Source organism: Equus quagga, chromosome 4 (genome assembly GCF_021613505.1).
Source record: "Equus quagga isolate Etosha38 chromosome 4, UCLA_HA_Equagga_1.0, whole genome shotgun sequence".
Classification (NCBI taxonomy): domain Eukaryota; kingdom Metazoa; phylum Chordata; class Mammalia; order Perissodactyla; family Equidae; genus Equus; species Equus quagga.
This window is the reverse complement of record NC_060270.1, coordinates 34,425,634-34,569,812: the sequence shown is the minus strand read 5'-3', so window position 1 is coordinate 34,569,812 and position 144,179 is coordinate 34,425,634. Positions and strand designations below refer to the sequence as shown.

Below are 144,179 nucleotides of genomic sequence, written 5' to 3'. Positions count from 1 at the left end.
CACCTGATGCCAGACCATGAATCAAACTGCACAGGTCACAGCTATGGCTGAGGGAGTGGGCAGAGCACATGAATTCCCCCTAATGGAGCTGTCTCATGAACTGGGCAGAGGGGAAGGTGCTGGGAGATGGGTGCTCTCTCCACTGCTCATGTTTCCTCTTGGTCATCACTTCCCCTGAATGGAGAGACACAGCCCCACTGTCACCTGGAAGATCCAGACCCAAGGATCTGCCTCATCTACTCCTTCCTTCACCATCCCCAGGATCTACGACAGCCATAGAATTTGCTACAAGGTATTGTCATACAGGATAGAAATATCACACACCATACTGCATCTTGTGTAAGTAGTGGTGCAGAACAATAAAAATATTCTCCAAGCCCCAAACCAAGACACACACACACACACACACAGAGCCATCATCTTGCAGTGAATTTCCACAGTTCCTCCTTCCCAGGAAATAAGTTTAGGCAACACCGGGACCCACAGGTTCCAGTCAACTGACAACCAGGAGCACTGAGATTACATATTTATTTGTGTATCTCTACCGTACTCCACCCCTCCTGTCCCTGCTCCCAGAAGGCTTCATGCTGAACCTTTAAACCTGTACCCACTTCTTGTTTTATGAGTCCACAGACATCCAAGTGGGAATTTCAAGTTCTAGACCAGTGCTGTTCAACAGAGATTTCTGCGAATATATTTTATATCCACATGGTACAACATGGTAACCAGTGACCTCTAAGCACTTGACATGTGGCTGGTGCAACTAAGGAACTGAATTTTTTATTTTATTTCATTTTAATTAGTTTAAATTTAAATAGCTATGTATGTCTAGTGGCTAATATATTGGGCAGTGCAATCTAAATAACTCCAGCTAAGCGGACTCTAGCACCAGAGTGAAAAGACTGAGCCTTTCAGAATGGTGGGAGCAGGCTCTCCAGGAGAGGGACCAGGCAAAGATGCATCAAGTGCAATAACTGCCTGCTCCAAGGGGAACCATGGCAGAATGGTCAGAGGCAGCTGAAGACGACCTTGAGAATGAGGCGGGAGCAACACAGGACCTAATGGCATCCTGATAGGGTATGAGATACAAAAATGGAGTAAAAGGAGGGGTGAGGATGGAGGTGGATGAGGTGCAGGGAGAAGATACCTCCCTGTGGGTTTAGTACTAACACCAGCCTAGAGTGTTCTAAATCCTCCTTAGACCCTTCTCTCCTTCCCCTCATCACTATAAATGTTAATAGAACGACCACTAAACATCTTCTAGAGCAAACCCCTCACTCTGCAGAGGAATAAACTGAGGCCCAGAGAGGTAACTGAGTTGTGCAGCGCCATATATTGAATCTGTGGCAGAATCAGGACCAGAACAGCCTTTTCCCCACTCCCACCCCATGTGCCCTCCTCCCACCCCCAATCAGCTCCACTAAAGGAAGGCAGAGCTGCGGAAGGAGAACTGCAGGTAGACAAGGAGCAGGCAGAGGGAGGCCCAGAAGAGGCACCAGCGAAGGGAGAAAAAGTTGTAGCCCGAGCCCTCCAGGGACCCTGGCTTGGAAGCACCAGCGAAAGCGTAGGTCGCCTCCTCCTCCAGAAGCTTCTCGCTGGGCTTCCAATGCACGATGCCCTCCTGGCAGGCCTCGCAGAACTCGCTGCGGTGGTGCCCGCTGTCTGGGCGGCTGGCCACGTGGATACGGTACTGGCCGCCATCCTCCTCGTAGCACTGCTCGCGCAGGCTGGTGATGAGGTTGTCCACCAGGCTCTCGATGTTCTCCTCCAGCATGCTCGACTCGTCCAGCCGCGAGGTGCCGCACTCGTAGCACAGCTGCTTGAAGACGCGCATGCGCACCGAGCCCGTCCGCTGGGCACGGTCCAGGTGCATGTGGAAGAGGATGACCACGTGGGCCGACTGCCAGGTATGCCAGCACCAGGAGCAGTGGAACCTGCGGGGAGGGTTGGGAGAGATGGAGAAGGTGGGCCTCCCTCCCAGCAACAACCAGCCCTGGAGGAGCCTGTAAGGGAGGGACCCAGTGTGCCTGTACCTGGAAGTGGAGGGGGAGTGTTTACGCCCCCGCCCCCGCCCCCGGGTTCTTTAGCGCTCCGGCCTGCCGGCCCCACCTCCTCCTGGTGAGCTCCGCTGGGCCTGGAGCGCCTCCTCAGGAGCCTGGCGCTGCAGTCACCTGGCTTCCAGTAGTGCTCTAAAGCCTGCCTCCTGTGCGCCCTCCCGTGGCCTCAGCTCCCCTCAAACCTTATGTATTCAGAACATGCTCCTGGACACTGCACATGTGCCTGGACACTGCACAGTGGCCTCTCCCCCGGTCTGGGCCTTATTTCTCATCTGTGAAATGCAGGGTGATGGTGTCCAGTAAGAGTCCTTTCTCTCAGACCTCCCATTATTCTGCTAACGGGGATAACCAGCACGTCTCTCTCATGCATCCTGCCTGCTGTGGGGAAAAGAGGAGATACCTCCAACTGTGCCAAGCACAGACCGCTGAGAATAACTCCGAGAATAACCACCAAGAATCCGCTGGATAGACGGGTGGATGGGTGATGGGCCAGCAGCGGGAGGATTACAGCGTCTGCTCCCTGCACCTTCGCAAAGAACACTCTCTTTGGATTTGTCCCTTGACAAATCCTCCCAGGTTCCAGTCTAGCCCTGCAGTAGAGACTAAAAAAGCGGATCCTGATCTGCATCCCCCTCCACACACATGCACACTTACATACACAGAGGCCGTTTTGTCTAACCTGGGCCCTCTAGAGACCCAGCCTCAAGAAACATGGAGGTAAATGGCCTGGGACTCATCTAGCCAAGCCCCACTCCCTCAGCCCCCACGCAGTGCTTGCACACCTTCAGTGATGGAGCACTCACTATCTCCAGGGCAGTTCTTTCCATCCTTCTTGCAGGCCCTTGTCACAGAGGTTTTACAGACAGTCGAGAGTCCCCTGGACTGAGTCTGCCCTCACAGCTGACCCTCTCTGGACCCCCCTGTATCATGGCCCTGAAGGACCTCTGATGAGGAAATTGACTCAGTCCAACAGACACCATTTAGTACGTACTGTATGCCGAGCACCACGCAGCCCAGGCTGTGGGGTAGAGATGAGACCAAGCCTGTCCCTGAGCTCTGGAGCCCATGGACAGCATGAGCACAGAACAGGACCCAGCACAGCCCAAGGCTGGATCAGCGGGGCAGAGCAGTCTAATTAGTCCTGAGCCAAAAGGATGTACCCCCCCCCACACACACACTGGGACAGAGCTGCAGCCCACCAAGGTTAATGCATTCCAAGCCTTAAAGGTAAAGTGAGCCCAGGCACAGAGTAAGCACAAAGGTGGCAGTTCTCCAGCCCTGCCTGAGGCCAGCTGGGATCCACAGGTCACCAGCCAGGAATAGGACCAGCTGAGCCCTAAGGCAAGAGGACCCACAAGCTGTGGAGCTCAGCCCCTAAACCCTGGGGACCCCTGGCCCACGTTCCCGGCACTTTGCACCCCTCCCACAGCCAGCTCAGGAGCTTCATGTTTTCCATCTCCTCCTTCCACAGCTTTCTAAACCAAGCCAAACCAGAGTTGTTTCCCTTCCCTCAAGTCTGACCTTAGATCTTAAATCCCAAAATGTCAGACCTAGCGGGAGGGGACCTTAAGGATCATCCGCTCAGCCTTTCCTTTTACTGAGACGAAACAGAGGCACAGAGAGACAGAGAGCCATCCTTGCACACACGGCTAGTCAGAGCCAGTGCCAGGACCCAGCACATAACAGGTACCAAGAGATGTCTCTTGAATTGATTTGAACTAAAAGGAACCAACCAACCTCTGACTCTGTCTTTTGTCCTGAAGACAGGTTCCCTCTAATATTTGTAGGTCTTGGAGCAAGTGTGCAAATGTAAGCTCTCTACCCACAGCCTACTTTCTCCTGTTCCCACCTTCAGCACCACACTGCACCACCAGGGGCTTCACATACAAACACGTGAACTATATCAGTATCCGCACCTCCAGAACACAGCCACCTGTTGGCCCCCCAGGGGCTCAGAGGTCCTGTCTGTCCTTGAATCCATGGACCCAGGGAAGAGGCCTGCATAGACCATGGAGATGAGCTTGAGGCAGCTCTGACAGGGAATTCTGTGGTCGCAACCCCAAATCCCAGTCGACAAGAAGGAGAGGCATGTGGGCTTCAGATGGACATGTCCCGTTGGCCTTAGGGACTCCTTGAACTATGAGAGACACACAGCTTCTGTGAAACATGAGATGCCAGGCCCTAAGGACCCACAGGAAGTCCTGCGCAAAGCCACATCTTTTTGTCACAGACCCAAAGATAATAGAGCTGGAAGGAACTTGATTGATCATCTGGTTTTGCAAATGTGAAAACTGAGACCCAGAGATGGAAAGGTACTTGCCCAAGTTGAGAGAGTTAGTTAACTGTAGGGCCAATTTCTAGAGCATAGCGGGTGGTCAATAAATGTCTTTATGTTCAAATCTAATGGGATTGAGATGACTGAACAGTCCTAGGACCAGAGCACAAGGCCCCCATCTCTAAGCTAAGACTTTCCCCAGTGGACCTCATGTCCTCCTCCCCTCAGTTCCCACCCCTCTGTAAGAGATTATGAAAATAAGAAAGCATCTAAACTGTCAGAGACTGCAGGTGCATTGAAGATATTACAGCCTTCATTTACCATGGAAAACCAAGACCCAAAGATAGAACACTACTTGCCAGAGTCACCCAGGGAGTCCATGGTACATCTGGAATTAGAATCAGGGCCTCTTCAACCCACTTGTGAGTTCCTTCTCTTCTCCTCAACCTGAGCTGGCCCCAGGACTGAGCTCCACACATTTCTCTGTCTCCCCTTGGAAGGTGCTCCCAGGGCGGTGGTCCAGGGGCTGCCTGCTGGGCCCCTCCTCCCCACGCCTCTCACCTGCCTGAGGCGTGTTGCTCCAGGTACTGCTTCCAGCCAGGGGCCAGCTCGTTGGGCTTGAGATTGGGATCTATGATGAGTTCCCAGCTGTCAGCCGGCTTCGCCACCTCCATCTTCTCATAGAAGACTTTCTTCCATTCACAAGTTGTCAGGCTGGTAGACATGGCCCTGCTGTCAGGGATAGAAGTTTGAGCTCAACCTGAGTGAGAACACAGAAAGAGCCCGGGTAGGTACAGTGCAGTTGAGTGTCTGTGGTCTGAAAATCCTCATCAACAGGACCAGGAGGAAACAGGACCCAGCAACCTCCTTTGTCACCCTGGAATCTGTTACCATGGTAGCTGGGCAAGGTGCCAAGATTCAGGGCTGGGGAGGAGGGAAGTCCCAAGGGAGAGTTCCAGGGCCCTGAGCTGGGCTTAGGAGGCAGGGCTGCGTACTGACACCAGCTAAGTAGAGCGAGCAGGTGGGGAGGCGAAACTCCAGATGACAGTCACTCACCTAGACCTCCGGGGGTCTCCAGGAGGCAAAGACTGTCTGGTGGCCCTGCCTCACCCTACTGCTCTTCCAGACGGTCTCCACATCATGTGCTATGCTAACTATGACACCCAGGAAGCCAAGGAGAAACAAGGGAGAGGGAAATGCAGAGCCTGCAGCTCCCATGCCCCATGATGTGCTGAGGGCATCATTTACCGTGTGCCAAGTGCTAGCTGCTTGATCTGTGTGCTGGTCATGGTGGAGATTATTTCCCACTTCATCCAGATCAGGAAGCTGCAGTTTATACACTTCTAAGTGGTTCATCCAATTCAGATCCAGGCCTTCCAAAACCAAGCTCATTTGTTCATTTATTGCAGAACTGTTGAGCTGCTAATGCATAGGGATTAAGAAGAAGTAACATGTGGTCCTTTTGCTTGGGGAGATCCCAGACCAGTTGATGAGATAGAATGTAATTTAGCATGCTGCGAAAAGCACAGTAATAACATTTCAGATTCATAGAGTCATAGAATTGTTAGAGTTCATATTTGGTTCCTGTCCCAGGCCACATTAAGGCATCTGCTGGAGGAACAAGTTTATTCTGTGCTACAGACTCCTGCTGCCTCAGCTGCTGCAGAAAGAGGCCAGGCAATAGGGTACCCACAGCTCCCTGATGCCCAATTTAAATACTTTAGAGACTAGGAGGAAACTCAACTCCAAATTTGCATAATCCAGATGAAGGAACAGTCATGGTAGGGAGGCAGCCAGGGCAGGGAAAAGACCAGCTGGTTTGGCAGCTTACTCCAGCTCTGCAGCAACATCTGTGTGGCCTAGAATCCAATCATTTCCCTCAGTGGACTTCAGTCTTCTGCCCACACAGGGGAGGTTGTGCCTGATAGCATCTAAGGCCTCTTCCAGCTGTAATCATCTTATAGTTCTTTAATCTGGAAGTCAGATCCCTAGACATGTGGAGCACAGAGTGAAGAGCATGCAGAATTGAAAAACATTGCTAGGAACTAGGAGGCAGGTTTTCAGTGTTGAGTTCCACTTGGCACTTGCCTCAGAGTGGTTTGTGCGTGGGAATGAGGTAAGGAACAACACCATTGGATCATCTCTTGGAATGGGGAAGTGTCTTCTACCAGCTTTGTGCGAAAGTTCTCAGAAAGAACAAAACGATGTCTCAGAGCCATCAACTGAAAGCTCGAGAAGGGGTTCTTTATTTTTAAAAATCTAATGTCTTCATTGAACTCTCCAGCTCATAACCTAACTCTCTTGACATTGAATTCAGAGGTCTGAAGCTTGAAAATGGGAAATTACTTGGCCAAGGCCTCAGGAACAGGCTGCTCCCAACTCACTGGCGGCTGTCTCTGGTGTTCAGCTACCAGCCGAGGTGAGATGGGGTCCCATGAGTTCCCAGGAATTGAATGAATTGAGGAGCTTATAGCCCAGTCTAGAGACACATACCAGGAGTGAGTCTCTGAGACATATTGTGCCACTGTTCCCAGAACAAATGACAAAGAAGGAAAAACAAAAAGATAGAGGGTGAGTGTTTATTATTTGTCTTTACTCAAATGATGCAATCCCCTTAGGCCTAGTACCAGGTTTAATTTAGAGTACGAGCCGTCTAAGCAGAGACCAATATAATTCATCTTTCTGTATAATAGCCCTGTGTTCTCTCAACAAAAACCTTGCTTGTGATACAATCAGTGAACACAGTTACTACCTCAATTTCCTGCGAATGCTATTGGTTGCTCCAGAAGTGATAATTTAAGAGCTCATTAATCACTAAATGTGTACAGCTGTGGCCACATCACACACTGGCTGCTTCATTATTTATTGCTGCCGTATTTTTAATTTAGATAATACCTTTTAAAATAATGTTTTTCCTTTATAAAATAAAATGCCGTGCACCTGTATTCTGCAAACAAAATTGCCAAAGGTGAGGGGCATAAAAGAACCTGTCCCCTCTTCAATTTGGAATGTGGGTTAATAGATACTTTTGTAAAATGTCCATTGCTTAAATGTTACTTATTAGCATAATATGAGGAATGTCAATGTGGAGCCTAAAATATACAAGTAATGAAGAGGGGGAGGTAAGTATTTATCACTTAAGTGCTTTTGAAAGGACTTACCCCAGAGATTTCAATACATGGTCTTGAGGGGGGATGTGCCCCCTCCACCCACTCCAGTCCTGGGATGAAGCCCTGCCACTGCCAGCCATTGTTACTAGTGAGAATATGTTGTCCCGTAGGCATCTTGGGGCCAAAAAAAGGAGAAGGTTGAGTAAAACTGTGTTAGTGGTTCAGGATATTTCTTAACTAAAAAACAAACCCGGAAGACACGCAAGCTACATCTTGTCTTCCCCTATCTCTCCACAATTCAAAGAACTGTGGAAGGTGCCACAGGGAAAATCCAAGGTCCCCAAGGAATCTTATTCGATAGCTGTTAGGAAGGCCTCTCCATCCCCAGGATGCAGCACGCGGAGGCAGCATGGTCCAAGCTCCACTCTTTGTGGGGCGGAAGGAGAAGACACACAGACTCTATTCCTGCTGGATTCAAGGATCCAAATTCTATGTGCCAAGCTTCAGCGCACCCAAGTCTGTGTTAAGGGTGGCCATAGCTGCTGTCACTTTTATCAGGGACTCATGATCCTAGGCAGAGATTTGGTGAAGAGTTGTGACACTATTTATGGGACGTACATAAATAAAAAGAGGGAAGAGGGAGCAGGGAGTGCTCCCTGCAAGGAGGAAAAAGAAGATCGAGGTTGAGTAACTGAGTTAATGGCTCCGCAAGAAAGAATATAGAATTATCTGCTGAAAAAAGACAGTCAGACTCAGGGAGTGTGGAGATACTTTCATCAGATGCAGCCTGTGCTGACTTCTGTCAGAGCATCTGAGGGCCTCCATCAGATTTCCTTAGCTGGACTCAGAGAAGTTGCCAGTTTCTGATGAGCGGAGGCTCAGCACAGACACACAGATAACCACGACTCCTCTCTGGGGCAATCCCAGGCTTCATGACAAAGTGAAAAGGAAGCATGGAGAAGCTTATGCTGACTCTTGAAGCTTCCATTCTGAAATGACATTTGTAACTTCCCCTCACATTCCTTTGGCCAAAATAAGTCATACAGCCAGGCCTACAGCTGGGCAGGAAAATATATCTTGCCAAAGAGGGTGGGAGGGCACTTTAAGGAGTAGTACCAAATGTTTTGAACAATAATAACATCCATCACAGAACCCTCCTGAATTATGGGTACCTTCCTGGAACAGTGGAGCTAAACAGGTTCTGTGGTGTGGTGTAGTCAGAAATCCTGAATTCTAACTCTTATTCTTTCACTAAGTGTTCTATGACCTTAGTGAAAAAGAGACCCATGGAGCGTAGAGACCACATGTCCTAGATTCTCCAAAAAGATCTGCATTTCAAGGCCATGATTTCTCTAAGAGTATGTGTGCTTAGCAGACTATAAGTTGTAAACCTTAATCTAGATCCTTGGGGATCATGCCTTCAATTCTAGCAAAATGGCTTTACTAAAGTCCCTTGCATAGTTAGGCAGAAAGACATTCGTAAAAATGGTTATTAACAAACTTGAAACATGCACTTCAACACCCCAGCTTCTAACCACTCCCAAGATTGTTCCAGAAGACATCATCCTTGAGGTTGGCAGTGAGCATGCTACTCTGTCTAGTTCCAGTTATTAAAGGAGAGGATTATAAGGACCAGCCTTTCCACTGATCGCAAATTTAAAAATTCTGGTTAAAATATTATTTATAGAAGAATTAATTATATGACAAGGTGGTAAAGCACCATTAGGCCAAAATCTACGTGAAGGCAGGAACCCAGAAAGATGAGCAGAGCATTGGCGTTTTTACTCTGAAGGCAGTTGCCAAATCTGCTGAAATGGAGCTGTCGTATTTAATCCCTTCAGAGGACCCAGGACAATGGAAGACACAGCCCAGGGTCCACCCAAGGCAGGAGCATAATAAGAGACACTTTGCCCAGAGAGCTGGACCACAAAGGGTCGTACCTTCAGGAATGGTGAATGGGAGGCACCAGCCCTAGCACAACTCCCAGAGGACTTCAAGGATAATTGCCTTGACCATGAGGAGGGAAAGGTATTGAATTGCTTCAGAATTGGATAAATACTTACCTTGTAATGATATGGGCATAGCTACTAAATAAATAGGAGGAACAGAGCATATATAACTTTTGTACTAAGAGACAGAAAATAGTGTAATTATTAGAAAACACATAATCCAAAGGAAAACAAGAAGGAGAGAAAGATAATCAAATATAGTGAGACAAAGAGAAAGCAAAAAATCAGATAATGGATATAAATCTAGATGTATTAGCAAATGCATTAAGCCTAAGTAAACTATATGTCCAGTTAAACAGCAAATATTGTCTGACTGAATTAAAAATAAACTCAAATTACAATCTCAATAGAATATTGTTAGACACTCTCCTGATTGGCAAAAATAAAAATACCTGATCATGCCAAGTGTTGGTGAGGAAGTAGGGTAGCATGAACTGTCATGGACAGTTGGTGGAAATTTAGATAACTCTTTTGGGGGACCATCTGTCATTGTAGTGCAAGGCTGAACATTCAAGGACCCTATGATCTAGCAATTATATTCCTGGGTGTGTATCACTGAGAAATTCTTTCACATTTTCACCAGAATTCATCTATGAGTTCATAACCTCATTTTTAAGAATGACCCAGATTATATTCCAATTTCTCTCTATCCCATTCTATTCCTTTTCTTTCATTCTATTCCTTTCCATCTCATTCCATTCTTTTCCATTTCTCTCCACAAATGTCCATCAGCAGAATGGATATACACACACAGTAATACTACAGAACAATAAAAATTAATTACTTCTACACACATCAACATGAGAGAATCTCACAATGTTGAGCAAAAGAAGTAAATCATATACATACAAGTTAAAAAAATTTTAAACATAAACTATATCATTTCAGAATGGATATGTATGTGACAAATATATTATTTTAAAGAACAAGAAAATGCTAAATGTCAGGGTAGTAGTTATCTCTGTAGGGAGGGAGAGAGGTGGTTGTGATAAGGGATTATTATGTGTTGTACATATTCTGGATGGGAGAATTTCCAGGAACCTGGCAACATTTTTCTTTTGACTTGGATGTTTGTTATTGCAAGTTTTCAGTGTATAGCTATACTTTACATTGTATGTATATGTTTTATGTACTCTTTCTATACGTGATATATTTCACAATTTAAAACAAAATGGACACCACCTCCTATCCAGGACAGACCCTCCTTTCCCCAATGCTCAGATGGCCCTGAAATACCAGCGTCTAGTAATGGCCCTCCTGAACATTTTCAATAAAAGGGTCATAGATTTTAAAACTTGAAGAGGCCTAGGGAGACCTTCCCCCTACCCTGAGAAAGGCATAGGCAGAAGAGCAAAGGAAAGTCGCAGAAGGAAACAATGAGAGACAGTGCCTGGCAAGTAGGAAGCTCTCAGAAAATGTGCAGGATCTTGAATGCACCTCCTCTAAAGCACCTGCTGTACTGTCATTGCATTCCCTCCACAAGACTGTCTTATTCATCTTTGTTTGCTCCAATGACTATCAAAACCTCAAACACTTAGTAGGTGCTCAGTAAACTCTTGTTTAATGAATGAATATCGATGAGACTTGACTGTGTATGTCCTTTACTGTTCACATTGAAAGTAAACTCCAATAACACAGGAACCATGTAATGTGTCTCCACAGATCCCTTAGCATATGGATTTGCATATTATAGAGGTATAATAGGTGCCATGAATTCCATTCAGTTCATAGCAACAAAGATTCATTTAATACCCATGACATGCTAGGATGAGCACTAAGTACCGTGGGGGACATATAAATACGTGTTCTGCCCACACAGGCAGGAAGCACCCCTCAAATGGTGGGATTCAAGAGGAGCTCTAAACTCACAGCTTCTTGGAATTAGGTTTACAATAAATGTCTGAACGATTATTCTTCCTGGCACTGTAATCTTAACACAATGCTAGTTATCAGAAAGAGGGCAAAAACCCTGGATCCACCCAAACTTACCCTCAAGGAGGCTATCTAATATTTAAATAGACTTCTTACTTTGCTCAGAATATTAGACACGTCAGCCACAATTCTAAGAAATATCAGAAACCATAATGTATATGCCAGGGCTACAGACCATTCTTGGCTGGGGGTGATGCTATTCGTAATCCACTTCAGTAGATAAGCTTGAAAAGACATATTTTTTTAAATCATAAGTTCATAGCGATATTTCCCAATGGAGTTTTAACACTATTTTATTGCAAAACTATTTATACTCCAACTGTAATTTCAGCCCTTTCTTCTTACAAAGTGATGCTATAAATTAATTAATCCAATATAAATAATTGTTTTGTCTGTCAACAAAAAACCCTAAATGACAATGCACCACTTGGCAAGCCATTCTGTGGCAGGCATCCCACATATAAAGTAGAGGAAGATGGGCACAGATGTTAGCTCAGGGCCAGTCTTCCTCAACAAAAAGAGGAGGATTGGCAGCAGATGTTAACTCAGGACTAGTCTTCCTCAAAAAAAAAATAAAAAAGGAAGAAGAAGAAAGAAAATACAAGCAGCCTAATCCCCATAGTGATGTACAAGAGTCTTTCACACTCCTTGTTGATAAAGACTCAATGCACACTTATATGTTCAAGGTTTATCTACGGGAGTCCTTGCTGGATAAAGCCCATCTGGTTTTCCCTGTATATAATGGACATAGAACTTCCAGTATTGTTATTGAGAATCTTTCAGATGTAGAACCCAGAACTCTTGGTTTTAAGTTTGGGGCAAACTATCAATTGACCTCAATGATATAGGCCAAAGAGAATTCAAGACATGTGTTCTTAGACACCCCTTTTTGGATGTATCCAACTCAACCTCAAATTTTCTAAATCCTTTCTCATCTTGCCTTGGTATTAAAGTTTTTACATTTATCTTCCCTGCCTTGCAACACCCCCAAGCTCTTCCTCTGAGCACACATGCATTTAGGTAAATATGTCAACCACACTTTTTAAAGAGGAGCTTCCAGAAAGGGTGATGCGTGAACAAACCCTGGAAGAACGGGTAATTAACAACTAAAGCGGGGGGGACCATGGGCAAAGACTTCGAGGATGAAATAATCTAGAATCATTCTTGAAACTCCATATCATTTTGCACATCTGGATCACAGAGAAGAGTGATAAAGGTTGAGGCCTGAGAGATACATGAGACCTGGATTATGAAGGATTTTTTTTTGAAAACTTTCTTTTCCAGTTTTATTGAGATGTAATTGACATGCCTCACTGTATAAGTTTAAGGTGCAGAGCATAATGGTTTAATTTACATATATTGTTAAATGACTACCACTATAAGTTTAGTTAGCATCTATCATCTCATATAGATACAATTAAAAGAGAAAGCAGAAAAAGAAAAGAAAAAAATTTTCCTTGTTTTGAAAACTCTCGGGATCCACTCTCTTAACAGCTTTCCCATAATCATACAGCAGGTTAACTATAATCATCATGTTGTACATTACATCCCTAGTACTTATTTATCTTGTAACTGAAAGTTCGTATCTTTTGACCACCTTCCTTCTATTCCCCTTCCACCCTCCCCCACCTCTGATAACCACAAATCTGATCCCTTTTTCTATGAGTTTGGTTTGGGGTTTTCTTTTTTCTTAGATTCCACATATAAGTGAGAACATACAGTATTTATCTTTGTCTGTCTGACGTTTTACTTAGCATAACGCCCTCAAGTTCCATCCATGTTGTTGTAAATGACAGGATTTCCTCATTTTTTATGGCTAATATTTCACGCTGTATATATGCCACAACTTCTTTATCCAGTCAACCATTGAGGGACACTTAGGTCTTTTCCTTGTCTTGGCTATTGTAAACAATGCTGCTATGAACATGGGGGTGCAGTTATCTTTTCAAGTTGGTATTTATGAAGGATTTTTAAATGTCATTTATCTTAGAGGAGATATGGAATCTCTGAATTGTTTTAAGCCTGAAGTACATGATCAGATTTGCATATCAGTAATGGGCCATTTCGGTCCATCACTCTCTCCCTTTCCCCATGAATGGGCTGGTGTTCCACAATGCTGGTCTCAGGGCACCCTAGCCTCAGGTTCTGATCTATCTAGCTTCCTGAAAATCCAGACCTCTCTGCAGGAGGAGCGGGAAGAACCTTCACTGATCACACAAGACAGCTCCACGGAGAGTTCCGTTGTGCACTGCCAATCAAGACCTAGAGGAATAAGCGTCATGAGAAAATGGAGGAATAAGTAGTTCACAGTGTTTATAATGGAAAGTAATTAATACTCAGAATTTAAAATATTAAATTTTTTTTACTGGGTTTATATTGTCAATAAAGCTTCCATGGACCATTTTCCCCAATGGAGTCCATGTCAACAAGAAATGGACGCGATGATGCTTACAAGTCTGCATTAGTACATCAGCATTTGTCAAATGAACACAGACACCCACAGGCTATATCTGTCAAATTGCGTTAAATCTCCTACCTAGTTTTGTTTTTTGTGTTTTGGGGGGTTTTTTTGGTGAGGAAGATTGACCCTGAGCTAACATCTGTTGCCAATCTTCCTCTTTTTGCTTGAGGAAGATTGGCCCTGAGCTAACATCTGTGACAGTCTTCCTCTATTTTGTATGTGGGACACTGCCACAGCATGGCTTGACAAGTGGTGTAGCTCTGGCCCCAGGATCCGAACCAGCAAAGCCCAGGCTGCTGAAGCAGAGTGTGCGAACTTAACCACTGCACCACCAGGCCAGCCTTCTACCTAGTTTTTAAAAGATAATATAAGAGGACAGGAAAATTGTAATGTGGATTTACACTGGTTGGCAGGAGAAAAAGGGAGTTCGAAAATAATTTATACTAGAAAGTAAATTCAATGATGATAAAGTAGAAACTGCAGTTGCAAGAGGCACAACAGTTACTTAATCTGAGTCTCTCCCTGCAAGGCAATTAAGCAAAATCAAAGAGGGTGAGGAAACTCTAAGATTCAGTCCAGTATGGTTTAAATGTCCAAGGGGACCTGTTGATGGAAATTGGTCAGAGTACACCACCAAACTCGTGGGTAGCTGCAGTTTCCACCTGGGAGTCCAGGCCATTCTTCCAAGAGATTTTATCTGATGCAAGAAACTGCAGAAGCTGCAACCCAGTTCTCAAGGCCCCAGGATCTGAGCAAGAAAACAGCAGATTATTTCATCTTCTTAAAAACTAGTTGGGAGGAAAATCCTAATAAACCTTAATTATAATAAAAGTTAATAGTGACAGCGTGCATACTTTGCATGATGAGTTTTTCTAAGCACTTTACATATATTAATTCATTTAAGCACACAAGAACTCTCTGAGGTTGATACTGTAATTATTATCCCCATTTTACATGTGGGGAAACTGAGGCACGGAAAGGCTAAGTAATTTACTGGTGGTCATATAGTTAATAAGTGACAGTTCCAGGATTTGGACCAAAAGAGTCTGGCTCACCAACTGTGTGCATTTATCCACTATGCTTTTCCTTAGGCCCACTTTTGAAAGTAATTAACTTTGTAGAATTTCAAGCCATACAAAAATATATTAACAAATAAAGGAAAGTTCCACATTCTCTTCACTGTACCTCTCCTTGCTCTTCATTTTTTTTTTGTCAAGTTATTATTGGTAACAATTTAGAATTTACTTGATTGTAGAATGTACTTCATTAAAAATAGATCATAATGTTTTCTAGTATCTATAATTTTTTAAAATGTTATATAGCATTGGTATCTTTCCCATTCAATACATAATGACTTCTGAGACACAGAGCCTTGTTTGTGAGCCTGTGTTAGCTACTGAGCGCCCCATCTGAGGCCAGCATCAGCACCACAGCAGCATCCCACTGGGCTTGCATGTGTTACTGCACAGGCAGTACGTTGTGACATCATTGTAATACTGCCTCTGAGTGGAAAATGATTATCAAAAGAGGGAGGAAAATTTATTGAAAGTTGAAAAAGCGGTTAATTTGTGATGTGAAACCATGCTTTGGCAACCCATGATTCTCTCCAACTGTGATTAATAATAATAATAAAAAATAAATAATAACAATAAAATAACACTAAAATAAATAAAATTAATAATAACAATAAAAGCCAGAAAGCCTTTGCAAGCATTTCTGAGGATTTTTTTTTTTTTTGATTAAATTTTTTTCTTTTTCTTCCCAAAGCCCCCCAGTACATAGTTGTGTATTCTTAGTTGTGGGTCCTTCCAGTTGTGGCATGTGGGGTGCTGCCTCAGCATGGCCTGATGAGCGATGCCATGTCTGCGCCCAGGATTCGAACCGGCAAAACCCTGGGCCACTGAAGCGGAGAACATGAGCTTAACCACTCGGCCACGGAGCTGGCCCCACATTTCTGAGTTTTTGACTTGGGGGATTTGAGGAAGTCCAGGCAAATATCCTATGGCAATGTCAAGGGTCTACTCTGTTGGCACATGGACAGTCAGGAGACCTAGGTTCTCTTCTCAAACTTGTAATAACCCCAGACCAGTCACTTTCATTCCCTGAGCATCAATTTTCTATTTCCAAATTTCAAAAGTGCTCACCTCTCCAGCCCGTTTACTGCTGAGATTTTGATGTCAACAGGCACCATGAAAAGCAAAGTGCTCTCACTGACCCTAGTATGGATATCCATCCCCTAAATTTACCATTTCTATGCACCTCTATCCCTGTTTGGTTGTGCTTTTGTTTCCAGTGGCCCACAGCTTCTTCCAGCTTTGTCTGTACTTAAGATGCAAAGTAATGGAGGAAGTATCCATTGTGGGTCTATTTTTCAATCCATCAGTAAACAGTTATTGCGTCCCTGTTAGTGCCAAGTGTCAGGTGAGGTTCTGAGGCTATTGGGATGATCAAAATACAGTCCCTGCCCTCCAGGACTCAGTGTGGGACAGCATGGCTGCCTTTGTTTACTGCCTTGAAACAATCTCACCTTCACCTCAAGACATCCTTTCCATGCATCCTTGGTTCTCTTGCTAGAAAAAACTCCTGCCCTCTTCTTCTCTGACCTGCAAGTTGTTTACAGCTAAAACTTTTTGAAATTTACAGACAAATAGAATTTTTCCAGTTCCCTTTTTATTGTTAGTTCTTAATTATATTGTCTTGAGAGAGTGTGGTCTGTATGGTACCAATCATTTGACATTGGTCTTTATTATGCTTTTCCGTATTTAGTTTTTAAAAATTTATATTGACTCTATTTAGAGAGATAGTATAATATTAGAATTAATGCCTCAGACTCTAGACCCAGATCTGGTTTTAATCTCAGCTCTGCCAGTTACTGGCTGTGTAGAATTGGATGATTCACTCGGTCTCCACATCTGTAAAGTCAGGAGAATAATAGGGACCATTGCGAGGGGTTGTTGAAAGGATCGATGAGCTTATACTTGTATAGAGCTAGAAACAATTCCTGGCACATGATGAATGCCCAGTAAATGTTATTTATTGTTATTCTACTATGTTAGGTTGCTTTATTATATTCCATTTATAGAACATTCTCCAAATGACAAAATTGTATGGATGAAGAACAGAGTAGTGATTGCCAGGGGTTAGGGATCAAGAGGAGGGAGGGGATGACAATGAAGGGTAACGTGAGGGAGCCTTGGGGTGAGGGGACATTTGTGTGTCTTCACTGTTGTGGTGACTCCATGAATCTACACATGAGATAAAAGTGCATAGAACTACACACACACACACACACACACACACAGGCACAAATAAGTGCATGTAAAACTGTTGAAATCTGACTAAGATCTCTGGATTATACCAACTGTGTCAACTTCCTGGCTTTGGTGGTCTCCTATAGTTATGTAAGACGTTACCATTGGGGAAGCTGGGAGAAGGGGACACAGGACTTCTCTGCACTATTTTGTAATTTTTTGTGAATTTATAATTATTTAAAAATAAAAAGTCTTTTAAAAGACTCTGAAACACTGTATTTAATAAATATTATTTAGTATTAATATTTTTATCATAGCTGTTTTTCAAGTTTTTCTGCATTTAACACATATTAATTTTGAAATTAAACAGACAGCTATAAGTCTTATTTTTAAAAAAACTATTATGCCTCAACAAAGTTACGAGTTATTAGATGTACAGGAACTTTGAGCCCCTTGTGAACTGTTAAGTAGGTTAGAGTTTTTGACAACTAGTGTCGTTTTTTAAGCCCCTTTTGAATTATGAAAATATCAGGAGGCATGTACAGGGAAATCCTAAGTCCTGGGTCTGTGAATTTCTACTGGATACAGGAAACACTGGAAACAGTAGACGAGAAAGGGCTGGCCTCCAGCTCTGGAAGACGGTTGTCACGATGAGTGATTTCTCTTCCCAAGACACCCACCCCCAGCGAGAGCAATTGACCATCTCTGTGTCCCAAGTACTTAGGCTGTTAAAGTCAGCGTCATGGTTTCCAGAAGGGGCCTTGGAGATGACCCTGGGCAGTCTTTTCATTTATAGTTAGAAACTGAGGGCCAGGGAGAAGAAGCTTCCTGACCAAGTCCAGTGATCTTGAATCAGGACCAGAGCTGTTTGCCTGATCTTACTGTGGTGAGGTCCAGGCCAGCAGAGATTGGATAATGCCCCCATCCACCATGACCTAGGGTCACTGAGTATAATATCGGGAGAGGAAAGCTTAAGGGCATCCCCAGGCCATCTGCATTGAAGGGGAGCAGTGAGGTAGCCAGAGTGCAGCCAGTCCACACCTGGTACCAGGCACCCAGAGCTCAGGGCAACACTGTGACATGGATGGACAGTTGCATGACATGTCCCAGTGGCTTCCTCTCTACATTCAGAATTTGGGATTTTGACCCAAAGAGAATTCCAGTTCTGATATCCTAAACTCTCTTCCTAGACTTGTCGTACAGTTGGAAATGTTGTGCATAGGATGCTTGAAGAAGAAGAGAGGGGCACCTTTTTGGTAATTCATAAGCTGACACACAAAGGTGCTAGCTGAGCTCTTGACTGCAAGTCATAGGTAAATGTTCCATTCCCAGCCCTGCCACTTACTAGCCATGTGTTCTGAGGTTCTCCTCTCTGAACCTCAGTTTCTTCATTTGCCAAATGAAATTTTTTTCTTCCTTAACTGGCAGGATTGTGCTGAGAATTAAGTGAACTCTTGGAAATGAAAGCATCTGTCGGTCTCTAAAGTTGGTTATATCTATTATTAGTGTCATCCTATAAGCCCTCACCTCCAACTAGGGTTCTATTAGGGATTGGCCTGTTTTGCCTGAGAATTGAGATATGATCCCCTCATTTCCAAGAACTGCAAACCTGAAACTCAAAAGAATGACGTTCAGAGTTGCAATTTACGCGCCCAAGTAGGTGTCCAAAGGAGAGACGTTGGGGCCAGAGGACCTCAAGTCACATCCCATCGGCCACCAGCCAATTCCACTGGATGGCTTGGCTAAGGTGAAGAGAAGTATAGGAAGGGAACAGGCACACAGACAAAGGAGGTGAACTAGAGAAAATAGCACTGACCGTATTTACACTTTCCTTTATCCTTGGAACTGGAAAAAGTGGAGCCTGTAGGCTTCACTGCTTGGTCTGCCCTGCCACCTTGTGGCTATTGCTAGACTGCACTAGTAGAACTGCCTCATAAAATCTAGGTGCCAGAAGAGCTTTAAAAGCACCCGGAACTCTTAACCACACATTCACTCTCTCGCTCCATGATTCAAAAAACTTGTACAGATGCTCATGGTTTTCCAAGCTGAGGAAATTCATGGATGTCTGGTCTTGAAGGAGTTCCCTGGATGGGTGGGGGGAGAGTAGGAGAAAAAGGACAGGCTAAGCAGAGGGCATACAAAGACACTGCAGCCTGGTATGTTTGGGAAAGAATGCATTTCTCCATGTGACTGAAAGAGAGGGAGCACCAGGGAGAAACAGGGGAGATGAGGTATAGTCTCACCTCATCAGCAAATGGTGCATGTGAAATCCCAAGCCAGAGTGTGCTGGGAAAAAAAGGAGATGGACACTAGCCACCCCTGGAATGCAGCTCAGTTCAGGAGTACAGGAACTTTCCAACCAGACACAAAATGGCCCCAGACTCGCATGATCACGCCCTTCTCTCTTAAGAGTTATAGCAGACCCGTGACCTCTTCCCATGATGGGGATAGGATCTTGGAGAATCTCAAACTTGAAAGGGACCTTCGAGTCATTTAATCCAAAACCCCTCCCCCCACCCCTGCCCCAAGTCAACATTGCTGCCAACTTACCTTCCATCTTTTGCTTTCTCACCTCAGGGATGAGCTCAGAGCCCAGTCACCCTTCAATCCTTTATTCTATCCAGCTGAGTTCTGCTTTTTCATAATTCCTACCCATTGGTCTAAGTTTTGCTCCTGTAGTGTCACACCAAAGAAGTGATTAGATATACGAAGATAGATAAAGAAGGCAGTCATTTAGGGGCTGCAGTAAGGTTCCTGGAAATAGAAAATCCTGGCAGTGTAAGGCAAAGATTTTAGTGGAAAGAACACTGGCTTGGGTATTTGGAGAGTTGTGTCTTACTCCTTACAGAATGTCTTTGCTTAATGTCACTAGGCTTCCTTTTACGTATGATGAAAGCGTTGGATTAGATCAGAGATTCTCACCCTGGCTGCCCATGAGTGTCCCCTGGTGAGCAGGCAGCATACATTGAAATGCTCCATATGGCAGAGAACTGCTGGATTAGATCATCTTCACGGTAAGCACACATACTCCATGACTTGTCAAAATATGATTAACTGTGGTAGTCTCCAGTTCTAGTTAAGGGGCTTTTATCAAACTTGTAGTGGTCTGGTATACACATTCTTGGTGATTCCTATTCCCTAGAGACGTACGTGACTCTTTTTTCTCCCTTCTGTATAACCCAAGTGTGGTTGCTCACTGAGCATAGTTACATTGACCCCTGTGCTGTTGAGGTGAGACCCATAAATGACATGAAAGACACAGCTGGTTAGAAAGGAAAAAGGAGAAGCACTGCCTGGCCTCAGCGAGTGACCTGGCCTCTTTGCATCTCGTTCTCCTCATCTGTAAAAAGTCAAGCAAGCCCCCCTCAGTGGATTGTTGTGAAGGTGGCTGAGACCATGGGTGCCAAGCCCAGTGCCTGGTGTCTTGAGGCCCTCCAAATCTTGATTCCCTTTGCCTTTGGCAGCAGGGAGAAAGTTCAAAGAAGAGGTGAGGATGGTGCCACTTCTGAGAGCACCTCACCATCGCCCCTCCCACAAACAATCTCTGTCCTGGGTTGAATCATGTCCACCCAAAATTCATATGTTGAAATCCTAACCCCCAGCACCTCAGAATGTGATCTGATTTGAAAATAGCGTCATTGCAGATAAAATTAGTTAAGATGAGGTCATTAGGGTGAGCCCCACTCCAATTTGATGGGTAGCCATATAGAAAGGGGAAATCTGGATAAGAGACTCACATGAAGGAAGAATACTATATGAAGATGAAGACAAAGGCCAAGGTGATGCTTCTAAAGTGAAGGAGTGCCAAGGATTGCCAGCAAACTGCCAAAAGCTAAGATAGAAGACCAGAATAAGATTCTTCCTTGCTGCCCTCAGAAGAAACCAACCCTGCTGACACCTCGGTCTCAGACTTCTATTCTCCAGACTGTGAGAAAATACCTTTCTGTTGTCTGCATCTCTCAGTTTGTGGCACTTTGTTACAGCAGCCTTAGAAAACTAAATCCCCTCCAGAGATGGTGACATCAAGGAGGACAGCTCTTTCCAGACAGAAGGAGGCGCTGCGCTCTCACGGAAAGGAGGAGAGACACGAAATTCTGGAGAAGGCTTCTGGAGGCTGACTGTCTGCCTGGGGCTGCCCTGAAAGAGCAACTTCCATCCTGAGCATACCGGAATCCTCAGAAACGTCATCTATCAGCCAAATGTGATGTCTGTTTGTGTTTCTTGGTGATTTTACTTCCGTATCTGTCCATGTTTGTTTTCCCAACTGGACTGCACACTCCTTGAAGGCTAGGACCATGCTACAAACCAAACTGGCAGTCAGGAGACCTCTTTGATTAAAATGCTTGGTGTGACTTTGCGCATGTCACCTTTCCCGTCCAGGCCTGGTTTCTTCATCTGTAGAATAGGATCATAATCGCTAAGTCCCCTCCAGTGGTGATATCCTGTGATTCTGACTCTTAGCATGTTTGTTATTTAACCAACTTGCCTACTTGGAGTGCAATAGGGAGAGACCAGGAAACTCATCTCTTAGATGTGCTGAGAAGGCATGTAAATGGAGCTAAATGAGTCAGAGTCATTCAATACGAGGGTTAGACCCCAACACTTTGGAGGCAATACAGTATGCCAGGGACTCCAAGTCCCTTTGAGTCCATTTCTTAGACTCCAAGGCCCTCCTGCTTCAGTACCTGGCTTTCTAGAAGGCCACTTCCTTGGTGATCATTAAGGCTTTCCCTCCTGCGATGAGGTGTGTGGCCCTGGATACGACATTGCATGTGCCAGTGCAGGGCTGGGTTCCTTCATGCTTTCTGGAAGCCTCCTGTTGCTGCATTAGGTGCTTGAAGGAGCATGGTCTTTCCAAGTGGTTACAGTATTTCAGGTAGACCATTTTTTGTGTCTTACCTCAGAGGATTCACAGCATGCCTCAGCCTCCACTATTGAGAAGACTGGGCTCAATTTATAAGTCTTTAAAGGTCTTCCTAATGGCAAACACCCCGGAGACCTGGGCACCTGTGCAAATTGTGCTCTTTTGGTTCCAGGAAATAGGGAGTCATACAGACCAGACCAAGTACGGTGGGTGGTATAGGAGTAGAGGCAGGGACCTCATTGTGAAGTGATTATGAGAGGGATGGACTCTTCTAGAAATCTAAGACCAGAATCCTGCAATCAATGACAAGCTTCATAGAACCTGGTACTGGAAGGTTTTTCTAGTTCCAAGCTTCCTCCAGGACCTCACTCCAGGGCTTTGCCATTAATGACACCCAACTCCTCCCCAGGGGTCAGCTTCTCTCTGGATCTATCTGCTTCTCTTCCCCATTCCAATTCTCTTAGCTTTTCCAAAGCATGCCCCTGATAGAACACAAGACAATTTCTAGAAGGCACATGAGTGAACGTTTTTATCTTGGATGCTAACTGTTTATTTTAATTCATATCTGGGGAAAAATACATCTAAAAAGTGAATTGATTTAAAGGAAAATAGTACATAAATATTCAAAGTATGATACTATAGCAAAATCATGAAGGTGGGCCACAGTGACTGAAATTTGAGAAACACTGGACTAGCTGGCTGTCTCCATATTTCCCTACAAAGTTCCAGGACACAGAATCACAGTGGCCCAATTTATTAGTAGTCTCTATTTAGGTAGCACTTTACGCGCCATACAGGCTACAGGCCTGCCTATGTTTGGTTGACCTTGGAGCCAGTGTCCATCCTTAGACAAACCAGTGGTCAGGGAGGTGGGTCCCATGATATGGAATACGGCTGCCCAAGTTCTGACGCTTTAGCAGGAGCTGAAGATGAAGCAGTTTCTTCTGGGGAATTTTGTGGGCAGGTACAGTTTGATGTGTTATTATGGGCCCCTGATTCAACTGTAACTCGTGGGGCACTGCCACCCTCTTGGAGTTTCTTAGGTGGGCATGTGGTTTCCATCCCCCTACTCTGAGTGGTGGTTATGAGAATTGAACGCAATCACTGATACAAAAGTGCTCATAAGCACCTCACTAATGCAAGATGTTATCACCACTGTTTAATAAAATTGTTACTATGAGTGACACAGAGAGAGGAATGGAAACCCAGATTCCAAAGAAAATAGCTCATTTTTCCCAAGAAAAGAAAAGGATTGAAGTTCTACCAACAACCAGCTGTGTGAACTGAGACTAGCTGGCCTGTCCTTAGCCATGCGACTTCAGGCAAGTTTCCGTCTCCATTTCCTCATTTCGAAAATGGGAACATTTGTATCTGCTCTTCCTTCTCTCAGGGTTGGGGTAAGGAGCAGGGGCCTGTCCTCCCACCTCCGTCCCAGTGTGCTGGGCAACAGTCTGCAAGTTTCTTCACGTCTTCTGCCTCAGTCATCTCCTGGATAGATGATAGATTTGAACCGGGTGACCCTTACCATCCCCATCCCTTCCAGCTCCTAAGTAGCTGTGCTGCATTCCAACCACCACCCCCCTCCAGATCAGTCCTCCAATGACCACCCTGCTCTCAGAAAACTTTCTTCTAAAAATCCCACAATATAGAGAAGAATGTCATGCGCCCCCAGTTTTATAAGTTATGGATTTGTGAAAAGTTGCATTCACGTCACGCTTTGGTCATAAAATTCTATCTTCCCTTTGCCCTAGCTGATCTGTTTAGAGATGTTTGCTTTTTACTTATTATTGATCGTCAGTTGGCTGCCGAGACTCACTCTTTGATCTTCCCTTTTGTTTGGACTTGAATGCCACCCACACTGTCTGCCCTGGCCCCCTAGTCACTCTATTAAACAGTAATGATACATAAACAAGCTCGGAGGCCCTCGGGGAGCAAAGGCATCCTGGAGTGAGCCTCCCTCGGGCCTGTGAATTGTCATTCCTGAAGCTGTCTGTTTTGTTAAGTTCTTCTGCCAAGTTTCTATGGGAGCTGAGGGATCATTTTCTCCCTTTTCAAAGAGCAGGGTGAGCTGAGGCCTCGAGCTGGCAAGTCCTTTAAAGTCATTTTCAAAGGAAACCTGAGCTGAAAGGCCATGTGGCTGGCCAAGGGTGGTATGACTTTCTGAGGCTCTCTCTGGGGCTTTGGGTGGTCAGTTCCCCTAAGCTTCTCAGCACGTGCTGGGAGCCTGCTGCCAAGGCACTGCCAAGGGATGCCACTGTCCAACCAGTAGCCCACGAACCCAGGGAAAGGCTCTGCTTCACACCCCCACCCCCCCTGCCACCCAGGAACGGAAAGCGGGGATTGCAAATCTTCCCCTCTGGGCCATGGGCCAGAACCACATTTGTCCTCACCGTTGTTAGGTCTTGTCAATCAAACTTGATCCTTGGGGTTTTCTGAGGTAAAATCAAACTGAGTGCCAAAGCAAGCTAGGGTGAACTTATGTCTGAATCATGGAATCATAAACTATCTGGTTAATCCAGTCCCCTCATGGACAGGTTGTGAAGGGGACCCAGAGGGGAACTGGCTGTCCCAAGTCACACAGGAGGAGGTGGCTGACTTCCACCACAGAGTTCTTCGGACAAAGAGCCCTTCTGCAGGGATGGAGGTTTGCTCGGCTAGTAGCCATCCATAAAGCTTCTGAGTCTGTGGATGTCTGTCAATCAACCAGCAGATAGCAAAAGGACTCCAGAGGCAGCAAGACTGAGAAATGGATGATGGGTCCAGATACCTTCATACTGTCTCCTGGACCCGGAAGAGAGAAATTATGTATGAAACCAGGAGGAGGCAAGATGAGCCCTCTCACTTCACAGGACGGGCAAATTCCGCAAGGCCCAGTGGAGGAAAGGACTTATACACATTTGTGTCAGAGGGGCCAGAAGCAAAGTCATTCAAAGCTCAGCCTAGAGCTCTGAGTACAAAACAGGCAGAGGAGGGAACTAGCCAGAAATAGAGGCGAGAGGTCCACCCCAAATCCCACACCTGAACTCCTCACGACCAGGGTCTGGAGTCTACAGTCCATCCTGGCACTGGGAGCTGAACGTGGTTCTGAGCAAGCCCCAGTCTGGGCTTTTCCCAGACTCCACCAGCCAGCCACCACTCCCTTCTGTGAGCATCTTCCACTAGCTTAAGAGGCGAGGAAACCAGACCCATTCAAGTCCTGATTCCCACACGAGGAAAGACCTCTGGAACAAGCCAACTTGACTTTTCAACATTTTATTCTTGTATTTGTACAGCTATATTTTACAACGCGGTAATGCAGTTTAGACACAGCCAAACCCTGTCTCCGGAGTAGTTATAACACAAGCATGACGCAGAATGTGATGAGACAAACATTCCCAAAGAGAGCTTAGTTAGTGACAATTTCAAGTCCCTGTGTCTGCCTACACTTCAAAAAGGGATGGCGCGCTCGTCCATCGTTGAAAACTTCCATGAAAAAAGGCACCGTAGGACACGTTGTACAGGTATATACAAACCAAAAACTAGAACAAAACTACACGTTTTTCCTTCCGCAGCTTTTTTTGTTCTTTTTTTTTTTAATACACACTTTGTAAATTGTAAACCTTCACTTGCAAAAAAATACAAATACACTGAGGCATTTTAGACAAAATATTTTCTTACTTATACAGATGCAATACTTAAAATATTCTCTTAAGTGCTCTTTCTCAATAAAGATTCTCAGATCCGTGTCTGCCTGCAGATACAAAATCGAGCCTTTAACGCAGTTTTATATTTTTAATATATCTTTTTTAGGTTTATATATATTTATTTTATATATATATATTTATATATTTACAACTCTGCCATATATTCCTTCACCTTTGGTTAAAAAAATTAAAGCCCTCTCTTTCATAACATACCATTAATCTCTTCTTTTAAAAGAATGCACATTTACATACAAAAGAAACATCTGTTCCCACAAAACATATACATTCCTCATTTTGCAGACTAAGTCAAGTCAGAACTTTTGCGTACTCCCCAACTTCGGTATCGAAAATGATTTTGCTTTTTGCTGACATGGTTTGCCGTACACATAGGAGAAGAAGCAATATTATTTTCTTAATGTTTTACGGCAGTGGGGGAAGGGGAGCTGCCTTGGCTCCCGGTCCCCACGCCCCTCCCCCCACCCCCACCCTCAGCTATGATTTGCACTAGTGGATGAAAGAGGCACTACGTCATGGGATGAACATCTTAAAGTGTTACAGTATCCTTTGGGTAGATTCTGAGAAGGGGCTCGAATGGAAAGCATCAACACTCCATGCTTCAGCAGGCTTTGGGGAGTTCCGGGGGCAGGTCAGTGGCAGACACGCGGTATTGCACCTTGGTGTTGGTGATGGCACCGTGCTTCTGGCGCAAGTGAAGACGCAGCTGGCTTTTGTGACGGAAATGCAGGTTACACTTCTCGCACTGAAGGTAAAGCAGAGGCACGCTGTTAGCTGTCATCACCCCAAGAAACCTGACATGGCTCAAAGACCTAGAAAAGGAGACTCTCCCTGCGAGGGGTCGGGCAGCTCTTCCCTCTCAAGAGCCAGGCGAGGAACCTAGACAAATCCTGGTTCCGCTAAGGGCTGAGTAAGCTTTGTGCAACTGTCCCTTTCCTGCTTTCCAAATTGTCGCTGGTGCTCTTCCCCTGCTTGAGATGTATTTCCCTGCCCTAACTCCACAAATTCAAGTCTCGTCCAAAAATGCAGTTCAGAAGCAAACTCCCCTAATTATAAGGGCTTTCCTGGATCTCTCTAGGGTGAAAATAATCCCTCTTTCCTTTGAACCTGTGTAAGATTTCCAGCCTTGCTACCCCATGCATTAGCATCCTTATCAGCTGGAGAATGCTTTGAGGGCAGTAACTACTTCTTATGAAACTTTATCATCTTCCTAGTACCTAGGAGAATGTACCTCTTAGGCAATTATGCAATAAATCTGAACGCATTTGGACAAGTGAACTAGAACAGTCTGAATTCATGAAAATTCTTGAGTCCAGGATATATTTTATAAAACGCAGTTACATTCCTTCTTAGCGTGTATGCCTTAGATAAGCTAAGGAGGCATTAGCAAAGTAGAGCCACTTCTCGCTTTGATTCAATGAATGGATGATAATAGTTTTAGTGGAAAAGTTACTTAAAAGTAAAATGTAATGTAATTACATTTGTGAAGACTAATGTAATGTGGTAACCTGGATGCAATCCCAGGACAAGAAAAAGGACATTTAAGGTAAAAACTAAGAAAATCCAAATAAAGTATGGACTTTAGTTTATAACAATGTATCAGTTATGGTCCATTAGTTGTGACAAATGTATCCTCCCAATGTAAGACGTTAACAACAGGAGAAACTAGGTGCATATAGAAACTCTCTGTACTATCTTCACAACTTTTCTATAAATCTAAAACTATTCTGAAATAAAAAGCGTAATAAAATATGTTCATAAAGAGAATTTGTTTTAAAGTAAAAGTGAAAATAAATTTAGAAAAATGAAAAATAAAATGGGTGGGACAGGGAGCAGAAAGAACTCTGGTCTTGGGAAATAAGTGGTCCATAGAATCTACGCCACTTGCTGCTGTGTGTCCCAAGCGTGTCATTTCTCTCTCTGGGCCTTGGCTTTCCCTTCTGTAAGGGACTAGTCAATACATTCTAAAGGTTGCCCTTAACTCTGACATTCTGTGCATCTAAACTTCTAGCAAATAATTATAATATAAATATTTATTGTACCCTTATGATGTGCCAAGCACTCTTTCAAACACTAGTGAATTCTTCAACTTAATACAACAGTTCCATGAGGTAGATAGGTATCAGGCTCATTTTCCGGATGAAGAAATTAAGGTACTGAGAGAATAACTAATTTGCCAAGAACAGATAGCAAGTAAGAAGATATTCACTGAAGGATTGATAAGAAGTGAATGAAAATAACCACCTTGTGCAGGTTAACATTTGTGACATGGGTTGACCACTCACTGATTCATTCCTGGGCCATCAGTACCTAGAATGACGTCATAAACCCATCAAAGGCACCATCATCTAGAACAGGAGTTTCCACGCTCGTAAGCCATGAGACTCTCTTTTCAAATTAAATGGAAACTTGAAAGGTGAAAGAGGCTGCAGTCTCAGCCCAGCCCTGCCCTGCGGGACTGCAGAACCTCAGTCACTGAAAGCACAGTTTGAAAACCGCTCATCATTTTACAGAGAAAGAAAACTGTGGTGCAGTGAGAGGGTCAGGGCTTGCCCAAGGACCTGAAAAGGGTCAGCGTCAGAGTCGGAATAAGAAGCCAGATATCTCAGCTGCCCAGCCACTATCTTTCCCCTCTACATCAGAGATAGCAAACTATTTCTGTAAAGAGCCAGATAGTAAGTATTTCAGGCTTTGAGGGCCATACATTTTCTGACTCAACTACAACCCTGCCATTGTAGTGTGAAAGCAGCCACAGACAATAGGTAAACAGGTGGGGGTGGCTGTGTTCCAATAAACCTTTATTTATGGACTTTGAAATTTAAACTTTATATAATTTGCACGTCACAAAATATGCTTTTGATTTTTTTAGCCATTTAAAAATATAAAAACTATTCTAGCTCACAGAATGTTCAAAAATTAGCCCCCACGCCGTGGTTTGCTGAGACCCTGTGCTAGAACACGACCGTTCTAATTGCCTGGTCAGGGCATCTTGCTGCTGGCCACCTGCTCCTTCTTGAAATGGTGTTTTCTCTGTGTTTTTTTCTTCTATCACCACAATCGTCTCATTCTCCTCCTACTCCTCTGACTGCTCCTTCTCAAACACCTTGGCTCCTCTTAAGAAGGCTAAGTAATTTACTAGCCTAGTATAGTGGTGAGTTGTAAGAACGCGATAAGTATTTGCGGAATGAATGAATGACTTCAAAATCTATGTATCCATAGTCCAGACTCTTTCCTAAGGCCTGAATCACCTAGCCTAATACCTCTATTTTAAAGATGAGCAAACTGAGACCCAGGCAAGGTCATGCAAGGTATCTTTAAAAATCAGGCCCAAATCCAGGTCTTATGACCATTAGTTCAGTGGTTGTCCCACTGTGTACCTGACACAGGAGCAAACAATTCTGCTGCCCGTCCCTCCACCTCCCCATCCCTCCCTGGACAGCCAGGAGCCACAAGAGTCTCACGTACATGGTAAGGTTTCTCTCCTGTGTGGATTCGCAGGTGGCTCTTCAGAGTCTGAAGGTGCCGGAAACGGGTGCCACAGATTTCACAGGGATAGGGCTTCTCGCCAGTGTGGATGAGCACGTGGGCACGGAGGTGGGCCACCTGGACGGAAGACCAAAGCATGAGAGGCTCTGTCAGGGTGGGCTGCGGAACCCCCGGCAGCCCCCCATCAGCATGCAGAGGTTGAGGGGTCCTTTCCCCATGCCCCCTGCTCACCTGTACAAATCTGGCTCCGCAGGTTTCGCATTTGTAGGGCTTCTCTCCAGAGTGAATTCGAGTATGGGTTTTCAGATTGGCTGGCCGGTTGAACTGGGCCCCACAGATATTACAACGATAGGGTTTCTCACCTATTACCAAGAGAAAGAGAAGGAGGAAAGCCATATTCAGCAGAGGTCTCCATAGTCCCTGGCCCCTGGGTTTCAAAGCAAGCTGCCAGTTGGCTGTCTTTCCCTTGGAAGATGTCAGAGAGGATCCCAGAGTCTGCCTCCTGGCCTGTCACCCTTCTCTCTCACACACACACCAGCATGCCCTGCAGGTGACCAGGGTCAAGAAGCAGGTGGTGACATCTATGAGTGGAAACAATGTTTGGCACGGAACGGGCAGAGAGAGCGAGGTTCTGGGAAGCTTTGGAACCAGCTGCGTCATTAGCGTTCATAACTGTGGGACTTGGAGGGGTCAGTCCTCGGGACCTCAGTTTCCCTCTCTGGAACCTGAGAATGTAGATGACGTGGGAAGGCTCTTCCAGCTCTTCCTTGGATAAGACTGATTCCATAATTGCCCCCTCACCACGGAGATACGATCAGGCTGCTCTCCTTTCTCTCTTTTAGAACAAATGTGCTCTTCCCCTCATGGCAGCTACAGCTAAATTCCATTTGCAAGAGAGGCGGGGCCTGAGTTGCAGTGGGTGCTCAGACAGAGGAAACCAACAGAAGGGCTGAGCCTTCCTTCATGGAAAGTTTCTGGGATAATGGACCCATTTAAAATACCGAGAGAATCAACTCTGGACAACAATCAGGTTATTAGAAGCTACCTGGTAAAGGAATGTGAGTTGATAAGGAACAAGCCCTTAGAGGAAATCAAGAGGCCTTTCGTTTTTCCTGGCTTTACAAAAACCGAATCTGCTTTGCCTCTCTCAGCCTTCGTTTCTTCCCTTGTACAGTGGGATTAACACTTGTGACCCCAGCCAAGGCAGAGAAACAGGACAGAGCATCTCAGAGGGAAGACAGAGAAGACAGAGAGTGGACGAGTCGCCTGGCAAAGACATGACAGGGCAAGGCCCCTCATTCAGGCCGGGATGGGCTGCCTCACTCCTCAGGGTACCACTGCTTTCTTGAGGATCTTCTCCCACCCTGCCCCCAGGAACCCTGACAAGCTCAGTGAGTGGGGGTGGAGGGGCAGGGCCATACCCGTGTGGACGGTCTTGTGGCTGGCGAGGTTGCCCTTGTAGCGGAAGGAGGCTTGGCACCGGTCACACTTGTAGGGTTTGTCACTGTGGGTCTGCAGCGTGTGCCTCTTGAGGGAGGCCTCCTCAGAGAAGCGGCAGTCACACTCATTGCAGAAGAAGGCCCCATTCTCTGTTGGAGGGTGGAGGGTGACACCAACGTCAGCACGAGGAAGGGGGAGGGGCTCCAAGGCCTCTCTCCTCTGTAGCTACCCGCTGTGCAAACTGAACTCCCAGCACCCCGTCCACCTGACAGTCATGGGAGCCCAGAGCAAAGGGCCTGTGGGGATTTTATTTTTCTCAGCGTTTAGAGTCTAGTCACAGAGGAAAAAGGAGACAGATTTGAATATTAAGGTACAGAAGGGAAACACAAACCAGCAGGGACCCACATGGCCTGCAGCAGCTTGAGGAAGGCTGAGCCTGGCTCTGCTTTCGCTCAAGGGCTCTGAGAAGGGCCTCTTCTGATCAGCTCATAGTTTCATTTACATCCATACGCAGAAGCCCTCGGGCGAGACCCTTCACCTCTCCGAGCCCCGTCTGTGCCTCTATCTCCAAAATCAGGATTATAAATCCTGTCCTGCCCAATGGATAACACAAAGCATTATAGGAATGTAAGATAGAAATCAAACTCAATGACACTGTGAGGTCACTGAAGGAGGAATTAACAATGAACGTGGTCATCTTTGTACCTATCTGGATTTCACGTCTCCCAAACACTCTGTGAGATTGAGAGACCAAAGATGCTGGTGGAAGTAGAAACAGAGGCCCAGAGAGAAAGAACTGGAGTGCAGAGCAAAGGCAAATGGCCAGAGGGACAGGAAGGGACAGTCCCTATGCTCCCAACTATAGGTCCAAACTCTGTGCCAGACCTCTCAGTGTAAGTAACTAACTTTTTTCTTTTGTTATAACAATTTGAAAATGACACATCATGGTGGCTTTCCCCCAATTAGGTATTGCTGGGCTGTATGACTGCAGCCAGAACTGAGGAAGAGGCAGACTTTCTTATCTGGTAAAAACTGGGAATGCCAATCACAGACTACCTAGAAACTTCAACTTATTATCAGTTCAATGAATTGAATTCAGCTAACATTAACCAAGTGCCTACTCTGTGCTAGAGACTGACTAGGACCTACAGGAGACACAGGAATGAATAAGGTCACATCCTTCTCCTTATAGAAAGGGCAGCCCAGCAGGGTGAACTAACACGCACCCAGATCAGTACAGAAGTCTGAGTCTGCAGGGACTGAGAAAGCTCTGGGAGTCATAGAGCCAGCCCCACAAGCTACCTTTGCTGGAACAAAGCTGAAAAACCTGTTTGGTCATTCTCTGTTACCCCAGACTAACTCTAATACACCATCCCTAGTTTGGTCAGCCTAGTTCCCAAAAACATCAAGAGAGGGGCGGCGATCAGTTGGTGATTTTAAATGCCAATGGACTTCCAATCGGTGGCTTCTCCCAATCAGTGACAACAGCATGAATAAAATGAAAACACAGACCCCATGGAGCAGAGGCAGGGCCTTCCTTCTCCCCGGGAAGGGGCGGGTGGGGAAGGGACTCACCACAGCTGGAATCCGAGTACTCAGACTGGGTCTCTCCCATCTCCTCAGGGAACGTGGGGCCGGCGGTGTGGAGGCACATCTCCGCGTGCTGCGGGGACTGAGAGCCGCAGGACGTGCACTTGGGGGGGTGCAGGTAGAGTGGCGAGTGGCTCTCGCTGCTGCTGCGGGGTGAGCCTGTCAGGGACCTGTGGGCAGGAGGACAGAGGCTCAGCAGCTGGAGCAGGGGGGAGCATCCCACCTGGCCTCAGTGCCATGCCTTCCTCCCGGGGCTCAGGTGAGCCCAGAGGCCACTCTGGACCCGGGGCTGCAGTTATCCTCAAGCCTGCCTCCAAACAGCATACACATGGAGACCTCTGACAGGAGTCAAGCTGAGCCAAAGCCCCACGCCTGGGCCCAGTTCTTCCCCCCAGCCCTGCAGTCCACAGCCTCCCTCAGACCAGGGCAACTGTGAGGATTCCCTCTGCCACACTGAGACCAAAGGAGCAGCCTCTCAGTTTCATGGAATGCTCTTCTACCATTGAAGGGAATTATCTCTCTTGCTATGAAAAAATATACTGACGCTTAATATCCTTCCTCACTTATGCTAATTCAATCAACAGGCACTTATCCCCCACCTCTGATATGCTCAGCACTGCAGGCAAGAAAAGAACACAGCCCTGCATCCGTCAGAAGAGACCCCCGGACCCTGCCCAGGTAAGCCCTGACCCCAGGCCCGCAGTGTTTCTGAAATCACCTGTTGACGATGTTATTGAGCCGGCTGGCCTGCGGGATGGTGGAGTCCTCCCCATTGGCACTGAGCTTAGTTGGGGACTGGAGGTCAAGGTTCTCGGGCTCCATGGGTGGCTGGCAGGCTGGGGGTGCAGTGTAGGCTCGAGGGGAGAGGCGGCCCAGCTCAGCCTGCTCGGGCCCCTCTGGTTTAGCATTCTGGTTGAGGCTGTTGAGCACGATGAACTTGTATTTCTTCCAGTTGCAGGCTTTGGGGTCAGTGGGGCTCTTGGCTGGAGGGGAGCCAGAGGTCTGGAGGATGCAGGCATTCTTGCTGCTGCAGGACTCCGTGGGCGAGTTGGGCTGGCAGTCGGACTTCTGGGGGCTCTGTGGACTAACCAGACCCTTCCGGTTCAGGGGGGCACTGGGGGGCTCGAAATGCAGAGCGATCTCATCCTCCGAAGAGGGTCTCTCTTCCTCCTTGCCAGCCTTGTCACAGGGGAAGTATGGGGCATTCCGGGCCGAGGGAGCAGCAGGCTTGGGACCCTCGGCCACACTGTAGTGCATGTCACTCCGTGCCTCCTCTGGGGCTGCCTCCTTGGGAGAGTAGATGTTGCTGTGGCACACACTGTGGGGCAGCTCCATGGCCGGCCGACTGTACTCAACAGGGACTGGCCTGGCACTATCGCAGGGGAGGGTCCGCTCCTTGGGGAAAGGATTGGCCACAGGCATCCGGGCATCCCGCAACTCCTCATCGGAAAAGAGGAAGCTGCTGACCGGGAGGTGGCTGTACACGGGATAGGAAGCTGGCGGTGTGGACAGGCCACTGTACAGGCTTGGGGCAAAGGCTCTGCTCTCACACCCGGGGGCATTCCTCAGCGGCAGGCTGTTCTCCATCACCTCACGACCCCGATAGGCCATGATGTCTTGGGGCATCAGCATCCGGCTGTTCAGGAACTCTTCACGGGGAGGTTTGATGGCAGGAACCATCTCTGCTTCACTGTAGGAGAAAAAAGAGAGAAGACACGGGCCTCTAAATCAGAACTGTTGAAAGATGACCTTCCAAATGACACGGCTCTGTGTAACCACATTGTGCTTGGGTCAGCTTGACATCAGGGCTGGGCTCTGGAGTTGGGAAATACTTGCAGTTACAAGGTGTTTATGCTAGAAGTCAAGTGAAAGCCCACAGTCGGAGAAACGAGGCCCAGAGAAGGCAAGTGAGTTACCCACACAATCTGTGTCTATTCAGACATGGTCTTGCATCTTTGAGTCACATGTATGTGTGTGAATTGGTACTTCTTTGGATGCTATAGAATGTAAAGCTTCAGAGCCCTTATTTCACCCATGCAAAATCCTACAAGGAAGGAAAGGCAGGTATTATTGTCTCCATTTTATACAAATAGAAACTGAGGCTCAGGGAGGGGAGAATTTATACAATACTGGTGCCACACCAGTACTCGGAGGGTCACAGACAAACTGTCAAAGAAAGGACTTGCCCTATAGGCTGACTGGAGTCGCTGGGAAATTGACTCTGGAGAACAGGCAGCATCTGCCAGTGTAGGAAGCCTGGCTCTGAAGCAGCCAGACCTGCTTTCCAATCCCAGCTTGTGCCATTTAGCAGCTATGTGACCTGCAGCAAGTTACTTAACTGCTCCAAGTACAAGGCCTGACCCAGACAAAGTACTCACAAATGGGAGCAATGATGAGCTTGCCACCATTATCACCCACAGGAGACAAAGAGCTCTAGCTGCGCACACTTGAAGGGACATTATGTGGGCGAAAAATAGGCCAGCTCAACATGATCACAGTTAACAGAGCTAGAACCAATGAGTCTTGAAGGTTAAGGGAGCCAGATTTCAGCTTGCTGTCGAGAAGAGCTCTCTAACTGTCCAAGGCGGACAGCGTGGTTCTGGGAACACTGAGTTCCTGGCTCCTGGAGGGATTCAGACAGAGGCTAGAAACCTTTCTGTTTGAGAAGGGATGCAATCACCACAGAGTAGCTGAATCAAATGGTTCTAAAGAAGTCAAGCCCTGAGTCTCTGTTCCACTTAGCTAATCTCTTCACTTTAGCTCTCAGGTTCCTCACCTTTAAACGATGGTCATGTCTTACCAGCCCTCGGGTAGGGGGTTAGACCCAGTGAACTCAATTTAATTCAATAAACATCCTTTCTAGTAGGAGCAGGGTGACATGAACGATGAGTCAAGCAGCCCACAGTCTGGTAGGGGAACTAAGGTGCATATGTAAATAGTTATAATAGAAGTCTAAAGGAGGACTAAAACATACATGCAAATAGTTAAGATAGAAGGAAGGTCTAAAGGACAAGCAAAAGGCTTTGGAACCCAGAGGCAGGGCTGAGGAAATAGCTGAGTGATAACTGCAAGAACGTGTACAGAGGACCTGGCATCAAAGCTTGGCCTTGCAGGATGGGTCGGAGCTAAGGGCATATCAAGTGAATGGAAGAAAGCAAGAAGTGGGGATGCACAAGACACATCTGGACAGCAGTAAGGAGTCAAGTCTAAAGCCCAAGAGTTAATAAGGGCAGAAGTGTGCAAAAATAGTGGAAATGTAGGTTGTGGCATATCAGAGAAGATTATTTTTTCTGTATGCATGTATCATCAAGGGTTTCTGATCCCTTCTGAGCCCTTCCATCTCCAAGGCTTCCATCTGCGTGGTAGCTCACCTGGCCTTGATGAACTTCCGGCAGGTGTCCACGACATGCTCCATCTGCAGGTACATGGCTGTGGCCATCACGGCCATGATGTTGCCCTCCCGCAGGTTGAGCCGAGAGGTGTACATGAAGTCCAGGAGGATGCAGAACCCCTCAGGGTTGATCTCTGGATCCAGATTGATTACACTAAGGTTGCATTTCAACTGGTCTGTGAAGATGCTGTAGAACAAGCCACTGTAAAACAAACAAATGTCTCACTAAACAGACACAAAGAATCTGTCATCGATTATGCTCAGCCCCTCTCCCCTGGGCCTAGCTCCAGAGCTTCCATGGCAATTGATAATAGCTGCCACTTATGGAGAGCTTACTAATTCCAGAGAGTCATTAAGCACTTTACGTACATTATCCTGTGCTCCTCACAACCTTGCAGGGTAGACACCATCATTCTCCCCCTTTACAGATGGGAAACCAAGATCAGAGAGGCTAAGTGATTTTCTCAAAGTCACAGGATCTGTTTTCCTTTTAGTCTTAACCGCAAAGATTACCAGAGTTAAATTTAGCACTCATTTGCAGTAACTATTTTTAGTCTCTAACTTTGGGATAAGCATTTCCCTTCTTGTTCCATCACATTATCCTCATTTTAGAAATCCTATTGTATTTTTTTAGAAGCAAGTTGGGTATTGATGACAAATAAATAAAGTGATGCCTACATCTACAGTCTCCTGATTTCCTAAACATCCATAGACTACCATAAGGTCAATATTTCTAGAAGGTCCAAGTCAAACTTCAAGCCATGCCTCCGGGTACCACATGGTCTGGTAGAGAAAAGAACTTTCAGTGAGAAGCCAGAACTCTGGGCTGTCATCTCAATTCTACTCTTTGTGAGCATGTTGCCAAAAGTGAACTTCAACCAGTAAGTAGCTGTGCAACCTTGGGTAAGATGCTTAACTTCTCTGCACCTCGGTTTCCTTATCTGCAAAGCAGGAACAACAGTGTCTGCCTTACAGGGTGTGGCAAGAATGAAAATGTAAAGAGTATGGAATGATGCCTGCCACATAGTAAGCACTTGGTTAGCATAATCTTTTATTTTTATCTCTCTATAAACCTCTGTTCCCTCCACTATTGAAAAACAGGTGGCTTGTTGTAGATGTTGCATAAGTCCTCTACCAGCAATCAAGATCCCTGACTCTCCCTCCATCAGTTCACCTACAAGTATCTTCATTTTATCATCTGTAAAATGGAGGTAATCATGCCATCTCTAACAAGGCCCACTATGAAGATCCAGCGAGATGACGTAATATAAAATTGCTCCAAACAACTGAAATACTTGACAAACACGAAGAATCAGCTGGCTCACTTCCACTAACTTACGTCTACTCTGAAACACCCATGGAAATACCGTACAGTATAAAATAAATAAGGTTACAGAATAAAAGAGCAAAAGATTTCAAGTTAACTTGCTTAAAATATTTTAAAACTCTCATATTTTTTCCCTGGTTAACTGAAGTTATTCTCCAGGTTTGCCCCAAACACACCCTTTCTTGAGTCAGTATTTGATTTCTTCTCCCTCTATTCCCACAGGACAGAAACTCTTTCTTTTCTAAAAGTGTGTTCACTCATTCGCTTCCTGGGAACCTAGTCTGCCAGGCCATGTGCTGGAGACAAATGAGATGTGATCCCAAACACAGCAAAAGGCCCACATGTCCTGCCTCGCTCGCAGCCAGCACCATCCCCTTGTAGTCATCCATCTTTCCCTTCTACAACCCTCACCTGCAGGCCATGAGGACTGTCTTATGGGCTCTAAACTGCTCACGGCTCACCACTATGACAACATCAGTCAAGATGTCACGGCTCCGGAGGCGATTGAGATTGAGAAGAACGTCACTGGCATGGCGGGTGAACTGGATACAGCTGTCAGCTGGCGAGGTCATTTTGTCTTCACCTGAAAAAAAAGAGTCACAATCCTGTTAGTTCTCCAGAACTTGCTTCCTGCTTACCAAGAGTGTGAGAGCAGGTGACCTAGTCTGCTAATGTACAGAATGCAAACTGAGGTCCCTTGTGTTTGGTCTTTGAACAATTCAGGGCCCATCTCTGGGCCACTACTCTTTACAACTGAAAAATAGGGAGAATGATTTTTATCCAACAAGTTGGAATAGAAAGCTCTTTAGGGGAAAGGGACGGGAATGAGTATTTGTGGAGCATTTTTCCCATGTACCAAATACTCTGCCAGCCCTGAGAGCCAGTGAGCATGATGGGGAGAGAATCCATCCTTTGAAGGTGAGCATGTGAGCTTTACCTTTTGCTAGCTGTGTGACTTGGAGAGGGCTGTTCACTGTTTCTGGGCTTCGGTTTCCCAAAATGGGATTAGAAATACCTATGTGGTTGTAAAAATTAAAGATACGTGCCTGGTGCATACTAGGTTCTTAAAAATCGCAGCTATTCTCATCCGTATCTCATTTCATTATCCCAGCCACCAGCTGTCTCTCCTCTATTAGGCTTTAGAATTAATCATTTGAACGTACCTGGAGCACCTAGCACATTGCTGGTGCAGAGTAGGTGGCTCAATTAATCTGAACTAAGAAATGAGTAAGGGAATGCAGTATTAAGATAGTCTAATGCAGAGGCCAGGGGTGAGGGCTGGGTGTGATGGAGAGCGAATCGGCTATCCTTTATCTCCTCTAATAAAAAGTGGCAAAGTTCACAGAAACACATGCATTGGTAAATTCAAAAGAAATAGTTTGTCCACAATATTTTAAAGCATATTCTTCAATTTACTTACCCAATGCCTTGATTCACAGTCCAAAATTTCACTTAAAACCTGCACGGAAAAGAAAAAAGCAAACGGAAATTGATTTAATGAATGTAAGATGGTCCACCATAGTTTTATTTTAGGACACATATTTAGTTTTACTTTGAAAGCTGCAGCCTGCTAGCTGGTGTAGTTTTACCACATGCTAGCAAACGTTTTTCCAGCTCAGCTTTTGCAGAAACAACAGGCACCCAAAGTTATGCGATAATAATGATTTTGCCCTGAATACTGGGAATTATATACATTAATCACATATACATCTACACATATATTTCCCTTCTCAAGGTAAAAAAATGTATGCCACTCAAAGGCCCTTGAGTTTATGGGAAAGAAAAAAATAAGAAAAGTAATTCTTTCAATATTAACGAGTATGATCCTTCAGGGGCCTAAAAACTCCGGAAGTTTTTCATAACCTACTAAAATATTATCTGTCAAGTCTTAGAATGAGTCTGCAAGGCAGACGGGGTCAATATCTTTATTCCTATTTCACTGGCGACAAAACTGAGACTCAGGGGTTCAAGTGGCTTACTCAGGACAAACAGCCAGGCAGGATTTCCTGACCATCTGAAACACTAAAGCCTGAATACGGAATGTGCAGAATACAACCTCAGATGGCATCTCTATGCTTTTCTTGAGAATCTTTGCCTTCTTTTTCAAAAAGTTTCCTCTCCCCTCCCTCCTGAGTCTAAGACCAGATATAGTGCTGCCAACTTCCAAGTTTGTGCTTCCCCCTGCTGGTGAAAGATTTAAATGTGTGATTTAGCTGAGAACTGGCCAGGGAGCATTCATGAAGTACATACCCTCGCCAAATCTGTTTCTCTAAAGCAAAATAATTTAAAGTACAAGTGTAAGACTCTTATTTATGACCATATGTGGGCGGCAAAACAAAACACTATTTGAACCGTCTTCCCTCTTTTTTAAAAAAAGCATAGCCCTTCAGAGCTATCTTCCGGGTAAAGGGGCCTGAGGCCAGGGAGGTCATGTTGGGCCACATAGATGGTCAGTGGCCCGGCCCTACATCTTCTGGCTCAAATTCCTGTCCCTTTTCCAAATCAGCCTACGTGCTGTCGAACATGCAAGATAACACCCTGATGTGGGTGAATCTCATTTTTAAGTTCCTTCCCCCACACAAACACTTTGCCCCCATTCCAGGCTGCTGAGTCTTACCAAATGAGCACTCTAAAATGAGAAGTTTCCTTGAGTCTGTAACCAAACACTCTGACATTTCTCTGTGGTCCCAAGTGCAAGTCACTCAATCTCATGGGCTTCAAGGTTAGTGTGTGCATGTAAGTGAGTGGGGATGGGGGAGTGGGGGAAATGGGGGAAGGGAGAGGACAGAAAAAGACAAAAGAACCTATTTCCTCCTCTCCCCATCCTAACTCAAGATGGGCAGAGAGATACACTCAGTTGGTCCTAACCGAAGTTCGATGATTATCTCCTTTGTAAAAGAATGCTGAAGACACACCTGGGTTTATTTATAAACCTTCTCCTCTTCCCCCATAGAAGAGATCCCTAAACACTTCTGGAATACCTAAGGCTGCCCTTTAACCAGCGTCAACCACCCGCTCACTTGTGGATTTCCAGTCACAGACTTGTGGAACCACAGGGAGCTCAGATTTGCCATTCACCTTGACAAGTGGCAATGACTCACTCCAGATGCGGAATGAAACAAACAAACAAAACAATTCCCCTGGGTCCATTGTCAGCCAGGCCCTGGGTTAGGCACTTATCACCCTAAATTCTGCCTGGCTTGGCCAGAAACAAATGCACATACACTAAGGCCCCTCTCCTTACTAGGTCCACTCCTTCCTAAGCTAGATCTGTCTTCGGAGGCCCCACAACAAGTGAGTATGTGGGTTATGGTGAATGTGAGCAATGGAGCCTCCTTCTAGGTGCTGCAGGTGTGGAAGCCTTTGGGTTGTTTTTTATAGACCACTCAGCTCTTTCTCGTCCGTTATTGCATCTGATCCTCAGCCCTGATTTACCGGGTAGGACACTGAGGCTCCAGCCAACAAGCCTTGCCCAGGATCTCAAAACTAATCCCCAGCAAAACCCTGGACAAATCCTGTCCACTAGCTTCAGCCATCCCACCCATGCCACACACAAGACTCATTCCACAAAAACAACCAAAAAAGCAGAGCTGTCAAGGAGAAACTGACAACTCAAAGGCCCAGACCCGGACTCCCCCGATCCCAAACCCCCCGACCCCAACCCCACCCCATGCGCAGCAACCACCAAGTGAGAGTTAAACGTTGTCTTCTCCACCCTACACACTTTCTCTCCTTTGGTGCTTTCCGTATGTGTTTTCATTTAAGCACCTTGAGGAGAAGGCAAATCCTTTAAAGGATTTAGAAAAGGAAAAAGAGGGACCTCTCCCTCAAAAAAAAAAAAGCAAAGAGAAAGAAGAGAAGATAGCAGAAACGAGAGGAAGAGAGACAAGTGTGGAGGTCACAGAACAGCGAGAGGCGAGGTTAAGAGTGAGAACAAGCCAATACGAAGACCCCATCCTTTCCCTCCCTCCTCCAATCGGCGGGCACTAGGCAGCCCCATTCTCTCGCTCACACACCCGGGCACAAACCTGAGCCCTGTGCGCCCGGGAGCACGCCCCCGCAGCTTCGCCCACCCCATCACACCGTACCTGTCTGCCAGAGACCGCCCACCCCCGGGCGCTCTGCGGGCACCGCTGCCCATCCGCCTCGAAGGCTCCGCAGGCGCGGCAGAGGCCCCGTGGTATGACCGTGGCAGCCCTTAATTTGGTTACATTCAAGTAAAACTTTTCGTGCACCTCAGTAGCTAACATTGTGTGTGCCTTTCTTTTTCCTGTTACGCCGTCAAGGCGGGGGGCAGTGAGGGGAACGGCACAGCCCTCTCATTCCCGGAACGTAGTCAATCTCAGCTCAGCGGATTTCACAGAACACTCTTTGCCTATCGCCGGCTCCAACGAGAAGTAACTTTCCAGGAAGCTGCCGGCCCCGACGGCCGCCGGGATCGCTGCCTGCGCCGCGCGGGCCTCCGGGGATTCACCCGAGAAGGGGGGGCCGCCCGGGGAGGCTCGCGGGGAATATGGCACACTTTCCCCTAAAAACCTCGTCTGCGCCGGGTCCGGGACTCTTACACTTCACTTAGTTCAACCCTTGCCCCACAATAATTTTATAAATGGGAGAAGTCAAATTAGTAGCAGAGCCGGCCTAGAACCCAGGATTTCGGGGCCAATCCGAGGTTTATTTCATGACTTCAAGTTGCCCAATTCCAGCGTTTGTTTGCCTGGTGCATACCGTGTCTTTTTTCCTTTTTCTCTCTTTTTGTTTGGCCCTCATCCCCTCTTTTTAAAGGAGTGATTAGGCGAGGCGTCAAGGTCGAAAATACGGAGTTCCTAAGGCTGGGGTCTCCACTCAGCGCGCCCCAGCCGGGTTAGAGGAAAACTAAACCGAAAGCCCCTTCCGCCTACGTTGGCACGAAGGGGAACCCAGCTCGGCTGGGTTTCCGCCCAAAGACTTTAGAATAAGGAGCTGCCAGGCCGAACCTGGCCAGGTTTCGGGATTTGAGAATCTGATTTCTCCGAAACCGTAGAGACACGGTTAGGATTTGGCAGAGGCCTGGGCGCCGACCCCAGCGCGCGCACGGGCGCGCTCCAAGGTTGCCTCGTCTTCCCGTGACCTTCCTTGGAATTATAAGCCCTGGGCGCCATCTCCTAATGGGTCTCAGTAGCCGGGTACGACAGGCGCTTTCGGGGGCCAAAGGACAGGCGTTAAGGGGCGAGAAACGCGCAGCGTCTCAGGCCGCAGTGCGGTCCTAAAACTGGCGGGTGGCGTCACGCTGAGCCGCGCATCCTATTAGTGGCGGAGGCGGGGTCAGGGCCGGTCCATAAAGACTGGGCCTCTTCCGCCTCATAAAATCCTTTGAGGCTTTCCCATCCCTTTACCACGTAGGATAAATGTGAAAGCAGAGGCTGAAACTTAATATGGGAAGGAGTGAGAATCTAGGAAGGGAAGTTAAAATTAAGTAAATGCACTTATTGGAAATTAGGAGTCCCATGGTTCCGGGAGCTCAAACCTGATCATGTCTTACCGCTGCCTAACACTAGAGAGAGCCCTCCACCTAGGCTTGAAACAGACAACCCCCTTGTCGCCCCGCCCCTCCTTCCCATTGACCTAGTTTAGACACAGTCTCCAGATTTGGAGAACGCCTCCCGCCCTTCCCCCCTCTTCTCTCTCCTGGCCAGCTTTTGGATTATTGGTAATCTAATAACTCCAATAACTCGCTGAGAAATCCAAAGGAGAATCTGAAAGTGCAAAGCATGTTTAGGGGCAAGGAGAAGGAATTTTAATAAGGCTGGAGCTGTCGCAGTGAAACCCACATCAGGGCTCCGGCCGGAGCGCTCCCTTTCTCCGCAGCGTCTCAGCTAACTAGCTGCTCAGGTCTAGACACAGTGGTCCGGCAGCAGGGAGTAGGGTGAACCCGCGGAGTTGTTTTTGTTCTAGGGGGGAAACACTCTTAGCGCTCTTGGCTGGGGGGCGGGAGGGTGGGGAGACGACAATAGATGAAAGCGAATTTGATAACGCGGTGGCCTCGGCAGTCGCTTTGAGTGACCGAGGTGTTGGGGGACATTATGTCCGGACTTTCATTTCTGTCACGTTTCCTGCCAACAGCGTTCTTGCAAGCCTGCAAGCTTCTAGGAAATGCAATAAAATAGAGGGATGTGTTTTATCATCAAGATCTGAAGAGGAGCTGCAGAAGGGACGCTCCCCATGCGCCCGGCTCGCGACAGCCTTCCAGAAAGGGCCGGAAGACAATGCCAGCAAACCACGTCCCCGAGCAAAGATATCTCGGCCATCCTGGCTGGACTGGGTTCAGCCTTTGCAAAAAGGCTGGCAGGGGAGGGGAACGGCATGATCTCCCCAAGCAAACAATGCCTTTAAAAATCCGATCTGGACAGAAGTCAGCCAAGGTCTTTATTCACGTTAATGAAGATGGAAGGCACTAACTGTCCTTGGAAAGCGATGAGTCAAACTTGACCGCTCTTCAAACACGTCCCCAGATTCGTTTCCAACCCGAACAGAGGCGCGTTTCTCCGACGCGGCCTCCAACAGTTCCCGCAGTGGGAGAGGCTGAACTCGATTCCGGCAGACCAGGGCGGTGGAGACGGCGGCGTCTCCCGCGGGTGTGCGCGCCGGCGGTCGCTAGGGGCCGCCAGCACGCGGACGCGAGTTTGCCATCTTAAAGTTTTCAGCTCCGAGAAAGAAAACTTTGCTAAGAAGTTGTTGTGGCACAAATTCTATGAGGATTACACTCTGCCTGTCCATATGACCCCCCCACACAACTGACTGCTCGCCAAGCCACCGAACAAAGTTTGGATGGAAGACGAAGAGAGTGATTTCAGGATCCAATTGTGAGCCACGGGCGCAGAGAGGTGCATCCGCACAAGTCTAGGGACCAGGCCTTAATCACCTCCTAATACACGCACACCACCCACGATGAGACTCCCACCCCTCAGCACGACAGTAGACTTTTCATGTCTGTTACTGAAAATCTTACGCCATACTTTATAAACAAATTCCTCCAAGACAGCTAAGTGCCTGTTTCCAACTGAGACGACCTAACAGGCTAAAATCATGGCTCTCTATGAGTGCAGCTCCTTTCTCTTAGATACCTCAAAAGAGCGGAGATAAACTTGCCTTTGACTTAAACTGACTCAGAATTCAGAAGCTTAAAATCTGGTTCTGGTTAGGTCACTAACACCATTCACAGGCCCCCTCTCATCAGGCCTATTTCCTCAACTGTAAAGAGCTGTATGTTCTAGAGACCCGTGGCATCGTTCCACCACCGACTTCCCCAGGGGAGAGGCCACAGCGACAGGGCGATAGTGTATTCAAAACTGGTTATGTTGTGGTTCTATTAGTGGAGGCAGACGCCCGTCGCAGAGCCACCGTGGAGGGGGCAAGCATCCGGAGGCTTTCTAATTTTCATCCATGTTACCAAAACTTTGAAGGTTGGAAATCATCCTCATTGGAGGGTGCCCTTTCTCTGTCAGTCCTAGCACCTGGTCGGAATACTTAGGGACCCGAAAGTGACACGGTGGACCCACCGCCCAAGGCGGGGAACTCGGCCACGACCTACCACTAGGTGGCAGACTCAGTCCATCCGAAAATCACCACGCGGCCACAGCCTTCCACATCCGACTGCCCCCCACTTTTTTTTTTTTTCTTCCTGTTAGGGGGTGAGGGTTGCCTCCACAGGCAAAGCTGGAAAAGGTTTAATTCACTGGATGTAATTCCGTTCTTCACGATGCTCACGCCTCTAGCAACCACAACACGGTATCTAGAGTTGCGTTCACATATTATACGTTGATTTTTCCAGCCAGAAAGGTTGGATGTACTGGGAAGAGAAAGAAAGGGAGCACTTGTCTTCAAAAAGCAGAATGGCACTCGACGGTTCCTGCCAAATACTGGTCGAACAGCACAGGAATAAACTCGATCCCCACGGAGAAAAGGGGCCCTAGAGGCCAAGGGCAGGGTCCCACCCAGGTTTACAGCGCTCGGCAAGCTGGGGGTGGGGGCAGGGGGACGAGTATGGTCTTTGGAGGGGCTGCTCGACTCAGACAGGGAGGCGGGGAGGGTTGGGAGGAGCCGTTCCTGGCTTCCAGCGGAGAGAAGAGAAACGTGCCAGCTTTGCCACAACACCGCATCCTCGCTCGGATCACTGCGGCGGCGTTCCCACTTGTTGCGCAGTGCAGGAAACCGGTGCGCGCCACATTACTTTGCCTCCCAGAGGGCTCCAAACTCAGCAAGAGACCGGCTTACCAGTGCCCCACGCCATCTACAAACCTCCCTCCCCAATCTACGGCCCTACATTCACCACCATCGCCGCCAGCAAAACTGCAGGACTTCCAGACACTATGGTTTTTTACACCAAAACATTCTTCCATATCTCAATGTCAGACAGGCAGCAGAATTCAGTTGCCCTGAGAAGTCAAATCCAAGGGGGACGGAGGGCTACCTCAGCCTGTAGACCTCGCTTTACTTAAAGCCAACCAGTCAACGCTCCCTAGGGCTCGCGCGCGCTCACACACACACTTATTCGAACTACTGCGCCTATGACACCATCCTAGCTAGAAAGGAAATTTTTTTCCTACCCATTTGAGAGATCAACTGTAAAGTCCTTTTTTTTTAAAGTTAGTTTTCTCTCTCCTTCCTAAAGAAAAAAAAACTCATAAGGTCATTTCACAATCTTTTTCAAATACTTGACTTTTGCAAATACTAGAGTTTCACCCACCGAGGGGTGGCGCTGCCGCACCTCCTCTGAATCTCCTAAGTTTTTCACAACAAAGTGGGTTGAGAGTGTGGCTACCCGGCAGGGGAGAGAGGGAAGGAAGGATTTTGACATCTAGTCATGGCTACCATTTACTCAACCAATAACTGGAACTCTTCAAGGCTCAACAAACGACAGCTTAAGAGTTTAGAGTCCCATCCGTGTCCACCAAACCCAGAATAAATTGGACAGTCTTTTCAAGAAAACGCGAGATGAAACCCTTCAACACAGCAGAGGAAAAGTCCATTTGGAGAATTCCTGCTTCTTCTGGCTGCCTTCTCCTTCAGTTTGCCCAGTTTCTACAAACAGCTTCTAGCCTTATTGTCACTATCAACAGACCCTTAAAATCAGCCAATGCTTGGGCCTGCAGAATTGGAAAGTCTTTCAAATAGGATATTGGAAACTTCTATTTATAAACGGGGGGAGGGGGAGATATTTCCCACCTCCCGGTTTCTATTTTGGCCTGAAAACTCAAATGCAATCATTTTAGCACGGGAATGCCCATGTCCTGGTGCTCTCCTCCCATTTCCTCCTCCCCTAGAGACAAATATCTTTTCTCCTTGAAAAAAAGTATATATTTTAAAGCGAGAATGTGATTTCACCTCGTTCCTTTGAGCTCATGTTTGCTACCTCCAGGAATAGCGTGTGGACTAGGGCCAGATGAACTTCAACTTGGGCTGCAGATTTACGAGGTTCTGTTCCAGTGCCAAGGGCTCTTGGTAGTAAATAGTGAGCAAAATAGATACCTGTCTCCTGACGGATCTTGCCGGCCCCCCTCATTTTTTTAAGTTATTTATTAAAACCACACACACCTTGCAAAGAAAAAGGGAAACTGGCAGTCTCTGTAGAGGAAGCCAGTGGCATCGCTCAGAGCCACAAACTGTATTTCCAAACAGCCCTTTCCCTGGTTCCCTCTCTCCTGCCCCACTTTTTTTTCTCCGGGACAGTCAAAAATGCATCTACTGACACTCACTGTAAAAAAGAGAGAGGGAGAGAGAGTAAAGCGTTACAAGATTTTCCTCCTGGAAACTACAAACTGATTGGGGGGAAAATCCATAAACGATTAAATCTGTTTCCTGAGGGGGATGACCAGCTAAGATGGTCAGGGACCCAGTAACAGCTCCGGACTTTTAGCACTCTGTTTAGGGTCATTTCTCCTGCTCAGCTGTCAGGACCCCCACCACCAACTCTTAAGCATTGCGACAAGGGGCACAACATAAAAGGGGTCGTTTTCATTCTTTTTTTAATCTGTTGGGTTGTGTTCTTGTTTTCCTTTAGGGAGCTTTAAAACTCATTATTGCAACACTAGTTCCATTTTTCGCCAGAGTTCCAATAAGACGGTATCACAAAGGCAACGCAATCCACAGTTCTCAAGACATTTACCACGGTCACTACATCCGGCAGCGGGGTGGCCCCTCGCTCCCGCTGCCCGCGAGCGCAGCCGATTTCCGAGGCTCCAACTCCCTACCCGATCCCGCCCCGGGCCGCCGCCGCCGCCGCCTTCCCCCATTCCTACTCCCTCGAGGAGAGCCACAGGTTGCAAATCCAACCAACCTCGCAATCCATTTTTGCAAAATCACTCACAAAGATCTCCCTTTCGCGCCCGCGCCCCCTCCTCCCGCACCGGGTGCCCCAGCCAGGGCCACAAAGTGCCCTTCTCTCCTCCCGGGTCTTGCACATAGGAACGCGGGCTGGGGCTGTTTGTTTTTCCCCTCGCCCAGTGCAAGTACCTCGGGAATCTGAACGCTGACGTCGGCTACTCTCCGGCCGGCAGTTATCTTTTTACAAAGCTTGCACCATGGGAAAAATAAAATTTAGGAAAGAGGGGAACAGCCATTGGGAGCTAACACCGAGTCACGCAGCGTCCAAAATACAAACACCGCGACCGCCAGAAATCCCGCCACCTTCCCTCTCGGTTGGGCTGTCCTGTTAAGGTTCCCGGAGTCCCCGCACGCTGAACGGTACCGCAGGTGCAAACGCGCACCCCTTTCTCACCCACCCCCCAAATCCCTGTCCCGCCATCAGCCTCTCTCCTCAGGATGGGGAGAGAGAGCGCGCGGGGGTTCCCGGCTCCCTCGACTGCAACCAAGAAAGAATAATTTTCAAAGTATTCAACATCCCCGCCCCCAGGCAAGCTAAACCTCCCCCGAAACACAGGAGAAGGGGACACCAAAACACTCCGATCTGCTTAGGAAGATCACAGCTCTGAAAGGAAATAGTAGAAACGATACTTCATCTGGGTTTATGAAAAAAACAAAACAAAAAAAAAAACCCGAGGAGTTCGCTTGCATTTTTTCCTCCCAAATCTCTCCTCGGAGGCAGGGAATCTAGAGGACCGAGGCCGGTGGAAGGGAGCCAGCGGGGCGAGCGAGCGGGCAGCCTCCCTCCTCGCCTCCCGGAGTTACCAAGAAGGACGGGAGAGGGGAAGGAAGGAGAGGCGAGGGAAAGGAGGAGGGAGGGAGAGAAGGGGAGGCAGGAGCGAGGGAGCAAGGAAAGCAGTTTGCCAGCGAGAAAAGAGGGGAGAAAACACAGCCGCACGAATCCAGCGAGATCACAAGCCGTACGCAAGCAGCAGCAGAAAGAGCGAGAGCGCGAGCGCGCGTCCTCTCCGCCGTCTGGGGCCAGACAGCCCCCAGACTGGCCCGAGTCACCCCCCAAACACTGTCTCGTCCTCTCTGCTCCGGCCGCCCCCTAATTCCCCTCCTTCCTCTCCTCCACCTCCTTTTCCAAAACCAAAACAACACAAGGGAGGGTGGCAAAAGCCTCTCCAAACCGGCCGATTCACTCAAAGACAACAAGAAAAAAATAATAAATATAAAAAAATCTATATCCTAGAGTGGGAGAGACGTGGGACTAATCTTCGGCATTTATTTTAACACCTGACAGCTAGAATAAATAAATATATACATTTATAACAATAGATACACATAGGAAACTTGGAGCCAAAGCATTTGGCAAGAGCGGAAAAAAAAAAGAATTAAAAGGTAAAATAATGATCATGAGCAGCGGCGGCGGCAGCGGCACCAGCGGCAACAGCGGCGGCGGCGGCAGCAGCAGCAGCGGCGGCAGCAACAGCAATAATCACCTGGTGTCCGGCCTTTCCTAGAAACTTCTTGCATCACCACTTCTAAGAACCCCAGTTCTAAGAATCAACAGAGCTCAATTCTCGGAATTTGAGCTGAAGACTTTACCACTGCTACATGGCAGGGGAGGACTCGGTGTCAGCTCTCCGGGGCTTTTGCCTCCCCTGGCCCATAAAAAGCCCTCAGAGCCACAAGATTTTCCCACTGGCCGGCATATTTCGTGGCCCTCACGGGATGGGCCTCTCGGATTTGGAGGTTCGGGCTCGAGGTTCGAGGGGCCAGACGGCGGCCCTCCCTCCCCGGGCCCGGGACGATGGTACGGCCTGCTCCGCCACCATCACGTGGGCGCCCCCTCTGTGACGTCGGCGTCTTCGCTGTAGCAAAGCTCGGCCTCTGGAATTCTGAGAACTAATTTGCTATTCGGTGACATAAGAGGGGGAGTGCGCTTTGCTTTCCCGGGGTCTGGGGCTAATTCCTCCTCTCTTACCCATAAACTCAGCTCCTCAAGCTATATACACAAAAGGGAGAGAGGTCCGATCTGTTGGAAAAAGTCTGTTATATATAGTAGGTTTAGAGGCGAGTTAAGAGAAAAAAACAATAAACACCACAGCTCTTTCCAGCTAGAATATTAGGCACCACGAGAAAAATATTTGCCAAGCAGTTTTCGGTGGGTTCATTTGCTTTATTTTTATTTGGGACAGTTTTTTTTTTTCCTTGTTGTGGTGGTGGCTTGGGATTTTTGGTGGTTGTATTTTGATGATTTTCGGATTTTTGCTTCTGATTTTTGCCTTTTCCAAGTTTGTGATGTTACGTAAATCGTAGGATCCCGCGTCGGTTGGATTTTGTTTTGAGTGGTTTTTCTCCCTGCCTAATCTCTCAAGCGTTTTAAAGAAGATGTGCTATTTTCATACTGATACTATTGAAAGAAGCTTAAATTTTTGGTCGTATATGACAATCCCAACCCCCACTTTTTTTTTGTTTTGGTTTTTTTGGGGTGCAATTTTCTTTTTCTTCTTGGACTTTTACAGAGAGGAGGCCCTCCTGCACATGAGAGACATGTTCAAAGGATTTGTTTTGTTTTGGTTTGTTTCTTTCCAGGACAGCAAGTGGTGGGTTTACTCTTTCTGTGATTGTTGACTCTTAGGAAATTTCTTGCTGCAAGAAACGTGTGTGTATTGGGGTATGTGTACGCGAGTGTTCTACAGAATTCTGTGAGCCAAATACGTGTTGGTGTTTTGCTTTTTCTTAAGGTCTTGATCCCCCTCCCTCCCTTCCCTCGTTTCAAGGTCGTTGTAAAAAATCTCTTCTGTCTGTGTTTGAGAGATCAGCGGAGGGAATTCTAAAGGCCTGCGGTGCCAGTATCACAGATACTGCGTGTATTTAGAACAGACTGTGCTACAACTACAGCGCGCTGCACGCAGCACTGTCCTCTCCGCTGTGGAGCAGAGTTGGGAGGAGGAGGAGAAGGGGGAAATCTTTCTTTCTTTCTTCCTTTCTTTTTAAACGCAAATGCAGTGCAGAATCATTTCACTGTGGGCCTCGGTTTGTTTATTCAGAACTGCCAGTTTCCCTATTTAAATGTTGGTTGGGGTTTTTTCCCCTCCTACTCATCCCTGAATGAGGGAGACTCTTGTTTCTTTTATGTCTCTCTTAAAAGAAGGGTGTGAGGGGAAAATAATATTTCAGATTCCTCAAGAATTAACCCAAAATGTTTGGATCAGAAGCAGCTTTCAAAGGTCAGGCTGTTCTGAGCCTTGGCTATGAGAGTCCTTCAGGCGACTCATTAAATTACAGATGAGTTCTTAAAGGTTCCGCAAAATTTCTGCACATGTTAATTTCCAATAAAGATACTCCCCAAATAATCTACCTCTCCCACCCCCAAATTTGCGTTTATAATGGAGAAGCGAATAGAGCTATGAAAGATTGCTGGCTGTTTCTTGCGATATGTGGTCTTTCTTTCGCAGAAGAAGTCCGTAAGAAGTTCAGATCTATCGCTGAAAATGCGGTGGTCAGTGGAGGCCCGCTTTTCTAAAAAGCTGTGTTGGGGCTCTGAGAACCAGGAAAGGTCCGAAGGGGTTGATTATTTCTCACAAGGGCCAGAGCTTAGGAAATATGCATAAGTGTCTGTCCCTGTGAAATCTGAATATTTTAATACTTATTGACAGATGGATTACTGCAGCCTCTGCAGAAAAGCCTGTCTTATGAAGGATTTTTGGAAAATATACATAGGCCTAATCCTGTCACTATTGTTGAAATGAACATTTTACTCCCAAAGACACATGATGTTGTCAAGTGCAGATTCATTCTGCCAGAAGGCAGACTATCTGCTTTTTTATTGTCTCCTTCCTCCTCATTTTCAAAGAGTTTTAAATGAATCCCACTGGATTCAAAATGACACCCTGATTTTGGCTGAAATGATTTTCTTTGTGTATGTATAAGTGTGTTATTTTTGTTCTATCTTTTATGAACAATAAAAACTCTAGGGTTTCTCAAGTGTATCTGGATGCTTTAGAAGGTGAACTGTATGGCTCTTCCCTATCCTTGATCCTATAATGAGATTACTTTTATGATTTTTGGTCAGTTTTCTTGTCAAAGTTGCCATCTGCCTTGTTGGTCCCTCCTGCATTCTCTTTGCCACTCCAGTTTTAGCCCCATGGGGGCGCTGCAGAGCAAAGGGAAATGTGTTCCCTCCGGCAGTAGAACCAGAGTGGGGGCTGGGAAGGAATTCACCCTTCTTACACCTCAGCTCTCTTTAACTCTCTATGGGAGCCCTTGGAGAACCCACCACGCCTGGTTTATAGATAATTAACCCCACCACCAGGGACCTCAAACCTTCTCAACCCATTATGTCTGGGACCAAGTGCCAGAGTCCTACATTTCTACTACTGGGGTTTTTTTTGTTTTTGTTTTTGTTTTGCTAAATCAAAGTGTTTACATTGAAAGATATCGATCGGAACAGAAGGAAACCGTTAAAAGAAAAACAAAATTATTGAAAATATTCTAAAGATAGAGACTGACTTTTAGGTAGGTCCCTTTCTCTCTACTGAATGAATGGTGAGGAAAAATGTGCACCCACTTCTCAATCTCTTTTCAATTCCTAGGAAAGTAACTTTATCAAATTTGATACCAACTGAATTTTTTCTAGAATGTCCTTCCTTCTCTCATTCTTGATCTCTCCCTAGTAGTGGCCAGTTGGCATCACTATGTGGACCTCCCTCATGCCTGTTATAGGATTAAAGAATTGACTTGAATATATTCAAATTCTTTTAAACAAGCCTTAAGAAGCTCTAAAGAGAGATTCCATGTCTGGGATCTTATGTGTGATTCCGGAAAACTTGGAGGGACTATGTTTCAACCAGTCCTATGATTTAATGGTTACTGGCTGTTAATACTCACAAGAGAGGACCAGGCCAGCCCCTTTGCCCCATGGACCGCGTATTGTAATAGGTTCCTAATCGCAGCTGCTGGGCTACAAAATAAAATAGCCCGGTCTTAATAATACATCTATTTAAGGAAAGGAACAGATTTTGCATCCAGTTCTGCTCACAAAAACTTCGCCACAATTCAGTTATAGCTGAAAAGGAACCTATCCTTGAAATAAACACTGTCTTATTCTTTTTCTATGGGGGCTCCAAAAAGGAAAATTGTTTCACTTGTCAGGATCTTCTGGGACCTTGGTGGATCTTTAAACGATCACATCGCAGAATTATAGATTTTAGAATGGGAAGGAACCTTGCAGATAATCACTCAACTCCTCCAGGCTTCCTTCTTTCAGGAGGACAGGCTGGCCCTCACTAGAGGCGTACGTGACCCCAGGACACAACTGAAATGGATCTGTGTGGTTTGGTGGTCCTGTGTCGTGTTAGAGAATCAGATTGATCTGACACCTGGGTTTGGAGGTGGGTGTCTTGTTTGCTGGCAGATTGAGGAAAGCAAGGCTACTTTGGGCTCTACGTAAACTGAAAACTTGTTCTCGGAACAAACTCCAGGTCACGATGAGTATTGAGTTTGCTGGTCGTTTGGGTTTTGTTGTGCTCGTCCCCCGTGCTGGGGCACTTGACACTACTTTCAGTGGGCATGGGAGATGTTATCTACCTGTCATGTAAGTTTTACCCGTTCATTTTATTTCAAATCATTTAGGGCTATTCTAAACAAGCTCGTTGTATTATCCTTGGAGAAAGAAAGGAGTTTTCTTAGTATGTTTTAGAGAAATTGAGCAGAAAGTTTTGAGACATTAAAAAAAAAGATGATTTCCAGCCACTACCTTCTGAAAAAGAAGTGTCAAGAAGAAGTGTTTAATTTTGATCCATATGCTGCCTGCTTTCAGCCTGTATTATTTCGAGATTTTTTTTTTCTCAAGAAACCTTTGCAGCCTAGCTCAGAGTTTTCCCCCAAAACACTGATATTCCACACTTTTCTCACTTATTTAGAATGGAAATAAATATCTCTCAGGAGCTTAAAATAGAGAAGTGATGGGGGGGCGCATAATCATTTGTTTTTGCATTCGATCACTGTTTTGAATAGCAGGGTTTTCACTTCCTATGAAACCTTAGCAGTGAGGGAAAGCAGCAGCTGGACTTCGAGGGGGATGAAGGGAGGAGAGCCCTTGAGTGTTTGTAAACTCAGGGTGGCTGGCCCACCTTCCCCAGACTGCCACACTTAGCTGTCTCCACTACCTAAGGCAAGAAGTGGAAAAACCTGATTTGCGTGTTGTGCCTGCATGTTTTTTCTTTCTTCTCCACACCGCCCTCTGTACACCTGACCGTGCCCAAGCCTATCTGAAGCCGGCTTGATGTCAGGGAGAGCTGGAGAGCGGAAGAATGTGTGCAGGGAGGGAGTTCTCGGTACTTTTCCGTTCACATCTCCACAGTGGCTTTTCTTGTTTATTTCAACCTCCACCCGCAGAAACCTTTCAGCTGCCTGAAATTCGAGTCATTAAACTGTTCCCTGAGGTCAGACTACAGATGCTTGGTGCCTGCTTCCTACACATCGGTGTCTATGTAACGCATGTACGTACAGAGACACACACACAAACGTGTAACTCCACTGGGGCACAGTATGAGGGAGAGGAAAAAAAAAAAAAAAAAACAACTGGATTTGTTGCCAAAAAAACCTTGGTTTCTAATTACAGTTCTGCCTGGAACTCCTTATGGGACCTGGAACAAAACCGCTCGTCAGGACTCAGTTTCCTCAACTGTATGAAAGAATAACCCAGATGGTTTGCGTGATGTCTGTCTGTTCTAGATTCCATACCTTTATATCTAAATACATATTTACATACCTTTGGGGCAGGGAGGTGGAAAGGAGTCTGTGTGTATGTGTGTACCTGGGGTGGGAGAAGGGGTTGAAATGTGAACTTCTAAGTAAAGAAGGCAGTCGCAGAGCCCTCACCTCTATCAATTTTTAACCTATTGTAGACCAAAGTCCAGGATTATGCTGAGTGTGTCCAAAAGCCAGCTGAAGATTTTAAACGGTAAGAGTTGGAGGAGGCAAGTTCTTAAGACCTTGTACCTTTGATCTCCAGCATTCATAATCAGATGTGACAGTTCCCAGTGTCTTTTCCGCACTATAGTTCTTTTTTTTTTTCCTCTTCTGTTTGTTTTTGGAAACTGTCCCAGTCAATGATAGGAAGGAGATGACACTTGTAAACCAGGCAGTCTTTAGGCCACTGGGCCCCGTGTGGATGTGAGAAATATGTCATAATGTTCACACACACACACACACACACACACACACACACACACACACAAGAAAGAAAGAAGGAGAGAAAAAGAAAAAAAAACCTAGAGAGAGATTCCTGGTAAGAAGCTTAGAGGTAGGTCAGCTATCACTGAATTAAAGATGATTATTTGAAGTCAGAGGAAATAACAGATGAGGAGTTTGCTGTTACCAATAATAAAAAAAAGAAAGCCTTGATCTACCCGAAAAAACTTGAAGGCAATGAAAGAGACACTTTCCATCAATATTTCCTATGCTTTTTTGATCTCCATTGTTTGAAAAGAAAGGTCTGATATTTCTCAGGCCTGGTCGTGTAGACTAAATAAGGCCTTTAACAGACCTCGACATCCTCAGAAAAATAATAAAGTAGCTCTTACTTATTAGCAGTGACCTCCACCATGCCTCTGCTGGCTCAGACCTTCTGGAATATTGATGCCCACATACCAGGAGAGGTGGGGCCAATTACCTTCCTTCCCTCAATGGAAAACTATTGAGACTTATAGTATGCTAGAACTGGAAGGGTCCTTAGCAATTATCCGACCCAACACTACTGATTTTTTTCTCATTGGAAATTGAGGCCCAGACAGAATGCATCTGCCACATATACTTAATCACTGACAGAGTGGATCCAGGACTTTGATGCCCTGGTTCTAAATCCACTGTTTTTTCCACAGCTTATCATGGAAAGAGGATATGGGATGGGAAGCCCTGCAAAAGAGTCATTTGCTGTGCCCTTAGATTCAGAGAAGTTCTCACATTTGGGCTTTTGACATGATCTCCCCTGAGGTTGTATATCAGTCTTAGTGCTACACTGACAGGAGGGAAAGGAGAAGACCGTCATACACAAATCCTGCCTGAGGGTCCCAATATAGGAGCCCCCCCAGATTCCTATGGTAGTGATTTAATACTGCTAATAAATCTATAATTGTCTTATGAATAATGCAATTATATTGTAATCGTATGCATGTTAGTGTTAAAAATGTAAAATTTAAAATACGTTTGGCCTAGACGCAATGACGCCCCAGTAGCAATGAGCACAGTAGTGACAGATTTTGGTTTCTGATATTGGTCCCCAGTAATGGGAAGCAAGGCTTCTCGGAGAAATGGTTGATTCTAGGACTGTGGCAGGAAATATACAAAATTAGAATGGAACATCTTGTAGCACCATAAAGTAAGGATTTGCTTAAAAAAAAAAAAACCCCCACATTGGGAGCTGGGCCCATGGCCTAGTGGTTAAGCTTGGAGCACTCTGCTTCAGCTGCCCAGGTTCCGTTCCCAGATGTGGACCTATACCCCTTGTTGGTGGCCATGCTGTGGCTGCAATTCACATACAAAATAGAGGAAGATTGGCAACAGATGTTAGCTCAGGGCAAATCTTCCTCAGCAGGAAAAAAAAAAAAGAACCCAAACCCACATTGATGGTGTATATTTCAAAGAAACACTGAAGCCACCTGAAGAGCTCCCAATGACCAAAACTGGAAAATTTGAGCGACAAAGTAAATAGAGTAATATTAGATTATAACCTAAAGTATAAAATAAATATCCATGAGTTCACACAGATATAAGTAAATTATTGAAAAAATTAATAAATGGGAGAGAAGAGACAAATTTCTCTTGCAGAAGAATTCCAAATAACTTATGTAGACACATTGCCTTCAAGGAGACGGAGTATAGCTCCTCCATCCTTAAGTGTGAGCTACGCACAATGACTTCCTTGCAAAGAGTACAGTATGGGAAAGGGGAAGGAGGAGGCAATTTTATGTGGAGAAACCTGACAAACACTACATCAGCCAGGTCATCAAGGTCAACATCAACAACGATAAACCATGTTGATTGTATGTACCGTTGATACAAGGTGATAAAAAAGGTTCTTCACTTCTCCGGTCTTCACTCCATACCCCAGTCTATTTATGAGAAAAGCGTCAGACAAATTCCAGTAGAGGGGCATCCTACAAAATAGTTGACCTCCTCAAAATCATCAAGGTCATCAAAAACATGGAAAGTCTGAGAAACTGCCACAGCCAAAAGTAGCCTTAGGAGAGATGACAGAAAAAGACCTAAGGTAAACCAAAACAAATTATAATAAATCATGGACTTTAGTTAATATTGTATCAATATTATTTTGTTAATTGTTACAAATGTGGCATACTAATGTAGATGTTCATAATAGGAGAAACTGGGTGCAGAGTAGTTCTCCATGCAATGTTCTCAATTTTTCTGTATATATATATTTTTTCCGTATATATATATGTTTTTCTCTCTCTCTCTCTATATATATGTACTTTTTTGTACTTCTCATTTTTTTTTCAATTCCAGAAACCTCTAAAAGTGACCTAGGTGTCCCTTAAAATCTGAGAGGTCTTGCTTCCCACTCAACCATGTCCCCAAAATAAAGTCAGGGAAATGAGGGAACCTGCATTTATTCTTTCAGTTTACTAAATTGGAAGCAGTTCGGCTAATTTCTGTATGCTACAGTCTGGATAGAGAACTGTCAGGAGAACACCAGGGAGGCACCAAAGGTCAAATGTCATCGTGATGGTAGATGATTCAAGCCACCTCATCAATCCACTTATTCAACATTTCTCTGTGGAAACCCTCCATGGAAACAAGAACGTGAAAAATCTTACTGTCAGTCCATACAGGACATATGGAACTTGGGGATTCATCACGGAGGGTTTCCTAGAATATCTGCTTTTTCATTGCGGAACGTCAATAGACCATGAATCTCATCAGAGTTGTAACTCTAGGTGTCTGGGGAAGAACAGCTGACTGGACCCCATAACTGAATGAATGAATGAATGAATGAATGAAGAGTTTGTCTTCATTCTCTGGATATGACCCTGTAATCTAAATTCTCTTCATCTTTCAACCTACCAGTTCTACAGCTGAGAAAGGGTCAGAGAGGGAAATGGTTTGCAAAGACCACCCTGCAAATTACTGGCACAGTTGATTCCTATCAACCAGATTCCACCCTGAATCATTTATTTTGCTGCAGTCTCCGCTTTGGTAAACCGAGGACTCCTGTTACATTGATGTACATTGTTTCAGAAATGCCTCATTAATTTATAAGCAATTGTCAATTATCAATGGTGTCTAATTCCACTGCTGCCCTTGAGTTTTAAGTGTCTCTTCCTTCTTTCCCTTCACTTTTTCCCATATTTATCAGCCTCACTGACAGATAGTTATAAGATCTTTGAACCAATGCTTGTATTTACTATGGAGGCTGATATTTAAATAATTCTTGGTGAAAATGCAGTAAGACTGAATGCTATCATGTTCCATTTTGGTTAGCATGACTCTTCAGCGATTTATTTGGTCACATGTATCAAGAATTCTAAATGTAATTATGCCCTGTAACCCAGTAATTCTACTTCTAGAAAACTATTTTCTTTTTTCTTGTTTGTTTTTAAAGATTGGCACCCGAGCTAACAACTGTTGCCAATCTTCTTTTTTTTTTTTCTGTTTTTTCTCCACAAATCCCCCCCAGTACATAGTTGTATATTTTAGTTGTGGGTCCTTCTAGTTGCGGCATGTGGGATGCCACCTCAGTGTGGCCTGATGAATAGTGCCATGTCCGTGCCCAGGATCCAAACCAGCAAAACCCTGGGGCCCCAAAGCGGAGCGCGCGAACTTAACCACTCAGCCACAGGGCCGGCCCATCTAGGAAACTATTTTCAAGGCACAATTCAAGGTAGAAGGGAAAAAAATCTTTGTATGAATATATACATCCAAGCATTGTATGGACAAAAATCTGCACAACCCACATGTCCCATCATGACGGGGTGAGGGAAAAGGGTGTTGGATGGAGGATGGTTAAGTAAATTAGTAAATATAATACAACTCATTTTTAAAAATTAGAGTTGGAAAATACTTATGGTATTTTCCAGGTAAGGTGAAAAGAAGAGAGATACACATATATAATATATGTATATCATATATTCATAACTATGTTTCAAAATAATCATCATAGAAAATAGACTGGACATAAATAAGAGTGCATAACAGAAAATATTTATAGTGGCTATTTTAGGCTACTAGGATTATGAATGCTTTTTACCTCCTTTATTCTTTTCTTTATCTTCCAAATTGTGCAATGGTTGTATACGTTTGATATCTGTCTATCTCCCAAGCATGTACTCAAGACACTGAAAAGCCTTTTCAATGCAAACAATTAGTCACTTAATTCACAGTTTAGAATGTTTGACCTAAAATGGAAGCTGCCCACATCTTTAGAGCCTAGAGTAAAAGTGAGAAGTGCCCACTCACTCTTGGAGAAGACCTTTCACCCTGGGAGACACTTGCCTCCGCACCAACAAAGCAGCACCCTTTCTGAGCACATTGACCATGGTGAAATTAAGTAGATCCTGTAAATCTTTGATCTGTCTCCGCCCCCTTGGTCTTTGTGCGCCTGTTTGTTGGTATTTCACAGCATTTGCAAATGTCAAAGAGTTTCCTGGTTACTTTGCTATCTCTGTGAGTCTGCGCAGGAGCTCTCCTGGTAGGCAGAACTTCTTTGGGACCCTTCTGGGGCTCCAGGAGATTTGTTTTTGATTCTTCTAACATGGTTAGCTAGTGAATGGTGAGGAAAATAATTTTAAAATAAACTATATCAATGTTTTTTCTTCAGAGAATCATATGGTTGTTAGGAACTTTGGGTATACTATTATTTAAATCGCTGGTTCTCGAAAAAGGGCATGAGAGTAGAGATCAGGATCCAGGGAGCGAGGCTAAGGACCATGGTTCTGATAAGCCCCTCTTCCCTTAAACCACTGGTGGAATTCTTCATGCTCAGCTCATTCTATTTCCTCACTCATTCACTCATTCAAACAATAAACGGATAATTGGCAGTCTTATGGGGTAGACACTGTGCTAGATAATGGGGAAACAAATATGAATACAACAGGGGACCCTGACCCCAGGGGGCACACAGTCTACTGAGGAAAGGCCCAGAAAGGTGCTAAAACTTGCTTTAGATCATGCAAAACAAAGTCTCTGAGCCAGGACTGGGCCCCAAATGTCCTGATTCTGAGCCCTTTGGCTTCCTCTCAGATACTGTATCCTACCTCCCACTCCAACATCAATGTGAGGCATTGACTCCCTCCCTAGGCAGATTCAGCCTCTGAGTTTTTCATCCAGGATTGATTAAAAAAGGAATAACCCAGCCACCTCAATGTACCATCCAGTCATACCCGATACCCAATGCAGGAAGATCCACAAGAGCCTGGAGTACACACTCAGCCTCAACTATCTCCACCACGACCACCAGTAGGCTGGCTCAGCCTGCAGGCCAGAGCTTTGCCTGGTCCCTGTTTTTACATCTTTTCGTACCTGACAGGTTGTACCATGAGCAGACAGATCACCCAGCACCACGCTATTCCAAAGCACACAGCCTCAGGTGACATCTACAGCCTGGATTCTGGAACCCAACACCACAACTAATAGGAATTGGACCCTTAGTAGATCCTGATGCCTACTCAACTAAGCCCAAGGTCACCTCAAACCTCTAGGCATCCCAGACCTTTGGGTAATAAAGGTGATATCTTCAGGTGCCAACCTTGAATTCAGACCAGTTCCCACAGCACCCTAGTCCCCAAGGCTCAGCCTTTCTCAGGATTGGAGCTATGTGCCAGGAGTTGTAACTATTTTCTTTCTGTGGCAGGCGAGGATCAGTTGGATATAACGGCACATGCATAACACCATCAGATGAGATTTCAGCAATCTCACAATTAGTTGGAAGTCCAGCAGCTTTCAACACGTAAACATCGAGTTGCTAAGAACAGCCATATCCTTTGGAGGCACTGGCACAAAAATACCAGCAAAATGCTCGAAAGAAAATGGGACAGAAAAAGATTAATAATGATGTTAATAAAGGCCATAATTTGGGAAGGTGTATTGAGAAGACTTGATGATGGTGATGGAGCATCAATAAATCAATCACTTTAGGGCCTCAAACTTCTTTCTAGTCTCGTCTCCTGCAACAATATTCTACACCAGACTCAGCATTCTCTGAGGACCCAGGCACTTACCCCCCACTCCGCACCCATGCCTTGATCTCTGTCTTTCTTTGATAGGCTAGAAGCTCCCCCAGGACAAGAGTACTTCATTTTTGTTTTTTTTAGACTTGTGCCCAACCCATGGTACTCACTTAGAAAATGTTGTTTAGATTAAAGTAGGTAGAACTGAAAGAGAATTTGATGTGAAATCTGATGATCTGGGTTCCAGTTAAAGTTCCACAACTGACTAACTTCTGTGGGTCTCAGTTTCTTGTTCTCTAAAATGGTAATTTCTGTTAAGCGACTACATCACAGGATTCTCATGAGAATCAAGTACAATGGAGGGGAAAGTACTTTGAAAATTATAATGCACGGTTCGAAGTGGTTGCTGAATGTTGAATGAGCGAACAAACTAATATGTGAACTGTCACGGTTAAGCTAAGCCAAGAGGCTATTCCGTAACGTTCTGTGACTCAGAATACATCTGGGGAACAATGTTTGTGAAGTGCCCTGCCTTGACTTTGTAACCATCCTTAAATACAGTTATTTCACTTCTCAAAATATTTTAACCCTTTAAATACAGGAAGACATAAATTACTGCTGAGGATTCGTACTGATTCAAAGAGAATGAAAAAGACCATCGGAAAGTCTTTTCGTTCTTGAAATGCAGAATTGGAAATGAACCATTTCCCAGTAGTGGGAACTGAAATCCAGTGTTAGATCCTCCTTTTTGGTACCTTCTTCCTCTTTCTTCCTCCACTTTCTACCTTAGTCCCTCCCAACCCTGCCCTGCACGCAGATGGAAAAAATCATTTGTTGTGAGCTAACTTCAGTCTTACCAAAAGGTATAAACCAAGTCCGAATTTATCAGGGCTGTCTTCTAGGATCAACAAAATTTCTATACATTTTTTAAGCAGTTGAGTGGATGGATGAGTTACTAAATCAAAGAGATAGGAGAGCTTTCCACCCAAGGCCTAACCTGAGTGACAGGAAGAGCCCTGGGCCAGCTCTGCTAAGTGAATCTGCAGCCAATGCAGAGCGGATCCTGCGAATGTGGAGGTGAGTATGAAGGATTAGGAGCGAGTTGGTCTTGATAAGGAGGAGGAAAGAAAATATGAGCCTGGGTGCTGGAGAGAAGAAATGAGGGCTTCACTCTAGTAACGCAGCGAGGCGATAATCAGAGGAAGCATCAGACATTTGTTAGAGTTAAAAAACTACTCAGAAGCCCATATGCTACTTTCTTCGATCCATAACAGTAGGTGCCTAAATGGAATGAAATACCCAGTGGATTCAGCAGGAAGAGGTGCACAATCTCCAGAGGGGTCGGGGCAGTGGGTGGGCGCTACAAGAGAAAACTCCTAGAATTGGGAGCCTGTCTGCCTGTTCTTGCCAGTTTTGCCAGCACCAAGACCATGATCAACAGCTCATTTATTTTGGGATTCCTAGAGGTGGAAAGAAGAGAGTACTGGATGTATATGGCATTAAAAAAAAAAAACAAAACCCAATGTGGATGAGCTGGGACAATGTCCAAGCTGTGCAAGGACATATGGATTCTTCTTTTGTTTTTTGCTTTTCCACCCCACCTGTTCCCAGCACCTCTGGGGCAACCCTACCTGTGGAAGCCACCTCCCTGCTCAAAGCTAAATATGTCTGGGGGGAGCAAGGCAAAGAAACATAACACCGAGATACTTTCTCAACTCAATACTTTCTCAATACCTTCTCAACTCTGAAAACTAGGCACGTTTGGTAAGAAAGCGGACAAGTGCTGTAGGATCCTAGGGGTTAGGAACTGAAAATGTTGGAGAAACAGGACATGTTCAACTCTATTTCCTTATTGTATCACCCATTTGTTTGGCTTTTTTCAGCATGAAATAAACATATGTTGATATTTTCAGGCCTTACCCATATGCAGCCATGCATGTTGTGAATTGAATACCTACTATGTGCTAAGCACTGGGCTGGACTTTGCATATACATAGAACAATTGCAGACCTGTTCCTAGAGGAGCCTATCGCCCCGTTGAGAAGACAAGTATTACATGAGTAAATCCACAGATGAGTATTTATTATAAATTATGATACCTGAGATATAGGAAATAAGTACAGTGCTGTGAGATGGGGTAAGGACATAATTTACCTAGTGTACAAGCCTCTCTATTAAAGTAGGCTGAGATATGGGAGAAAAGAGGATGGGTGAGTTAGGTCAAGAGTGAAGGAGAAAGAGTAATGGGCAAAGGGAATAGAGGTCAAAGAACCATAAAGGGGGTAAAACCATGACATGTTCAGAGACCTGCACGAGGCCAGCATGGCACAGCAGAAAGAGTGGTAGATGAGGAATTTGGAGGGAGAATGAGGAGCTAGTCCATGTAGGCCTTTGTAGACCATGGTCAGGAATTTAGAGTTTATTCTAAGTGTATTGAGAAGTCATTTAAGGTTTTTAGGCAAGGTGATGACAGGATTTGATTTATATTTTAAGAAAAGCACCCCAGCTATGGTGTGGAAGACGAATTAGAAAGAGGCAAGAATAGACTCTTTACCGGGCTATTGTAGAAGTCGTGGTGAGAGATGAAGGTAGCTTGGACTAGGGAGGGGGCAGTCTAGGTGGTGAGATGTGGAAAGATTTGACACATACTTTGAAGATAGAATTGACAAGATTGAAAGAAAGATTGGATTGAGCAAGAGTTGATGGTGAAGGAGAGAGGGCTGTTGAGAATGAATCCCAAGTTTCTGGTTTGGGCAATCTGGGGGATGTGTTTCCATTTACTGAGTTAGAAGCACTGTGAAGGAAAAGCTTGCAGAGGGAGGCAATTGCTGGCACTCAAGAGCTCACTTTTGAACATGGTGTGTTTGAGATGCCTCTGGGGTAGATGTCAGTGTAGGCACTTGGATATTCAAGACCTGAATTCAAAAAGACGTCTGGTTTGGAGATACAAATTTGAGATTCGTCAAAGTAAAAGTAGTATTTGAAGCTAGGAGAAAGAACTGATTTTCATATCAGACCAGGTATTAAAAAACAGAATGATAAAGGGTAAAGGTGGAATGATCCTTAGAAATCCAGTTCAGTCCAAACTCCTTTCTCAACTGATAGCAAAATTGAGACCTAAAGAAATGAAGCCATTGGTGAAAGTGGAGTTGGTGGGAGAGTAGTCTCCCTTCTGGACCAGTAGTTTTTTTGTGTTACCCCACCCCCCTTATTTTATATTCTCATCTGCTGTATACAAGCCACCACATCCTCATAACTACCTTGCTCTCCTCTTTAGTCAACTTGGAACCTTCTTCTCTGGTTTCTTACTTATTGAAACAGAAGTTTCAGTCGTCCCAAATGAACATACCTGGGCATTTGATGTCAAATAGGTCCAGGACTTAGAGTGGGAACTGAGCTGCTGGAGGCGCATTCCTGTGCAGCTCCATCTTACTCTGCTTAGCACCTGTGTCCCCCTGTCATTATTTAGTAAGTGGGCTGTCTCGTCTCTTTGACGTGAGTGTCAGAACCTATTTTTTCTTCTCCGTGGTATCTTAATCCAGCCCTGGCACCTGAGATAAGTAATTTACCAATCTAATACATGTTTTGAATGAGAGGGACCCAATAAACTGAAACCTTTTGTTGGAGTTTATGCACCTTTGGTTATCTTTTCATCCTTCTAAGTAAACACATTCACTGAGCACATACTGTGTGTCAGGTGTGGTGCTAAAGAGTGTAATTTTGTTCAGTCTTTAAAATGCAGTTATCATGTAGAGGTCGTTATTAGCTATTGTCCAGTATATTCAGATTTATTCATGTGTATACATTTGTTTACCTTCTATCCAACTCAACGAATACTTAATGTGTATCAACTATGTGCACAGAGGTGAAACAGGAATCCTCTGTCACTTGGGCCTAAAGGCCAGTGTGGGAGAGATAGCAACACACGAGCAGTGGTGAGGGCTATCACTGAGTTGGAACCAATGTATTTTGTTTGAATACAGGAACATGACTGCTCTAAACTAAGACATCTAGGAAAATTTCTTGGAGGGGTGGAGTTTGAGTAAACTAATAAGATAATGAGCATATCCTTGAAATAATAAACATCAAAATGGCAAGCATAGCCTTGAAATAATGTGTTAACATTTATATGGTACTTAGGATGTACTGTTCTAAGTACTTTACACTTGTGAATTTATTTAATCCTTACAGCAACTTTATAAAATGGGCGATGCTGTTATCCTCACTTTACGGATGGAAAGCTGAAGCACAGAAAGGTTAAGCAACTTACCTAAGGGCAAACAGCAGAGTTTGGATTTGAACCCCAGCAATTTAAGTCTTTGCTCGTAGCCATTATGCTCCACTGCCTTCTAAATGAAGGGTCGGACTCCTTCAGGCAGATTAAGGAGAAGGAGTATGGGGAAGGAGGACATTTCAGACCAAAAAGCTGAAACAATGGCACAGAGGTTAGAGATTGATACACCTCATAATGTTTTATTTTGTCTAGAAAGCTGATTAGTTTGCAAAGAAGTTTCTCTGCTGTTCTTTAATGTGCTCCTCATTGTGACCCTGTGAAGTACGCCATGTTATTATTACAATTAGAAAAATGAGGAAATTGGGACCCAGAATGGGGAGATACCAGCAGGCTAGTTAACTGCCCTGTGAGGTTCAAAAACCTGGTCATTTGGCTTCAGACAAGTGTCTTTCCCACGTTGCAGTTTTAACAACTAAGCATTCATTGCTCCCTGCTCTGATCAAGGCCCTGTGCTAGCTTTTCCATACATATTCCCATTTCATCCCCACAATAGCCCTGAGAGGTAGGTGTTGCTACATTTCCAAAGAAGAGGGGCCAGCCCAGTAGCTGATTTGTTAAACTTCCCTATGCCCCACTTGGGCGGCCAGGTTCACGGGTTCGAATCCCAAGTGTGGACCTACTCCACTCATCAGCCATGCTGTGGAGGCATCCCACATACAAAAAGTAGAGGAAGATTGGTGCAGATGTTAACTCAGGCCTAATCTTCCTCACAAAAAAAAAAAAAAAAAAAAAAAGGAAACAGTTCAAATCTGCCTCTACCTGATTTTTTTTTTTTTAAATACTAGCAATTTCCTATGAGGCATGTTGGTTTTCAGTTTCATGCTTTGTCCACTCTTTGGTTCCTGGGAACTCCTGAGGATGGAGTATCACGTGTGCGTTAGCACATGCAGCTTCTCAAGAATGGAAAATCCTAATTAATCTTTTTGCCAAAATCTTCCAGTCACTCCTGCATTTGGCCAACCTTTCCTGTGTGGTGAAAGACAACATTTAAATATGAAACTCAACTTCAGTTTCCAAAACTGTAATTGCATTATTAGGAATTGGTTGAAACTGGGCTTTGTGAATCTGTGAGGGAAAGGCTGAGAATAAGGCTGACTAGACATTCAAGGCCGGCCAACAATTTGGCACAATTGCTGAAATACTTGATGTAATCTGGGACTGCACTGGTTGGCGGGAGCAGCTCCAGCTCAGTGAGCACCGGCTGTGTAGAGCATAGTTCTAGGCCCTCTGCGGGGAATAGAAGTCCATGGCTAGAGAAAGAGGCTGGCTCTACCATGGTTGCAACGACATGCATATCAAAGGCCAAAGAAAAAAATCAGACAAGAGCAGGTAAAAATCCACAACCAGCCCACAGCCTCAAGCAGCTAGGGCTGCATTCCGGAGAGCAGCTCTGTTTGTGCGTGTTCGGTGCGGGAACCAGGTACGGAAGACTCTGTGTTCAGTCCTGCTGCCTTCTGGATTTGATTAAGGCTCTTAGGAGAGTCATGACCTCAGCCTGGAATGGCAACATTTACAGGAAACAACAAAGGAGAGAAGATGACTAAAACTTTTAGTGCAAAAGGAGGGAGAATGGATAGAGTGAAAATTGGGCAGTTTCCACTTGATTTTCAAGGCCAGGGGTATAATGAAGGGCCTCGTTTTCTCATGCAGTTGTCAAGCCTTTCAAAAGATTCTTCCCTGCAAGCTGGAGGCCAAACCCGTGGTCTAGGATGATGCCTCTTGCCTTGGTTTTCTCATTTGTAAAAGGCAAAAGCAATGGCTACTTTACAGGTCTTCTTTTGAGGATTAAATGCGGTAAAGCACAGTGAATGGCTCGTTAACAAAAACATGTAGAAAGTAGACTGATATGCTGTCCAGCTATCTCAGCCATCTAGTAAGAAATAGGACTAGATCTTTAGACTCATTTAACAGAACCTTAGAGACCATCTGCTGCAAGTTCCGAATGTGGTAGATGAGAAGGGAGAAGGCCTTAGGGGCCTTGCCCAAGGGGGCCAAGGAAGTTCAAAGCTGAGGAAGTGTACGTGGGCGTGGGGATGGGTGAGACCCTGAGAAACGCTGTGAGCCAGCTACTCCGCTGAGCCTCTTACGACACAATCTTATTTCATACTGACAGGCGGCAAAGGCAGGTGTCTTCATTTCATAATACAAGGGCCAGAGGGTCTTGGAAATAGCCTCCATGAAATCAAGAGATAATAAGCAGATGACAAGGATTCAAACTGTGGTTGAGTTAAATGCAAAGCCCGTGCTCTTGACCTCACACCGTCTCACCAAGTTTTCTGCTTCCTTGCAAAGACCCATTTTTCAGGATTTCTACCGCATCTACAGAAAAGAGTGGCGCCTAGGGAAAGGGTTGTTTTTTATTTATTTTTTTAAAGTCTATGAATCATTGTGTAACCCTCCTTTGTGCAGCTCAGTTTTGCAATCTAAAATGGCTAAGTTCACCCCATGACCCAGGCCTGTTTCGCCCCTAACACTCTGTAATTGGTGCTTCACACCAAAGGGAAAATGGTTCTCCTTTGCCTCTAAATCCAAGTGGTTCTTACCTGCAAACATCACTTATTTAAAATCGTCTATATGTATTTCTCATGTTATCTGAAGCCAATGCAAAGAGATATGCCTCCCATTTCTTTCCACCAGTACCCAGTAGTGCTCAATAAATTTTCTGGTGCATACATTTTTTTTTTTTTTAAAGATTGGCACCTGAGCTAATCTGTTATTGATTGGCATCTGTTGCCAATCTTTTTTTTTTTTCTCCCCAAAGCCCCCCAGTACATTGTTGTAGATTCTAGTTATGAGTGCCTCTGGTTGTGCTATGTGGGACGCTGCCTCAGCATGGCTTGACGAGCGGTGCCACCTCTGCGCTCAGGATCCAAACAGGTGAAACCCTGGGCCACTGAAGCAGAGCGCGTGAAACTTAACCACTGGGCCACAGGGCTGGCCCTGGTGCATACATTTTTAAAGCAAGTATTCTGTCAGCATCCTTGACATTGTTACAAGCTGCTTTTTTTTTTTGGCATTTCTCCAACCTATGGGCCCAGAATCCATCCATCTGTACGTCCATCAACCATCCAAATGATTTTACATACGTAATTACTAAAACCCATACTCGTTACGATACATATTATACATATACATAGAGATCGCTGCATATATTTATGACATGGGTTAAGCCCCAGTACGTGGCAGGCAACAGGCGAGTTGCTGCAGAAGTGTCACCAGTTAAAATCGAGACTGGGATTGCTAATCATCCAAAAAGTTGTGTCATTTCTTACACCACTGCTTTTTAAAACAATTTTTCTTATACTTAGAAAGACCAATGGGCACTGTTCCCAGCTTGATTATTCTTACATTCTTACTTAAACTTTAGCTCGAAATTCCGCTTTCTTCTAAATTGTTACCAAGTCCTGCTGTGAGAAACCATTCATAGCCCAAGGCAGTGGCCTAGAGAAGGATTGGGATTCACCGGTGGCACATCAACCCTCCTTTTCACTCTTAGAATTACATTTAAGAGCTCGGAGTCTGTTCTCTGCCTGGACCCCTGCCTAGACCCCTCATGTATTATTCACTTGCCCGTATTCAGGCGACGGTCGCTGTTGAACTTTTTGCGTTAAGGTCTCTGAAAAGGCAGGCTGTGGAAAGAACACAGGCTCTTGAGACAAAGCTGGTTTCTTCTGACTCTGACAACAAATACCTGTGTGACCATGGGCAAGTTACTTAACCTCTCTGAGCCTCAGCTTTCTTATCTTTAAAGAAAGGAGTAATGATACTCAACTCTCAAGTGTATGTAAGAAGGAAAGGAGAGGAAGTAATCCCCAGAAGCTGTTGTCCAAATAAGCACCTCATTTGGGCACTAGCCACGTCCTCAGGAAGGTACAATTTCCAGTCTCTCCTCCTGCATCCCTCCCGTATTAGAAAGCCCAGACGCAAGATTTCCGAATTACTCACCAATTCGGACTGCCCCAGCCCCTTTCCTTGCCACTGAGGTGGATAATCTGCATGTGAGTCTGAGCAATTATTTCAACGACACACTTATGCATTTCACTAATCCCCACCACAACTGTCCAGCTTTCTGAGTGTGAAGCACTTTCCCATCCGTTACCTCATTTGATCTTCACAATGGCCCCATGAGAACACAAGCCGGTGTTGTTATCCTTCTTTGACAGATGAGCAAGCAGAGGGTTAGAGAGGTTAAGTGGCTGGTCCAGGGTCACACTTCTAGATTCAGGTCTATGACTCTGAATTCCATCCATGAGCTTTCTATTATCCCACACAGCCAAGAGATTTTTGCTCCATACTAAAAGACAGACAATAGGTATTCTGGAAGAAGTAAAACCAAGGAGGTAGAGGCTGGTGGAGAATGGGTCAGTTAGCCCGGCCCTTCCCATCCCCACGGGGCTCCACTCAGCCTTTGCCCAGTGTCTCTCTTTCCCAAGCACTTTTTTCTCAGCCTCTGGTCCCTCTGATCCTCCCCATGGTTCAGAGTGTTGCTCAAACCCAGGCTCCACCATGAAGCCCTTGGCCAGCCACCTCGCCCATTTCTTCAACTAATAATTACTGAATGCCAGGCACTGTGCTCCTCTGTCCTTTGGAGTTTCCTTCTAGTGGGGAGAAACAAACAATAAACTTGATAGTAAATATGCACAGTAGTTTTTATGGTAATAAAGGCTAAAAAAGGGAAAAAGGCAGGGAAGAGCTATAGAACATGTGTGAGGGAGAAGGATGCAATGTGAGGTAGGGTCCTGGGAAAGCGCCACTGAGCAGGTTACATTGAAAGGTGAGAATAGGTGAAAGACAGAACCACTGGGTATCTGAAGTAAGAGCACCAGACAGAGGGAGGCGGACGCACCGAGGCCCTGAGCCTCACATGGCTCGCATGTTGGAGGAACAGAGATGAGGCTGGTACAGCTAAAGCAGAGTAGAGGGCGGACCAGTGGGAGAGGAGGATGGAGAGGAAAAGGAAGTACTTTGTATACACCTCGTGGGACACTGGAAGAACTTTCTATTACTCTGGATGAGATGGAAAGCCATTGAGGGTTTGGACGGGATCTCAAGTTTATTTTCACAGACTCTCTCTGGCTGCTCTATTGAGATGGGCAAGGTGGGAGCATAGAGGCCATTTAGGAATCTATTATAATAATACTGGAGAGAGATGATGGGGACTTGGACTAGGACATGGGGAGGAGTGTTCAAATTCTATACACATATTTAAGGCAGAGCCTAAAGAGTTACTGGTAGTTTGGACATGAGTTGTGGAGAAACAGGAGTCAAGCACGGCTCCAAGTTCTTTGGCTTGAGCAACTGTAACAAATGGAATTGTTCTTTGTCAAAATGGACAGGCTGTAGGTGGAGCAGATTTGAAGGAGTTAGGAACACATTAGGAACTCTAATTTGGATGGGTTCAGTTAAAGGAGCCAAAGAGACAGTCAAAGGGAGATGGCTGAGCAGACAGCTGGATTTCTGAGTCTGGAGTTCCAGGGAGAAATCTAAGCTGGAGATAGAAATTTAGGAATTGTCAGCAATAAGATTTTATTGAAACTGAGCAAGATCCCCAGGGAAGTGAGGACAGAACAAGAAGAGGTCCAAGGGCTGAGCCTGGGACACTCCCCAGCTACAGGTTTGGGTGAGGAGAAGACACTAGCCTTCTTTGTTCAAGGATTGGCCAGGGAGATAGGAGAAAACCTTGATTAACCTTTCTGCAAACTCCTAACAAAACTTGTCTCTTCTCTTCAACTCTCGGTTTATGTTTCCTTGATGGAGGCCGATTAGAGTCACCTTTAGAGTGAGACCCATGTCATTTCTCCACTCTCTGCAGTGTTTAACATCTAGGAGCCTTTTGGTTAAAACTCAACTAGTTGTCTTACAGCTGAATCACAAAATGATTGAGTATAAGGGACCCAAGAAATCATCTGGCTTTGTGATTTCCCAACATTCTTTGGAGCAAGTCAAGGAGTTATTTTTTTTCCATTATTGGGAAGCTTATAAAGCTGTGACCCCTCCTTTCCTAGAAGGGCTAATAAAACACCAGGGCCCTGGCAGTCAAAGGCTTCACCCCTCCCTTCTAAGAAGTATTTGCGATTTTCAGCAAAACGCAGACATTCCAGAAAACTCCAAGTGCTTGAGTCTAGTCAAGAACATCTACAAGGCAGAGGGACCAAGGAGAAAGACACCACACTCTGAGAACTCTGGCCTCATTTCAGGCTGATTTGAGAGGGGAAGACACCATCTGCCACATTCCTTCCTCTTAAGACCACTGAAATCCTGGAATCCTAGACAGGCTGGTAGAGATCAGCTAGTCCAACCACTTCCTAGAAATGAGGAACTTGGGCCTAGAAAGTCCCCAATATCTTGTTCAAAATCACCATACCAAGAGTGTTCAATCCAAGACTGAAAACCAGATTTCAACTTGAAACTTTCTACTCCGGTTCAGCTTCAACTAAACTCTACTAGCATGTCCTATATGCCTGGAAACATGCCAGGTGCTTTTACATTGATCATTCTTAATCTTCACCACAAACTCCAAGACTGATACTATTATCCTCCTTTTACAGATGAGGACACTGATACTCAGACAGGAAAGTGACATGGCCAGGGTCACGTGGCTCACATGTTGAAGAGCGGGATTGGAACCCATGTCTATGTGGCTCCAAGTCCAACGTTCATTGCAGCACACCTGCTGCCTTCCTTGGCAGGACTCCTCTTACAGCGTTCTTTATTCCCATAGTGCAAGCAGCTGCCCCAGGACCCTGCCCTCCTACCAAGAGGTGAGGCCTCTCCAGCTTGGTGTGTTAGCAAGTGACTTAACTTTGAGTCCAGAGCTTGGACTCTGGAACCAAACTGCTCGGGTTTGAATCACGACCCTACCACTTATTAGCTATGCAACGTTGGGCCATGTAACTTCCCTTTGCCCCAGTTTCCTCATCTATAAAATGGAAGCAATGATGTGCTTAACCCTGGGGAGTTAGGATTAGGTAACATAATACATGTAGCTTAGCACGATGTCTCACATGCAGAGCAGATGTTCAAGAAATGTTAAATGTAATAGTCAATGGTTGACTTTTTAAAAACCCTGGAGCTGTTTTGAAACATACTGTCCAACGCTCCAAAATTTTTTTCTGGACTGTGTCCAGGTGGGGAAACCAATACCAAAATCCAGACCTGACATGTTTTAGGAGTTTCAGCAACATGTTCTGTGTCAATCAAGGTCCAACTAGGAAAGAGAAGCTCCGTAAGTGATATGGAATTATAGGAACTAGATCTTTCCAACTGATACAAGACTGAAGGTTCGTAGTGATGATACATATTAAAAACTTCTTTGAAATACCAATGAAAAAGTATTAATAGTAAATACATATGTGTATGTATAGAAAGATTACTGGAAGGAAGTTCACCAAAATGTTCACAGAGGATATTTCTGAGTGATGGGTATAACGAGAAGTTGTATTTTTACTTTCACTTACTTGCCTTCTAATTTTGTACACTAAACAAGTATTCAAATCAGAAATTATTTAATTGTTAAAATTTATTGTCCACTTATTTCTTACTTTATCTAACACTTTTTTGCTCTAAAAAAAGCTTAATGTATTGGAAGCACTTACAATTATAAAGCTAATTATGGGGAAGAGACGAGGTGGAAGAAGGAGATAGAATGGATATAGCATAGGAATTCAGGGTAGGTGATCACTTGATTTAAGTTAGTAAATTTAATCTTCTGGATCCTGAGAGTCATAAACAGAAGATATTACGCAAGTGAGAGCTTAAAAAAAGAAATATCCAGCGTATTGGTGGTAGGGCATCTCAACTGGGGTGTCAGGGCCTCTGGGCCGGAGTCCAGGCCCCTCGCAGGAGCTGACTGGGTCTCACACTAAAGTGAGAGCCCTCCACATAAGGGATTTCCTGGTGTGACTGTGTGTTTCATTTGCCAGCATCTAAGGTCAATGGCAAAGGAAACGACTGGGATGGGTGGGGGCAGGGCAGGGGGATGCTGGGCAATCACAGTGAAACCTCTACCTACCTTGGGAAAAGAGAGGCTGCTCTTCCAGCCCACTGTCACCCTGGCAACCCTGGTAAGAGAGACACAAACCAAAGACAAGATGCTTGGGGATCTTTTGGCATTCTTGGTTAAGCATGTTCAGAATCTGATATTCTAGATAGAATCAAAGAATTGCAGTCCTGGAAGTGTCAAAGGTCATGAAGTCCAACTCCTCATTTGATAGATGAGGACGCTGAAACCCACAAAATCAAATCGTTTGTCTAAGACCACACAAAGCCTAGAGAGAAGCGGAGACTTCACACTTCTAGCTGAGAGCACTCTCCATCATACCTTGAGCTCTCCAAGGTCCCACCCATGGTAGGTGTTATGATGCTGATAATGATAGACAGAAGAGGGAGAGGAGGAAACATCCTTTAATCTTAGCCTTATTTGGTAGGAACTGGAAAATGTCTCCCATGGGTAAGCACAATAAATTGGTTAGTTTTCTTCAAGATCCTGGACTGCCTTCAGCAGCAGACCCAGTTTCTAATCCAACAATCCTCACTTCTCTTCCCAGTGTTCCAGAAGAGATCCAGGTAGTGATCAAACCAGTCTAGGTGCTGCTGGAAAAAGCTCTCGGGCAGTGCCGACCAGCTTGACTTGTGCTCTTTACCACATCCCTTGCACTCAGAACAAGTATACACCTGCCTAAAGTTGCTCCCTGGATCTCAACAGAAACCTGATCATCAGTCATTGCTCCCAGACAACCTTCCTACCAGTAAACTTGCACATAGATGGCCACTCAGCTAAGACAAGTGATGAGCCAAGAAAAACCAAAAAAAGTGTGGTTTTAATATACAAGATTTTATTACTGGTATTCATCAAGAAATCTTGAGCCAGTGAATGTTCAAAGCAGTCTTAAAAAATAATCCTGTCCCTTGATACTTACACACAGTGCAGAGAAAGGAGGATGAAAACATAACCTTTTCAAAGCTCCATTTTTCTTAGTCCTTTTAGTAACCCCGTGAATCCAACTCTAGAGTATAAAGACTTAATCTTAAGAGATTATTGTGTGGGAAGAGGCAGCAAGGTGTAGAAAAAAACCCTGCTGAGCCTAAAGTCAGGAAAGTGACTGTGTTTTGAAGCTTCTTTCTAGAAGCTGGATGATTCTGGGCAAGGCACTTCCCTTTTTGGCCCTTGTTTCCTCCATGAAAAATGGGGATAATATTCACATTTGTCCTTGCAAACACTGCTGTGTTGTTCAGAGGATCAACACAGTGAGTATGAAAACATTGGGATATTTTTTATTTTCATTCATTATAGTTTTAGTATTAGTTTTCAATAGCACTAGCTCTCTCCATAAAATGAACTTGGTCTCAGGTGTCAGATGCTCATATTTCTGAAAGGACTTGGAAAAGAAGGTAAAAGGAGAAAAAAAATAAAAGTCATTCTTTTCCTGGAAAGCTATGTTGTTTAATCTCCTTCTTGGAGTAAAAAAATCCCAGCCACACTGTAGGGAACAGAACATGTAGGGCTTCTCTTTGATGTCACCACTCACTCAATGGCCAGTATCACTTCCCTTTTTTCACCAACAGATTCAAAACCCTTATGTCTGGGCTTCTCTGATGACCACGTTAAACACTTAAGTACCCTGCTTTAACATATACCACAATGTAAACAATCAAAAGGAAGACAGAGGCAAAGGAGGAGGAGAGAGGCCAGAAAGAGAGATACAGTTGTATTCTCTGGAAGGAGGATGGTTAATGAAACATATGTTTTAGTTTAGAGACAAATAGTGTTCTTCAACAGAGAAGGTCACAGCAACCCTAGACCAGAGCAGGCAGGAGCAGAGACATGAGCCCTGCTCTCCAACTAGTGGGGTTACCACCCAGTAGCTGTTTCTGAGAGAGAACACTGGAGCCAGCCAGGCCTTAACGCCCTGCCCTGCATTAATAAGCACGGACCTGGCCTTTCAGGCACAGTCCTTCTAGGGATGGGCCTCTCTCCTAGGCTTGGGTTCTGCCTGAAGAGAGGATGAGTCCTGTAAAGATTCTGAACCCTTCTTGATCCACGCAGACCAAGCCGCCAGGCGTACAGCACTGGACCACACTACTCCTTTATCCGGCCAGCAAATCAACACAAACCCAAGGTGTGTCATCGGAATCAGAAAAAATGAGGGGAGCATAGGGCCTTCTAAAGAGCCCAAGAAGAGAGTTAGGGCAGGAAACCTCTTCAGTAGCTCCTTTACGATGCCATTCTTTAACTCCTGAGTTACTCTTCACACCCCACAGTTCAAACCAGGACTCAATCCCTTACCAGATCTGGATAGATGCTGCAAACGCTACCTCTTGCACGATGATGGCAATTTTACACGATGTTCTCCCTGTTGCATTTCACATCTTCCTGTGCACCTTCTTCCAAGTGGTTAATTCTCAGCTGGATCAAGGAAAGACCAGCCTGGTATAAGCCAGAGATCATCAGCCAGTGTTGAGCCTTGAGCAGTGCATGTGAAGTTGTAGGAATCAGTTGTCTGATGCAGGTTCAGCTGGGAAATGCTACATTTTAAGGAAGTGCAACCTTGTAACTTCTGAGTTGAATAAGCAGCATGCCAAGAGGAGAAGAATTGGCTTAAACTATAGAACAATCCTTTGAACCACGGGCACTCTGCTGAAACAAACTAAGCCAGGTCCAGGGATTCTCAGCAGATACAGGGAGAAGTGGGCAGACAGGTAATTGTCAGGTAGTAAATACCACCAAGGTGATTTTGTCTCCTCTTGTTTGCCAAGCCCTGGTTTGGGCATGCCAGCTACCTATACTGAACTTTTTTTCACAATGCTGCCATCTTTATTTTTATCGAAATTCATTACCCAGAATTCCATGGCTCAGAACCCTGGAATATTGGTGTCTTTAATATTAAAGGGCTCAATTAGCCCACGTGCAAAGTTGGCTTCTGTCTCTTCCTCAACAAGTTTGAACAATTCATTTATTTTTTTTAATATAAAGATAAAATTCATCTGCCACCCTCCCAGAATTAGCCCTGTAAAAGTGGGTAGAAGCAGAAAATCATAAAATTTTTAGGTTCAGAAGTGCTTTCGAGATCACTCTGTATCTGAATCTCCAACATAACACCCCTGACAAAGTGTCTATCGAACTCCTTCTTAGATGTCTGCAGGCTGGGAACTCTCTGCCTCCCAAGGTGACCTATTCCATGGTTGGTCAGATTCAGAAGTTTGGAAGTTTAAACTTGGACTTATTTATTGGTTCAATTGTAGGAAAGAACTCATCACAGCAAGATAGCACTAACCAAAGACATTTGGGGCTGTATGTGGTTGGTGATCTCAATGGATGCAAATAGGATCCACGACCACAGACTGTACCCCAAATCTCAACCCATATTTAAGTCCTTGGAAAGCAGAGTGAACAGACAAAATTGTATGCTACACATAGTGCACATCTCTTACCAGGACTAGAGAAATATTTACAAAGAACGGTCTTAGTATTGATGATAAGGCTTCTGTAGAAATGCTTCCTTGGTCACAAGGAGAGGAACTTGATCTGATCTACTTTGATTTTAATTTTTAAAAGAACATGTGAAAATCAGGACAATGTTACACCCTTTCAGACATGAGACGTTAATCTCACAAACTCATGAGAGTTAATCTCTCCCACCATCTCGATCATTTCTACAAGTTCTCTTCCTTGTAAACCTATGCCTAAGTCAGAAAATCATAGGTTCAGGTACCTAATACAGTTTTAGAACTGAAAGATTCCCAGAAGAAATCTTATCTGGTTTCCTCATCTTAAAACTAGGAAGCTGAGGCCCGGATTGAGGAGGCAACTGACCCAAGGTCACAGAGCCCTTTTGAGATAGAATCAGGACTAAATCACAGGTCTCCCTACTCCTAGAGAGGGCTCTACTCTTCATTATTAACAATAATATGTACAGAGAATGATGGTCTCTCCAGGATGCTTTGAAAAAGGCGCTATAGAGAATTTTACGGAATAGAGGAATAAGCCAGCCTCTCCGGGCTCCAGGAGAGGTAGCAACCTCGTGGAGTAAGGATTGTTAACACGCATTTTAAAATATCAATACATGACCAATAAATACAGTGCAAACACCATCTAATTGTATCTGCATGTGAATATATCAAAATCATCCCCATCATAAGAAGTGCTGGTTATTGAGCATCTATCTGCTTTGTTCCAGGCTCTTTACATACCTTGTTAGCTCTACTCTTCCCAATGAATCTGTGAGTTTGGTGTTACTATGGTTGTTTTTCAGGCAAATTAACAGAGGCTCAGAAGACAGATGACCAATGTAGCAGAGTCAAGATTTGGGGCCCCGTCTTCCTGGCTCCAAAGCCTGTGTTATTTTCACCATAGCCACCATCTTCTCTAGATTATCTCAGACCTACTCCTGTGTCCCATCCAATGACAAACCCCAAACATTTTATATGACTGGCACTGGTGCAGAATAAACTTGAGATATTTTTTGGAATTCCGTGACTATTCAACTTAGCTATCCCATTAGTCAATTTGGGAAGTATCTCCCCCATTTATTGGGTGTGTTCTTCATATTTAATGTATCTTAAAGAAGATAGAGCAAAGTAAGACTCTGGCATCTGGTGGTAAGTTGCCATGTTTGATATGTAAACATAAATAAACAGAAATAATAACATTCTGAAAATATTTATTCATTAGTCATAATCTTTAAAGCTGCTATTTGTACTAAAACATGTTTATATTAAAAGACTATCTGCAAAATTTAAAATCAGAACATTTTTTGCAGTAGAGCTAGGTCCAGCATGTGGTTATAAATTCTTTGCATAAATAAAAGTTTTTTCTTTAATGTATATACTTTAAGAATAAACATTTTGATGTTTTAGATAGAAAGAAATACATGGATTAAATCAGCATTGGCTTAATAAAGAAACATTTACTTTCTAGGTTAGAGTAATGTTTATATGCCAAAAATGGATTCTGATAGGTGCAATGGTCTGGTAAAGTGAAAGAAAATGTAACTGTGTGACTTTAGCAGAATTACTCAACGATCCTCTTAAAGTCTTGAGTTGAAGTCCACAAGCATGGAATATCATGCATGGTCCACTTGGAATTCTACTGCAGAGGACAATTATATGGCAGTTTAGAGAAGCCAGCCCAAGAGAACTTATGAATGAAGTTGTTATGAGATGCAAGATGTATGTATACTCCTATTTCACACAGAAGTGAGATGTAAGAATCCTCTATTCCTTCTAAAACTCACTGGGGATTCTTCAGTTCAAATACACAAACAGAGTCAATGATAGAAGCACAATAAAAATAGCTAAGCTTCCATAAGTGCTTCCTACAAGCCAGGCACTGTTCCACCCACCTTACAGGTATTAACTCTTTGGTCTGCACAACAACTCAGTGAAACAGAGATTCTTACTATCTCCACTATTACATGTGCCCCAGTTTGCAGAGCTGTTCCACGAGGGAGACTTTGCTCAGAGTGAGGCAGCGACTCCAAGAGCCTGGGATCTCCTATCACAATGCTACACTGCCTCCACGGAGCCCTACCCACTGAGCAGGTTCCCTGCTCCACAGACAGTAGCCCAAGTTGCAAGGGTGAGTCTACTGTGGTAAGTGTTTGAGCAGAGTCTTCATGGATTCTGCCACCTTGATGCCACCATCTTCCTTACCAGACAGAGCTTCCTATTTTGATGGGTGAGTCATCCAGTTATTCTTCGTGATCTTCAGCCGAATTTCCTCTTTAAGGGGAGGAATCTTCCTGGTCAGCATTAGGTTTACTTTGCTGGTCACCTCTGAATTTTTGTTGGTCATTTCCGTAGCTTGAATTATCGTTACTCTGCCAGTGGCTGCTCCTTCTTAGACTTGAAAAACATTAGCCAGTTCTCATCTTACCAAAATGTAAGCACCCAAAGGCCAAGACTCACGTCTGATTTATTCTTTATTCCTATACCATCTGCCCAGTACATAGCAGCCTTTTGACAAATGTTGAAAGAATGAGTGACACCCCTTTGGGGCCTTTCTAGAATCAGCAGCTCCCTAACATCTGTTCTCGTGCCGATTCCTTCAGTCATTAACTCAGAAAATATCCATTGAGTGGCCACTGACTGAGAAGTAATGTAAAGTCCTGTGCATAGAATGAGAATATTCATGCTTGAAGATTCACCCTTTCTTCATTCACCCATTTATTCAGTCACCCAATTAATAAGCATTTATTGAGTACTTCCTATGCTAAGAGCATGCAGTAAACAGAGGCATGGATGTTATAAAAGCCATGGATTTAGAGTGGAAATCCCTGGTTTCCAACTTGACTTCACCACTTAATAGCTGTGCACTTGGGCAACCTTCTTAACCTCTCTGGGCCTCTATTTTCTCATTTGCACATTGAGGAAAATACCAGTATCAACATCCTCAGTTAGCTTTGGGGTTTAAAGGAGATCATACATGTTAAGTGCTCAGTAAATCTTAGCCATTAGCTATTATCATTCCCTTGGTAAGTGAAACAAAGAGGAAGTAGACATAATCCTTCTCCTCAAGGGACAAACAAATTAATGAGAATATAAGCTATTAGAATATGAGGTACAAATAAAAATGAGAGGGATACTCAGATTAAGTAGAGATGATTTACAACAGGGAAATCAGAGATGGCATCCTTCCTGAAGGAGGCTGCATTTAAGCCGGTTTGGACATGTTGACAGGTGGGGGAAAGGCATTCCAGGAAGTGGAAATAACCCCACAAATACATGGAGATATTAAACAGCAAGCCCATATTCTGGGCTCTGAGTCACTGGGCAATTAATTTGATAAGAATACAAAAGGTGTAAAGAGGATGGAAAAAGCCGAACCTAGATAAAACAGTTGGGAATGTCTTAGCAAGGATCTTGAAAACCAGTCAAGGAGTTTGGGTTTCATTCCATATAGACCAGGTGTGTATCTGTGAATTTACGTGCATCATTCAATAATTTCATTTTGTTTTCAACTGTGGATGGGCATGGACATCTGTATTCAAACCTTTTAGATTTTAAGTTATTTATTCCTTCATGTTGGGAAATTTGATCACCTCCAAATGTACTTTAACATCCATCATATCACCCAAGTGACTCACCAGCCCTGTCAAGTAGGCCACATGGACAGAGGAAGAAACTCATACGGACAGGTGAGACAACCTGCCTGTGGCAAGAGCTGTTACTTGGATGGACTGGGATATGAATGTCATGGCTTCTAATTCCAAGACTTTCTGTTTTCTGAGCAGGGGAAATGAAAGATTCTGCAAGCAGGAAGCCAAGGCCATATGGCTTGAGTGGCGGAGGAGAGAAATTTTGATAACAGGGCCCTCCAGCTGGGGTTACTTCTGCCAGAACTGGCTGCTTTCTTCTGCTGTGATTTGCAGGAGTAAGTGCTATGCAAAATGAAATCAGCTATAGATATTTCCCTGCTCTCCTGGCTTGGCCTAGTGGGTACCTCTCCTCTGGCCTCATCCCAAGTTTCTTAAAGGGTTTCAAAAGAAATTGTTATTGACTGAACCCTGGGGTTATTTATAATGGAAATCCAGTCTCTGGTTCCTCCCATCCTCCACGGAAGACCTGGGTTCTTACTCTGAACCTTGGGGAATCAGAGGCCCAGTTTGCTTTATTTAGCTTTCAGGACATTGGATTTTTTTGCAAAGACCTCAAAGTTCCACTGAAGATAAAAGTATCCTATGTCCCAATGTCTTGACCAATTTAAGTAACTCACCTTCTTCTTCTCCAAATCCTAGTCTCATGTTTCCCAAAGTCAGACTTTCTCCTTTATTCCTTTCCTTAAGCAGTTGTATAAAAGGGCAGTTTGGATAAGAACCAACTCTTGAGCATACCCTAGAGGCAATTTACTTCAGAGATATACACACACACACAAAATAATTTAAGTGCATTTATCTGACAATTTATCCAGGAGTTTGTGAGGTCAGAGGAGGCTCTGTGACTGTGTGTTCTCCAGACTTGAACACTTGTCCTTGCACATAGGAAGTGCTTAATCATTTGTTAGTTAATGAATCAGTTAGTAAGCATGCAAGTGTCTGTCTACGTGAAGAAGTACAGAGCTGCAATCTGTGGTCAATTATAGTTGTTTTCTTTAGCTTAAATTTTCTTACGCTTTTCTGCCTGTTTCCCATCCCTTCTAACCTACACACACACACACAAATTCATTAGTTAGCTTTTACCATTTTGCCTATGTTTTATTGTGCTGGATACCTTGATTGTAAGCTACTCCGGGCTTTTGAAAAGTTTTATTTTGATAGAGCTGGTGTAAAGTAATATCAAGTACATCTTGTATATCTAAAAACTAGTCTTTTTCACTTAACAGTTGTGTGACATTAGTCAAGTTACTTTGATGCTTTGGGCTTCAGTTTCTTCATCTATAAAATGGAGATAGCAATGATACCTACTTCTTGATAATTAAATGAAATAGTGGAGAATAGAGTATTTAGCCCAGTCTCTGGCACAAAGCATGTGCTCAATAAATGTTTGTTATGGTGACAATAATGATATTTTTGTCTGGGTGAAAGGATTGGCACGAAGATTTTTATGCATTATAAGCTATAAACCAACTTCTTTTTTCATAGGATATCAGATTAAACAATCTAATAAAATATTTTAATTACTCATGCACCCATTATCTATAGACTACTCATTTAATCAAAGTATTTGAGAAGGCTTACAATAATATAGTGTAAACATTATTATCATTAACATTTGGATTAAGAAAAGTCTGAGTCATTTACGAAACCAAATAGTTATACAGACTACCCGGTGCTTTCTCAAACATGATCTATTCTAACCCTAATCTTCACAACTCTTATTAGGGAGGCATTATTACTTATCCTGAGAGATAAGTATCTGAGGAAGAGTAAAGTGAATTGTCCTGGTTCTCACTGCTCAGTATGTGGTTAAGGGATTCAGAAATAGTCAGGAGCCCAGGATCAGAGAGTCCAGTAGAATAGGTAGGAGTCAATTATCCTTTGCCCCTTGTATTCACTTAAACCCCTGGGCTCCCTTTTCCAAAGTTAGGCTGTGCCGGAGGGACAATAAGGCAATAATCAGCTCTGGCACTAGACTTGATGTAAACCCTGGCCCTGCTACTTTTCTCTGAGCTTCAGTTTGCTAGTCTATAGGATTGGAATAAAGACAACTCACCGATTTTCATGAAGATTAAGTGAGACAGTGATTACTGTGGAGACAGAAGCATGGAGCACAGGGCACATGGTGCCTGGCTATAAACAAGTCTGACTATGGCTTTGATGGCCCTGAAGACTTGAGAGTCTTGGATGCCAGAAGGTGTGACTCTGAAAAAGGTGTGTGTGGGGTTGGGGTGCGAGAGGTGGGGGGATGTCCAAACCAGAGTAAAGAGAAAGGGGGAGGGCTTATAGAAAGAATAAGAGCCTGTGCCCACCCAGTCCATTGGACCTGGAGGCTAGCCCAAGGGGTAGGGGAAAAGAATGAACCAAAAACCTGAAGATATGAGTTCTAGAATTTTTGTTGCTAATTCGACTGTATAACCTTGGTCGTCAGATCCCTCTCCTTTCTGGGCCTCAATTTACCATGTGAAAAAAATGGACATCAAGTAATCTGATCTCTAACGTTCTTTCAGCCTTGATATTCTATCATAAATTCCAGGCAAGCACGATTTGGCTGGAGAAAGAGAACATGAAAAGGTTAAACCCAGAAGTTGTGGATATGTCCATTTGGTTCCTAAATGCTGATTGATTTTAAATATTGAAGACTTTACATTTTGTGTCTGAACAGCACCCCCCCCCACCCCCCACCGAGTTAAATTCAATCCCTTAGGAAATAAAGGTCAGTATTCACCTTGATAGCCTATGTAAAGCAACAAACTGGAAAAAAATGTCGTCTAAGTCAGGTAAGGGTTAGATCTGTTAGCAACTCTTGGCCATTGTGTAATACAATAAGGAAATGCATTGGATCAAAAGGTTTCCGACTGGGCTGTCACTTTAACGATCAAACTAGATCCAGCTAACTGTGAGACTGTCTCAGTGATGAGCAGTGGGGCTCCTATCAAAGCAAAGAGTGAACAGAGAAAAGGAGAAGGAGCAAGAGGCAGGAGGGGTAGAGGGAAGGTAAAGAAAGGGAAAGGAGAGAAGGAAGAAGGAACTGACTCTTGGACAGCAATTCATAGTTTGCAAAGCACCTAAACAAAATAGTATCTCATCCTATCCTCATAATCACTCTGTGATTACTACGCTTTTGCAGAAGAGGAAACTAAAGCCCAGAGAACTGAAGTGACTGCTTAAGGCCATGGGAATTGACTTCATTCCAGGGGTCTTTCTTTTGACAAATCCCTTTCTATGTCACTTTAGAGGATTTTTGGGTATGTGTTTGTGGTCTTCCCCATTATTCTGTGTGAGCCTCTAAGGACAAGACCCAGATTGCATATAAGTCTATTTACCCCCACATAATCTGAGGTTCAACACCTTGCACACAGTGGTTGCTCAGTAGATATGTTGTTGGGTGAATGAGCAAATCCCCAAGTATAGCAATAAATCAGATGCCATAAAACTAGACTTCTCCCTTTCCTAGTTTCACTCTCTTGGTGATGAGCAGGGCTCAGGTGACACTGTTTATCTAGACATGCCCACTCATCCTTTCAGGAATCAGCCTACGGACCCAGGTAATGGCATTTAGTCATTAATTGAGCATTTATCTTGGAGTCCTATATACTTTAAGAAGTTCTCACACTGGTTATTTCATGCCATGAGGAGGTATAGCAGGAATTGTTTGTGACTCATATTTTGCAGAAGAGATGACTGTCATCTGGGGAAGTTAAGTGGCTTGCTTTGGCTCACTCAATGTGGAGTGGCTGATCCCGGATTTGAAATCTTCCACCAAGGCTCGGGGCCCTGTTCTCAGCGCTCTTTCTTTGTGTGTATCTCTGTGTATCTCTGACACCTCCCAACATGTTAGCCGGCTAAACAGGAATACTGCCTCCCCGAGCCCAAGCCGTCTGATAATGTTAACACTCATAGAATCAAGATAATATGATGGCCTTCCAATCTAAAGAAAGATCTTCACATAGTATAGTCACAGTCATGGATGACATAGTTACATGTAGCACCTCTGTCTGTAAAGTTGTTTAAGTTTCCAAGAGGAGGAAAACATTGGTCATTTGTACTCACTCTACAGCTTGGTAGAAATGGCCCCATGATGAGTGATGGGGTAGGACTTCTGAGTCTTCAAGTCTTCTGAACTTTGTTGAGTTTACTGCTCACTTGGCCCTTCCACAGTGCCCTGAAATTTGCCATGCTTGGTAACGATCTCAGAGGGACTTTTAATATTCTCTGTGGGCACTGTTTTTGTATCCGAGAAAAAATAAATTTTTCCTAATTCGAATTATTCTGTCAGAGAGAGTACATATTGCCCAATAAAATAAAATAAAATAAAAGAGTCAATATACAAAAAAAGTAGCTCACTCTGAATATTCCCTTGATAAATATTTATTGAATGCCTGCTATATACCACACACACTTCTAAGCACTAGTGATACAAGATGAACGAATGCAATAGACAAAATCTGTGAACTCATAGAGTTTATATTCCAGCAGGAAGAAACAGACAAGAAAGACACAGATAGGAAACAAAGACATGGCTAGAGGGTGCTAAATGCTATGCAAAAGAATACATTAGAGGAAGGGAGATAAAGAGCAAGGGAGGTGGGAAAGAGGGTCACTATTTAGTACAGGTGAGATTTGAACCAAGGTCTGAAGGAAGGAGCACACCCTGTTGCCTTCTGGGAGAACAGTGTTCCAGATGGAGGGCACATCATTTGAAAAGCTCTTGTGGTGGGAGTATGCTTGTGTGGCCTGGGAATAGCAAGGAGGCCAGCGTGACTGGAGCAGAATTCATGAGGGGAAAGGAGTGGGAGATGAGATCTGAGATGCAGCAGGGGAGCATGTTAAGCCTGTCAGGGCCTGACTTGGATTATGGCTCTGACTCTGAATAAGACAGGAAGCCACTGGAGTATTTTGAGCAGAGGTATCACATGATCTGACTTAGATTTCAGATGGATCACTTTGGCTGCTATGTGGGGCATAGACTTGGGAGAGTGGGCAGAGAAGGGAGATGAGTATGGTGAGGAGAAGAGAGATGGATAAATAGGCTGTTCCAAGAGTTTAGGCCTAAAATGATTGTGGTTTGCACCGTAATAGTCTATACTGTTGACCCAAAGTAAATCTCTGAGCGAAATTTAGGGGTAACTTATCTTTAAAGGCTTGAACTATGGGAGAGAGTTCAGGAAAATTTAAACTCAATTTAAAATTATGTGACTGTTTCTACCTCTCTAGAGTAATGCAAATAGATATTATCTTTGATAAGTATATATAATTTTTCCTTCCAACTGTGGAAAATAAAGCAACATTCCATATCACTTCTCATGGTTCTTATATGACTTGAATCATTAAATGGGTTGTTAGCTGCATAATTCAGCCAACTGTTAAATGATAAAAGAAGCAAAAGAAAATAATTCACAGGACTTTACAGAAGTTAACGGTAAAGTAAAGTAGATTGCAATCAGGGAAGTTGAAATTCTCCCAGAATGCAAATATTGTTATCTTAACATATGAAAGAGGCACAGGTCTCTAGACGTGGAAGAGATCCTACTTTATAGATGAAGAAACTGAGACTCAGAGGGAGAGAAACTGTCCCAGTTATGCAAAAGTTACCAGGTTTACACCAGAACCTGATTCTCAGTCCAGTATGTTGCCTCCTTTGCAACAATTGTCTTTATAAATATACTTTGTTGCTAATATGTTAGAAGGGTTCAAGTTGATCATTTACGGCTGATCCTATTAAGAACACCAGTCTTCTGCGTTTCTTCAGCGCCTGACATGAACTGGCTCCCACCCATGCCGTCCTGGTCACACCATCTTGCTCCTTTGATCTCCTCTCTTTCTGTCTCACACTCTAGCCTCACACAGCCCATGGGAATTATAGTTCTTCTGCTCTGACTGTTTCCCTTGGGGAAGCTCCCTGCCTGGCTTGTATCCTCTCCCGTTACAGAGAGCAAGAAGCTAAGCAGATAATACCTAGATGTTCTGATGGGTGGGGAGAACCCCCAAACTTTAATGTTTTTGTTCCTTCCCAGAAAGGATTTGTATTTTCAAGCCTTGGAATTTCAAAATGTGACTTTATTCTCACTACTTTATGTCTACTTGTGCATTCATTTTCTGAGGAAGGAACACAGTGTGAATTTGAATCTCCAAAATGCATAGGATTCTTTTTATTATGTTTATGGTAATACAATTTTGAAAAAAGATCAAGGCAAAGATCAGCTAACTTGGAAAGGCATTAGAAAGCTAGACCCAGCTCTAGATTCAGGAGCTTTGTCACTTTCATCAAGGCCATTTGTCTTCAGGGCCTCGACTTTCTGACCTGTGAAATGAAGGGAAGAGGAGATCGGGGCCTTGCTGCCAGGATCTGCCGGGAGATCTCAAAAGCTCATTCCTAAACTACCAGGTGCGTGGCAGACTTTTCCCTCACATCTCCAGGCCATTTATGCCGTCCCTCCCACACCCCATAATTCCAACATCCTCCTTCCTAGTCTCAGATCCTGTGACTCCCATTCAGACTAATGAATATTTGCCGAAAACTTCTCTTGTGCTCACTGCTGTATCGGGCACTGGGAAGCAATAAAAAAAGAAACATAAGACGTCATTTCTTCCCTCGAGGAAAACTAATTGGAAGAGAGGCCTGTTTGCATTGGCGAAAGGTTTTCATTATAGATTTTTGAAAAAGGGAATGAAGTTGTAGCATCTTTATGCACCTTTAGTAATTCAAAATAATCCCAGAAAGTGCTGCTTAGGAAAGCACTTAGAGGAATGCTGTGATTAATCCACCAAAATGCTTGGAAATGAACAAATCAAGGGCTTCTTTGTAAACGGGGGGATCAAAGACTTGAAAAACAATTCATTCTCTTAAATATTTTAAACATTTTTGTCATAGTTTTACAATATTAATTTGTTCTATTGCAGAGGGAAAAAATAACAGTCAAGGGATTTTCTGAAGGATCACATTTTCAGAATGATTGGAATCTAAAATCTGAATGAAAAGTACAATCCTTCTGCCTGAAATGTTTTGTTGCTCATTTCTACTTGTCAAAATTCTAACCATCTTTGAAGGCTGAGTTAAAACATTGCCTCATTAATAATAATAATAATTATTATTATTATTCCCTCCTTTAAATTTATGTGGTTGACTGTCTGCACTACCTTAGTGCACTTATTGACCTCCACCTTGCCTCATAGCAATTTGAGTACATGCCATCTTTTGTCCTGGGCTGGGATCCCTGAATCAGAGAGCATGTCTAATTCATCTGCTCACACTGTGCCTTGTAAGTAGTAGGTTTTTCATAATATTAAAGCAATAGTCTGGTTGCCATTCTGTGATGGATGAGTCCACCAGTGAAGATACAGGTACAGCTGTTCTAACACAGACCCAAAATTATAATAGCTGAAACCAATTAGAAATGTCTCACTTGTTTGCGTAAAAATCACACACAAGGAAACTAGGGTCAGCCAGGTAGCACTAAAACATTTGGAAGCCAAGCTCCTCCTATCTTGTTGCTCTGCCATCTCTAGAATGTTGACCTTATCTACATGGTTTAAAATGGATTCTTCATCATGTGTGTATTCCAGACCATTGGAAGGAGGAAAAGAGGAAAGGGAAGTCCTCACTTCCATTTAAGGCACAAATGGGCCGTTGTACGCATTGCTTCCACTCACATCCCATTGAGAAATTCGTCTTATGGTCCCACCTAGCCAGCGGTATGCTGGAGCCCACTCCTAGGGCATGTGAGAAACCATTGTGTTCATTTCCTCCCAACTACACGTTCAATGAGTCATCTTGGCAGCTTAAAATAGGCCATGAGAGAATTAACACCACATATCTTAGCAAATGATACAAATCAGGACTTTTTTTTTCTTCCATGAGAGCTAATTGTTACACATTTACCTGTAATCTGCTGCATCTAGCTGCAAGAGAAGCTGGAAAATGTATCCCTTTTTTTTCTGGACAGGCAGATTTACAGCTAACCATTCTGTATATGGGAACAAGGAATTGTATTTCTCAAGAAGCTACAAATGGGTATTTGAAAACAATTCAAAGTCTCTATAAACGTGACATCATCTGGAAACAGAAAAAAGGAAACTGGGAAACCTATTTTTAACTGTGAGAGAACAGGTCTATCTATAAGTTGGTATATATGGAGGTTTATGGCTGCCATCTTCCAGTTATGAAGGGCTGTGCTAGAGAGAAGTTAAGCTTATTTGTGTGAGCTCGAGGTATAGACGTCTGGGCGGAGGTTACATGAGCCAAATTCTGCTCCGTTTTGACTATTAGCACTGTCCGTAATGCGACACTGGTTCCCATAACTGCAAGTGTCCAGGCAGGAGGTGAATGATCACTTATGTTTCCAAAGAGGAGATTTATTCTGAATGAATCCAAGTCTGTTCATCCTTCAGGCTCAAGAACACTTTTCCTGACCCCTCAGATTCTTACGGCTTCCACTACTTTCCTTTGTTCCACTTAGCACAGTTGCAATTAATAGTATAATAATTTAGTTAATGTCGGTCTCTTCAACTAGAATGTAACAGCAGCAACTGTGCTGTTGTCCTCCCCATTGTGTCTGCGGCACGGAGTAAGGTGCATGGCCACAGTGGGGACTCAAGAAATTACAGCTGAATGGAGGACCAATGCTGCGAGATATCGTGTGTGATGTGCCTTGTAAGCCACTCACAATAACCATGCTTAAAAAATAAGATATTTAGATATAAAACAGAACAGAAAGCAGATGAAGGAAGTGGCAGTAAATATTACCAGACATGTATGGGGAACTGAATTTGATTCTAAGCTTCCTGGAAATTAAGTACAAAAAGAGAACATGTTGGGTTACCGAATTTTCTTTTTCTAATGGGACAGAATTTGTGAAGTCATCTGCAGCAGCCAAGTTTTCCTAGTGATTTATTAAAGTGAGATTATTATTTCCTCCCAGTTAATGTTTAAGCATAATCAAATCTCTCCTAAGTTAAAAAAAGATGAAGAAAGATAAAAAAAGAAAACTTCCTCAGTCCTATCTCTCTGAATTCCTTCATACACGGTCCACACTGTCTCATCTCCTCACACTTCCTCATCTCCTATTCATAGTTCAGCTCATTGCAGTCTTGCTTCTGCTCTCACCATTCTGCTGGAGCTGCTGTCATGTAGGGCAATAGGAAATTTGTCCTGGCTCTATCTCTGCTTCCTTTTTTGTTGCAGTAGACTTTTCCTAATTAGTTGAAACTCTTGCCCTTGCTAAATCACGTTCCTTGGTTCTGTGACACCTAACTCTACTGATTTTCTTCCATCTTCCTTGATGCTCTGTCTCAGTTTCTTCTAAGGACTACTTGAACTCTGTTCCTCTATTAAATGTTGGCATTCCTTGGGTTTTAACATTCTTTCTTTGACCCTTTTCTTTCCTCACTCTAGGTACTCTGCCTAGGAAATTTTATCTGCTCTAGTGGCTTTAATTACTCTCTAGATTCTTTTTGGTTTTTTTAATTGAGTTAATGATAGGTTACAATCTTGTGAAATTTCAGTTGTACATTAATGTTTGTCATTTGTGTTGTAGGTGCACCACTTCACACTTTGTGCCCACCCCCACCCCACCTTTCCCCTGGTATCCACTAAACTGTTCTCTTAGTCCACATTTTTAAATTCCTCATATGAGTGGAGTCATACACAGATTATCCTTCTCTAGCTGGCTTATTTCACTTAACATAATTCCCTCAAGGTCCATCCATGTTATTGCAAATGGAATGATTTTGTTCTGTTTTGCAGCTGAGTAGTATTCCATTGTATATATGTACCACATCTTCTTTATCCATTCGTCTGTTGATGGGCACTTAGGTTGCTTCCATGTCTTGGCTATTGTAAATAATGCTGCAATGAACGTTGGGGTACATAGGACTTTTGGGATTGCTGACTTCAAGCTCTTTGGATAAATACCCAGTAGTGGGATGGCTGGATCGTATGGTAGTTCTATTTTTAATTTTTTGAGGAATCTCCATACTGTTTTCCATAGTGGCTGCACCAGTTTGCGTTCCCACCAGTGGTGTATGAGGGTTCCTTTTTCTCCACAACCTCTCCAACATTTGTTACTATTAGTTTTAGATATTTTTGTCATTCTAATGGGTGTAAGGTGATATCTTAGTGTAGTTTTGATTTGCATTTCCCTGATGATTAGCGATGATAGGCATCTTTTCATGTGCCTATTGGCCATCCGTATATCTTCTTTGGAGAAATGTCTGTTCATGTCTCCAGCCCATTTTTTGATTGGGTTGTTTGATGTTTTGTTGTTGAGTTGTGAGAGTTCTTTATATATTATGGATATTAAGCCTTTGTCAGATATATGACTTGCAAATATTTTTTCCCAGCTAGTGGGTTGTTTTTTGTTTCAATCCTGTTTTCATTTGCCTTGAAGAAGCTCTTTGGTCTGATGAAGTCCCATTTGTTTATTCTTTCTATTGGTTCCCTTCTCTGAGAAGGCATGGTGTCCGAAAAGATCCTTTTAATACTGATGTCAAAGAGTGTACTGCCTACGTTTTCTTCTAGAAGCCTTATGGTTTCAGGTCTCACCTTTAGGTCTTTGATCCATTTTGAGTTTATTTTGGTGAATGGTGAAAAAGAATGGTCAATTTTCATTCTTTTACCTGTGGCTTTCCAGTTTTCCCAGCACCATTTGTTGAAAAGACTTTCTTTTCTCCATTGTATGCCCTCAGCTCCTTTGTCAAAGATAAGCTGTCCATAGATGTGTTGTTTTATTTCTGGGCTTTCAATTCTGTTCCATTGATCTGTGCACCTGTTTTTGTACCAGTACCATGTTCTTTTGATTACTGTTACTCTCTAGATTCTAATGCCTCCCAATTTTAGATCTTTAGAGTGGATTACCCACCTGACTTTCAAATCCACATATTTAACTTCCTTGTGGATATCTCATATGCACCTTAAATTCAGCATGCCCCAAATTGAGCCAATATTTTTCCTTCCCTCTTGATCTTTTATTCCTCATATGTTTCCCATCTCAGTGAAGGCCCCTTCCGCCTACTTTCCACCTAGTTTCTCAAAATAGAAATCATCATCTTTAACTCCTCCCTCTCTCTGATTCCTCATCTGTCAACACTCAACCATCAAGTTCTATCAACTCTATTTCCTAAATATCTCTCAAATTAGTCCTCTATCACCTCTATCACCAATGTTACTACCTTGGTGTAGGCCCCTGGATTTCTGCCACAGTTCTTAATTAGCTATGCCCTGGGCTTGCCCTCCTTCTAATTGATTTTCCACAAAGCAGCCAAAGTGGTCTTTCTGAAGCAACACTCTGAATTTGAACTTGTCCTGCTCAAAACTTATCAATGGCCTTCAGGATAAAGTCCTAACTCCATAATGAGGCTTAAGCGGCCTTGCCTGGTCTGACTCCTTCTTACCTTCCAGTCTTATCTCCTTCTAGCTCCCACATCCCTTTCCTAAACTCCACATCCCACTAGCTGGACTGCATCTGTTCTCCATGGCACTTGGCTCTCTCTTGCCTCAGGATCATCGCATGTTCTGTACTCCTTCTCTACTCATCCCTCCACCCTTCTGGATTACCCCAATCATCCTTTCATGCTCACCTTAGAAGTAACCTCATTCTTTCCTTCATTCAATAAATATTTACTGAGCAACCTAGTCTGTGCCAAGCACCATATAAGCACCTGTAATACAACAATGAGCAAGACATACATTTCCTCATACACGTGTTAGTCTCAGAGGCCTCCCTTAACTTTCCAAGACTGTGCTAGGTCTCCCATGGACCCCGTCCTTACCCCACATTGCACTGTCTCCAGTGTATTTTAGTGACTTTTAAACCAGGGTATAAACCAGGTCAACAAACTTTTTCTGTAAAGGGACAGATGACAGATAAATAAATATCTTTGGTTTTGCAAGACATACAGTCTCCGTCAGGACTACTCAACTCTGCAGTTGTAGAGGAAAACAGCCACAGACAATATATAAATGAATAGCCTTGGCGGTGTTCCAATAAAACTTTATTCATAAAAACATATGATGGGCCAGATTTGGCCCATTGGGCATAGTTGATTGACCCCTCATCTAAACAGCTAAACTAGGATGTTCTTATTCATCTTTGTATCCACACTGTGAACACAGTGCTCGGCAAAGAGGCTTCTCCATTAAAGTTTGTTGGATGAATGAATGAATGATAAGAGACCAGATTAGGATGGATCTATTTTCTCTTTTCCTCTGTGGCCATATCTCCTTGGTCACAATATACTCTACATTCATCCTAGGGAGTTAGTCAACTGCCGGTGGGATGGTTTTCATCTGTTGTGCTCATCTAAATATTTGCATTGAGCAAATACTATATCAAAAGTTTTGGTTCATTTGGTGGGAGCGGTCAAGGTTTAAATCCCGGGGCCACCCTGTGACCGAGTGGTCAAGTCCACGCACTGCACTTCAGTGGCCCAGGGTTTCACCAGTCCAGATCCTGGGTGTGGACCTAGCGCCGCTCATCAAGCCATGCTGAGGCGGCATCCTACATGGTGGAGCCAGAAGGACCTACAACTAGAATATACAACTATGTACTGGGGGGCTTTGGGGAGAAGAAGAAGAAGAAGAAAAAAAAAAAGAAGATTGGCAATAGATGTTAGCTTAGGTGCCAATCTAAAAAAAAAAATCCTTTGTGACCACCCTTCCTACTATCCCCAGCATAATATTTTATTTGTGGGGGGGGGCATGAGAGTTAAATATTGGATTATCCAGATGAATTTCATATAATACATTATAGACTTTAGTCATTTTATTCGTGTGTGTATGGATGTATTCATTCCTTTGTTTCATAAATATTTATTTAAACTCACCTTAAAACCTTTCTGGAGCAGGTAGAACATTAGGGAAAAAACCCTTCAGTTAAATCAATGTACAAAGCACCTATGCATCGGGCACTAGGAGAAGTTTCAGCGTGGAGTGGGAGAAAGCTAACTCAGGTGAAGTATTGTCACTAGGGGCTTATAGCGAAGAAAGGAAATAAGCAGGTGAATAAATAATTCCAATACAATGTAGAAAGTTCTAAATCCTTTGAGGAAGGGATCAGCAAAGTGCTGTGGGACTTTCAGAGGAAGTAAAATTTATCTTCAGCGAAAGAGATCAAAGAAGGCTTTAAGGGAGAAGTATTCAATTGGGACACGGAAAGGTAGATATTTGGGATACTGATATGGCACTAAAGGGCCTCTAAGACAGAGGAAAGTATAGGCACACCCACAAGTTGCTAGAAAGCAAGTTTTAATGAAGCTACGTCCAGGGAATGACTGATAAAAGTGCAGCCAAATCCCTTCAAGAAGGTGCCAAGTCCATTCTGGTCTGGAATGCATTGATAATTGGGACATTATGCTCAGAGACTGCAAATTGACATTCTGTCGTCATCCCTCTTGGAATAGAAATCCTGATCCTTTAAAGCAATTAGCACCAATTTGGAGCATGTGTGCAAAAATAAATCACAAGTGTCCAAAAACAGATACATTAAGTTCAATGGTTACGAAGCAAACGTTCTTATTAGCTCCGCCTTATGTAAACAAAATCAGAAGCAATTAGCATTTAAAAATAGAAGAGACAAGGAGAGTTCACAGCTCCCACTGGGAAATTATTATTTATATAAATGTCCACAATGATGACTTCCACTTGCCCCTCCTGATCTCAGTCACGTTATTTCAATGGCTAAATGATCAGTTTTCTTTCCTGAGGGTTAGGAGGGAGAAATGTGATTCTGTGCATGTTGTCCTGGTTGGAACTGAGAGGAACTGAGAGGTGTGTGTCCTCTAGCAAACAGACAGGTAAGGCTCCATCTCCTCTGCCCTACCTCTTCATTGTGCCCAACGCCATCCTCTGCATGGATGAGAAGAGGATTTGCTATGTCTCAAGATTGTCAGCAGATCTGACCCCAGAACCCACTTGCATGAAGCAGTGTTGGCCTTTGCCAATGAGACCCCTGTTTCAATGGCCTACCAAGAGAAGGGTGGCAATTCCCACGAACTCACCAGTGCACACTTTGGAGTGGCCCTTGACATGCTCTCTAGAACGTGCTATGTATTGGTCAAGGATGGCGCCTCACTGCTGGCATTAGGTGTGAGAAGGGGAGGCAAACTGGCCATGGAGCACTTAAGGAACTGAGGCGGAGTTGTGGGAATGTTTGGTGTAATGAAGAAGAGCACTGGCAGCAGGCTCAACAGGACTCTGAGTCTTAGCTGTGTCACTAATTTGCCATGTAAACTTGGCCAAGCCACTAGCTCTTTCTGGGCCTCACTTTCCCTATCCTTAAAATCAGGGGCTGAACTGGATTATCTTCTTGCTTTATTCCGTATATTTTTTTTACCCTTTTACCTTTTTCCATCTACTTGTCTGAAAAGATATGGTGAATGTGGTGAATCTGCTTGCCTGAAAGATGTCATGGGGTGGGTTGTAAGACTTATCTATTTTTCTATTCATCACTTGTAAAATGTAGGAAAATATACTCCACGTTTCCTTCCCTGAAAGATTGTGGCTTTAAGAATACAAGACTGGCATGGAGGACACAGAAGTTTCACTTGGCAGTGTCATGGCAGAACCCACTACATCACTATCAGTCTGAGAAAAGAAACGTCACATTTAAAGTTGGTGGGACCTTGGAATAATTGAGGACAAAAGGAGAAGGGAATTGCTCAGCATGGCATGTTAAGGACAGCTATGATCTAACCTCTTGGTTCTAAATCCTCTTTCCACCATGCCTTTCTTCCTTTGCTTTAGGATGTCTAACCTGAAATCAGGGTTTAGAGATGGACGAACATAAGTCCACTTTAAATAAAAATATCGGTAACAAAGCGGATTAAATCTTGGATGTTAGTCTTTTAGGCTTCACTCATTTTTTCATGCTTTTTTCTCCAAGTTTTTTCGGGTTTTTTCCCTTGTAATTAATACTAGCCCCCCTGGTGGCCTTGCATATACACAAATGTTTTTTTCTTCTTTTGCAAAAACTAATAGCTCAAATATCTCATTCTTGTGTACCTTCTCATCTGCCAGTCAGTCTATATTCCAACACCTCATCCATTCTTTCCTTAGCAATTACTTCAAGCTTTTCTAATTTCCCTGTGTACAGGTCCATTTCCTCTATTAAGGTGTAAGCTCCTGGAGAGCTTGGAACATCTTTATATCCCTGTTTCCAAGCCCAGAAATGCTGCTCAGTTATGTTTATTGAATAAGTTAATGGAAGAAAGAGACTCTTCTTCTGTATCCAGATTGTGCCCTAGAAGCCCCTCAGAGGGATGATAAACACAGCAGTGGCCTCCATTGCATCTTTCGTGAGGACCAGGAGAGCTCGGAGAATGAGCGGATCTGTCGTGGCTGCATCGGACGGCCTGTCTTATGTCTTTATGGCTATAAAACCATAGTGCTCCTCCATGATCACCCATTGGTGGCTGGAGTACACAGAGGGATGCTGACCAGGCTTAGGAGATGGGAGAAAAGAGCAAGAAGCCAACTCCTAAACTTCGGGTTGCCAGTCTCAGCATGAGGGCATCCCAGAGCCAATCCCCCACTGGCTTTGGCCGGGGGCCTGGGTCTGTTCTCTGTGCATCAGCATTGGTCAACTTGGCCATTGGGAGGGAATCTTGGCAAGGGTGAGGCACCAGGGGTGGTACCTGAAACAATTTTGGGTAGAGTATGAGACCGTATGGCCTCTTTGCTCAGAAGCTTGGAGGAGGAGAAGGAGGGGGAGATAATACAAAAAGCCATCTGACTCCTGTCCAACAGTGCAGGCAGGAGAGCAAAGAGGAGGCTTCTCAAATGTTAGTGAAAGATGAGTGGCATGGGGATGGGGAGTGAGGGGAAGTCCTTATGGACGGGAGAGAGAGGAAGAGTCTGGACTGAGGGTGTAGGAATGAGAGGCAGAGATAAGAAAGACGGAGAAGAAATAAACATGAGAAGGCAAGGAAGGAGGGAGGAAGAGGGAATAAAGAAAGGCAAGAAGGAAAGAAGGGAAGTTAAAATGAGAAAAAGAGAAAGGCACAAACATCCAGAGAGAAAATCAGAACTAGGTTGAGAATGAAAGGAAAATTTGGGGAGAGAAAAGAAGTGGGGAAGCAATGAAGGAGTATGCTTACATGCACAAGACAGCGACAACTGAACGCCTGCTTGGTCTGCTCAGCTCGGGAGACTTTCTTTTGTGAGCCTGGCACGGGGAAGATTTGTACACAGAAGAAAATGTGCTGACTCCTGCCTGGGGCCTGTCGGAGGACAGAAACAGATCAATTAACCTGGTGGAGCTCTTCTGTGCCAGGCCTGGCACTGCCAGTTCTCAGCACTCGGCCAGGCCAGGCCAAGGACTCTCATATGATCATTAAACTATTAAAGGGCCATCAGCTGCAGGGCAGAATCAGCCTTTTACCCTGAGAAAAACCATCTTCCTGTGCTGACATCACCTCTGCTGGCCCTGCCACCATCTCTCTGCCAGGCCCAGCCCTGGACTCCGTTAGACCATGCCTCTTGGCCTTGGGAAACTGGCCACTGGGGATCTGAACAGGATTCAAGGACCCACCAGGGGCCAGCACAGCCTGGTACATCCAATTAATGGAATAATCCTGGGGCATATTTTTGGGTGGAGCAGAAGGGATCTGCAGCAGAATGTTCCCATACATCTTGGACAACTGGATGCACATTATAGCAAGAAAGATTTCAGCACCGGGAAGGACTTTGAAATCAAAGCTAGACAAAAGCCAGATTCGTTAACTCATACATTCATTATTTTTCCAACAATTTTTGAGCATCTACTATGCATGGGGCACTGTGCTAAAGGTGGAAGAGATAAGTAAACATATTCACTACCCTCTGGGGAAGGCGATGGTGACAGTGCTTCCTCTACCAGCGTAACAGAAGTTGTGCACCGAGTGTGTTGGGAGCCCGGAAAGGAAAGTGACTGATAAGGTTTCCAGGAACGGCACACCTGAGCACAGCCTTAAACGTTGACTAGGATCCACCAGGCAGAGAAAGGGGAAGGTTCCTGGGCCAAGAGAAGCCCAGGCGAACGCCTGAAGGTGTGGCAGCTCAGGTGGCTCATCTGGAGGATGAATGGTCGTGGACACCAGACCTGGCAGGAGATAAGGGGGATGGAGGTGGGTCTAGATAAGGATAGGCAAATACAAAGGCACAGAGACACCCAAAATTTTAGTCAGAAGGGAGCTTAGAGATGATGGAAGCCATCTTTGTCATTGTATTTTTAAAGAAATTTTGCATGTGATGTATGTGAGTGAAGCAGACTTTACGGAAGAGCGCCTGAGGTTGGACACAGAGGAAGGGGATGTGAGAACAACTCAAATAACTTTGGACTAAAGGTTTTATTCCTCCTCTCTTAAGAGACCTACTAGGATTTTTTCAGGAACTGCTTTACCCTCTGTGGTGGCCCCCAGCCTCATGCTTTCTCGGTGGTTTTTCTCTGTCTTCCCTCCCATCTCAAGTCCTCATCCATCCCTCTAGTCTGCATCCAGGCACAGAAAATGCTCTCTGTTGGATCTCCTCTAGGTAATGGTAGATAATCAGAGAACAAAAGAACCTCCTGTTTACCCAGATCCTACTTCCTCAGAAGGCAGGTGTTAGTTTATATTTGAAAAGTTCTAAAAGCCCAAAAAAGTAAAAATTACTCTTATGCAGTTCTTTAAAAAAATTACATAACGAAACGAAAGTTTCCTCCTTCTGTCTGTTAGCATTTATCAGTCAAGATATTTTGCTAAGTTAAATCAAATATATCTTTCTCTACATATATATACATGTACACTCACGTACATGTATTTATAGAGAAGAAATTATGCCTTACATATTGATCTTATTTTTTATTTAAAAATATATTGTGAAAAATTTTCCAACTCCATACCTCATATGCAGTCTAGTCCATAGCCTAGATGTACCATAAATTTCAATTACTTTTCTGTTGTAGACATTTATGATGCTTCCACTTGTTTTATTTTACAAATGATGATCTTACAAACACCCTTGCACATGAATCCTTATGTCCTTTTGCTATGATCTCTGTAGGATGAGTTCCTAGAGGTTAGTTTGTTAAATCAAAGAAGACGCACATTTTACATCTTACTAGGAATCACATCATTCTTTTCAAAAATGTTGGACTAAAGTGTACACTCCAACAGGCAATGGAATGGGAATGCCTCTTCCACACTTGCCCGCCAACACTGGAACTGCCTCATAATTTGACAGATGAAGAAATGGCATAGAGAAAATTAGCAGTTGTGTAATAACACACACCTAGGTTTTGGCAAGGCTGGCACCAAGATTTCAGATCTGTTGTCACTATACAATAAGATAATGCATGTAAAATATTAAGGACCATGCCTGGCACTATGTAAGTGCTCAATAAATGTGGGTTGTTGCTATTAGTAAAGCACACTGCCACAGGACCTATCAGAGGCTTTTAACAGCTGGCTCGGTATGGAAGATGGACTGGAGAGGAGAGAGAACAGAGGCAAGGAGGCTCCAGGGAGTTCCTCCTGGGCTGGGTGTAATGCTCCTTCTCCTGTCCTCCTAGAACTCTGTGCCTGCCTCTTCCCAACATTAAATTTAATTAGTTGGTTCATTGTCCACCATAATGCTGTCCCTGGAGGACAAGAAAGTGAGAAGGTATGTTCTCCAACATCAGAGACTGATGACCTATCGGCTAGGATGCTGTTGTCACCCTCAAATACCCAAAAGGAATTTGAAGTGATAAAGTTCTGAGTTTGAGATTCTCTCACTCTATTGGTTGTTTAATGCCCCGAAAGTTACCAAGGAGAAAGAGACAGTTAGTACGTCATAAATTACTGTGTGATTTCTTTTTCATGTGAGTCTCCTCTCCTCAGGATGCAAACTTCTTAAAGGAGGGGTCGTATCTTAAACTTCTTTTATCATCTCTTCCACCATGACAACTAGTGTGTTGAGGAGCCCACAGTTGGCACTGAATACATACAAATTGAGGGAAAGTAATGGGACTGGGTTTTGGTGTGATTTAAGGAAACCAGTCTCCTTGCTATAGAGTTGTACCGTGTAGATGTTGATTGATTAAATCACCATGTGGCTATTTATCTAAAAGTCAATTTCAGCTTGTAAAGTGATGAACGTACCCTCAACTACCCTCAGAATGGCGCTAGACTCTCTGCCGCACACATTCACCCGGGCATGCCTCACATTCTTCAGCTGCAAATTGTGGATCTGAGTGGGCCAGAGAGGAATGTCTGGGGAAATGGGATTGTGGAAGGTAACAGCCACTGGAAGAATTTGGCCCCAAAGCCAAGGACTCCTCAATCAATATGCATGACTTTCAGAATTCCTATTTTAATCAGCGAAACGGAAATGAAATTCCAATGTAGCTTTTAGTTAAAAAAAACAAATTACAAGTGGTATATGATATTCATGCATACCATTTCCTCTGAAATTCTTTTTAAGAATTGAAGAAAATAACCATATAACATACTGGAAAGAACACTAGCCTAGGCATCCAGAGATTTAATTTCATGCCCTAAATTTAGCACCTAGTAGTTATGTGATCAAAAGCAGTCAACTCCTCCATCTTACCTCATTTCACTCACATATAGAATGGGAGGATTGATGACATGCAGGCCCCACTTCAGCCCCAATAATAAAAGAGCCCATAATTCCCTGACTAGTGTTGAAGACCCATCCGTCCATTCATCCATCTTTTCCATAATTATTTACTGAATTCCTACTTGTGCTGTGTCCACGTGATTTGATCCCTTCTGCTTTGGGTTGATAGGTTGATAGGTTGATGGCATTGTCACCCTTCTGAGTACTCAGACTTAACATCTTGGGTAAATTCTGACCCCCTCCTCTTCTCTCATCCACTTCACCTCCAACCAGTCCCCGATATTTCTCCTTTCTCTGTGTCTCTCTCTGGTCCAACCTATCCCTTCCATGCCCAATCCATCGCTCTTCTTCCAGCCTAACCATCCTAAGAGGCCTCTCTGCCTCAATTATCTTCCTTCCTGATCCGCTATACATGCTATGCCCAGAGTTAGCTCCAGCTTTCATTTTAATCAATATTTTTTTAAGGTTTATTGAATGTAGACACTGTGCCTGGACCCTTAAGGCTCTCACAGTCCAGAGAGGAAGGCAGACAAAACTAAAGGATAAGTACAATACGATGTGTGACTTTGATGGTGGAACAACACTCAGAATATTAGATTTCTTCCTTTTCTCTCACAAAGGCTTCCTCCTTAGTTGCTTTCTGAGCATGCTTCATCCATGTGCCTCATAGCACTGTTTCCATCCTTCTAGCATCTCACTCATCACCTCCTTTTATCATTCTTTCTCCACTTGTTTCTCTCCTTGACCAGCCTGTGAGCTCTTTGATGGCAGGGATCTGGTGAACTGAAGCCCTCCTTCCAAGTCAGAAAACTTAGATGGCTCCCTTTTACCCTCAGGGGGGAGTCCAAACCTTTATATTGGGCATTTAAAGCCCTTAAGAGTTTGGGTCTAACTATCTTTCCAATTAACTCTGCTAATCAGCCCATATTCAATCCCATCCCAATCCCAAATCCTCTTCTTCTCACCTGACTTAGCTTCTAGAATCTCTCTTTAGGTACACTTGACCACATCGAGTACTCTCAAACTCACTGCCTTTGGGTAAGTCGTTCCTTCTTCTGAGAATACCAACACACTTTTTTCCCCTACGCCCCTGCTCACAAGGATTTGCCAGAAGGATTCTACTCTCTCTTCAAGGTCTAGTTTAAATTCTATTCTTTCCAAGAATCTTTGAAGGGATCAGATCCACCCATTCAGAATTAATTTTCACCTGCTCCCATATACTTCTCATAGCTAATGTTCTAACTCCTGTGTGGTCAATCTTCTGCAGAGACTTTGTGAACCTTTCTGTCTACTTCTTACATTGTGAGCTCCTGGGGAGAAGTGCCTGTGTTACTTGGGGTTTTGGATCCTCTGTAGGACAGAACTTAGTGCTTGGCACCATATCCCGGGTACTGTACAGTTTTTGTGACATTTTGTCCTCACAGCAGACCAGGAAACTGGGCTCAGAGCAAGGCTAAACAGCCTGCCCAAGGCACCAGGAGGTTCATGGTATGATTTAGATTTGAACACAGGCTACACTGCTTCTCTACAAGGGGCCGCAATCAACGCAGAATGGTTTTGTAGCCATTTGGAGAAGAGGTTGAAGATACACTGAAGAAATATTTCCTGATTATTTACGGAGATTTCTAAAGGTTTTTTGAATAATTTGCATCTGATCTTGTCCTTGAAGACTGAACAGGAATTTGATAAAGAAAAAAAGATAAGAGTAGTCTAGAAAGAGAATAAAACTTGAGCTAAATTCCCAATAAAGTGAATAAAGGGTGTTTTTGGAGAGAAGATGGCGACTGTTTACTGACTAGCTTTCCCAGCCAGACAGTAAGCGGCTGAAGGAAAGGAGCGTCTTCGTCTTGCTCTGGGCTGTATCTCTCTTGCTCACAGCAGAGTCTAACACAGAGCACACGGTGAATAGATATTTTGTATGAATTAATCTACTAATAAACACTATTGAAGCACCTTTTGTGTTTCTGTAATTTTAGACTCACTCTTGGCCTAGAATGCTGAACCCCCTAAATGCCTTTTGGAGGCTTTAAGCACCCAAAGCAAAACTTTCAGACCCTGAAAGTGAAACCTCTAGTCCCTAGAAAGTTTCACTGACCAACCCAGTTTCACTGACTGAGTGAGTGAAAAACAAACATTCAACGATCAGAGCAAGCTATGAAAAATCAAATAAGAAAAAAAATCTTTCAGTTCCAAGAAACTTAGGTATTTTCAGTAATGTGCCTCCTGAAAGGAAACCAGAGGTCTTAGGTGGTGTCAGTTTCATTTCCAGTAGAGAGCTTTGACCTTCTGTCTCCTAAGGACTGAGGAAAAGCCCCTCCGCCCAGCAGCTGTGCTGGGGGCCTGGGTCTGAAGACACAAAGGGAACTGAGGCAGAATTGATCAAGTTCTTCTCATGGTGCACTGGGCTGTTTCACCTCTGCTCGGTTTGTATTAGAATAAGCTGTGAGCAGGTCTGCGTCAGCGAGCATATTCAGATCACAACACTTGTTGAATTAGTGAGTCAGAAAATAGCTCAGAGCAGAGCGAGTGAGAGGGAATTTAGCACAATGAAGTAGAAAGTGCGTTCAGCTTGGGGCCTCTGAATGAGCCTGTTCCTTCTCAACCACATATTAGCTAGGGGACCCCGAGCCGTCACCAATTTTTTCTGGGCCTCAGTTTCCTTCAGCTCTAACATCTTTGGCAGATCCAGTTAAGAATCATAGTGCCTGAATTGCATTCCCAACTGAAACTGATAGATTTCTTAGAATAATGTAGCTGAGGATGGATTAGGGAGGGCTTGGAAACCAGATACAGAAGCTCCCTTCACTATTCAGGACCTGGGGATAGGGCATCCCAGGAAGCTTGGGAAAGTAAGAAGCGCATGGATTCTGGAGGAAATCGGCATTTGAGTCCCTGCATTGTCACCGATTGGCTGTGTGACTTTCATCATGCTGCTTAACATCTCTGAGCCTCAGCGTCCCCATGGATCCAAAGAGTGTATAGTATCTTCCCTCCATGAGTCTTCCTTTCATCTTCCCTACCTCCACACACACCACTGAAGGGTTGTTAGAAGGACTAAAAGTAATGTATGTGAAAGACACTGTGAGCTGAAAAGCATAAGTCAAATATGTCTTACTCCAAAGATTTCTTTTCCTGAGAGACCACAGAAAAGGAACTTTATTCCTGGATAATTTTTCTGTTAAGAGCAGTGATGGCGACATTGCAGGTACCACCAAAGCAGTAGTGAAGAGAAATAATGGAGAACATTCTCAGGGAATGCTGCCACAGTGCCAGCTCCAAGATTTAATTTCCATTGGGTCATGAGTTAGCATGTTTCCAGCAAAAATGAAAGGCCTCCTCAAAGAAGGAATCATGGTATTAGGCAAAGGCAAGAATGTGCCATTAGGCTGTTCACGTACCTGCTAGTTACTTGGCCGTATGCTCACTCTTCAACAAGGCTATCAACCTAGAAGATGCTAGGTGACTCATGTCTTTAGCAACTGAGAACTTCAAAACTAAGAGAGGCTTCTGATTGCTGGCTGGTTCCTCAGATGGGGAGTCAAGGAGCTCTTACAAGGCCAGCCCTCACAACGCCTCAGGCCAAGCTAGGTCAGGCTGGGCCTAGGGTCTGAACCGCCCACTCCAGTTGTGAGAAAGTTCACATCTAGAGTAACATCCTAGCAGGTAGTCTAGGCACCAGGTCAAGAGGCTAGTGACTGTGCAGAGAGCTTAATTAGCTCAGAAACAATCTAGAATTTCAGATCAGAAACCTCTAGGGCTCAAGGGACAGGTTCAAGTTAGAAGGAATAATATAATTCACACTAGTAAATGCTTTTGTTTGTGGATCACTTGTTCGTCCTTTGAGGGAAGTATAGAAAAGTGGCTCAGGGCATTCACTTCTGAGCCCCGAGTGTGTATCGTGGCTCTGCTCCTTGTTAGCTGTGTGGTCGTGGGCACCCAGTGGGTGCTATGTAAATGTTAGCTGTACTATTCGATGTGCTGCTTGATGCTCACAGCAACCTCTGAGGTCAGTGGTGTAATCAGCTTCACGTTGCAGATGCAGACTCGAAAGTTCAGACAAGTGTATCCCCACATCGCTTAGCCCTGCTCTTCCTCTTAAGTCACGCTTCCTTCTATCTCTGCTGTCTAAATGCCATCTGTTCAAATGCTAGCTCCTCAACAAATTCTGCCTCCAGATTAGAATTAATCTCAGCCCCCTCCAAGCTCCATAGCATTTTGTTGGTATCTCTACTACACTATGGCACTCACTTGGGCCATAGTAGGCAATAAAAAGCACCAAGATAAGGACATAAGTCACTGCAGACTATGATAAAGACCAGAGAGAGATGCAGAGATGAAGAACTCAAGAGGATCAAAGGAAGGAAAGTTTCCTCCCTAAAGCATCCATTCCTCGTTTCTCTCGTCTGACAGTCACAATATGTCATGGTATCTTTGAAAGTTCTCACCACTTTCTGGTTCCAATCAAAGCTAACTCCATATATGTTCTCTGTCTTCTGAGAGGGAGAATCTTAGGGGTGGAACAGTTCAGATTCACCTCCGCATCCTCCATAGCACATGGCCAAAGGTTGCAAGGTCTTAAAAATGCATGTGGCACTGAACTGAGAAAACCTTGCTGACAGTGGGTGATGGTGCTGGATGACGGCGGAGATGAAGCGATAACAGGGAGGTTAACTGAACCGAAACCCAGCCGTCACGAAGGGTGATGTACGTACGACATTTCACTATGACTGAGTGATCAACAAGAGATCCACGAATCAGACCTAGAAACGCAGCCCACTCATTGGCAAATTGAAAAGAAACTGGAAAATGGAAAAGTCATATGGGCGGGGACTATCTTAGCTTGAGCCTGATCTATAGATTAATATAGTAGTGGCATATGGAAATACTGTTTCCCCTGACTGTTTAAAAAACATAGCTATTGAAATCATTGAAAAAACTCTATTTATTATTGTTGTTCATTGAGGAAGATATAAAAAATATCCAAAGGTATAGATAAGAGAAACAATCTCATCATAGCAAGTTGGGTATCATTGAATTTCATTGGAGTTCCCTTGTTCTTCCTGTCTTTTGTAGTTGAGATTGTACTGATTCTGCATATTACAAAATGTATTTTATTTCTTTTTGAATTAATGATACACGTGTAAGATACAAAGTTTAACAGGCACCAAAGGGCAGGCAGCGAAAAGTCAGTCTCTCTCCTACTCCTGGCTCCTACCACTCATCTTTCTCCCAAGTCTCTCCTATAACTAACCTTTGACAGGAGTCCTATGCCTACCACTGTACATTTTTTGAGTTAATAGTCCTTAATCCTTCAAGGTTTCCAGGAACCAAAAATTTTCTATAATAACAAAATAAGTCCCCAATGTAATGTATTTGTGCTGATAAAAGATACAGTTATGCTACCTTTATGCCAGTTCCACAACCAGGATTATACAGTGCAACTCTTTCTAAATGACTTCCTCAACTGATAAAGGTAGCTAGAGATACTCAGTCATGATACAACCCTTCCCAGGCCTCTGTCCCAAAGATTTCCCTGAGATGTTCCCAGTACCTCCATGATGGCTAAGAAAGCTCAGAACTTGAAATCAAAGTCTGCACGTGTCTAGGTCACAGTAGTTGAGAGATTGACTCCAGGCTTACGTCCCTAATGGTAGGACTCTCCTTCTCCCAAGCTTAGACTTGGCAAGGATTTCTTCACTTTGTTCTGCCCTAAGGTGCTGAGCTAGGAAGTGTGGGAAGAGTAAGTGCGGGAATTCCAGTTCCAATGAAGCAGTTTAAAGAAATCCATTTCCATAAAATCTAGCTCAAAATAGAGAAAGTCATTCTATGTTTACCCGAAGTCTGTCCTCTTCAAACTCACCTCCCCACCCCACACACAAAGAACTGGAGGAGTGGAACCCAGAATTTGCCTTGAGATCTGGCGCCATGCTCTGCCCCACAGGCTCACATTGTCACAAATCCCCCCGACGCTGAGTATGCATTGCCCACCACCTCACTGTGGATCTCTCCAGTAGGCAGTTTCAAGGGTTTTTCAGGAATCTGCTACAGTTTGGAAGTTTATTTACCAGTGAAGTGAATTTCCCTCTCTGCTCTCCTTCCTCTCTTCCCAGTACCCATCTGATAAAGTTACAGAAGGCATCTTGGATTCACAACCCCCGCCCCGCACCCGCCCCCCCCCCAGCCCCCTCCCCAGCCCCTCACTGAATAACACATTGTCTGGCAACAGGAGGCGTTTGATTACATTTGGAGGGAACGCCTGCGTCAACTCCAGTTGTCCCTGAATTGGAAGCAATGGGCCTCACGTGTTGCAGCCGACAGTTTGCCTTCACCCACTCCCCTCTCTGAGATGAAACTTTCTCTGGGAAAACAAGAAACCTACATGCCATCCTGGGTGAGAGACGAACAGGAGCTGTGTCCCAGCATCACATCCCAGGCATGGCAGGCAAGAGCACATTCTGACGGGTTTCCAACAGCAAGCCATGCTTCAAGCATTGCTGGGAGAGCCTCTGAACCAGAGGATATGAATGCTCCCTCCAGAGTACTGTAGCCTCTATGTTCATTTCAGCTCATGGGCATTGAGTTCTTACTGTGTGCAGTATGAGGCACCAAGCTACTGTCTCCTTTAGCAAGCCTCTGAAACCTCCCTCCCCTGAGTCTGATGTTGCTCAGTTAGTCACTGTGGCAGGCAGAGAATAATGACTCCCCAAAGATGTCCACGTTGTAACACCCAGAACCTGTGAATATGTTATATTACATGGCAAGCAGGAATTAAGCTGTCAGATAGAATTAAGCTTGCTAACCAGCAGACCCTAAAAAGAAGGGAGATTATCCAGGATTATCCATGTGGCCACAATGTAATCACAAAGATCCTTAAATAGGGAAGATGGAGGCAGAAGGGTCAGGCCAGAGTGATGGCATCATGAGAAAGACTCGACTCGCTATTTCTGGCTTTGAATGTGTAGGAAGGGGCCCTGAACCAAGGAATGTGGGCAATCTCTACAATCTAGAAAAGACAAGAAAATAGATTTTCTCCTAGAGCTTCCTTCATTTTAGCCCAGTGAGACCCGTTCGGACTTCTGCTCTCCAGAACTGCAATATTTGTGTTATTACAGCAGCAATAGGAAACCAAGACAATCACCGTGGATTTGCCACGTGCCAGGCCTGGTACCAGATGCCCAGGGAACATCCCACAGCATGTGGTTTGTACCTTCTATCAGTCATCAGGGTCCAACTGGGGAAACTGGAGTCACTCTTAATGTCTAAACACAAGTAATCTAATACAGATCATTGGCTGTCCAGGTCATAGAAGAAGTTGAGAAGCCAATCCAGCCATTAGCAATAGAAGATGTTGCTACTAGGCTGGGCTAGAAGGACCAAGATAAGAGGTCATAATACAGGAGCCCAGAGGCCAGGGTCACCTGGCGGCAGATTGACCATGGTGGGTCAATCCAAAAGGAGCTGGGGCCATGGAGGGGACAGAGTCCTGCTGTGGATGCTGCCTGAGGCAGAAAGGGAGAGAGAGAGATACCCCGGGTTCTCCCTCTCTCCTGACCTCCAGTCTCCTGCCAAAGCCTCCCATTGGCTGTTCCCAGCTGGAAGCCAGCTGACATGCAAACTTGGGACGCTGGACTCCCTGCCCCTGTCTCTTCCCCAACTGATCCCTTTTCATCATTTGCCACTCAGCTCAGATAACCCCCTCCCCCATCCAAAATAGGCACCCTTGCCCATTATTACCTGAAATTATCTTGGTTATATGTTTACCTGTTTATCATAACCTTCCCCAAACTGTAAGCTCCTTAAGGGTAGAGCTCTTTTCTTGTTAGTTGCTATTTCCTTGTATCAGAGTTGGCTGGATTTTCACCAAAATCTGTTCCTTCTTACTGGAAACAGTGCAAAGGTCATTTCATATTCCTTTGTGATTAGATGTGACAGAGTTCTAGCTAATGGAACATAAGTGGAAATATACAGTGCTGCTTCCAGCCTGGCCATGAAGACCTCTGATGCACACTCCTGCATGTTTTCCCCCTTCTGCCAGGTGATGACAGGGCCCTAGGGGATAGTAGAGGCACAAGATGCAAGAAACCTGGGCTCTTGAGTGACTAAGTGAAGGAGAGTTGCCCTAGCAACCTACACACCCATCTAGGACTGTTATGTGAACAAGAAATAAATGTGTTTTGTGTTAAGTCATGACATTAGCCTACCCTAACTAAAACAATTCCCAATGCCTAGAATTCCTAATGCCTGGACAGTAATGGACCTTCAATTGCTACTGAACAAATGAATATTAGGCACTCAAGAATTATGCATTCAGTAATGGAATGTCTCTTTTTTGCCCTCATTCCTTACCCATCAAGCTCCTGGGGGAAAGGGAAGTGTTATATTAATCTCTGTACTCTTGGTGACTTCCATTGAACCAAAACCTTAACAGACGTTCAAGGGGTATGTGTTGCACTGAGTTTCTAGGCAGTAGGAAAGAGACAACGAATGACAAAGCATGATCTAGAAGCACGAGGTGACGGAGAAGCTCCACATTGCTGGAAATACCAACGTTTGTGCAGATCTTTAGAATTTACAGAGGGCTCTTCACTTGATCCTTACAACAACTCTGAAAGGAAATTACTATTATGACTCCTGTTTTACAGATGATGTGTCTGAGCTCGCAGGGGTTAATCAACTTACTCAAGATCTTACTTTTTCAAGAGAGGAAGCTGGAATTAATTCCTTGGTCCAAATGTTTATGCAGTGTTTACCATGTGCTAACCCCTGGCTGAAGCTTCTGTACCTAGTAGGGGCTCAGGAAATATGGGAACCCAAAGTTCAAAAAAATTAGAATTACTTCTCAGGAGATGAAAGTGAGGCCCCCGCTTCCAGCCGGGGACCAAGGACCAGGAGAATTGCCTGTGTCGTGCAGCTTATGTGTTTAGCTGGGACGCTGCTGCTGCTGCTGTGTGCCTTAGTGCAGGCTTCTGGGTGGTCTGTCAGGCTTGCCTGGAGGCACCAACATCACAAGAACCCCTCAGCAGCTCTCCCACTTGCCCAAGCTAACGGCCCTGGTGTTCTAAGTCTGCCCTTTTCCATACATTCTTTCCACCTTCCAGTGCCAAGATTTCAGTCGATGATTTAAGAGGAGGTTCCAGGCCATTTAGCTCAGTCAGAAATTTGGGTGAAAGTTTTTCTCCACCCATCCCAGGCCTCAGAGAACCCACTGGGGTGTGACAGCCTGCATGAAGCAGGGGGGAGAAACGCCTTGGGGATGTTCACGCACGGGATTGGAGCACAAGTTTCTGCAGCTGCCACATTTACCCACTCTATTCTGGCTGGACAAAATGTGTCAGTAATGGGTTGGTTGGAAAACTTAGGACAAAAAGCTGAAGAGGATGTAACTTGCCTCAACAGAGATGGCAAAGGCCAGTGGATGTCCCCTGCAGCATGGGTTATTTATCTATGTGAAGAAGACAAGCGCTGATGTCTGAAGCGGCAGGTGGATGAAGAGAAAGAGGAAGGTTAGATAGCCGGGTCTTTGCCAGGACTCAGCCTTTCCCAGCCTGATGCACTTCTCTTCACACTTGGGTGCCTCTCTCTGTAAATAAATCCAGGCCGCTCTTACAGTGCAGGATGTCCCACATACCGTACGGCTGAGGTGGGGTGAAATACAAATATGCCTTTTCATAATAGCTTTACACCTGGAGCAGCAGAGGACAGATTTATTACCTTAGTAAACAAAAGTCAGAATTCAAGCAAAGTACAAGCTTTGCCCAAGGCACTTCTGACAGCGCACCTTGTGTTTGTGAAGTGAACTCGATATGTATATGATGGGAAGCAATGGAAGGCTGGGCTCTTTCTTTCTTTCTTTCTTTCTTTCTTTTCTTTCTTTCTTTTTCTTTCTTTCTTTTTCTTTCTTTCTTTTTTTCTCCCTCTCTCTCTCTCTCGCTCTGGCTCTTGTTTGATTTCCAAGGTTTAAAAGTTCGTGGGAGGGTGGGGGGCAGGTGAGGGCAGAGAGAGAATTTGCTTTGGCTCTGATTTTTTCAAGTGTTTTGAAATCATGCTGTTTGGTGTGAAAAAATATGTGAGCCAATTTATATTGTTTTCTAGAGAGAGAGAGTACTTTCCAGAGACAGCGTATTTCTTGCTGCTCTCAGGGTGATAATTAGGGTTCGTGGGTGGGAGACAGGGTAAACCAGTTTGGGGAACACAGAAAGGAGTCAAGATTTGCATTGAACTTAAACACTAAAAAAGTAATAAATATTTATTCAGTGCGTATTTTGTGCCAAGGGCAGAACCATGAACTTTCATAAACATTATTTCATTTAATCTTCACAAGCACATGGAGTAGGAATTATTGGCCAACACGTCCATTTTACATGTGAGGAAACTAAGGTTATGGTTACTGAAGAGATTCAAGCCCCAGTTTTCCTTTTTTTCTCTAGTTTTATTGAGAAATAATTGACACACATCCCAGTGTAAGTTTAAGGTGTACAGCATGATGGTGTGCTTTATGCATATTGTGAAATGGTACTACAATAGGTTCAGCTAACATCCATCTTCTCATATAGATACAATAAAAAGAAAAGAAAGAGAAAGGGAAAAAAATTCTCCTTGTGATGAGAACTGTTAGGATCTACTCTCTTAACAACTTTCCTGTATATCATACAGCAGTGTTAGCTGTGGTCATCATGTTGCAAATTACATCCCTAGTACTTATTTATCGGCACCATTTTCTAATTCCAAATTTAGGGTTTTGGGTACTGTCCTCCACCCTCCATACAGAGTCACAGACTATGCCCTATCCTGTCTCTTAGCTTGTCCGCCCTCATTCTCTGCCTGCACTTGAGGAGATGACTGATCTCCATTCTTGGATGCATTTCTGCTGAGAGGATTTCCAAACTCTTAAACAGACACCTGGCCAACTGGGCCACTCTCTCACCAACCAGCACCTCCATGTATTCAAGTACAAAGGATTTGAAACACGTGGATTAGATTTCCCCCTCAAAACACACATAAGCTTAAAAGCAAAGGGAGCAACGGGGAAGCGAGAACTCATCTCGTGTTTAGTTGGCTCCGCAATTACCTCTGTGCTCTCCCATCCCCAGCTTGAGTAAATCAGATAAGCTTCAGCAAAAGCATCTGAACTTTTTGGGTTCTTTTCCCAAATAAGCCTTTGAACCTGAAGAACTTTGCCCATCTCTGTTTGCATATTCTCTTCTCAAACGTTCAGCAGGGGCTTGCCTGTTGTGTAGCTCAAACCAGTGAAATTTTAACTGTTTCATCTACAGATTAATTCTCAAGCCATCTAAAATGAGAGTGATTCCATTAGGTTTATTTTTATTTTATTTTATTTTATTTTTTTGTGAAGGAAGATTGGCCCTAAGATAACATCCGTTGCTCATCTTCCTGTTTTTGCTTGAGGAAGATTGTTGCTGAGCTAACATCTGTGCGAGTCTTCCTCTATTTCGTATGTGGGATGTCTCCACAGCATTGTTTGATGAGCAGTGTGTAAGTCTGTGCCTGGGATCCAAACCCATGAACCCCCGGCCGCCAAAGCAGAGCACGTGAACTGAACCACTAAGCTACCAGGCCGGCCCCCTTAGGCTTATTTTTTAAAGAAGTCTATATAAATGTATCAACTTGTGCCTGTCTTCACAGTTGAAAGATTCCTTGCGGGAACATATTAAACTGAGGCTGGAGAGAGGCGATGTCATTAAGGCATTGTCAACTCAGCAGTTTCAGGGCACCAGAGCTGTGGCCGCCTGTGCTTAGCAGGATTTCAAGGGAAAGCCCAGGCCCCCTCATCCAACTCCCCTTCCACCTCGGCCCCTGCCATGAAGGCATCCTTAATTGCAGCTCCTCGAGGTAGGCCTTTGGCTTTATTTATTGCAAGCTCTTAAAAAATTATTGGAACACAAATTCTCGTTGCAAGAAAACAGATTTCAGTTGCAAATGGATTAAACACAAGCCCTGTACTGGAGCCCTTGAGGGAAAAGAAATGGGGATCTCTGGGCTGTGAGGATGCTTACTTTGAGGACTCTGCTCTGAAAACCCAGGCAAGCCAAATAGCGGAATATTATCCCTTAAGCGAACTTTAAAGTGCCTCTAACCCAACCCCTTTCTCTCACAGAGGAAGAAACAGCCTCAGAGTGGAAGAAGCCAGGCTGAGGCTTACATAGCCAGCCAGTGACAGGCCTCCCCGACTCCCGGGCCGGGGCTCATAGCTCTCCCTCTGCTGTCTTTCATACTGGGAAAAAGTGAAATTAAATAAAGACAAAAACCTGGTCCTAAATTCTAGCCTGGATCCACTTATCCTAGTTTCTCATCACTATTTGTCAACACATGTGCATAGAGTGAGTACATGGAAAGATGTTTACTCTGAGAAAGAAGAGAGATGGGAAGTCTGGAATACTTCCGAAACCTTGATTGGAAATCTTATCCAAGGTTAAGAGGTCTTACTGTGTTTACATGGTTATGATTATAGACCAGATAAGCACGCTTAAAAAGAAATCCATACTCTTTTCCTACTTTCAATTTCATTCTCATTAGCTTTTTTGATTTTCATCTTCGTGACGTAAGTTGCTATGGGTCTCTGTCATTGGGAAATGCAGTTAATCAGCCTATGATTGGGTCCTAAATTGAAAGAACTGATAGAACCTTAGACTATTAGTGCTAAAAGGAAACTTAGTGATACTCTGGACCATATTCCTCAGTTTATAGATGAGTATAATGGAGCTGAGAGAGGGTAAGTGGCTTATCTGGGGTTACCTATCACACCAATGGACTACAACCGTTAATACTCCAAGCCATGTAGAAGGAGGGTCCTTCCAGCTGACAGTTATGAAACAACTCCCTTTTTGTAATACTCAGGTGTCATGCATAAATAATGAATTTACACATCAAATTCCAGGCAGCTGAATACTTGCCTGGGTCTGACTAATCCACAGGCATCTCCATGAGGTATGGATCATGAGTTGTCCTTGCCATTTTTTGTTTCGTGCAAACAAGGGAATTTTCTAAGATTATATGATGAATCAATGAAGGCCCTGAGGTAACATGCTCTTACTGGATGAGGAATCAGAAGACATAAATTCCAGTCCTCACATTATCATTAACCATGTGGGATCTCGAGCAACTGGCTTCCGTTTCTGAGTCTCAGTTTCCCCGTCCATGGAAGGGCTTTGCTGGATGACCTCTAAGAACTTTTCAGCTCTGATGGCCTGTGGGTCTGCAAAACAAGGCTCAGAGCTATTTTTTTCCTAGAACATGATGGTATGAAGCCAGAAATTGACTGCCACAATAACACACCAGCGTTTTCAAACTGTAAGGGATAAACAGGTTCTGCCTCCTAAATGGAATAAGAGTGTCCTTTAGCAATTTGTATGCAAAAAAATAATGTTTGGTTTTATTTTTTTATGACTTTTTTTCTCAAGCTCTTTGTGCCTGTTATCACTTGTCTGCCTGCAAGGACAGCATATAACTCAACCAATAAACTAATAACAAAAAAATAGCAATGGGAAATTCACAAAAATGATATCTTTATCATTTTTACTTTTTGAGGTATAGTGAAAATAAATAATATTTATTGAACACTTACCGCAGTTTATATACACCACATTGTTTAAGATGTTTAAACAATCATTGTTATCATGCCCCTCTTACAGAAGAAGTCACTGAGGCTCAGAGATGAAATAAGGTGCCTAGTACACACACAACTGTTAGGCAGTAAAGCCCAGATAGGAAGCCAGCTTTCCTCACTCTAAAGTCCACATTTTCCACAGTCCCAAGTTGCATATGTAAAACATAGCCATATTGTTTGTTAGCAAAATTGCTTTTCCATAAGAGAGAGGAGTCAAATATATCAACGTTTCCTTGGGTTCCATGAAGAACAGCATCATGGCTTTGCTGGGCTGCAACATCTGACCATCTTTGAAAACACGCCAAGAATGTGAGGAATTAACTTGACTTTCCGCAATAATTCTGAAGAGAGGGGATACTTATGTCTCAACATGGTCCAATGAGAAATGTTTATTAATATATCCATATTAAAGACCAGGTGGCTGTTTCTTTGTTTAGAATTCACGTTACTTCAAACATGCACCAGGCTTTTGTTCTGACGCCCTCCCTTGTTATTCAATCCTGTAATCCTCCCGGGGAATAGGGCAAGACTACATTGGACTTGAAGAACCTGTTTCTGGTTCAGAGTCTCCCCAAAGAGGGAGTCTATAATTTCTCCTCAAAGTGGCCCGTACACCAGTCCCCAAATCTACGAAGTAACTGGGACCAGATCCCACACGTTCATTCATCCAACATTTATTGACGGCCTCAGATGCTTTCGGCACAGTGCAAGGCCCGTGCTACCAAGACAAATACGATTGCCTTGACCTAGTCTTGGACACCTAACCCAGGCCAGGCGCAGACCCCAGGAACAGCCATGGGAGGCTGCATTGTGCTGTGCCTGCTTCCAGAATTTAGAGATAAAGTTGAGTGTTGTGGCAAAGGGCCCTGGATTTTCTGTTCCAGCTTTCACCAGAGTGAAAATTGCTCTGCCCATTTGGTCTCCCGGTAATTGCCAGAAAGAATGTTAAAGTTTGAAACGACTGTGGAGAGTTGGCTATCACTTCAGTTCAAAGCCCTCCTTTTAGGGATGAGGTTACTGAGGTTCAGAGGGTGGAAAGGTTGTCCAAAGTCTCCTATCGAGGGTGAGGCAAGGCTGGGATTAACACTCAGAGCTCCTGGCTCCAGGCTCAACGGGAGCTTTCACCGCTGTTGTCTAATTCCCTTGATAATGGGAAAGGCATAAGCCTGGAAGGAAAAGAAGTCAATCTTTGTTTAAAGAAAAATTATGACCCAATGGATAGATGGATCTGCACTTCCTCAAACTACAGTGGCTCATGGTTATGTTGGACTGATTCTGTGGCCTCGTAACAAAAACACCTAATGCTGCAGCCGCTATGAACATCCTGAATACATCAGACCTTTCCATACTCTGCGCATTATGCCCTGGGTCTGGAATATCCTCCCCCTTTTTTGTCATGGCAAACACTTACTCTTTCAGACCTAATTCCATCACTTCCTTTGTGGAACTGTGGTGGATTGGTTCTAGGTCAAGTTAGGTAAGCTGGAACTGCATTTCCCAGACTCCTCTTCCATAGTAATGTGGTTTCATAGTAATATTGGCCACAGGAGACATTTTGCACAGTATTTGGAACATAGAAGTGAAGCTACTATGTTTTAATATTTAGAAGGTCGGTGTGAGGCGCCATGGGCTGCAATGTCTTACGCAGGTTATCCCTGATCTGCTGGCTCACCTGTTGGGGTCGGGCAGCAGCTGAGCCCTCAGCTCCTCCAGTTCCCACCAGATCTCCTCTTGCAGCTCCTCTGAATCCTGGATCAGCATGGAGAACTCTGTGGGGAAGCCAGCTTGTCTTGCCGATCGTTAACATCATCCCCTGGAGGAAGTGAGAGGCAGAAACGGGCTCCAGTTTGTCCTTGCAGGTTGCAGTCTATCCCTGCTTTCCCCACTTCGTGCCCGTTTCTCTTCCCCAACTGCCTGTCCTTCTGACTCTAAGTCCAGCACCAAACTCTGAAGCAACAGCCTCACATTGGCTGATGAGCCCATTCCTACGGCTAGGAGGAATGAGCCCCCATAACGAATCTCTGATTCTATATCACGTGTACTGGTTCTGCTTCTCTGATGGAACTCTAACTGATCAGGAGTCTTCTGTGAATCCCTCAGAATCAATCATTTCCTGGCTGTGCACTCCTATTAAAGTACGCAACACACCAAGCTGCCCTTTAATGATTGACAAGGCTCTCGCTCCCATTAACGCAGATAGCTGACAGGAACTGCGTGCTTACTTTGTGCCAGGCACTATTTTGAGCGCTCATTCAATCCCTACAACAACTTAGTGAGGTAAATGTTGTTATTATTATTTCCATTTTATAGATGAGCCAACTGGGACCAGAAAAGTTAAGTGATCTGCCCATGCTTTCACAGCTAGGAAGGGGAAGACCCAGGATTCAAAACCAGGCATCCTGGTCCAGAGCCAGCACCCTGACCCTCCCTGCGGGGAGCTCTTCAAGGAGCAAGTTTCATCCATCACTACACCCTGACACTCAAATGAGTGAGTGAATGAATGATCCATCTACTTCATCTGGGGAGAAAATAACATTTCTACAAAGTTGACAGAGAGTTGATGAAAATGGAAGTTCTAGGGCCTAGGATACTATTGTACTAAATTTTGTACTTATTGTACCAGACTGGAAGGTAAGATTATAAATGGCCCATAGTAGTCAGAGTTGTGTTAGTGGACAAGAGACCTGCTTACACACCAAGTGTGCATTGCCTGGAAGCCATCAGCATGCTCTCTGGGAGCAGTAAATACTGACAGGACAGCGTGGCACCAGAGGAGCCTGCTCTTCTCCCCAGCCTGGGCAGACGCCCCACCCTGGGTGGAGCCCTCTCTGCCCTGTGACTGTCCCTGAGTGGAGGGCTGAGCCTGGCTGGAGGGAAGCATTCCTACCCAGGTGCCAGGCATACAATTAGTGTTTAACAGTTCGCTTTTTATATGTACCGATGAAATACGACCTCAAAACTATCTTTTTGTATGTAGTAAACATGGACTGGGACACATATTTAATTTGCAATGTGGTTGTCGATTTCTAGGTATCAAACTAGAATAAAGAGTCAAGTTTGGATTTCAGACTGAAGTATCTTGGGCAGTAGAGTCTGCTGCTCGATATGAAATTGGGCCTTCCCTACCCCCTACCCAGAAGGGAGACAGGGAAATTCATGGCCTCTACCCTGTGTTTGACACACCAAAAATGTTTTTAAAACAGAAGCAAAAAGTAGAAAAGGAATTAAAATATGTAGGAAAAAAATGTAAGTTAAAAATCTGGTTGAGTTCGCGCACACTGCTTTGGCGGCCCAGGGTTTCGCCGGTTCGGGTCCTGGGCGGGGACATGGCGTGGCTCATCAGGCCATGTTGAAGCGGCATCCTACATGCCACAACTAGAAGGACCCACAACTAAAATATACAACTATGTACTGGGGGGATTTGGGGAGAAAAAGCAAAAAAAAAAAAAAAAAAACACAAGAAGAAGAAAATTAACTTGTACTCACATCATGCAAAGGTAATATGATGGTGTTAATATCCTTCCAGTCTTTTCCCTATGGACATATATACACATTGTCCATAGCACTGTTGTAACCCACTATGATATATTGTGAATTTATTATCATGCCGCTATGCAACAAGTACATGCTTTCAAACAGCTTCTAGTGTGTGTGAGGCATAGTGAGACGCAATTGTGAGCAAAGCATGACCCAGTCCTCAGGGAGCTTACAGACCAAATTGGAAGAGCAGGAAAGAACACAGGCTTTCTGAGCCCTGGTCTAGTGCCCTTTCTCCTGGTTTATTCTCATTACTAGGTAAAGCTTGACATCCTAGCATTCTTTTATTTTTTTTTACTTTTTTTTCACAATCTCAGTAGTTGTAAATCAGTTTTCTTAAACTTGTCTTCAGGTCACAGTGTCCTTTGATCCGTCAGTAATCCAGACTTTTAAATCATAGTGCCTTTTATGTTCAGGGAGCCCCTATATGACATGGCAGAGCACAGTTCCCGAAAGTTGTAGAAGCAAATCTTGCCTATAGCAGGTGCTGCCAGCAGTACGACAAGTAAAAATGATCCTGGCTTAGGGGAATACAGGCCCTTCTTGTTCCTGCAGCATCCCTCTGGCAAGGGAGGGACTCTTGCCACTTCACAGAGGATTTTGTGCTTCTTAACACCCACCATGAAGCACTGAGGCAGGATTTCAATCAGCCAACATTGGATCAGGGGCCATTTCGGGCAGGGAACACCATGAGCCAAAGCAAAAAGACTGGAAAATCCAAGGTGTTCACAAAGATCTGGGAGTAGTCATGTGTGGCCGCAGCAGAACTGAAGCATGGGTCTGACCCAGGCAGACTCCTGTGAGTTGGGTCAAGCTCTTCAGAAGGGGAAGCTGAGGCACAGAGACAGGGAGTGATGTGACTGAGGCCCAGCCTAGTAGACACAGAGCAGGGCCAGCATGAAGCCCGGCCTTGTGATCCCAGCGCAGGGCTCTTTCTACTCTTCCTGACCTCCACTGAAGGCATGGCTGACATGGCTAAAGAACCTGAACAGATCAAAGGCAGCCCACTACTATCTGCTCTTCTCAAACGTGCACAGACACACACACACATACAACCTTTAAACACACATGGGAGCACACTCACATAAAAACAGGTAATCCCAACCAAAATATTCCCAGGAATTCTGTAAGGGCTCCACCCCTGGAAGGATCTGCCTCGTCTTGTGGTCCTTTCACTCTTGCTAGAGGCTGATTCATACTTAACTATCATTTGGTCCAGACCACCCACAGCAAGAGACTATTTCTAGGCAAGCCAGAAACCCTTCCACTGGGAGTTTCCAGCTTTTCATCACACACACCCCAGAGGCATGCTGTCCCCAGGCAGGTGAGGTCAAGAGGCTCAGTGTGATGAGTCCTAGACAACAGACTCCCACTGAGCATCTCTGAAGAGCAAGATGCAGGGCTAGATTGTGAAGATTGGGATGATATAAAATTCCAGACAGCACTCTATATACACTAGAATGATATTATCACACTATATATGGATTGTGCTATATGATTCACAGGCATAGTCTCACCTGCGGGAGCCCTGCATGAAGGATGCATTATTAATTACATTTAGCAGACGAAGATGCTGAGGTTCAAAGAAGCTTACTGGCTGGGTCTAGATTAGACAGTGAGTAGCACAGCTTGGACCTAAATTCCAGTTCTTTTGATTCCAAAACCTATGTCCCACACTCCCTCCAACATCGACATCAGTATGTTATGATTCTCATTTCTCACTGTGACCCAGGAGGTGAGTTTGGTGAGACTCACTATCTTCATTTGACTGGTGGGGAAACAGGCTCTAAGAAGCGAAGACAGCCATAGTCACCAGGGATCTTCTGGCTTCACGTCTGGTGCTCCTTCCTCTTCACCTGGTCCTTGCTGTGGAATAGCTCCCCAGAAAGCAGGAGATTGTGAGCACAGCAAGAATGACCAAGATTCAGAGCAGATGGTGAGCTCCCTAAGAGGGCCATAGCCAATGTTTTGGATGCTTCTGGGGGGAACCCCAGTCCCTGTCCAGCACGCGAGTTTAATGTATGTTTTGAGGTCATGTCTGCTTCCTCTTAGATGTTGTTGCCTGTGATCCTCCCTCTGGTCTAAGCCAGGAGGCCACTTTCTACTGACCAGGTATAGAGTCCTATCTTAGAATGGCCAACTGTGGTTCAACTGTGTGGTTTCTTTGAAGACAACTGTGAACAGAGCAAGGCAGGGAGGAACAAATGGCAAGGGAGAACAAATGCACCCACTGGCGTTGTCTACTGCCTGTTCTTGGAAAGGCTTGTAGAGCATTTGACACTGGCCCTAGCCTGTTGCTTTCACTTGTATAGAGTGGAGTCACATGTCACACTCCTCCTTTTATAGAGACACCAATGGAAGGTAACAGTGGGAGATCAGATAGGAAACTATTGCAGAAACCCAAATGGGATATAATGAGGACTTAAAAGTGGCGTTAGGCTCAGGAAGTGGATACAGACTAAAGAAAGACTTGGAGGAAGAATCAGCCAGTATTAGGAATCAGATGGTGGAGAGAAGGAAAGTGATGGAGAGGAGCTTAGGATGACTTCTGGGTTGCTAACTTAGGCGTCCAGGTGGGTGACCATGCCAGGAATAGAGCCAAGGACCACAGAGGAAAGAGAAAGTTTGGGGAAAGTATGATGAGCTTAATTTTTTATTTGCTGAGGGTACATATCTGGAGAACATTCTCATGAAGGTGACAAGAAGGCAAAGTGCTCAGAAGAGAGGTCCTCTGACTCACTCTAAGTATTCAGGGACATTGCCTCATCACCACTGCAGACCTAATAAGGTGGGATTTAGGAAGTGGGATTGGGAAAGAGTGGCTCCGTTTATGGAACTCATGGTGAACAAAAGAAGGATCCGGATCAGGAGCAAGTAGGCTTCCCGATTCCCTTACAGCCTATTATTTTCGTGGATTGTTTGGTAGACAGTACCAAGGTCACATTGGAAGTGTCATAATGGAATGACTTGAGCATCTCAAGTTAGAAGGCCTGAATTTGGCATTGTAAATTATTAGCTGTGTGATCTGGGGCAAAACACTTAGCTCTCCTGATCTTCCTTCCCTCTCTGTGAAATGGCTGTCTTGTGAACATGCTGTGTAAATTATAACAGATTGTTCAGTAAATTGTCAGTTTAATATGTCATACCAATAAGCCACTAATTTTGTAACTGAAATTAAATGCTTACCAATTTGAGAAGCTAAAGCTTTAAGGAGGAAGTACTAACAGATTGGAAAAACCCTGTGAAATTTTCAGACCAAATTATAGGAAACCCTCAGAGCTCCAGTATCCTGTAGCAACGTCTTTAGGGAAAAGAAGATGCAAGAATGGAAGTCAGGGGTTGTCCCACCAGCCTCTTCACCCCACCCCCAGATCAGCACCGGCAGTGGTGATGTCTGCATGTGCTATAAATCTCTATACTCTCGCGGTTGCTGTGTTTGCTGCTGTGGCACAGCTGTATGTCATTCCGTATATCCCTGGGTCTCATATAGGGTTTAGCTTGTCATCTTCTTTGGTACCAGCTGCTTAGTATAATTCAACAAGTAATCACTTCAGCACCAGCTCTTGAGGCTATAAAAGGGTTATGGAGCATGGACTTCAATTTAACAAAAAAACAATCTCCTTGGACTTTTTAGACGCTATGCTCAACAATCAAGATAGAACACTGAACCAAACAAGCCAGGCCTCTGCCCTCAGGAAGCTTTCACTCTACCAAATTTCAGAGCTGAAAGACATCTTAGAGACTGTCTTGGTGAACATAATGGGAAAAGAAACATGGCATAACAAGTTAAAGCCAAAATTTGGAGTAATGATTCAGAATCGGTCACTTACAACCTATATCACCTTGGACAAGTTTATGTCACTGCGAAATGAGAATGATGATAAACCTAAGAACCATCCTCCATATGGTATAGTGTGAAGAGAAAAACTAGGATTCACATTTTAGTTGGCAAAATACCGGACAAAGAGGAATTTATTATCAGTGAGATATTTTATTTCCAAAAAGAAAAGGAAGGAAGAAATATACTCATTGCTGATGCATATTTTGATAACATAATAAATGCCTATTAAATTCTCTCCTAATTTTTCTATCCCCTCTTGTCTCTATTCACACTGGTATCCTGTTACCAAAAGATCAGTCAAGATGGTAATATTAATTTGTACAATACGAGCCAACATTCCTCCCAAAAAAGAGGGGATCTATTTTCTGTTGACACATATATTATAAAAACACTCCAAGAAAAATAAAAACACACATGCATTGGACTTGTTGCTCTCATTCTTGTTTTTATTAACAGAATACCTGAGTGGGTCCCCGCAGTCTGAGGCTTCATAAAGCTTCTGCAGTCCAGTCTCCAGCTGAGCCGAGAATTTTGACGTGAAAAGCCTGCAATGATCAAAGAGTGAAAGATGTGTGGAGATAATTAGTGGCTACGGAACAAACAATAACATTTGTGTTCACTCATATCTGAAGTCAGAAGGGAGTAAATTCTTCATGTGGACAAGGAAGAGTGGTTGCTTCATACAAAAATACTTTTTAAAATACACACTTATCAATATATTTACAATAATTTTCTTCCACGTATCTAAAAAATGAAATCCATGTTTTTCCAATAGATAACTATGCCTGGCTTAGAATATCATAAGGGAGAACATGGATTTCAGTAATCTTAGAGCCATACTACTAAAGTATAATTCTCAATCTTATGCTTACATCTCTGGTTTAGGATTTGAGAAAATGAAATCTATAGGTATGTTGTTAAAAGAAAAGGGCATCACAACTAGAGGCACTCACAACTGGAATATACAACTATGTACTGGGGGGATTTGGGGAGAAGAAGAAAAAAAGAAGATTGGCAACAGTTGTTAGCTCAGGTGCCAATCTTTAAAAAAAAAAAAAGGCAAGTAGCATTTCACGAGCACCCACTATGCATCAGGCACTCTGTGATACATTTCCTTCATACACTGTCTCATTGCCTCACTGATCCTCAGCACCATGCTCTCTCCTGTCTAGACCTTTGGACGAGGGAATCCAAATGCTCAGAACACTTCCTGGATCCTTCTGCTCCCTCAACAGCATCTGCCCCTTGTCAGTCCACTCCTCACTTGGATAACTCTTCTTCTTCAAGATTCAGCCTGGGCCCAAATCCGATATCCAGAATCTCCTCTGTCATGCGTTATCAGAGGGTAACTTTAGACTGAAATCTGTTTTCCTCATTAAAGGGTGAGTTGCACGAGAACAAAGGACGTGTCTCTTTTCATTGTGATGAGCCCAGTGCATATGTGTATTCTTAGCACACAGAATCCCTCCCATGATGTTGGTTGAAGGAACAAGTGAATGAGTTATTGAGTGAGCTAAGTAATATTACACCCCAATTTTCAGATAAGAAGAATGAGACAGAGAGAGGTGGCAAGTGATTACACCATAGTAGATGTGTTTGATCTAGTAGGTCTAGGATTTGAACCAAATAGTTTGACTTGTTCTCTCAGTTCCTACCAGTAAGAACGGGAGAATCCTGAAGTCCTGCTGCCAGTCCTCTCTCTCCTCACTTTGTTGATCTATAGTAAGAAAGCATTACTGAAAAACAAAGGCCTCAAAGCATCTAAGGATGCTCTAGGGTCCAGGGGCTAGCAATTCACCTGGAGCGCAGGAGCACGCAGAACCCCTGCTGAGGACAGAGAACTGAGGTTGATGAAATTTCAGCACAGATTTTCTGAGTCTACTGTGTATTTCACCTGTGCTGTAAGCTGTGGAGGGTTTTATCTCACTAATGTGGAGATGGGCACCAGATACATCCTGGCCCTCAGGCTGCTTACAGGCTCTCCAGGATGACACGCACGTGGGTGAAATAGTCCAAATCAGAAGAGGCAGATAAGTGAAAGAGAAAGGCCCCTGGCCAGAGTCAGAAGGCCCGTCTCTGCCTTTCTCTACCCATGACCTTTGGAGAACCACTTACTTCCCTCTTAGAGTTGGAGTTTCCACACCTGCAAAATTTAGCAAATCAACGAGAATCAGGGCAGTCATCAGGCCAGATCTGACCCTCAGATTTGTTTTTGCCCTGCTCATACGTTTTGGGCTGAATGGTATCTCCTCAAAATTCACGTTTTGAAGTCCTAACCCTTAGTATCTCAGAATGTGACCCTATTTGAAGAAGAGGTCTTTACAGAGAGAATCAAGTTAAAATGAGGTCATTAGGGTGGGCTCTAATCCGATAGGACTGGTGTCCTCATTAAACAGATGTGCATCCAGAGAGAATGCCATGTGAACTTGGAGATGGCTGTCTACAAGCCAAGGAGAGTGGCCTGGAGCAGATCCTTCCCTCAGTGCCCTCAGAAGGAAGTGATCCATCAACACCTTGACTTCAGACTTCCAGCCTCCAGAACTGTGAGAGAATCAATTCCTGGCTTAAACAAGCCACCCAGTCTATAATACTTTGTTATGGCAGCCCTAGCAAACTAATACACTGGGGGTTTTTATGTGTTTTGGTTTTTAATTTAAACGCTTTGGGGTTTTCTCCACATTCCTCACCATTCTCTGTTTTCTTCCACCCAGCTGTTGATCCATTTGCTCTGTCAGCTCCAGGCATTTAAGTCTGTCTTCCTGGATGAGACCATCCAAGGGCTCCTTGAGTGCTCAGATTTTGGGACTATCCCCTGCAAGTCTTTAAAGACTAAGAAGGAAGGGTCGCATTCCACAAGAAGGTCTATTTCAGGACTTGGTAGACCAGACTGAACACACCCCAGCCAGTGGTGTGCTGGTAACTGTTTAATACTTAGCTCTTGACGGGGAGGGAGAGGGGAAGCCCTGATTTGTAGTATTTGCCAATTTCCCACCTTGGCCAATTTCAAGCTTTTGACATGAGCTCATTGAAAGAGGAGATGGGAAGGGATGTGTGCCATGAGCTCTTGGAGCTGGTGGGAGTGACTCCAGCACACTCCTGCCACAGCCTTCCAGTGCTCTGCAGTCAGGCACAGAGTTCTCTGCACCTGATGTCTCGATGCCTGGGTTCTTTCAATCGCCTGAGCTGAACACCAGGAAACCAGGGTCCTAGTCCCACCTCTTCTCTTGACTCACTGAGTGAGTTAGCCTCTAGGCCTCAATGACCATTTCATTTCTAAAATGAAAAAGTTTAAACAAATTAGAGACTTATAGATTTGGTAGCTTGGCATCCACGCTGCTGAGAAGGGGAGGGGGTCAAGTAAGCTAGGCTCCCTAACCGCTCTTCCACCAAAGGTATTTTGCCTTTAAATACTTTATTACTTGGGGATCTAGAGCAGGTTTGTTTAGGGGAAGGAAGGGAGGAGGTGCCACTGCTTAGGAAAAAAGGGGTGACTTCTGAGTTTCCTCTGGCTGAAATGCTTTGTGCTCCTCCACGATACTAGGTCAGAACTCTCAGGCCCATCCACAGCTTCTAAGAAGGAAGCATGTAAGGGCATGGTTGAGGGAAGAGGAGCCAACAGCCACTTCCAAAGAAAGGAGGGAATGGGAGGGGGGACAGGCCAAAACCACTGGATGGGCCCCAGTGATGCTGACATCTCCTGAACATGTTTCTTCCAGAAGACTCCTCCAACAATTTCTGTGAAGGAAGGAATATCTTTACCCACCCTTGGATGGCATCCAGGTCTGGGGTGGAAGGTGGGAGCTGTTTAACAGCCCACGGTAACACTGCGCAGCAATTAGGGCAAGAAGTGAAGAAGACTGCATCACGCTGAAACTGCCAAGGTGGAATTGAGGTCAAGAGAAGGCAGTGCCTCCAAATTGAATTCAGCCCCTTGCCCCAACTGGACGTCCTCTACCGCTGACTGGGGCATCTCGGGGAACAGGGGGTGGATTTCTATCGAGGACAGGCCTTCCTAAAGCTGTGGCCTGTGTAGATCCTGGTGTGCAAGGACAGGGCAAGGGCAAGAGAATGCCAGCACAGAGGACACCATCCTCACTCTGCTTGGGGACCCTCTCTGGTGGCAATGTGGAGGATGGGTTGAGAAGGGATCACTACAGTGACTGTCTAGGTGACAGATCATACACTGTTGCCTCAGTCAGGAACAGTGACAAAGACAGGGTTTGTTCTCAGGGAACGAGGCATTTCACAGGGATTACACCTTCTTGCTCGGACCTCCCTTTTGCGGACACTTGGGCTTCTCCATTGTCCTTCTGGGTTGGCCTCTGGGCTTGGCAGTTCCTCCGACTGAGGGAAAGACAGCCTTTTCTTTTGCATTTCTTTCATGCCATGTTTATACTTGGGCACGAAACAGGACTGAGTAAACGTCCTCCCAGGAACCTCAGGCCGTGGAATGGGAGTCACGACTTCCACGCGGGTTTAATATTCACGTCAAGAAGCAGGACCCCTGAGAGAATTTGGATCTATTAAAAAAAAGTAGCACAGCATCTCTCTGCACACTGGGGCAGGAAAGTTTGTGGAGGCGCTGATGGGATTCTAGTGCAGTCGAGTTTAAGGGCTAGAAGGGGCCATAGCCATTGAACTTGGGTTGAGGAAGTTGTGTTGGCTCCACCCTTAAAGTACACATGCAGAATGTACTCACTTTTCACCCTGCAGCTGTCCCTCCCTGGATTGTTGCAATTGCCTCCTGCTTGGTTTTCCTGCGTCTACCCTTGCGCTCCTCAGCGTAGTCTCAGCTCAGAGGTCAGAATAATCCTTTCAAAGTGTGCATCGAGTCGTTCCACTCCTCTGCTGAAATCCCTGCCTTGGTGTCCCATTTCTCTCCAAGAGAATCCCAAGTCCTCAAAATAGCCTCCAGGGCCCTCCAGGATGGGCTCTGCAGAGCCTCTCTGACCTCACCTCCTTCTGCCCTCCCCAGCCCAGCTCCCTCACGCTGCCCCCCCGCCACGCCGGCCTCCTCATTGTTCTAGAGGCTGCTCCTGTCCAGGCCTCTGCCCTCCCGGCATACTCTTCCTCAGATGTCTGCTTGGTTAACTCCCTCCTGTCCTTCAAGTGTGCTCAAATCCCATCCTGGTAATTAGGCCCACCGTGAACATTGATATGGCAGCCTGCATGTCCCTCGCCATCACCCCAAACCTGGGACTTCTGCTCCCCCTTATGCTGTTCTACTTTTTCCCCCTAAGTCTGAACACTTTCTGTATTAGGTTGTATTAACAGACGCGTTTCGTATTTCTTGTGTGGATTAATGTTCCTCTCTGCCTGCTAGCACGTAAGCTCCAAGGGCAGAGATCTTTCTTGTTCACTGAAGTATGCCTGTCTCATGGTGAGCCTGGCTGAATGAAAGAGAAGGTAACTTTTTTTAACATTTTATTTTGAAGTAATTTCAAAGATACAGAAGGATTGCAAAACAGTGTGGAGGGTTCAAGTATACCCCTTACAGAGATATGTTTACATTTTACCACGTTTCCTTTGAGAAGGTTTAATGATATTGTACGCATTAACAATGATACAGAATGAAAATTCACATGTTGAAATCCTAGCTCCCCAGGTGACGGTATTAGGAGCTGGGCCTCTGGGAGGTGATTAGGTCATGAGGGAGAAGCTCTCGTGAATGGGATTAGCATCCTTATAAACAAGGTTCCACACAGAGCCACTGCCCTTCCACCATGTGAAGACACAAACACAAGACGACAGCTGTGAACCAGGACATGGGCCCTGCCCAGAATACTGCCATGCTGGTGCTTTCATCTTGGACTTCCCAGCTGCCAGAAATGTAAGAAACAAATTTCTGTTCCTTACAAGCCACCCAATCTGTGATATTTTGTCATAGCAGCCTGAACAGACCAAAACACATGCGTGGAAACTTCTAGGTTTGCAAAAGCCTTCTTTTTCCATGCATTAGCCTACTGGCCACTCTCCACATCTCCAAGATAGGGCAAGCAAAGACTATTGTACCCATGAACAGATAAGAAGAATGAGGCTCATCAACGTCAGGTGGCAACATGCCCAAAGTCACACCACTGGAAAGAGCAAGAGCAGAGCTGGGAGTGGAGCTGAAGTTTTCTAACTCACTGGAAGGCACCATCTCTTCTGGACAGTGCTGCCCATTTATAGCCTACCTCCATCTCCTCTCCTCTTAGAGTGGTGGCTGCCTGGGCCAAGAGTGACTCTCTGACAAAGTGAAGATGGCAGCTGCCTCATCCAGGCTGGGATGCTCCCTGAACAGCTGTGACAACACTGCAAAGGGTGTGAGTCACCCACATTCTTGTCTTCTCCCTGCATGTGCTCCCTTCACTCAGTGCCTCCGCCCTGTGCCCGCAGTGCCAGTGTGGGTGAAGGGCTGCCAGCCTGGCGCTGACCGCAGGGTCCTCAGGCGCCCTCCAGCCTGGTGACTGAGATGCCATCTGGCACCACCACAGCTGCAGGGCCTCCAGCCTGGCCCTGGGAAGCAGGGAGATGGTGTAGGAAGCCAGAGCCTGGAGTAGGTAGGAGAGAGACTTCCCACCTCTGGACCAGGCTCTGTGGCTTCCTCGATGGGACAAGTTAAAGATCCTCTCCAGACCTCAGCTTCCTCAGCTATATAATAGAAGAAATTGTTCTGAGATTGATCATGATTTCTGGATCCTGAGTTGTCTCAGTCTGTGATTCCTATGTTCAAAGAAGAAGCTGCAGGTCTCGATCCCCAAACGGAAAAACTGCCAGGCATGGGGACCCATCAGTAGAGACAAAGGAGGGGCAAGAAATGTCCAAAGGAGAGGGATCTGATGTAGAAGCTACTGTCAGGATTAAATGAATTACTATAGCAAGGCACGTGATCAGTGGTCAAAAAATGTTTGCAATAACAATGATAAGAGACCATCTGCGCTTGCGTCTCCCTCCGTGCCTGCCACCTGCCGAAGCCAGGCCCTCATTTTCTAGCTTCTGAACCTCTTCAGTAGCCTCCAGTGTGGTCTTCTGGTCACCAGTGTCTCCCTTTCCAACCTAATCTGCCCACTGCTGCCCGAGGACTTCCCTTAAAACACTGTCGTGCCGTGCATCCCTCTCCTGCTCAAAACCCTTCAGTGGCCCCTGCAGCCTCCTGAGTTAGGCTCAAATGACTCATCCTGGCAGTCTAGCTCCTCAACAAACAAAGCCCCAACCTGTCTTTCCCTCTACATTCCAACAACTCCCCCACACCTCTCCAGAGCTTCAGTCAACCTCCTCCTCCCTACCCTCCAGACAGGCACTAGCTGTCCGTCCCGTGCTAAGAGTGATAAGATGGTGTTGTAGTTAAGAGATGGGCTTCTGGGGTCAGAAAACCTGAGTTTCAGTAGCTGTGTGGCCTCAGGTGAGTTGCATAACCTCTCTGAGCTTTAGTTTTCTCACCTGTAAACGAGGATTTAATAACGATACCTCCTACAGGGATGGTTGTGAGGATAAAACAAGTATGGAAAGCCACTGATGGACAGTGCATACTCCATTAATGCTTCTCTTTATTTAATCCTTACACTGAAGGTGTCCTCCCCACCCCATGCCTCTCATCTGTTAACGTCTTCCTGCCTGCCAGATGAAACCCTCCCCATTCCTCTTTTCCTTTCACAAGGCAGTGACTTGATCAGGTTCATTTTCCTCCCTGATTGTGAAGTCCTGGAGGGCAGGGAAGGACCTGAGTCTCAGAGTTCTCTTTATCTCAGGATCTGGGACAGCACCCAGCACCTAGAAGATCTCAATAAGGATGTGTTGGGTGAAAGAATAAAGAAAGGAGATCGTAGAAGGCTCGATGATAAATAAAGCCATGCAGAAGTGAAGTCTGGAGAAGCAAGCATCCTGATGGCCTGAGGGTCTGATGCAACTTCCCCATACGGGGCACACAGGCTGGCTGAGCACGGGCTCTGGGTTAGAATTGCTCCCCTTTAATCACTGACCCAGGGATAAAGTCACCCCAGAGCCCAGGTCTGAGTGGCCTTCTCTGTCCAGGGTCCTGTTGTGCTGGAGCAGGTGCAGGGTGTGATGGACAAGCCCTGGACCAGGTGGGGTTGGGTGGGTGGTAGGAGGAGGGGCCATCAGAGAGTGGGCCTCTATTCTATCTTGTCTCTAACTTGCCAAGGTACCTTGAAGGAGTCTCCTCTCCTGGCTTTGAAGGGAAAATTTGGGCTGGATCAGTGGTTCTTACAGTGTATCCCCAGAACAACAACATTGGGGACCCCTGGGAGCTTGTTAGAAATACAGAATATCAGCCCCACCCGGACATACTGACTCAGCAACTCTGGGGAGGGGCCCAGCCATCTGTGTTTTATCTAGCCCTCCAGGAGATCTGAGCCATGCTCAAGTTCGAGAAACACGGGGTTAGATGGATGGGGGCTTCCAAGATTGTTTGCTCTTTTTGTTTGTAATTGCACTGGACTCTGGTTTTTGTTTTGTTTCTCCCAATGAAATCTCAGGCAGATGCCCAGTATGTAAAGTGGATTAAAGCAGAGCCTCTCTGGTTGATGGAGGTGCCAGGCCCACCTACTCTGACTCCCCCTCATCGTGCGCACTCAGCTCAGTATGAATCCTGGTCTAGCAGCCCTCCAGCCAGCCAAAGAGCATAGAATTCAGGACTTGCCAAGCCCAGGGCTGCTGGTGGACTGTGCCTCCAGAGAAGGCACCCCTTGCTGGCTCCCTGCTTAGTGCCCCCAGCAGACACTGCTGTGATCCAGGGGGCCTGACAAAGAGTGGAGCCCCAGCCCTTGGAGAGGGCAGCCTTGAGGCCTGGGGGAGCCCCAGGCCAGGTGGGTGGCTGAGGTTCAGTGGCTGATCGATAGGCATCTTTCCTGAGGCTGCCCAGCCAGCCTCTGAGCCACATTTGAGCATGTGAGGCAGGAGCTGCCTTGCGTTATGAGGAGGTGGCAGTCGCACTTCATTTTCACGCCGGCTGCTTTTGGAGACAATATGGCACCGCTCAGATTTTTATATCTTCTCTTTCATGAAGCTCAGCAGATCGTGTGAAGCAGTGAAGAGGCCTGCAGACATACTCATCTGGACCCACAAACTCACTCTCTCTGCTTCTCCCCTCCTGCTACGTGCACCGATGAGTCACTTGAATTTCTTTTTCATTTCTTTCTCTGAGATGAAGATGATGATGAGGGGGAGCTTGCAAGGGGCAGGGAGGTGTTGGGGAAACCCATGGTTAGAGAACTTCACAGAAGAGGCCACAGTGTTGGAGAAGCAGAAGAGAGAATGCTCTGGAGACAGTTATAAAGGGTAGATGACAGCTGGGAGATTCTTTAGGGACAGAGAACCAGAGAGAGGCCAGAGATACTTCCCTGATCTGAGGGAGCATAAGAGGATGAGCCCTTTGCCCTAGAGCAGAGCCCATACCAACAGCAGGGGGTGGGGAGTGGAGGGTGGGCAGTGGGAGTGTGGGAAGAAGAGAGGTAGGTGCTAGGGCACCCCAGTTGGTGTGAAAGTGGCCATCTTCCTGATTCCATCCCAAAATAGGTGTACCTCATGCAGCTGGGCAGAAGGAAATCTCTGTGGTCTGGGGCACCGCCCCAGACAGTTATGTAATGGTGCCATTCTCAGAAGGAGAGGAAGTACCAGGCCATGGGCAGCCACTGAAGTCCTCCCAATGTAGGGAGACCTCTTGGTCCAGGCACTATGAAGCGGGATCCATGTCCCTTCACATCTCTCTGCCTTGATTTCAGCATCTCGAAACAGAGAATAATGACCTTGATTCGCTTCAGAAAAAGCACTTAAAGCAGGCATCATCATATTAGCACCTCCTATTTGTCTAATGTTACAAAGTGCTTCACATCCATGATCTCATCGGATCCTCCAATCAAGCCTGGGCTCCCATGGTCATCCTTGTGAGGAAACTGAGACTCAGAGAAGTTAAGTGCTCGGAGAGCACACAGCACGTCAGTGGTGGCACAGGTTTCCTGATTCCCAGTTCATTGCTTTCTCCTAGATCCTGCTGCTTCCTCATCCGTGAAACGCAAAGACCTTTCAAGAGAAAGATTACTCTTAATTGGGCCATTATTGTTGCTTGTTGCTCCAAGTGCTTGCAACCTTAACAAACTATATTATGCTTCCCCCGTTCCTGGAACTCAGACTCTTCCCTCTGTAAAGATGGGCTCTGTGCCTCCTTGGGACAGGCTAGCAGCAGACCTGGCCATGACTTTTGCCCTGTTTATCCCAGAGCCCAGACAGAATTCCTTAGAATTCCATGGGGCTCATTCTATTTTCTATATCTTAATTGGAGTCAGTGGGAAACATTGCTTTCTTGTGGATGCCAGAGAACTTGACTCCACGACTTCAAAGACTTTTCTAACACTGAGATTGCGTGACTTTATAACCTAGAAGGGAAAAACTCAAAGGCGTTCCCAGGGGTGGTGGAATCATTGCATGTGGTTGGAAATCACTGAGTTAAGATCTAGATGAGAAGTGTGTAGGCTCAGGCTCTGGGCAGCTCTGGAGCTGGGGGCCTCTTCCCACATGCTCACGTGGTGTCAGGCCCCTCACCTGTCTCTGAATTCCCTTTTCACTGCATTTCTGAAATAGAGGTTGTAACAGCTGTCTGTGAAATGCTTTATGACCAGGCAGCAGGCATTGTACTGTGGCCAAGTATTACGGAACAGATGAGCTTTGTCTGAACCCATCTCCCAAGGCATTCAAGTGTGGAATATTTGGAGGAACACAAAATGCCATTACTGGAAGGGATATTTTGGCTATTAACTAGTCAAACCATCTACTCTTTAAACATATGCTCTATATGCCACTCTCAAGGAGGGATGTTCCAGCCTCTGCTTGAATGCTTCCAATGACAGTAAGCTCACTATTTCAGAAGGCTGCCCATTTCTCTGTTGTACATCTCTGTCAGGAAGCTCTGCCTTGTAATGAACAGGAAGGTGGCTGCTTTTAATTTTCACCTCTTTCCTCTAGTTCTGTCTTCTAGGGACTCCTCAAAGTAATCTGGCTTCTACCCCTACTTCCACCCTTTTTATGTAGGATGCACTTGAAGGTGGCTTCAATGGCCTTTCCTTCAAGGGAGCCCATGGTTGCCATCTGACGAAGTGTGGATGATATGTTCAGAGAAGGTGGGAAAGGTGGCATTGAGACGCTGGGTCCTGCCTTTGTCTCTTCCAGCCCTCAAGGACTAGGGTTGAGGCCTTCCCTATACATCCTCATGTCCCTGACTCCAGTAGGTGCATGGCAGCCAGTCCATTTACTATGCAGCTTATCAATCAATCAGAGTGCTATTTATTGTCCCTCTGCATAAGGACACAGTCAAACACTAATATGAAAACTTAAAAAGGAAGGAAGGATTAATTGGCTGAGTGGAGAATGTAATGCTTCTATGATGGTTTCGGCACTGAGGCGGAAAAGAAAGACACTCACTCTGCCGTGCACACCTGTGGCCCTTGGAAGGGATATTTATCACAGATGGACTGGGCTTCTGTTTAGTCATCTAGGGATTAGAAGCCACTAGTTCCCCCCTGCCATGCACCATCCTCAAGACTGCAGGCTTATACAGAACAGCACTTCAAAACACCAAAAGGGAGGCTATTTATTCTATGCCCGTGGTAAAGAGTTTCTGATAGCACAAACGTCTGACATTCTAGGATTCATTTTGTATTTGAGGAGCAGAGTGGGGAAAGATTAAGGGATTTAAGTCCAAAAGCCTGGGTTTGGGTATGGATTCTCTCTTCTTGGCTATATGATTATTGGGTAAGTCACTTCAACACCGTAAGTCTCAGTTTCTCAACCAGCAAAGTGCAGAAAGAAAAATTCCTCAACTGTGAGTGCGGGGGGTTGTTGTATGTGTGTTATTTTCAGGATTAAATGAGCTAAAGTTTCTTCTGTAAACTGCATTAACTACTGTCAACTTTAGAATGCTCTGCCCAAAAGTCCTTCCCCAGTCGTCCAAGGTATCAAGCGCAAGTTTGCAAGGTGAGAGCTTTTTGTTGCACTCAGTTTTTTGGAAAATTAGATTATATAAATATAAGTTTGAGCCTTTATTAACCAGTCAACATATATTAAAGAGTATAACTCTTAAGTGCTTTTATAAATATTGGGAAATGAAACTCTTGTCTTCCGTTTTAGTTGACATTTTTGTAATATATCACAGACCCAGACTCATATATCTTTGTAGTTTGTACCTCAGGCCATCAGGAAAATATCAAGTTGCATTCTAAAGAAATCATACCCAACCTAAGACCTTGGCTTTTTTCCATCCATCCATTCATTCATTCAACGACCACATTTACTAAGTCTTTGCTATGTCTAAAGAGCTTATAGTGTAGGTGGGGATATGAGAGATGCACACACATAACAGCAAGATATGGCAAGATGGAGTAAGTACTACATGATATTTACAAACAAGCTCTTGTGGAAATTCAAGGAGGGAGCAACTAATTTCATCTCCCCGCTGGTAGGAAGAAAGGGAGGGTTTGGTGAAGGTTTTACCTGTTCAAACAAGTAAATTTAAAGTAAAACACACATACAGTGATAGAGTGTGGGAATTTGGAGTCCTCATGGGTTTGGTTCCTGGCTTCCCCATTTCCTAGCTGTGTGGCTTTGGGCAGGTCTCTGTCCCTCAGCTTTCTCATAGTAGTACCTGTCTCCTGGGATTGTTGTGAAGGTTAAATGAGATAATACAGAGTCCGGCATGTAGCAAGAGGTCAATGGATGTTAGCTGATATGTTATTATTTTACATAGGAGGCGGAAGCTGAGTAAAAATTTGAAGGATAGCAATGGAGAGCAAGGGTGTTCCAAGCAGAGGGAACAGTCTAGGCAAAGGCCCAGAGAAAGAAAGTTTTCAGAGAAAGATGAGCAGCGCAGTGTGTTTGTACAGAGCAGTGTGTGGGTGATCATGGGAACGGGTAGCGTTGCTTATGGTTGGAGGTATGTCTAAAAAAGTAGGTCACTGATCTTGGAAGGCTAAGAAATCTGATCTTGGTAGATAAGGGGTTTCCAAAGAAGAGTCATGCTCCCAGGAGGGTGTGTAAATCATACTGGAATCTTTATTTATATTTAATTTTATTGACACAAAAGAAGGTAAAAATTCCTATTGCTTCCTATATAGATTGACTATGGAACCCTTGTTGAATCCCTGTGCCAAGTGGCTTTGTGTCACATCTCCAACTAAGGTTATTCTGAGGGAAAGTTGGGGATTCTATGCCCCAGAGAGCCCATGAGGTACCCATACTACCTTTCTCTTTAGCTAGTTTCTTGGATTTAGAGAGTCTTTACCCAGATTTTACTAAATAACCCCTGACAAAAAATGGACAAATCTTCTTAAAAGATTCCTGCAAAGAACCCGTACATTGAGAATAATGATTAAAGCAAACACTAGCAAACAACAAGAAAATGGCAGAGCTGTTTTCTCCTATTCCTGGCTTTCCACTGGCCACGTTTCAGGGGTTAAAGCCAATGATGACCTAATCAGATCTGGCAAGCAGTCGGCCAAAAAAAAGTTCAAAATTCTCAGGAAAAATGCTTGAAATATGGGTTTACATTCACTATTATTAATGATGAACTCCACCTGGAGTGTTGCTTATACTTTGAGATGGTAGGAAAGACAGTATGATGTTATGAACATTACCATACATTTTAAAGTATTCTTTATTTCATATTTATCTCTTCTCTTATAATTTCCATTTTTTATTTTTATAATGGGCATAATTTATTGGCATGACTTTACACACATGCACACACACTTATACATCTATTTGAAGTACAGGCAAATCTTTTTACCGGTGGGGCTACATATTCAGAAAAGTTTGGAGGCTGCTGACTGGGGCCATGGGAAATCACTATTGGAGGCTCTCGAGCAGCAGGAGACTTGATCAGAGCTGAGTTTGGAGTTATAAACTTCATCACATTTTCTCAAGAGAAAAAACAGATTTCACAACGATATTGCACAACGAATACAGGAAGGTGGAGTCTGGAAGAGAGTCATTCAACAGCTTGGCTCTTCCTCTTCCAAAATTGTTGTCCTCTTCCCTACTAAGGTAAACCACAGACCTCCTCGAACCACCAGCAGAAGCCATGTAGGACAGGTTCCCTGAGCCAGGCTTTCTCTGGCTACCTGCACAGGGAGAAGACTGCCTAGAACATCCTTCAGCTAATTTCCTCTCCTCCGTCATTCTTGCTTTACGAGAAGCCAATTCTAAGACAGTCCTCAGCTTTGACTCACCATTGAGGTGACTGAACTTGTCATCTGACATGAGGGTCCCAGGCTTTCCTACCTGAAGGAGGCAGAATTCCAAAACGGTCAGAGGCCTGGGCTCTGGTGGTCGACAACCTGTGTCCAGCTCTACTGGGCATTCCTGGACTTACTTTGGCTAATGACTTACTTTCTTTGCGCCAGTTTCCTCGTCTGTAAAATGGTGATGACCATCATACCTGTGCATTAGTGGTGAGAAGTAAATAAGATAATAAGTGTAAAAGGCAGAGCACAATTCCTGGCATAGAATAAATTCCCAAGGAACGTGAATTCTTGTCATTACAAAGGAATGAACTGGAGCATGATCTGAAGAGCCCCAGGGAAGAAACGGGAAGGAGGCTTCCAGGAATACAGATCCTATAATCTCCTTAAAGCAATAGCCAAACAAAAGTATAGCTCTCTATGGAAGCCGGAAAGCTCAAGGATGCCAGTTAGAGGGGGCTGAGATGGTTGCCTCTGAGTCACCCTCTCTCCTTGACTCATCTGTCACCTCTGTCATCTCTGGCTATTGCCATGGTTTCTCGTGAGAAATTATGAAATAAATGGCCTGTGCAGTAATGCCTGGGTGAATAGGTGAACCCTGGGCATGTGGCCAACTCTCCATGCACTTTAAACATCCTTTGCTTTAGTAGACTCTACATGATTTAATTTCCTTAAAGAAAAAAAAATGCTACTAATCCTGTTCAGGACTACAAATGCAAAGTTAACATTCTGAGGCCTTACAGGACGGGATTTACCGAAAGAAGAAAAGATGTGGTGGGTGGCAGGAGTCAACTCTGCTCACTCAGAGCCACACCCTTTCGTTTCCACATGTAAGCAACAGCCTGGAGGATGAGGACAGGTAAGCGCGGTAATAATTAAGTCATCACACCGTAACTCTGTTCATTTATACTGAGCTACAGAATTTCCAAAGCGTTTTCGTATGGAATGATATCGATGATGATGATGATGATGATAAATTCTTTTACTTGGCCCTTTATCACCTCCTTTCTCTTTCAAGCTCTCAGCAGTTCCTGTGGAAGTACTACGATCCTCATTTTACATGTGACAAAACTGAGGCCCAGAGACTTTGAGGAACCTAATTGCAATAACACACCTGGAAAGCAGTAGTCAGGTGAAAACCCAGGTCTTCAGGCTAAAAGCAATGTCTTATTTCCCCTCTACTATGGCTGCCTCCCCATTTTGTTCATGTATTCTCCATGAAATACTCCAGATCCCTTTAGTCTGGAGGGAAGCTTCCTTCTCTGTTAGGTCTCTTGTCTTCCCCAGGCAGATCTGGCCATGCCTCTAAGATGGCTGGATCAATTCCTCTGTAAGAGCGTGCGTTACACCATATGGTAATGATATTCTTATGAGTGTCTCTCCCGTGAGACTGTGATCTCCTGAAAAACTGAGATACTGTCTAACTCAGGTGTGTGTGTGCCCAGCACCTAGCTCAGAGCTTGATATTCTTATCGACTGAATGATGAATTAATTAATACCTCCAAACTAAATGTCCTCCATACTCCTTTCTGCCTCTTCTTTTCCTATCTGTCCCTCTAGTTTAGGGCCCAGCTCTCGTGAACCTCTATAGAATCACAGACTCTCAGCCACATTCTTAGAGCATATATATCTTATCTCTTCAGTCTACAGCGTTCTTGAGGGTAAAGATTACATCTGAGAGTCCAATGAGTCCCTCTCGGGATCTAGGCCAGTCCTAGGCAGAGTGTGTGTATGGTGATTGCCTATGCCCGCATTCACATCGTCGCCTGCACTTTCACAAGAGCTGGTGGGACAGGTTGGTGGCAGATCCCAAGGTGCTATGGCAAAGACTTAATTGGCCAGAGACAGAACGGATGGCCAGGAGCCCAGTCTTTACCTGTCCTATCAGTATGCTCCTTTCACAATCACTGAAACTGTGTCTCATGGACACTTTTGCAGATGGGGAATTCTCTGAAGCCAGACAATAGCTCTCTGAAGTGATGAAGCTTCAGGGCGAAAATTATCACTGCAACTTATTTGTGTAAAGAAGATATGTAAGCCAGAGTTCATTTTCAGGAAGGAACAAACGTAAAGGACTCCGTGAACAGGAACATACCAGAAAACTGGGACACTGAGCTAGTTAATTAGTGAGCTGGTAAACTAGTAAGTTAGTTTGCTTCAATGAGGGAGGAAGACTGTGATTAAAAATAAATAAATTAAAAGAAGTAACAACCAACAATTTCATCAGGTTCCCATCTCTTTTGATCCAATGATTCCACTGTTGGAGATTTATTCTACGAAAATAATTCAAGCCTAGGGAAAGGCATGACAGAAAAGTGGCCAAAGAGGTATTACTGATAATAGAAGTGAATTGGAGATAATGTAAATGTCTCACGATAATTTTGGAATGCTATTACAGATGACAATATATTCACTAAAGTAATATTTTGAAGCCATTCAAATAGGTCATTATAAAGACCACATTGGAATTGCTCATTGTGTGATGCTTATGAAAAAGATTAGAATGCAGAATTATATTTGTGCTGCATGTCCAACACTGTGAGAAAATATGCTTTTTTGGAAAAGACAGGAAAGAATGAAAATAGATGATTTATAAAGATAGTAAGTTTGTGGGTGGCTTTTTATTTCCATAATCATGGTATTATGTTTTTGTATAATATAAAAAATTTTATGTTAATCAGATATTTAAAAGAAAAACACCTAACAAAAGGTGTATTGCACACAGCAATCATTTCAAAGAATCTAAGCATTAAACATGCTCCTTTTCATACCTTCATCTTCTAAGGCGGGTCCAGGCTAGATTTCTTTCACTGGTAACAAGTTGGAAATTGCATACTTGAAAGTCAGAAAGACTTTGGACACATAGCTATAGATATAGTTGCAGATATGGATGTGGATACAGATACGGATTTAGATATAATTTCCCTTAAAATATACACCTCATGAGTTCTTTCCTGTATCAAATGCCTCATGCAAAATGAGGCCTGTATAAGAAGAATGGAAAGATTATGAATGTGCAGATTTAAATGCCCTTCAGAATGTATGAGATCTTACAAATCAAGGGAGACTGTGTTTAAGGGATCCAAGTGGGAAAAAGTTCTGATCTTGTTTTCAAATGTTTCCCAGACACCCGGACACCACCTGTCTTTCCCAGGTCTCCTTGTCACTTGGTCCTGGGAGTTAGCCTTGCTAAACATCTAACAATTGGAAAACCCAGACATCTTTGAGCTCACAGAAGATTAGCAGTCTGTGTTCTCAACAAGTATCAAAGTCAACGATAAGAAGGAAATCATCACAACAAAACCAGAAACACTCCTTCCCCAATCTTACAGACCTGGACGTCTGTCTTTCAGGAATCCTATTTCTCTAGCTCTCAGAAAAAAATTCCAGGCCTTTCCTGGAGGGCTCAGAACTAGATTATCCCATTCATCCACTTGTCTCAGACAACAGCAACAGGAATTGTTAATAAAATTATTAAAGCAGTACTTAGATTCAAAAAATGAACCAATACATTTTATGTATCACTTGTAAGCATTGTGAGGAATCATGTATTATAAAGTATTACTGTCACAGAAAGTAATTATATGTCTCCATTACGTATGTCGCAATTTTCACAGGCCTTTAGAGTTCTAGTACTCACAATATTTCGTAAGTTTTTTCCAATTTTTTTCAACACTGGAATGTTATAACAAAAAACTGAATATAGCAGTATATTGCTCAATTTATTCAAATTTCTCTTTAATGGAGACCATACTTTGATCTATAATAGCCAGAAACTAGATTCTACAGCTAGTTTGGGGATTGTTTATATGTGAATCCTCTTTCTCATAATTTTTCTTCTGATTTTATTGGAAAGTCACTTACATTGCCTATTTGACATAGTAATTTTCAATTTGGAAAAATCATTTTCTTTGAATAAATGAATAAACTTTAAAAATGACAAAGTCAAACTTTGATCTGTTTGGTTGTAATAGTTTGCAAATGGTATAACCAGCAAGCAACAATTCATGTCAAATAACAGAGGATAGGATAAATTCAAAATTAAATTTATTTTCCTCCAGAGGCCATAATTCAATGTTTCTTTGAAGATCTTCTACTGTTTTGTTTATTTCTTCTAGTGCATTTTATACTTTATTTCTACTAAATCAAATTGCTTTAATAGTGTTCCCCATCACGTGTTCAAGAATGTGTGTCAGGTCAAATAAGATCTATGCTTCTCTGTCTTTGGACAGATCAAAAAAAAAAGGAATATAATCTTTGAATTGTTCCAAAGGATGTGATTTCAATTAGCAACAGAGGCTTATCTTGTAGCAGCAAATTTAAACTATGAACCATATATAGCACATAGAATGCTTCTGGATTTTTGGGTAAAACCCCAGTTTATATGCTTTTTTCCGTATCATCTGTGTTAGTGTCATTATCACTATAGGCTTGCCTTTGGCAATCTTTCTTTTTAAACCACTTTTTTGAGATATATTTGACACACAAAAAGTTATACATATTTAATGTATGCAACTTAATGAATTTGGAGATAAGTATCCACTCACAAAACCATCAGTACAGTCCATGCCACAAACATATCTATCCCCTTCAAAAGTTTCCTTCTGCACTTTTATTTATTTGCTTACTTATTATAATGATTATTATTATCCTTGTGTGTGATAAGAACACAACATAAGATCTACACTTTTTGCAAATTTTTTAGTATACCATGCAGTCTTGTTAACTACAGGCACTGTGCTGTACTGTCGATGTCTAGGACTTGCTCATCTTGTATAGCTGCAACTTTGTACCCTTTGACTAATATCTCCTCATTTCCCCCTCTCTCCAGCCCCTGGCCACCACCATTCTACTCTCTGATTCTATGAGTTTGACTATTTTATACTCCTTATCTAAGTGGCATCACGTCAAAATGGATTACAGACTTAAACATAAGATTTGACCCTACAAAACTCCTAGAAGAAAACATAGGGGAAAAGCTTCTAAGACATTGGCCTTGGCATGATTTCTTGGATAGGACACCAAAAGCACAGTCAACAAAAGCAAGCGGGACTGCATCCTGTGCTTTTTCTATTTCTATTATCATCTAGACTTATTCTCCTTGTCAAGGACCTTAAAAATGTGCTGTCCAATGTAATAGCCAATAGCCACATGTGGATATTTAAATTTAAATCAACTATGATTTAATAAAAACTAAAGTAAAAGTTCTTCAGTTGCGCTGGCCACATTTCATATGCTCAATAGCCACGTGCGGCCAGTGACTAATGCTTTGGCAGCACAGATGTGGGACATTTCCATCACAGCGGAAAGTTCTACTAGACAGCACTGATCTAAAGGATTATAAAACAAACTGTTAATTATACTCAAAGTGTACAAAATTTGAATATATTTTCATTAAAAATATAAATGAAAATAACTGTAAAATAGTAAAAAATTAAAATTCCTTCCTATCTACATTTTCAAAAATTTCTTCAAAAATATTTTACATATCAAAAATTAGTAATTAAAACTAAAAAGGAAACCACAAATAAGTTAAAATTAATAGATATCAACATTTTAAATAAAAATTATTTGTCAAGCTAACTTTTTAGATTTAATTTTTTAAAAATTTAATTAAATCTTCTCTATTTCTTTAAAAAAGTAAACTATTTATGATGCCGGCTTTTAATGCCTACTTACTTGAAAATGTTATGAATCTGTGTCACACTTGTCATATAGATTATATGACAATCTACATCTCTACAAATTTAAGAGTAATATGAATTATTTAATTTTGCAAAATATTCCTCAGCTGATGCATGAAACAGTTGGAAATCCATGCTAATTCAGGAATACCTCCAGAGTCATGAATTAGAACATAAAGAGAGCTAAGAAAATAGACACTCAGCAGTAGTTTCTGATCAAGGATCTATTACATTTATGCTATCTGAGGGGAAGAATTTGACACGTTAATTCATTGTTGAATTTCTCTTACCTAAGTGTTTAACCATTCAAATCCTCTCTGTTCTCCAAAGCAGTATTCTTCTGCAAAGCCGGTAATGGCACAACGTGTAAACTTTCACAGCATCCAGACAGAGTTGTCTTATGTTTCAAGGACATCGGGCAAAAGATCTGAAGATGTGGGGGCCTAATGGTGTTTGTAACAAGAAGAGGTGTTTTTGGTGAAGAGTCTTGCTGTGCCAGCTCTGAGTACTGGATCTGGAATGACAGAAGTGCCCATGTCTTCTTCTTCAGATTTATTTGTTTTTGTGTTTGGGTTATGCGGTGGTACCTGTCCTCAAAAGGAAAGCCAGGGCCCTCTTGCCTGGGCCTTTGGGCAGCACTGTCAAAGTCATGTGGGTGTGTTAAGTAACAGGGCTGAGAAACACCAATTGGACAGGCCTATCGCACGCCCAACTGATAAAGCATTTCCAGGTGCTACAAATCAAGCCTCCTGGAGGACATGCAATGAGGAAGGCATTAGTATCCTTCAAGCCCATTTTTCAAAGAATAAACTGAAGCTTTAGAAGAGAGAAGTAACTTGCTCAAGATAATAAAGCTCATAAAAGGCAGAGGGCCAACTTTCAAAACCAGGATTATCGGAAGCCAAAGCTCTTTGCCTCACCACTCACTGTCCCACCTCATATGGACGTCCAGACGTCCGAGCCGTGGGTGGAAGAGCCCCAGCTCCCTGGAGTCAGTCATCTGAGGGGAAACTCTTTCTGGAAAGAGGTTGGCGCTGAAAGCTGCCCTTTTTTACTGGTGAGGAGAGTAGGACTGAAGGTTAATGAGATGAAACCAGAGAGTGTGGGTCACCAGCAGGAAGGTGATTGGGGAAGAGAGTTCCTGCCGCTGCCACAGAGATCTACTCACATTTCTACTCTGCCCAAACATCTTATTGGTACTGTGGTGCCCACACGACAGGCCACACTGCTTGGCATCTTGTTAAGAACACCTCCAGTCTTGCCCCAATCAACTTATTCAGAGATATCTCCTCCATTTCCACCTACCTCCAGCATAGACGGGATTTTAGTCTCCATGAACTCCATATTCTCGGAAAACAATATGTTCTTTTACCCCTCCCACCTTTGAATATGCTGTTCCTCTGCCTACAATGCCCTGCTTCTCCTACTTGTTTGGACAAAGCTTACTCATCCTTCAGGCTATCATTCAAATATCACCTCCTCAGTCACTGCTCCTAGATCCCTATAGGGGGTTGGTCACACCCTCTTCTGAGGCCTCTAGAACTGCATTCAGACCTCAGTTAGAGCCCCATCCTCACAGTAGACCATGATATTGGCCTATATATCCAACTTTCTCACTAGACGGTGATCTCCTGGATGACAGAGCCATTCCATGTTGATCTCTGCATTCTCTCCACTCCCATTCCCTGCTCCAAGCAAAATCTCTAAGATATAGCAGGATCTTAACAAGTGTTGAGTGTCAAATAAATGAACAAGTAAGAGCCAGGGGAAGGTGATCAGGGGGCTTGGTTTCCTGGGAGGAGATTGCCCTGAGCACCCACAGCCCCTTCTGAGCAATGTCCCTTCCATGGCATTGAGCCACTAGCTGAAGCCATTGCACCAGCAGGAGCTTAGGGTGGGGCTGATGTAAAAACAAACAAGAAAGACAAAACAAGGAGTGTGTTGAAACCTTGAAAATGTCCTGTTCTTTGGTGCTCAAACTAGCTGCTCCTTCTAAGTCAAGTGGGTTCTTAGTCCAGAGAAGATCCGTTGTAGGTACGGTACGGGGCTTTGGGATCAGGACCGAGAGGCAAGGGAAAGACAAGGGATGGGAAATTGGCTTCCTTGTTTAGCTTTTCTCTTTGTGCGCGTGTTTGTCCTTCCAGACGGAAGAAATTCTAACCTTCCCCTGCTTTAGTCGCCCAATTTGACACCTCGGGCTCTTGCATCACCACATCACATTGTTCTGTCAGGAATACTGCACTGGGGTGTATCTAGGCTTAGGGAGATGCGACTGACAGGAAACAAGTTCCGACAGCCAGGCAAATGCTGGGCAGAGGAAGAGTTGGAGGGGAGGGAGGGGACAGGAGGCAAGAGGAAATGTTTGATACAGTGGGAAGAGAAGATCTTGGGCGAGGTGGCAGCAAGGTTGGCAAGACTGGATGTCTCCATCTGGATATCCCAGATTGAGCTTCAGAGAGATCGTGCCCAGGAAGGCAAACTGGTCTGCTACAGTTGTTCCTGAAAGGAACAAAACTGGGGAGTTTAAGTTGCTGTTGTGGGGACAACATCTGGCTGAGAAGTTTTCTTCCCTCTGGGCCTCAATCTCCTCTCCTTAGAAACAAGGCCAGATTTGGAATTTTTCTTATAAGCCCCTAAACGCTTCTTACTTGAATACTCTTGAGACAAAAATGGAAGAAACAATCAAAACAGTTGTAAAGCCCTTCACAGAGAGTACTATTCAAGCAGCGAACATTGAGGATTCTGAAAACAAACATGGTCAAACAGAGTATTTGTCAAATCGTGAAACCCAGCCCCAGCAAAGTTTAATTCTGGCCTCTAAGTACTGTGTGTGGAGGAGCCTAAGGGAGACATGTTGTAGAGAAGTGAAAGCTTGAAGATCTTGAAACTTGAGGGCAAAGCAGTGTATTTCAGTAGTACAAGGCTGGGGTGGGACTCTGGAGAGTTGGGTTTTAGACCAACTCAGTATTTATTGCTTTATATATGTGGACCTACATTTCTCAGCTGTAGAATAGAAGGAGGAATCTCTGCGGGCTTCATGTTCCTCGGGTGGGGGTGCGGGATTCTGCAGCAAGATACAGGAGGCCACAGTTAAGTATAACGCATCTTTCTGGAACATGAATTTTACCTGATGGCGGCAAATACTTTAAAACCTTATTTGTCATCCAAAAATTAATTCAGTTGCTCGACAATATTTATTGAGCCCTCACTACATGCCAGGTACTGTTTTAAGCACTGTTTTAATATCAAAGTAAACCTGGATATATTACAGAACAATATGCATAATTTATATGATCTAAGGTAAGCAGGGTTCCTAAAATTATTTTTCAGATGCAGAGGCACTGCTGGTTGTGTCCATCCACTCTCACCTCCAACCAAATAATACATATTTGTTCTCCTTACCCCTGGGTACACTCCCGTGGATAGGTGTGCCAGTGGTCTTAAACCCTTTCCCGTAGATACGGAGTATACCGTCACAACCACCTGAAATTAAGCAAATCTTTGTTGCTGACAATAGGCTGGATATTCATTTCCATCAGACAAAAGTAAGGAAAGGGAATTAACTTTGAACAAGTGCCACTACTTGCCTGCAGGTAATATGTGCATCAGTCTTTTTAAAGCAATATCATGTGGAATTGCTGGATCATATGGTAGTTCTATTTTTAATTTTTTGAGGAACTACCATACATTTTTGTGTGTGTGTGTGTGTGTGTGTGAGGAAGATTGGCCCTGAGCTAATACCTGTTGCCAATCTTCTCTTTTTGCTTGTAGAAGATTGTCACTGAGCTAACATCTGTGCCCATCTTCCTCTACTTTGTATGTGGGATGCTGCCACAGCATGGCTTGATGAACAGTGTGTAGGTCCACACCCAGAATCT

The 144,179-nt window shown here is 44.3% G+C and overlaps 2 protein-coding genes and 1 long non-coding RNA gene across 8 annotated transcripts in view; all 3 read right to left on the bottom strand.

Moving 5' to 3' along the window:
• Positions 1–1,420: 1,420 nt before the first annotated feature.
• RTP2 (receptor transporter protein 2) lies at positions 1,421–5,163 on the bottom strand. Its single transcript, XM_046657784.1, is given in 3 exon segments — positions 1,421–1,934; positions 4,894–5,084; positions 5,086–5,163. Coding segments are annotated over 3 exon segments (783 nt in total).
• A 20,032-nt stretch (positions 5,164–25,195) lies between these two features.
• Positions 25,196–115,048, bottom strand: BCL6 (BCL6 transcription repressor). 5 transcript variants are annotated; one of them, XM_046659340.1, is made up of 10 exons: positions 114,684–115,048; positions 38,312–38,350; positions 37,303–37,474; positions 35,545–35,766; positions 32,892–33,863; positions 32,159–32,343; positions 30,565–30,732; positions 29,375–29,505; positions 29,123–29,260; positions 25,196–26,402 (listed from the first exon to the last, which is right to left on the bottom strand). In XM_046659340.1, the coding sequence occupies exons 3-10, from the start codon at positions 37,461–37,463 to the stop codon at positions 26,259–26,261; spliced, it is 2,121 nt and encodes a 706-aa protein (XP_046515296.1). In that variant the 5' UTR covers positions 37,464–37,474; positions 38,312–38,350; positions 114,684–115,048; the 3' UTR covers positions 25,196–26,258. The 5 variants fall into 5 exon arrangements, with proteins under 5 accessions (XP_046515296.1, XP_046515293.1, XP_046515295.1 ...); XM_046659337.1 differs by lacking the exon at positions 114,684–115,048 and adding an exon at positions 48,735–48,840; XM_046659339.1 differs by lacking the exon at positions 114,684–115,048 and adding an exon at positions 40,980–48,689.
• A 19,067-nt stretch (positions 115,049–134,115) lies between these two features.
• The window catches only part of LOC124237865 (uncharacterized), a 14,999-nt gene continuing 4,935 nt past the window's right edge, over positions 134,116–144,179 (bottom strand). Inside the window, exons 3-4 of one of the 2 annotated variants that reach the window (XR_006888165.1) lie at positions 143,704–143,784; positions 141,189–143,365 (exon numbers count right to left, since the gene is read on the bottom strand). This is a non-coding gene — a long non-coding RNA (uncharacterized LOC124237865). Of the gene's footprint in view, positions 134,815–141,188; positions 143,366–143,703; positions 143,785–144,179 lie in introns of those variants that run through there. The other variant, XR_006888164.1, reaches the window with a different exon arrangement.

What these genes read in the sequence shown, in the direction of transcription:
- BCL6 (XM_046659340.1), bottom strand. Translation starts at nt 37,463, where the DNA reads ATGACCTCGCCAGCTGACAGCTGTATCCAGTTCACCCGCCATGCCAGT. An exon ending in CGGAAGTTCATCAAGGCCAG is followed by an intron (nt 33,864 to 35,544) that starts GTGAGCTACCAC and finishes TTTCTCCTACAG; the next exon opens with TGAAGCAGAGATGGTTCCTG. An exon ending in CAGGAGAGAAACCTTACCAT is followed by an intron (nt 26,403 to 29,122) that starts GTACGTGAGACT and finishes CTTTACCTTCAG; the next exon opens with TGCGAGAAGTGTAACCTGCA.